This window comes from Capsicum annuum, unplaced genomic scaffold, assembly GCF_002878395.1.
Source record: "Capsicum annuum cultivar UCD-10X-F1 unplaced genomic scaffold, UCD10Xv1.1 ctg81950, whole genome shotgun sequence".
Taxonomy (NCBI): Eukaryota; Viridiplantae; Streptophyta; class Magnoliopsida; order Solanales; family Solanaceae; genus Capsicum; species Capsicum annuum.
In genome coordinates, this window is record NW_025892707.1 from 165283 (window position 1) to 309461 (window position 144179).

At 34.8% G+C, this 144179-nt stretch overlaps 1 protein-coding gene across 1 annotated transcript; it reads right to left on the reverse strand.

Annotated features, from left to right (window-relative positions):
• Positions 1 to 66431: 66431 nt before the first annotated feature.
• Positions 66432 to 67100, reverse strand: LOC124895417. Its single transcript, XM_047405850.1, has one exon. The coding sequence runs from the start codon at positions 67098 to 67100 to the stop codon at positions 66432 to 66434; it is 669 nt and encodes a 222-aa protein (XP_047261806.1).
• Between the last annotated feature and the right edge of the window lie 77079 nt (positions 67101 to 144179).

Sequence of the window (144179 nt, forward strand, 5' to 3'; positions counted from 1 at the left end):
TTAGTTTGAAACTTGAAACCGTTCACATAATAGTTATCCATTGTTTGAATTTGAGTTGCAGGACCAAATATAATATCTCTCACCAATGGCAATTGTTCTGTGGTACTATATTCATCCAAAACAGACATATCGTTAAATCAAAATATAAATTTTATTAAATGACCTATATATAATTTTAGTAAATGCACATTTGATCTTTCATACTTACATATTCTTCTATCCAATCAAAAAACCTCGTATATATGGCATCATTACCTCATTTCCCAATGAATAAACTGTCAAGTGTACATCATTAAGATTTTTTTATAAGTGAAGTGTCCTTAACAAATTTATATAATTTGATAACGTTATTAACACTTAATCAAGATATGGTGGAATCTCAGGACAATTGAGAAAAACATGTGTCACAATAGATTTTCTTTCCATACCAGTGAGGACTTGCGTACAGTAACTTTTAGATCTTTTACCCAAATTGTTACAAATTTATATAGGTGGAAACATAGGATCAACATCACCTTCATCATTACAATTGGACCTATTTCTCTTACAGTACAAACAAAAATAAGTAGTTTCTTGTGCAAGATAAGCTTCACAAATCGACCCTTCAATCTCTCCCTTTTACTTAATAGTTTGTTTGCACTCGCCAATTTTCCTGCATAATTTATCTTAGGTAGATAAAAGTAATTTTTTTAAAGAAAATGAGGGAATTAATTTAAAAAAATTTACCTTTCTCATAGATACATCCACCTCATTTGGACTGGGTCTCCAAGACGTGCCTCTACTATGAGGTGAATTGGAAGATTCTCCATTACATCAAAAAATCCATAAAGAAAGATCATCTCCAAATTAGTAGTGAAGTGTAACGACCCGAGACTACCCCCTAGTCGTTACACGATGCTTATGGTCTCGAGAGACCACAATCTAACCCATGAGCTGGTACCTTCTGTGAGCACTGAATAATATAATCATGAACGTGGAAGAATAACTGAAATGCCATAAGGTTTTAATAATAAAATAACTACTGAATTAAGAATCTGATAAAAATACTAAAATCTGAATAGTCTGAATAGCTAACTATAGTATTTGAAAAGTCTCTAAATTGGATACTGTGAGTTAATAGAACAGGCCCTTACTAACTCTACTAACTATTGAGATAAAGACATGAAGTAGTATAATCTTTCCTTGGATGATGAGGACTCACCACTACTACTATACTGCTGATAATCTGAGAATATAGGTATGATACGGGAATCGAGCATCAGTACCTATGATATGAGACATCATAGCACAAAAGAAAACGTATGCGATTAGTACTTTGAATGTACTAGTATTCTATATGAGGTAGGCTAATATGCATGGTCTCATGAATAGGAATGAAAATAATTAACTGGACATACATATAAAGCATAGAGTACTGAATAGAAAGCATAAAATATGTAGATACTGATAATGCATGAAAATCTATAAATATTGTGGATGCATGACCAAGCATATAACATAAACTGAGTAAAATTTGTAAACTGATATACTGAGATAACTGAAATCTGTATGCTTCGGTCAAACAACACTAAGACTGAATAATTGAGCTGGGACTATAACTGAGACTATATCTGAGACTGTGGCAGGTATCATCCAACCGACATTCCCTAATTTACGCTAATTGGGGTCCAACCTGTAACCCCAGTTGAAAGGGTGTTATTATCGTGACATGGATACTAACGATGGATATGTGGATCCATTAAATTGATATAATGTCCAATGGACTAAGGGTGCCAAGCCTAAACTGATGGGTGACCCCTGCGAGATAGTCAAGCCTAGTCTGACGGGTGACTACTCATATTCTATGCTGGCTACGTAGTTCTGGATTATAGGGACTACAACTAATGACTCTGCCTATCTAACGGGGAAGCCGCCATCCCTACACTCGCTCGGTATTAAATCCTTCTCCCAACTAAAAGACACTAAGATAATAGACTGTTCTGAGTTGAATAACTGATATCTGACTATTCTGATAATGCTCAGAATATAATCTAAAGACTATTCTGTAATGTACTGAGGCTAGGCTAAATAAACAACTATTGTTTTTAGGTATTCAATACCCCAAAGAATCAAAACAACAATATTGAAAAGACACTAAAGCTTGAAGGCCAAAACATGAAGGCTTTTATTAAATAAATCACTCTTGTAGGCATTTTATCAAACACTTGTAGTTCATGGTTTAAAAACAATCATAGAAATGTCATGAAACTTGTAGAAATAGCATGAATTCATCATAATATAATTAAATCATGGTTTAATTCAATAAATAATAATATTAAAACATGGAGTATTGAATAATAACAACAATTTCATGGTAACATGGTAAAGAATCATAGTTCATGAAGATTTATGGGTGAAATCCCTAATTTAAAACACAATAAATTCAAAAGATCACAATTTTATAATTTAAAAAGGTTTCTTGGACTCCATGGATGAAAAGAATCCATGGATGAACATCTAACATACCTGGGATGATGAATTTGGAAGGATTGATAGAGATTTTTTAAGATTTGACCTTGATTCTTGAGATCGAGGGTTTCTTGTTCTTGAAAGAGGGAAGTTTTAATTTGAGAGAAAGTAAATAATGATGAGTATTTAGGTCAATTAGGGGTTAAATTTCGTGTTTAGGGGCAGTTTAGGACTTAGGAAAAAGACCCAAATACCCTTAAATGAATTTAAAAACACAAGCTGGAAACTGAAATCCTGATTTTTGACCTTGGCGCGATGCGCCACTATCGCGTCAAACCACTAGAAAAGGGACAACTGGGTCCTAGACCAATGTCATGATTCGCCACCATCACGGTAAGCCTGTGGATGCCAATTTGGCCATCTCTGCGATGCGCCATTATCGCGGAGGCCCACTGGAAATTGACAAATGTCAAATTGACCTATGGCGCGATGCGCCAGGATCGCGGAACCTCACTGGATTTTGCCAATTGGGAGATTGGTCTGCTCCACAATGTGCTAGAAGTTAAAATAATGGGGTTTTGTGACTAAAACTTAAAATCGCCATAACTTCTTACCCGGTTATCGGATTTGGGAAAATTTTTATATCATTGGAAAGTTAATTGAATTTCCTGCATACTGGAAGGATCTAAACTGAAAAATAATGAGTGTTTCAAAAGTTTCATAAAAAAAAACTCATGTATTGGGACTTAGATTATGCTAGGGAAAAATAGGGTGTTACAATGTCTCCTACTTAGGATAATTCGTCCCCGAATAAAACTGGTTAAGCTGAATGAAAACTGATGGACTGAGCTTACACACTGAATATACATGTCAGATGCAAGGAATGCATGAATGAACTGATTCATGAATACACGACTAACATGAACATAATGTGCAACTAAAACTGAGCATGATAAATTAAAAATCTTAAGAAGATTTGGTACCTTAGATTGAATTTGGATTCGCGGAGAAGAGATAAGGGTTCTTGGTCTGCATATTTGCCTCTGCTTCCCAAGTGTCTCCCTCAATGGACTGATTCCGCCAAAGAACTTTGACTAGTGGAACTTCTTTGACCCTTAGTGTACAAACTTGATGATCAAGAATTTTGACTTGAACTTCCTCAAAGGAAAGACTGTTCTGAATATCTACACTTTCTAAGGGAACAACTACAACTGGATCACCAACACATTTTTTTAACAATGAGACATAGAACATTGGGTATACTGAGGCTAAATCTGAAGGCAAGTCTAGCTAGTAAACCACCTTTTCGAAATGACTCAGGATTTTGTAGGGACCGTTATATCGGGGAATGAGTTTTCCTTTCTTGCCGAATCTCCTCACTCCCTTTATTGCAGAGATTTTAAAGAACACAAAATCATTGACCTCAAACTCGAGATCCTTTCTCCTTACATCAGCATACGATTTTTGTCAGATCTGGGCTGCCCTAAGCCTTTTTCTGCTCAACTAAACCTTCTCTAAAACATCAAACACAAAGTTAGGCCCTACTATTATGGCCTCACCTACTTCAAACCAACTAATTAGAGATCTATATCTCCTACTATAAAGAGCCTCAAATGGAGCCCTATGGGTACTGGAATGATAGTTGTTATTGTATGTGAATTCAATCAAAGGAAAATGGTCATCCCAACTATCCTTGAAATCAACAATGCATGCTCTCAGCATATCCTCAAGAGTCTGAATGGTCCTTTCTGCTTGACCATCTGTCTGAAGGTGGAAGGCTGTACTGAGGTGGACTTGGGTACCAAGACCCTTTTCGAATGCTTTCCAGAATTGAGAGGTAAACTGGGTACCTCAATTTTATATGATAGATAAGGGAACACCGTTCAACCTAACCAACTCTCTGAGATAGAGTTTGGCATAGTCCTCAACTGAATAATAAGTATGGATTGGCAAAAAATGATCTAATTTGGTCATCCTGTCTATAATAACTCAAATTGATTCATGCTGATGACGGGTACGAGGCAAACCTGTCACAAATTCCATGTTACTTTCTCCTATTTCTATGTGGAAATACTGAACTCCTGTATGACCCACTAGGCTTCTGGTGCTCAATCTTAACTTTCTGACATATAGGGTACTTAGCGACAAACTCTGTAATATTTCTCTTTATCCCACTTCACCTATAGATCTCCTACAATCATGGTACATCTTCGTGGCCCCTGGATGAATAGAGTAACGCGCACCATGCATTTCAGCAAGAATTCGTTGCTTCAACTCATTTATACCAGGAACACATAATCTACCTTGACAACGCAAAACCCCACCTCCCCCTTGGGAGAAAACCTTCACTTTCTAATCTTTGACTGATTTTTTCAACTTAACTAGACTGGGATCTCTATCTTGCTTTTCCTTAACCTCAAAAAATAGAGATGACTCTGAGCTACTCTGCAGATATACACTACTTTCTGCTAAAACGAGTAAACAGACACCTAGTCGGGCAAGCTGATGGACTTCCTGAGTTAACTTCTTCTTACCATCCTCAATATGAGCTACACTACCCATAGACATTCTACTGAGAGCATCAGCCACTACATTGGCCTTGCCCGAATGATACAGAACACTCATGTCATAATCCTTCAATAACTCTAACCATCTTCTCTGACGCAAATTTAAATCTTTCTGAGAGAATACATACTGAAGGATTTTGTGATCTATGAACACATCTATATGCACCCCATACAAGTAATGCCTCCAAATCTTTAAGGTGAATACTACTGCTGCTAGCTCAAGATCATGAGTCGAATAATTATTTGAATGAGGCTTAAACTGTCTGGAGGCGTAGGCTATGACCTTACCTTTCTACATGAGGACACAAGACAAACCTACTCTACATGCATCACAGTACACAACTAAACCATTTGAACCGTCTGGTTGAGTAAGAAGTGGGACTGAGGTAAGTCGAGTCTTCAACTCCTGAAAACTTTTCTCACATGAATCTGACCACTGAAACTTAACTTTATTTTAAGTCAATCTGGACATGGGGGATGCAATAGAAGAAAACCCTTCAACAAACTGATGGTAATAGCCATTAAACCCAAGAAAGTACTAATATCTAATAGTGAGATGGGTTTAGGCTAGTTTCTTACCACTTTGATCTTTTGAGGATCAACTCTAATGCCATCACCGGAAATAATATAGCCAAGAAAAGCTACTGATCTTAGAAAAAATTCACACTTACTGAATTTTGTGAACAACTAATAGGCTTTAAGAGTTTGCAACACTATTCTGAGATGGTCTGTATGATAATTTTTGCTACGGGAGTAAACAAGAATGTAATCAATGAATACTATGATGAACATGTCTAGGTACTTCTTGAACACTCTATTCATCAAGTTCATGAAGGTTGTTGGGGCATTTGTAAGATCAAAGGACATTACTAGAAATTTGAAGTGGCCATACCGAGTTCGGAAAGCTATTTTTGGAATATCACATTCTCTAAATCTAAGCTGATGATTGCTTGATCTGAGGTCTATCTTGAAAAAGTAACTGGCACCCTGAAGTTGGTCGAACAAGTCATTGATTCTAGGAAGTGGATATTTATTCTTGACTGTGACCTTGTTCAACTGATGGTAGTCTATGCACATTCTGAGAGAACCGTCTTTCTTATGAACGAATAGAACAGGTAAACCCCACGAGGAGATGCTGGGTGTGATGAATCCCTTATCTAAGAGATCCTTCAACTGTTTTTTAGTTCTTTGAGTTCAGCTAGAGCCATTCTATATAGAAGAATAGATATAGGCTGAGTATCTAGGAGAAGGTCTATTCCGAAGTCAATTTCCCTTTCGGGAGGAACCCCAGGAAGATCTTCAGGAAATACATCTGAGAATTCATTTACTACTTGGGACTCAAAAGTTAGATTTTTTGAGTTAGTCTTTCACTCATACAAGATGGTACACACGCCCCTTGGATATCATCTTTCTGGCTCTAAGGTATAAATCAATTGACCTCTAAGAGCTGTAGTACTACCCCTCAATTCAAGGACTGGTTCATTTGGGAACTGAAAATAAACTATTCTATTTCAAAAATCAACTGGGAAATAGCATGAGTAGAGCAAATCCATGCATAGAATAATGTCAAAATCCATCATCTCTAACTCTACGAGATCAACGAAGGTAACTTTCTAAAATATTGTGACCGAACAGTTCCTGTATACCTGTTTGGATACAATGGAAACACCTACTGGGTAAGACAATAAAAAAAGATCTGCTAGAGTTTTGGGACTAACTCTGAAATTGATAGCTATGTATAGAGTTACAAAATAAAGAGAAGCTCCAGGGTCTAGTAAAGCATAAACATGTAAGTGAAAGACCTGCAACGTACCAGTAACTGTGTCAGGAGAATTTTCCTAATCTTGGTGGGACTGAAGATCATATAATCTGTTCGGACACTGACCACTGGTAGCACTGGAAGTGGCACCCTGCTGAGTTGGGCACTAGATGGAACTGACGACTGATGGGACTGGCCCTATTAGCGCACGTCCCTACCTTTCTGAGCAACTACTCGACACTCCTGAATCTGATGGCCTATCTTTCCAAACCAAAAACACACATCACTACCCACTCTACACTCACCCTGATGGTGTCTGCCATACTTCTAACAGAAAGATTAGTATGAGAACTATTAATACTTACCTGGGACTTAGATCCTGGTGCCCTATCCTTATTGTCTTTTCTAAATTTGGGCACTGGGGCACTGGCTGAAGAAGGTATTGGGGCTGAAGACCTCTGATGTAACTGAGGATAGTTACCACCTTCTTAATTTGGCTGATTGAAATTAAAACTACCCGTTCTACCTCTCTTATTTCCTCTCTCCCTCTTCTTAATCTTTTGTTCATCTATCTATTAAGCATAGACCATCAACCTGGACATATTTATCTCACTAATCGACATTGCAGTCCTACACTCCTTAACCACACTATCAGACACACCAGATATAAACTTACTCATCTTGGACCTACTATTAGCTACCACATGAGAAGCATATCTATCTAACTGAGTAAACTTGAGAGAATACTCCCTCACACTCATGATGCCTTGTCTCAAATTAATAAATTCTAACACTTTGGCCTCCCCAACTCTAACGGAAAGAATCTATCCAAGAAAGTTATGGCAAACTTTTCCCATTCTATAGGCCCTACATCAACACATCTATCAACTTTCCACTGCTTAAACCAAGTATGGGCTACATCCTGCAATTGATATGCATCCAACTTGGCACCCCGACTAGACGTCACCCCCATAGCATCCATGACCTTCTAAACCATATCTAAGAATTCCTGTGGATCCTCTTCTGACTTACATCCCATGAAAGAAGGAGGATTCATCTGGGTGAAATCCCGAATTGTAGTTGCAGCAGTATTGGCTATTGGGTTAGCTGGAATAGTGGATATCCATTCATTCTGTGCTTCTATAGAGTTTTCTACAGAAGTTAACGCAACCCTAAATTTTATGTGAGAGACATGCTCATCCAGAGGACCTTCTTGGACGGGCTGAGGGGCTAGCTAAGTTCTTGTTCTTCTTACATTCTTCTTGGGAGGCATGTTCTGTAAATGGAAGGAAGAAAGGGATTAGACTGAGAGTTTAACTTGAGCTTATGCTCAATCGCACAACATGAATACTTGAAAGAAGGGAAGATTTTCCTAAACACCTTGTAGCCTCTCTTCCATAAGAGTTGCATGCTACACACCTATGCACGAGACTCTACTTGACCCGAATTTCATACTTCCTAGGAAACTTTAAAACCTTAGGCTTTGATACCAAGTTTGTAATGACCCAAGACTACCCTTAGTCATTACACGATGCTTACGATCCTAAGAGACCACAAGCTATCCCATGAGATGATACCTGTTGTGATCACTAAATAATATAATCATGAATGTGGAAGAATAACTAATATTCCATAAGGTTTTAATAATGAAATAACTACTGAATTATGGATTTGATAAAAATACTGAAATTTGAATAGTCTGAATAGCTAACTATAGTTTATGAAAAGCCTCTAAACTGGATACTATGAGTTGATGGGACAGGCCCCAACTAACTCTACTAACTACTGAGATAAAGACATAAATTAGTATAATCTATTCTCGGATAATGAGGGCTCACCACTGCTACTGTACTGCTGATAATCTGAGAATCTAGGTGTGACTTGGGTACTGAGAGTTAACACCTATGATATAAGATATCATAGAGCAAATGAAAAGGTATGCGATCAATATTATGAATGTACCAGAATGTTAAATAAGGTAGGTTGATATGCATGGTCTCAAGAATAAGAATGATAATAATTAACTGGACATACATGTAAAGCATAGAGTACTGAATAGAAAGCATAGAATATGTAGATACTGATAATGCATGAAAATCTATAAAAACATGACCAAGCATATAACATAAACTGAATAAAATCTGTAAACTGATATACTGAGATAACTAAAATCTATATGCTTTGGTCAAACAACACTAAGACTGAATAACTGAGCTGGGACTGTAACTGAGGCTATATATGAGATTGTGGAAGGTATCATCTAACAGACATTCCCTAATTTAAGCTAATCGGGGTCTAACTTGTAACCCCAATTAGAAAGGTGTTAATACCGTGCCACGAGTATAAGCCTGAACTGACGGGTGACCCCTGGGAGAAAATGAAGCCTAGTCTGAGGGGTGACTACTCATATCCTATGCTGGCTACATAGTTCTAGAGTATAGGTACTGCTATTAGCGACTCTGCCTATCTGACGGGAAAGTTGCCATCCCTACACTCGCTCGGTGCTAAATCCTATTCCTAATAGAAAGACACTGAGATACTAGACTATTCTGAGTTGAATAACTGATATCTGACTATTCTGATAATGCTCAAAATATAATCTAAAGACTATTCTGTGATGTTTAGAGGCTAGAATAAATAAAAAACTATTGTTTTCAGGTATTCAATAAGCCTAGGACTCAAAACAACACTACTGAAAAGACACTAAAGCTTGAAGGCCAAAACATGAAGGCTCTTATTAAATAAATTACTCTTGTAGGCATTTTATCAAACACTTGTAGTTCATGGTTTTAAAACAATCAGAGGAATGTCATGGAACTTGTAGAAATAGCATGAATTCATCATAATAGCATTACTTCATGGTTTAATTCAATAAATAATAATATTAAAACATGGAGGATTGAATAATAACAATAATTTTATAGTAACATGGTATAAAATCATAGTTCATGGAGATTCATGGGTGAAATCCCCAATTTAAATCCAATAACTTGAAGAGATCATAATTTTATAATTTAAAAAGATTGCTTGGAATCCATGAATAAAAGGGAACCATGGATGAACATCTAACATACTTGGGATGATGAATTTGGAAGGACTGATGGAGAGTTCTTGAGATTTGACCTTGATTCTTGAGATCTAGGGTTTCTTGTTCTTGAAAGAGGGGAGTTTTAATTTGAGAGAAAGAGAATAATGATGAGTATTTAGGTCAATTAGGGGTTAAGTTTCGTGTTTAGGGCGAGTTAAGGACCTAGGAAAAAGACCTAAATACCCTTAAACAAATTTAAAAACACAACATGAAAACTGAAATCCCAATTTTTGGCCTTGGCAATGCGCCACTATCGCTCCAAGCCACTAGAAAAGAGACAACTGGGACCTGGATCAACGCCACGATGTGCTACCATCCCGGTAAGCCTGTGGATGCCAATTCAGCCATCTTCGCGATGCGCCATGATCGCGGAGGCACACTGAAAATTGACAAATGTTAAATTAACCTATGGCATGATACGCCAGGATCACGAACCCTTACTGGATTTTGGCAATTGGGATATTGGCCTACTCCACGATGCGCTAGAAGTTAAAATGGCTGAGTTTTTCTACTGAAACTTAAAATTTCCATAACTTCTTATCCTGTTATCATATTTAGGCAAATTTTATATTATGAAAAGCTAATTGAATTTTCTACACAATGGCAGGTTCTAAACTGAAAAATAATGAGTGTTTCAAAAATTTCATATATGAATACTCTTGTATTGGGAGTTAAATTATTCTAGGGAAATACGGGGTGTTACATGAAGACAAGAATATTCTGCTCCATTCTATTCAAGCTACTCTTCAACAACTTTTCTGAACACAAATCTTTGAAGAACAAACTTACCTCTGTGATTTGTTTCCATATCCTCCCAAGAAGGTGGTTAAATACAATAGAAAGCAAGGTTTCCATAAAGAGGTGTCAATCACGACTTTTCATACCAATCAACTTTCCTTCTTCGATATCTGCTTGCTTTCCTAAGTTCAAAGCATAGCCATCAGGCATCCTCAAATTCTTAACCCACTCACGTATTTCTCATTTCTCATCTAATGTGAATGAAAACTGGCATTGGGCTTAAACAATTTACCACTATATTTTTCCTTCAACCACAATTCCTTTCTCTTGCAATACTCCATTTTAGCTTTGGAATTATCTTTTGTCTTGCCCTTGACATCTATGACTATGTTGAATAAATTATCAAAATAATTTTTTTCAATATGCATCGGATCAAGATTATGTCTTAGTTTATCGTCCCCCCCAGTATGGCAACTCCTAAAATATGCTTTGTTTGTTACAATTATGTTCAACACCATATACAGGAAGTCTAGAAGATGGACCATCTGTAACTTTAGGCAAATTACAAACTCTATTCCAAATTTGATTTCCTGACAGTAATGGAGGTGGTGGATCATTCTCAATTTTATTCTTTTTGAAGGCATTTTTCATCATTCTAAACTCGTGGTCCATTGGTAAAAACTGGTGGTGACAATCAAACCAATGATTTTTTTTACCATACTTTAAAGTGAATGCTTTACTATTTTCCATGCAATATGGGCAAGCTAACTTTCCAGTAGTCATCCAACTAGACAACATCCCATACAGAGGAAAATCGCTAATAGTCCTCATCAAATTTGCACGCATAACAAAATTCTGCTTAGTTGATATATCATATGTCACTACACCTTCATGCCATAATTATAGTAATTCATCTATCAATGGCTGGAGATATACATAATTGTAGTAATTCATCTATCAAGGGCTGCAGATATACATCGATCAAAATTTTTGGATTGCGGGGACCTGGAATAATATAACTTAGAAATATGTAGGGACTTATTGTGCACATTTTTGGTAAGAGATTATATGGAGTAATAAATTCAGGCCAACAAGAATAAGGTGTGCTAGAAATAGAGAATGGTGTGAAACCATCTGCACACAACCCTAATCTAACATTTCTTGGTTCACTAGAAAAATGAGGATAAGTTCTATCGAAATGCTTCCATGCTTCTCCATCTAATGGATGAGACAAGACACCTGGTGGCCTATTTCATGGTGCCATTTCATGTGTGGGGAAGAACTCATCAAACCATATAACCTCTTTAGCCTAGGTATAATAGGTAAATAATGCATCTCCTCAATAGAAACCATCTCTCCACGAAGAGTTCGCAGCATCATTCTTATAGAACAACATACAATCATTTATACAACAATGGATTCTATTATATGACAATCCCGACTTGGAAATCAATTTCTTTGCTCGATAAAAGTTCTGAGGTATGTTCAACACTGGATTTACTAGTTCACCTAAAAGACCAACCATAAAGTCAATAGCAGGTTGAGAAATATTCCAATCAGATTGGATACACATTAATCTAACTATAACAGATAAAGTAGAATGCAAACTCCCTTCACATAGTGGGTGACTAGCCTATTCTAATTGTTGATAGAAACCTCTTACTTCTTCATTGGGATCTTCTTCTAATTTTTTTTTGAGTTCCATCCTATCCCCATTTCTAAAAGCATCATTGACCATTTTATGAATCCTATCATCATGTTGTACCCTATCATGTTGCACCCTATGTTAAACTCTAGCATGTTAACCATGTAGAAGCATGTCATATATATCCATAGGCAATAAATTATAAAATATACCATTCAAACCATCTCACTCTCCATGATCGACCTACATAAAGTATCTTGGTTTAAATCCATTAAGATAGAGATTAGTCATAACTATATCTGGTTGAAAAATCTTCAAGCGCCTACATAAACTACAAGGATACCTAACCACTCCATTTTTTTGATATAGATCAAGCAACATCACATGATTGATAAAACCTCCAACGCCATTAAGATATTGGGGTTTTAAACCACCCATATTTTCATAATCCATATCATACATCCATAAACGATAATCTATCTATAAAAATATAGATATTCAATAATATGCAAGTTTACATTAAAACATATAAAAATCAAGTCATTAGTTCACATTTCAAGTGACCACACTTAAATCATTTTCAAGTCGCTACACTTAACCATTTCAAGTCACAAGATCACAACTTCAAGTACCTACACTTAAGCATTTTCAAGTCATTAACTTCACAATTCAAGTAGCTACACTTAACCATTTTTAAGTTACAAGTTCACAATTTCGAGTAACTACACTTAACCATTTTCATGTCACAAGATCACAATTTCATGTAACTACAACAGTTGATCATTTTCAAAACATAACTTCACATATCAAGTAGCTACACTTAACCATTTTCAAGTCACAAGGTCACAATTTCAAGTACCTACCCTTAAGCATTTTCAGGTCATTAACTTCATAATTTAAGTAGCTACACTTAACCATTTTCAAGTCACACGTGCACAATTTCAAGTAACTACACTTAACTATTTTCAAGTCACAAGTTCAAAATTTCAAGTAACTACACTTAACCATTTTCAAGTCATAATTTCACAATTTCAAGTAACTACAACACTTAATCATTTTCAAATCATAACTTCACATTTCAAGTAGCTACACTTAACCATTTTCAAGTTACAAGGTCACAATTTCAAATACCTACCCTTAAGCATTTTCAAGTCATTAAATTCACAATACAAGTAGCTACACTTAACCATTTTTATGTCACAATTTCACAATTTTAAGTAACTACACTTAACCATTTTCAAGTCACAAGTTTACAATTTCAAGTAACTGCATTAACCATTTTGAAGTCACAAGTTCAAAATTTTAAGTAACTATACATAATCATTTTTAAGTCATTAATTTCACATTTCAAGTAGCTACACTTAACCATTTTAAAGTCACAAGTTCACAATTTCAAGGAACTACAATACTTAAATCATTTTCAAATCATAACTTCACATTTCAAGTAGGTACACAACCATTTTCAAGTCACAAGGTCATGATTTCATGTACATACACTTAAGCATTTTCAAGTCCTTAACTTTACAATACAAGTAGTTATGCTTAACCATTTTCAAGTCACAGGTTTACAATTTCAAGTAACTACACTTAACCATTTTCAGGTCACAAGTTCACAATTTTAAGTAACTACACTTAGGCATTGTCAAGTCATTAACTTCAGGGTTCTAGAGAGTACATTGAACATATATGGTCCAACAAAAATAATAATCATAACACTACAAGAAAAATAGCTCAGGAACATGAAAAATTTTCACTAACCTGAGAAGTAGGACACTAGCCAGAAGAAAAGGGTGGAATATCAGTAATGGATTCTCCTTATACTTCCAAATAGAAAGAACAAAATAATACACAAACTTTACAAATTCCCCTTCTGATGCTAGCACATTCAACCTCCTTAATGCAGTATAAGAAAATACAAAATAACTACTTCAGTTCTAGGTATTGAAATACAAGTTTTTTACGCATAATAAAGTATCATTATTCAATTAAAGAGGCTTCAAATATCTTAGAACTCAGAGGTAGCTATGATAAAATGTTCATGCTTAAGTGACATAAAATAAACCAAATTCCACTTAGCAAATTACATGTTGTCGGTGGAAGGTCCATTACAGCAAAAAACTTGCATCTAAAATCTCATCAAAAAGTCAATTAAAAGAAAAAAAAAGTAAAAAGGTCTCTCACTTGTCTATTGATAACAAGTATAGCATTTTGATTATTCTTTCCCTTGGTTAAAAAAAAAAGAAGGAATTCCTTATAACCAGCATTTTAGAATAGGATTTTTAACTTCTAGACACTGTTAATTTGAAGAATTCTTTCAATTATGACAATGTAACAAATCCAAAATTCACCAAGAACCTAACAAATCCCAACCCCAAACACCATAATAAAATAGAAAAATGATTTTCAAACAGTACACTATTTACAAATAATCACAACTAGTACCACATTGTCACAAATAGTTTTGAGAAGTTCCAATTCTATAGCAAGGAAGAGAAATAGGTCCGTTGACATTATAGCGACGGTTGTGACTAATTGGAGAAAGGAATGAAGAGAGAGAGAGAGAAACGACTTGAAGGAAGAGAGAGAGAAAGGGAGAGAGAAGCAACTTGAAGGAAGAGAGAGAGAAAAGCAAAATAAATTGGTCTGTTTCCCTAATATGGTGTGGACTAAAAATTTTACTTGATTTCGACGTTGGTCGTCGCTTTATAAAAATTTATATATTTAATTTAATTTTTTAAAATATACAAATTATTTATTTATTATTAAATTAAAAATATCAAATATCAAAGGCCAACGTTTCTTTTCAAAAAAATATTTTTATTTAGTTCTAAAAAAAATGACGATGTCCGTCGCTTTTTGTTAAAAATAAAGAAAAAATAAAAATAGTTAAAAATTGCAACGGATAGCGTCACTTTTTTAGAATTAATATTTAAAAAAACATTTCAAGTAGCGACGTTGTCCGTCTCTTTTAATAAAAATAAAAAATAAAAATCAAATTTAAAAATTGGTAGACTGCATTCCTTTTCAAAATATTAATTATTATTATTTTAAAATAAATTACAATGTTATCCGTAGCATTTATTAAAAAAGTATAAATTATTTGTTAATTAGTTAGCACACTAATCCGCAAAAAAGAGATGGATATTAAAACGTTGGCCGTTGATTTTAATAAAAAATAAATAAAAATTAAATTAAACTAAAAAAGCGACAGACAGTGTCGATTTTCTTGTCGATTCTTAAAGCAACATATTTTGTCGCTTTTTGGTCCTTTTTAGTAGTGTTTATTCATCACTGCATCATGGTAGTGCCCTCACCGCTATAAGCGCTGCGACATGGCCTAATCACGTTGAGCCACTAGAATGCACCACTTTGTGATCCTCCTCTCACCGCAACTCGATGCTATCGAGTTGAGCTTATGGAAATCAGCCATTACCTTTCTAGCGTTCACCACGATATGTCAATGAGCTCCCAGGCGTTCTGTTTTTCTCACATTGCGTGTTGTGCTTTTGTAGATCCACTCCAAGCCTTTTTGTGATGTTTCCACATGATTTGAAGCTTGTACATCCTTCATGTATCATTAAAATCAACTCACCAAGCCTCCTATAGCATTAAACACAATGAATTAAATCTCAAAACCATACAAAATTCAAGACGGTGAACTAAAAACTCAACCATGAATACTAGTTTTCTCGTCTAGACTCTAAATGACCAATCTGAACCCAACTCGCGTGAAAACATCTTTAAACCTTGTAAACACATATTTGAACACTGAGATGCACATTTATATCATAATTAACACATAAAACACATGAATTATCCTTAAAACAAGGCTCATTAATCTAGGATAACCATACTAAAGTGCGTGAATACACCTAACATCACCACCCCACACTTAAAGCCTTGTTCATCCTCAAACAACTCTTCACTATGAACATCATAAGCTGCAAAGACTCTACACTTCTGCAATATTTTAAGATATTCAAGCTAGTACTACAATGACTGCACAAAATGCAAGTTACTACACTAAGCGTGTTATGTACACAATTAAAGGTTCAAGAATACTACTCCAAAACATCCCAGTCTTAAGAATTAACTCACAAACATGGTAAACTCGTTCTAATTACTTAGTAAAAGACATCATCAGAAATCACCCACATTCATCAAATATGTTCCCTTACAACAAGAGAGTTACCAATAATCACTCACACACATACAATTTATAACACAATGGGCAGAAGAATCAAGTTACGCTCACTCTCACAAGGAATTAACAAGTTACACATAATGAACTATAGGATTTCCCTTAGTGCAGTACTCAACTAATATCAGAATGTTAAGGCTTAAGATCAAATAGGTCTTTAATGGTTATAATGTTGGCTAAGGGATGAGTAGGAACTATTTTGGCAAAGAATAGTGACTATCTTCCCTAAGTTCTTTAATACATAACATTATACAATTAAGATCAATCTTTAACAACCAACTTACACCACTTTTGTCTACCCACATCTTTTGTTTTACCCCATCTTATTAAATTTTTCATATACAATATGGTGGGAGTATACTATGTACACCACTTATTCAATTTGATTTTTTTTATTCTTTTCACTACTCAACTCCCAACCACAACATCTATCAAATATTTTAACACCATCAGTTATTACTTAGGGGATTCTCTTTTACCATTTTCTTCTTGAATTTCCAACTCCTTAACTCACTAATTTTATACTAAAGCGCTCAGGAGTTTTGGATCAAATTAAGGTCAACCAAGGAAGGGGATTAGGCTACACATGAGGATACTAAATAAAAAGCTAAAGGCTCAACGTGGTTAATTAATATTATGCACAAGGGTAGGTCAAAAAGACGATATGAAATAAGGCTATCAAAGAAATGCCTATATCGTCTCCTAAACCCATACTTTTTATTTTGCTTTGCACAAACAATAGGAAAGTTCTATACATCATATGCAACAAGGAATATAAAAAAACCTCACATACATATAGCACATGCTCAACTTGCATAGGATCATCATAGATTCTGAACCAAATAATAGCATGAATTCATATTTAAGACAACAAGTACAAGAGTCATAATTATGAGTTTAGGAGTCTTAAAAGTACTAATTCACACAATCAACATGCTCTTTACAACCAAATCACTTGTATCATGTAGTAAAATATAGCACCAACCAGAACATCTTACTTATTCCTAACAGAAAATTTTTTAAAATTTACCCCAAAACTAGGAATTTCCCCACCCCACACTTAAAAATCTAGTTTGTCCCTAAAGGCCTAGCTAGTAGCATCTTTATACATCAAGGAGGTCTAGAGACCCCACACTTAGTCTTTGCTATGCTCTTTAGCTCAGGTTTTTTGATACTCAGACTTTCTGTCGACCTGTAACTCGACAAAAATAAAAACTAGTGAAGTAAAAACTTGGAATTGAAAAGTAAAAGATACCTACTTTAACTTAGGTTTTCTCCCAAGAAGCTCCTGATTTAGTGCCGTGGCATGACCCAGCTATGACTTATCCAAATTCCTTCTTCCCTTTCTTTGTACTTAGAGACCATCTTCTTATTCATTTCTGGCCTCTTGAGTGTGAACTCTCAAGGTCAACAACTTTTTTAACTATAGCCTTCTTAGGCTCATCAATCTGCATCATATCGAGCTTAGGCGGTTGTGGCTTAGAATGCTTAATGAGGGTATTTGAAGATGTCTTTTATGGAATAAACTCCAGCATCCCATACTTATCCCTATCAATCACAGTAATCATACACAAGTCTTTATAGTGAGATAGTGTATTAAGCGGTGTGTACACTTTAAAAATTACCTCTTTATCCTCTAACCTTATTATGAGTGTACCTTCTCTCATATCAATCAATGCCCCCCCCCCCCCCCCCGTCTCTAAAAATGGATTCCCCAAAATGATCGACACCTTTTTATCTACCTAAGAATCTAAAATAATAAAGTTAGCAGGAATAATAAACTTACCAACCTTTATGACAACATCATTTATCACTCCTATAGGATAGGCTATGGTCTCATTTGCCAACTGCAATAGCACAGAGTTTGGTCTCGGCTTTCCCAATCCGAATATGTTGAACAAAGATTGGGGCATCAAGTTTATACTTTCCCCTAAATCACTAAGTGCCTGAACTACCTCGCCGCTGCTAGTCTGACTGGGGAGAGTGAACTTCCCAGGGTCCTTAAGCTTTTTGGGAATCTTTTGAGTAACCACAAAACCACATTCCTCAGTGAGTGCTACCACCTCCACATCCTGCAACTTAACTTTTTTAGCAACCATATCCCTTAAGTACTTAGCATACTTGGGAATTTCCTGCAAAATATCTAAAAGAGATAAGTTAATATGTAGCTCTCTAAATATGTCAAAGAACTTCTTGAAGCATGCATTCTCCTTTGCCTTTATATGCTTCTATGGGAAGGGTAGTTGTGGGATTTTCTTCACTTCTTCAGCAACTTTTTCTTTCGAGTACTCAGGCTTTCTCAAATTTTTAACAACTTTGCTATTTACCTTTCAGTCACCACATCAGTATCTACCTCCGTAGTTTTCTTTAGAGATTCTCCATGAATCTCTTTACCGCACCTTAAAGTGATTTCCATAAATTGTTTAGGATTTTTTGTATATCTTAGAACTACCTTGAGGACTGGTATTTAGTGCCTGTTATAACTGCCCCAACTACAACTCTAAGTTTCTCTTGGTTGCTTGCTAGTTTTTTACATTTACAGCTAACTGTGTCTGATTAGTTAGAATCTATTTTATCATCTCTTCTAAGTTGCTAGTTAATTGTTTTCCTTGTGCCTGTGGTTGCTAAATTTTCTACTGTTGGGCATTCCACAGCAGATTTAGTGACTGAGTTTGCCACTTCATATTTTAGGCGTTCCTATGATTCTTTCTTTGAGCATTTCCCACATACATCACAAACTCAGGATTGGAAGCATAAATAACCGTTGAATGGTCACTGTTACCACAAACTTTACACCAACCTATAGCTTGTTGGATTGCATTGACTGTGGCTGTAAGCTGTGCAACTCCCAACTTTAGACCACTTATCTGATTTTACGATGCAGAGATCTGGGCAGATATAGCAGTAAATTGTTCCAACTTCAAAAAACTAGTAACTTTCTTTGTAGCATTCCTTGAGTTTGAATTCCACTCAGGATTACCTTGTGCAATTCAGTTCAACAAAATATACAACTCATTATACGTCTTCTCAAGAGCATGATCACCTGCAGTTGAATCTAACAAAATCATTGTATTATGATCAAGTGTCTCAACAAAAGTATGAGCTAATACCTCATTGGACTGTTGATAGTGCGGACGTTCCCATAAAAGAGCCTTGAAATATTCCCAAGCATGATATAAATATTTGTCTGGCTTAGGTTTGAAGCACACAATCTTACTGCGAAGTCTCACAGTCTTGATAGATGGGAAAATCGGATGAGTAATCTCCATGATAATTCATCCCATGATGTGATTGAATTTTTTGACTCGGCATTCAACCACTTCTTTGCTTCCCCTAATAGTGAGAAGGGAAATTGTAATACCTCAAACTTTTTCTAAATTATTACGTTCCTAGAATATTAAGGGATGGCGTCCAAAATGAGTAATCCTTAATTCATGTAGAATTTAATTGATTTTGACTTTTAATTGTGTTGAAAATCGAATAATCTTTCCATTGATACAAAATTTGCCCAAATCCGATGCTCGGTGAAGAAGTTAGGGTATTTTTCGTAAGCAGTATGCCAACTGGACACTCACTGCATCACGGTGAAGGGTAATTTCATAATTGTCATTTTCTAGTGGACTACCGTGATTGCCACGCATTGCAGAGAGGTCTATTTTCCCAATTATTAAATTCTAGTAGGCAGACATGATAGTGGCGCGTCGTGCCAAAGGCCCAAATGGCATTTTAATATGGCACCGCAATGGTGGCGCGTCACATTGAAGTTCCAGGTCCCAAATGTCAAAATCTAGTGGGACAACGTGATAGCTCTGCATCACAGAGATCCCCAATTTTTCAATCATCCACTTTCCAATAAGCCATCGCAATAGTGGCGCATCACGGTGGCCAGCCTAATCAGAATTTTTGTTGCTTTCCAGTTCCGTTTAAAACCTTAAGGGGGTATTTTGGTCAATTCCCAAGCCCCCAATTTCTTCAAAACATAAGATTTAAGCCTATTATAAGCATTTAATGCTTATATTCATCAAAACTTGTCTCAACCAAAACCGTAAGCTTCAACATTCAACTTCAAGAATCCCCAAGATTTCATCATTCTTTTTCCAAATCAATTCATGATTCAAAGCTCCCAATCCAAGCATTCAAAGAATCATCATTCAAGAGCATAAATAGAATCTCAAAATAAAGTTTGTTCATCTAGTCCATCATCCAAGGTATGTGGGGATATGAACAAGGACAATCCTTTCGTCCTTGTGCCCAAAATTATATTTTTTTAGCAAATTTCTTATTATTTGAAATTAGAATTCATACCCAATTATCAGTATTTGAAGATTATGAATTTACAAGTGATTGAATGTTGAATTGCATATCTATTTTCATATATTTATGCATGTAATGCGATTTTCCAGATTTTTCAATTGAGTTTAAGCATGATATTATGATTCTTGATTTTATTATTTTGATATTGTTGAAGTATTTTCAAAAAGCATATTGAGCATGATGATTTGCTATGTTTTGACATGAGTTTAAAGCATGGGCTTTAAGACCTAAGATTTAGTATTGATATTTCAAGAAGATTATGATTTTAAGCCTCTTTGATGAATATTTACCAAGATTCAAGAAAGAAGTTGATCTTTTGATCCTAAGCTAAGATAAGGAATCCAGATTATTCATATAGTTTGAAATTAAAGAAAGAGAAGCATAATTGGTTTTCATTATAAAACCTTGTTCTATTTTAAGGTGAATTTCCTAAAGTTCTAAGCGATAAGTATGGGAGTAGTATTTAGCACCAAGTTAGGTATGATTCAAAGGTCTCATTCTCCAGAACTACGTACCACCGTAGGTTTATGATTTTTCCATAGTGGGCTAAGATAGTGATCACTTAAGTTAAGGTTCTATTCTGATGGAAAAGGTAGAATAGCTCTCCCCAACATAGGTAAGACGTTGGACTCCATGTCAGCTCAATGGTTTATGTCGGTTAGAAAAAACTCCCAAAGTTCAAAAATTTTCTAAAGATCCAAAGTCTCTAAGTTTCAAAAGAAAAGAATGTTAGATAAGCTTTTAGAAAAATAAATGTAAAGGTTCACCAATTACTCAGATTATGCTTTACTGAAAGATAATAGTTATAGTTTTCAGTTTTCACATTTTAGAGTCAAACGTGAGCTCCTTCTACACTTAGCCAGTATGATTTAAAGAGAAAGTATGAACACATCTTTTAGAACTAAACGTTATGGCTCACTAGATTTATAAATTTCGATTTGCTATGTATGATTTCAGATTTCAGTATTTTAAACATTCCAACTTATGAGAGCCATTCATATTTAGCATGCATCATTTTTCCTTTATAAAGTATGATGATGTTTTACTTATGTATTATACCCCATCTACTCAGTACATCATCAAAGTACTATCCATATATATGTCTATGTGTTGCATTATCTTATAATGTGGTTCAGGTGCTCAGTATCAGTAGCATGAGTAGTTCGAGCATCTCTATCTATGCTCCCACAGTTGGTGAGTCCTTATGATTCAAGGGCCTACTTCTTCAGATTTCCAGCTTTTATACTACTTTATTTATTGTTTTCAGTTTAGTTTGAGTCAATTGGGGGTCTGTCCTAATGACTCTCTAGTTCCATAGAAGTAGAGGCTTGTCGGACTACTAGTTTATTTACAGACTTTCAGTATTTGCTATTCAGGCAATATCTTCAGTTTATTCAGTTCAGTTTTGGTATGATAGATCATTATTTCTTGACTATTTTATCTTGAAGTAAGGTTCATACCTAGTAGTAGGGTTAAAGGGTTAGCTTGGGGCTACTCATAGCGTTGAGCACCGTGTGATGTCTCGAGATCAGATTTTGGGGCATTCATTACAGAAATAGATTTAGCCTCATATAGTCAGCATTCACACTCGTAGGGATGAATGTGTCACTGGTTTAAAAAAAATTGTAGGTGGACTTGTGGATCTTCATGTGAAAGCCCAGTGAGTTGTCCACTTCTAATCAGAAGCTGCACCATTTTCTATTTGAGATAAAAATTACCTCTAGCAGTCAGTTTCTAAAATAGGGAGGTCAAATTTGTTGGAAGTGGGATTGCCACTTCTCTAACTGTCCAGCGGGCTGCCTGTTCATCAGCCTTGAGAGAAGGATTTTCTTGATCTTCTTTCATTTGAGGAATTCGGGGCAGAAGGATTGCTTCTCTTCTTCTTTGAAGGAAGCGTTGCTCAGGTTTGAGACTTAATTCAACCAATTCCCTATCCCTTTCCAACTTATTAGCCTTAAATCTTGTTTCTCGCAATTACAAAAGCGAGATATAGCGTAAAGTATCCAAGTAATCTCCAAAAGAAAAACTAAAAGTATAACAGTTACCAAATTACAAGTCCCCAACAATGGTGCCAAAACCTGACAAAGCCCAAGCGCACACGCAAGTGTACATCGTCTACCACGTAATATAGTAGCCTTTAAGAAAGCCGAATATCTATCCCACAAGTAGTAGTTCGAACAACTATCAATTCTAGTTTAACTTCTAAGATTAACTTGATGTAAAGTAACCAAAAAAAGTTTTGATTATTTGAAAACCAAAGTAAAGTAAACAATGAATAAAATAAAAGACTTGAGACAATCAATTGGAGAAAGCCCAGGGTTAAAGCACTTCGAACAATTATATTGCTTTATTGAACTTTATTCGTTAAATTGCTTATATTGGTTGTTGATTTGTAGGGTTTATCGCATGATAATGGTTTCCCGACGTTTAATCATTTACCTAACTTGGACATTACAACTATATCATTGAGCGGGGATGTAATAATTCAATAAGTTCTTAAAGATTTCATCCTACATGTGAATCAAGCAAGGGTTCTAGGTACATCCCTGTACTAGATACTAATTGAAATACCTTATTTCATAAAAGAATGAAAACCTTACTTTATTCATCCCCATGTTCTATCTTCCCATTCCCTCTCTCGAGATCACAAGTTTGACATATGTATTCTAAAAGGTGATCAATCCTTACAATAATTAAACAAAGGATGAACAAGCAACCAAATATGATAAACAAATTAAACGAAATCAATTCAAAACAATAATAGTCATGTTCTTGGATTTAACCCAAGAAAGGGAGTGTTTAGCCACTAATGGACATAATGATCATCCAAGTATTTGAATTCATGATCAAATCTATTAAAAAGCAAAAACAAAGAATAATAACACCTAATTTTCGTGTGCAGTCGCCTCCTCTCCCGTCTCGAGACATCAAAAGTGTTTTTCATTAAACCCCAGGGCCTTTTTATAGTTCGGTGAAAAAAATTCCCACTTTTATACTTCACCACATCGCGGTAGTGCCCTCACCGCTATAAGCACCGCGATGTGACCTAATAGCGTTAAGCCACTGGAAAGCACCACTTTGTGATCCTCCTCTCACCGCGATGTGATGCTATCACATTAAGCTTCTAGAAATCAGCCATTGCCTTTTTACCCTTCACTGCGATGTGCCAATGAGCTCCCACACATTCTGTTCTTATCACATTGCGTCTTGTGCTTTCATGGATCCACTCCAAGCATTTTTGTGATGTTTCCATGTGGTTTGAATTTTTCCATACTTCATGTATCATCATAATCAACTTACCAAGCCTCCTATAGCATTAAAAACAATGAATTAAAGTTCAAAACCACACAACACTCAAGACCACGAACTAAGAACTGAACAAAGAATACTAGTTTTTCATTTAGACTCTAAATAACTAATTTGAACCCAACTCGTGGGAAAATATTTTTAAACCTTGTAAACACATATTTCAACACTAAAATGGGCATTTATATCATTATTAACGCATAAAGCACATGAATTTTCCTTAAAACAAGGTTATTAAGCTTGGATAACAACACTAAAGTGAGTGAATACACCCAACATTAGCTTGCTGCGTTCGTGGTCCAAGAATAACTCAAACCCCTTCCACAAATATCAAAATTCTTACGAGATACCTCTTTATCATCCCTAAATATGTATCAACTCAAAAATCAATGTACCGGGTTTGGGAAGGCTAAAAATAAATTTCTCAAAGTTTTGGAGTCTTAAAAATGACTAAGTCCTTTATACTTAGTGTAAAATTCATTCCTTGAACCCCCTTAACATGAAACTAAGAGTTAAAACTAGCCTATAAGTTAAAACTGGCCTATAATCTCGTGGGGTATTATAATATCTCACCCTTAGGATCATTCGTCCTTGAATGAAACTGGTTAACTTGAGAGACTTAAAAAAATTGAGACCGTACACTGAATAATTATGAGATGAAGCATGATTAAGTAATCTGAGTATAGGACATGATACATAAACTGGACTAAATTTCATGAATGCATAAAATGACATAAGTTTAGTTATATAGCTGAATTAGAGAACCAGAAAGAGTTAATTTAAATTAAACCATTACCTCAAGTTGAATCTGAATTCATGGAGAAAAGATAGGGATACTTGACTTGCATGTCTACTTCTGCTTACCTAGTAGTTCCCTCAACGGACTGATTTCACCAAAGAACCTTAACTAAGGGAACTTCTTTATACCTTTACATACGAATTTGATGGTCAAGAATCTCAACTGGGACTTCCTCAAATGAGAGACTATCTTTCACATCCACGCTCTTCAATGGAACAATAAAAGCTAGAACACCAATATATTTCTTTAGTAATGAGACGTGGAACACCGAATGAACTAATCCCAAATCTGCACATAAATCTAACTCATAAGCAACCTTTCCATAACAACTTAAAATTATATACGAGCCAATATAATAGGGATTGGGCTTCCCCTTCTTTCCAAGTCTCTTTACCCCTTTCATAAGTAAAATTTTTAGATAAACCAAGTCATCAACATCAAGCTCAAGATCTCTTCTCCTCACATCAGTATAAGATTTCTTATTACCTTGGGTTTTCTTCAGCCTCTCATGAATCAACTAAACTTTCTCCATCATCTCAAATATTGAATCTAACCCTTTCAAAGTAGCCCCACCTACTTCAAACCAACCAATTGAAGATCTAAATCTCATACTATAGAGAGCCTCAAATAGAACCATATTATACTAGAGTGATAGTTGTTATTGTAGGCAAACTCAATCAAAGTTAAGTGGTTATCCCAACTACCCTTGAAGTCAATAACACAAGCTGTAACACCCCGAATTTGGTACCCAGAAGGCTACACGCTGCCCAAGACCCCAAAGGACCACAAGCTAAACTATGTCTAATATTTCTAAACTAATTACTGAATAATAGTAATAATATTATAAATGCGGAAATATGAAATGAAAGGCCATAAGGTTCAATACTAGTACATAACTAAAAAATATGGTATAACAATACCAAAACAAATGAGATAATTGTCTAAATATACTGTAGTCTGAAAGCCTCTAAACTGTCTGAATAAGGAATTGATAGGACATGTCCCCAACTAACTCCACTACTGAAATAAATTAAAAACTAAAATAGTAATTTGATCATCATGTCCTCGAAGGATAAGGATTCACTGCTAACTCTGATCACTGAACCGGGATGCTACTGGTTCTCTGGAGCTCTTGCTTTTAAACCTATGGTATAAGACACATAGCGAAATGCGTCAGTACTTTGAATGTACTAGTATGCAAGTCCGATAGGCTGAATGTAATAGGTTCATATGCATAAACAATACTAACAGACTGACTAACATGAATATGAGAATACATGTATGCATACATAACGATAACTGAGATCATGATAGGATTGGATACTGAGTTCCGACTATTGAGTCTACTGACATTGACATATGAGTCACTAATAAGTGAGAAACTGATACTGTATTACTAAATACTGAGGGGATGATACTATGGTACTGATACATGGATAACTGTGTCTGATAGTTATGATTATAAAGAACTGGTCTAGTTGACTGTATCTGATAGTCTTGAAGCTGAATGCTAATAAAATAAGTTTTGATAACTAATATAACTGATAACATGAGTGAGTATATCTGACAGTCCTGAACCTGATGGAACTAGATGAGTTTCATACTATATCTACATAACTGAATCTGAGATCATTCCTATCTAGCAGGTGATCTCTAAATCTGATGATACCATTACTGATTGACCATAGTTGATATCAATCCTATCTAATCGGTAATCTTGAAGTCTATTTATAATGATAAGGAGTGATTGTATCTGATAGTCCTTAATCTATACTACTGAGCTAAATTGATTGTATCTAATAGTCCTGATTCTGTAACTAAAACTGTGGGATGCATTCATCTAACTGACATGCCCCATAATAAGCTAACTGGGGTCTAACCTATAACCCCAACTGGAAGGGTGCCAGTACCGCACCAATGGTAAAGAAAACTGTTGTGGAGTCAGTCCTAATCTAGTGGGAGATCCCTGGGATCAGTCCTATACATTTAAATGCACTAAAGGGTGATCCCTGAGTATGTCACTCTTATCTAATGGGTGACATCTCATACCTACGCTGGCTACATAGTTATAGAACTTAGGGATTGCTTCTAGTGATCTCCGTCCTATCTAGCAGGTGAGTCCCCATCCCTAGGCTCGCTCGATGCTGAATCCTACTCCCATCTAAAAGACACTGAACTGATTAACTGAACTTAGCTGATTCTAATGGTATTATTTAGCAGAGCTAAACTGAATTTATTGAGATCCGTTGACTGATGGAATGTACTGAGTTCTGAGTACTAACTGAGAGTACTGAAGTTACTGAGATTACTAGGAATACTGCGGTTACTGAGATTACTAAGTAGGACTGATCTGATAAATACTGAATTTTACTGAGATTTCCTGAGTCATAAGATTGACTAAATTCTACAAATCATGTCTTGACTGAAATTATCATGAAAACCTAACATGAATCTAGGCACAGAGCTAAATTGTTGGGTACAAATACCCCCAGGACTTGATGGAAAGAAACTGACAGAGCATGACTTACGTGAACACATGACCAATAACAAAATTCATAAGTCATATATTGAAGCACTTCATCAAACATGTGATACGCATAAACTTGTACAAACATGGGGAATTCATAATATCATGCTATATGGGCGCTTTTCCTTCGTATAGGCATTTAATCAAACACATGGTAGGCATAATATATGTAGACAACATATACAAAAATCAAAAATCATAATCCATATCAAATTTCATCATCCAAGGGTTTTAATCCTAGGTTTACATGAATCTACATTTTACTACACAATTCCACATGAAATTTATCACCAAACATGGATTAAAACACAATTGCTCATTATCAACATGAGCAACATAAACCCAACATAGAATTCATACAAAATACATACACTTGAATTTGAAAAGAGATTCCTTGATTTCATGGAGAAAATAAGTCCATGAATGAACACTATGCATACCTGGGATGTGATTTCATCAAGATTGACGGTCAAAATTCTTGAACTTGAATCTTCTATGAAAAACTCTAATGTGTTCTTAAGAGGATTTTGAGAGAATAGAGTATATTTTGATGTAATGGAGGCTAAAATCCATTATTTTTGAGCTTATATAGGGTAGAGAAATTGACCCTTTTTCCCCTCGGACACAAATTTAATTAATGAGAAAAATTTCTAGACTTTCATCCTCAGCGTGATGCGCCACTATCGTACCAAGTCTCTGAAAAGTGACAAATGAGAAATTGCACAGTGGCGCAATGCGGAGCTATTGCGTTGCCACCTTGTCTATGACATTGAAGTTTGGAGCGACGCACCACTATCACGGAGTAACACTAGAAATTGACAATTGCCATTTGAGCTATCGTCACGATGCGCTGAAGGCTCAGGTGATACACTGTCTTACTAAAGAGGCTCTAACTCTTCACCCGGGTGTCGAATTTGGGCAAATTTGGTATCGATAGAAAGCTTATTCGATTCTCCACATGATAAAAAGTGAAAATATTGAAAATACCATATTTCCAAAAGTGGATTCATCTTTCAAAGAAAGCTTCTAACATTTTTGGAAAACTTTTCAAGCTAGGAAAAGTAAAGGGTATTACAATATCTTCCCCTTGAGAACATTCATCCTAGAATGAGACTGAATGAGAGTGGAAAAAATACAAACTGATGTACATACTAAACATGACTGGCTGGAACATGATTGCATGACTAGCATGACTGATGGTTGAATATAACATACTGAACATGCAGATCTGATGCATAACTAATAAGATAAATTCATGCATATCTGATGCATGATTGATAATTTACTTATGAGTACATGACTGAATATTTTAATAAAATAAATTTCTCACAGTGAGAATGCATGTCTAATGCATAATTACATGCCTGAACTGATATATGAATGCATGGCTAAATATGCAAGGGTATTTAGTACCAAGTTTATGATAAATACTAAACATGAAATTGAGTAAGACTAAGGAGAACTGTTATCTTAATTGGAAATGCTAATTAATCCAAGATCTTCTTACTAAACATGTATGAGCAGAAATACAAGAACCCAACTTATTCTGGTCTGATACGTGACATACTAACTGAGCATCATGAATGAAATGAGCCTCTGCATACTTGGCCCAAAGATGAGGTTGGGACTTTGAGGGTAATCTTATGAATACCCTCTACTCTAAAATAGATTCTTTATTCAAAAAGAAACTTTAGTTAATGCATGAGAAAATTGAGGAAATAATGGGGTATCTTCCTCTTGGGACACTATGTCCCTCTAAAAATGCTCACCCTACTGAGATACTGGGGTAACGCACAGGGCATCCATGGACTGATTCATGACTGAATAACTCATGTTGAAAATCTTAAGATAAAATGAGATTAAGAGGTCTAACAGTACATATCATGAGTATGAAGGACCTATAACGTACCTGAATCTATGCCGAGGCAATTTCCTTCATCGTGGCAAATATGAAGAGCATAAAACCTATTCTAATACTGATCACTAGTGGTACTAGAAGTTACCGCCTGCTGGCGCAAATCTTTTCCCTTCAAAGCCCTTAGTCTATATTCCCGTAGCCTATAGCTTGGTTTACCACATCTATAACATACCTCACTGCCTACTCTACATACACCTAGGTGATTCTTACCATACCTTTTGCAAAGAAGATAGGTAAGACACCTATTCTCACTACCGTGGGCCTCAAAGTCTGGTGACCCATCACAACTGTCATTCCAGAACTTGGGTACTGGTGCACTAGCTGAGGATGGATCTGGGACTAAAAATTTATGACTATACTGAGAACGGATACCACCCCCTGACTTAGGCTGAGCAAAACTGAAACTACCTATCCTTGCCCTCTTATTCTTCTTTTCTTTTATCATAATATTTTGCTCTTCTATCTTCTGAGCATAGGTCATAAGTCTGGATAAAGTTATATCACTATTCAGCATGGCAGATCTTCACTCATTAACCATGCTATCATTCACCCCTGACACAAACTTACTTATCTTGGCCCTACTGTCTGTAACCATATAAAGAGCACATCTTGCTAATTGAGTAAACTTAAGAGAATACTCTTTCACTGTCATATTACCCTACCTGAGGTTAATGAACTCTAGAACCTTGAATTCTCTAAGCTCTAATGGAAAGAACCTCTCTAAGAATGCAGTGACAAATTCATCCCATTCTATCAACCCTATATCATCTCTCTTTCTGACTTTCACTGCTTGAACCAAGTGTGAGCAACATCCTGCAACTGGTATGTAGCTATCTCAGCACTCTCAATAGTAGTCACCCTCATGGTATCAGTCACCTTTTGAACCTGATCTAGGAATTCCTGAGGGTCCTCATCTAACTTAGACCCAAGAAAGGATGGAGGGTTCATTCGGGTTAAGTCCCAAATCCTGGCTACAGTTGAATTGGCCACTGGGTTGGCTGGAATGATAGGTGGTCATTCATTATGAGTTGCAACTAACTGATCAAGAGTAGTGAATGCAATCTTGAACTCTGCATGAGAACTATGTTCGCCCAAAGGTTCTTCGAGCTAAGGGGCTGACTGATTTACGTTTCTTCCATAACTAAAAGGGTTCGAAACACTTTGCTGAAAAACATAACTAACTGTCTGAAAACCTCAAAACATAATGAGTTATTGGATATATCCCTAAATAACTTTGACTATTGAAATAAAATGAATTAACATACAGGAAAGTATGATAAATAATATAACTAGTCCTCAACTGATGAGGACTCACCAAAGCTGCAGTTGAGTGATATAGGAATGGACTACGTGCGATCTGGGAATTATGCATCCAAACCTCTATTATAATACAACATAGAGCAAAAGAGAGTATTTAGTCAGTACTTTGAATATACCAGTCTATGGGATAGGAACTGGCTGATATATATAAAGTTACATAGCTTGAATGCAGGAACATATAAAATAATTACAAAACCAAGCATAAACATATACTGAAATGATCTGAATAACTGATATATGGACACTTGGTCATGTAAATATGAACTGATATAATTTGAATATTGAACTAAAACTATGGGAGCTAGAATTTAATCGACATGCCCCATCTGAGCTAATCGGGGTCCAAACTATACACCAGTTGGAAGGGTATCAGTACCTTTCTAAGGGTACCAACACTGGCTGTGTGGATCCACTAAGCTGGTGTCCTAAAGAACTAGGGTGTCATTCCTTAACTGGCATGTGACCCTTAATAGAGTGTCAGTCCTTAACTGCTGAGTGACCTCTCATAACCTACGTTAGAAATGTAGTTTTGGAACTCAAGGACTTCTACTAAAGGTCTTAGTCCTTTACTAGCGGGTGAGCCATCATACCTACGTTCTCTCGGTGCTAAGTCCTACTCCCAACTAAACTGATACTAATACTGATAAGAGTTTAACATAATCCACAACTGATAAATGCTCAAAATAAATATCATAATCTGAGTACAGTGATGTAATCATAATCTGAATAACTTATGACTTGAAAATCTAAAACATTCATAAATTTCTAGGTATCGGGTGTTCACAACCCACCAACACTGAATAATGCAAATTGATTATGCTAATTATGGAACTGGCTATGGTATGGAAAATCATGAATAACATTCAACACTTTAATAACTAGTCATGATGTAGACATGTGCATTATCAAACATATGAAAACACAATTTTTCATGAGGGAGTATATTTTTATGGTTCATAATAAAAAATAATTGAGAGAAGATTCATTAGATTTACAGATAACTTGGAACTCCATAAAAGGGAAAAGAGTTTTACACTTAAAGATAAAAGATAAAGAGAGTTGTTGGGATTCAATGGGTGGAATAGACCCACTGATGAATATCCCAAATACCTAGTAGTAACAGCCTTGGGAAATTCCTTAGAATTGATTTTTCTCTTGAGAAACCCTAGTTTGTTTGAGGAAGATGGGAAAATAGCCTTTGTGATCTCTTTTGGGAAGATTACGTTTAACTAATGAATCTAGGGCTTTTGGAATTTTTATACCACCCCTTGGGAAGCCAAAATGACATGGGTTTGGCTTTTAAGAGAGTGGGAAAAGACAAAAGTCCTTGGAAAAATGTGCATGAAAACTTGTTCCTAGTCATTATGACTTACTTCACGACTGGTTATAAATGTGATCTGAGTCATAATCTGGGATCTTAGGATCCTGATTCATTCTATTCTAACCATGATTTACCACCTAATAACTCATTATGATTGACTACGAGTCATTGGTTGAAGTTACAGTATAAGGTTGGGTCCTTGGATCATACACTGGTCAGGCTATGGGTTTACACCGTGACTCATAAGTTCTAGCTATGAGTCATAGGTTCGGCTCATAACCACTGGAAAGGATTCTTGGCTAGAAACTATTGAGACTATGAGTCCTTCCCAACCACTCGTAATGTCTGATTACGAATCATAGAGTTGGGTCGTGGTCACTAGGCTGAAACTTGGGACCCTTACTATTGTGACTACAGCTCCTTGTAATGACTCGTAAGGTCTGGTTATGGGTTGTCAAGTGAGTCATGACCACTGGTAGCTGAAATACTCTTGTAGGAAATTTTTCACAACTTTTTTCCATGATGTCGTATCGAGGCAAGATATATTGCGCTAGAAAGCTATTTTAATGTCCAATCTCTTTGAGTGGTTTAGAACATGAAAACTTGAGGTATTACAAAAGAACAACCCAAAAATAAATCCCCTTGATATCTTTAACCCTATGGATGATGTAGTAAGTCTTCTTTTAAGTATAATAATTTGATTTAAGTGAAGATATTACAACAAATGGGCCATCAGTTGTAATTTATCTTAACAGATTACATATCTACTGTAATTGGTGCAACAAATAGGTAATATAGTACAATAGATGAGTAATTTGCTACAACAGATGAGTCATCTATTGAAATAGATTACCCATTTATTACTTTGGGTCTCTAAATTTGACTTAACAAATTACCTATCTACTGCAACTTATATAAAAAAATGGGTAATATTTTTTAACAGATGACTCATCTATTATAACAGAAGACTCCTATATTGCATAAGTTGTCTGTGTTAACATATTACCAATTGATTACAAATTATTATTTGATTTAAAAATATCTAATTTTATTTATATGTTATGCATCCATGGCTTGTACCTACTGAGCAAGAGTTGGAGTCCCTTCTTTTGTTACTCTAAGTCTTGTTCGTATAAAAGCAGATTCAACGGTGGAATTAATAAAAAAGAAATTGGCTAGAACAAAATCCATAAAAAGAGCTGGAAAGGTCAGTTTGTTACTACTGAGCCTCATGTTGAGGTTCTTCATGACCAACCTGTTGCAACAGATTTGGGTGCTTCTTATGGTGGTGTTGGTGGTAATGGTGTTTGTGGTCGAGATGGTGATGATGTTGCTGGTGGAGTAGTTGTTGTTTGAGCCAACCATACTGCTGCTACTACTAGGCATGATAATGAGCATGTTGCTAATGCTCAAGGAAAAAATATGTTTGAAATCAGAGTTGACCTTTTAGAAAGTGATGATGATGGAATCACCCTTTTTTGTGGTCCCTCTTCAAGCTCATGTTCTATTTGTAAATGCCAAAAATGTATGGACAGACATGCTGAACTCATCAAAAGAATTGATACTTTAACTGATGCTATTAAAGAATTGACAATAAAGAGGGGTGTCAAACCATCTAGGAAGATGACAGAGCCATACACTCATGAGGTAAGAGAAAGAGAGAAGCAATTAGAATGGCACTCTCAGATGTATCAATTAGAATTCTGCAAAAATGTTCACCATGAGTACACTTTTCTCAGAAGATTTCAAGAAGATTACAAGTATGACAATGTGGTACTAGGATTCGGTAAGTTTACTTTTTCTAGCCTAACCTTCTAATCTACTTTAAGTTTTACATTCTAAGCCATCTTTATATAGATTAGCTATCTACTGCATAAGTTTCAGTAGATTGGGTTTTTGTTAATACAAGTTCAGAGAAGCTACGCAACAGATGAGTCATCTGTTGAAACAGATAGGTAATCTGTTGAACCAAATTACACATATATTGCATAAGTTGCAGTAGATGGGTAATTTTTTAACAGATTTAGAGAACCTATGTAACAGATGGTCCATCTATTGCATCTTTCTAGTTTTTAAATTACTAACCTATTTAAAAATTATCTTCTTATATCATAGTATGTTGATGAAATTCTTTGCCTCATGAGGACAAGGCACCTTAAATGAACTGAAACTTATGATCTTGGAGATAGGATAATAGACCTCAAATTCTGCAATAATTTCTTAAGTAGGTTCAGTAACCAAGCGACAACTCCCGATGACCCAAGAATTGAGGAGTTAATTTCTGAGTTCAAACGGGATGAAGATATGATTGACTATGTTAGAGGGAAAAGGCCATATTATACAACATCGATTGGATTGGGAAAAGAGAATTCTTGTAATCATGAACCTAAAAAATAAATATTTTGTGTCTCTTGAGATCCTCCTCTATGAGGGAGTCATGAATGATTATGGCTGCAACTTACCTGTCTTCGAGGAGTGGCAATTTTTTACCTTCTACAGCCACTATTGGACTTGTTCCCCAAATTGTTGAAGCAAAGTGACTTAATGAAACACTTTCCAGAGACCTTAACAAAAATGATATCGGTGCCGCGTGTGGGACATATACGCTTTCTTATATCAAATGTTTGCTAACCAACACAAATATGTCAAAACCAAGGACCTTACTGAATGAAAACTCTATGGCAAGGATGTAAGAGGTCTGGGTTGCTGGGGTAATTTATAGAAGTTTTATGTCTGTGTATGAAAAAGAAAATGTAAGAATATGATGAGAATTTTTATTTTAAGTATTTTAGTTGATTGTATTGTTTAATTAATGACAATTTTTTATTTTTTATGTTTAATTATAATTGTATTATTTTATTAAATTTGCAAACTTATGAATTAGTACAAAAATAACTCCTAAGTTCAAATATTGTAACAAGTGCATTATATAGATCTAGACATCTACATAATGCAACTGATGACTAACTTGTTTCAACAGATGACATATTTGTTGGAAGAGATAAAAAAATACAAACTTGTCTACACAGCATAATGCAACAAATGTATCGTTTATTAGAAATTATCAAACATATATTTTATCTGTCGCAATAGATGAATAATTTAGTGGAAATGACCAAATAGATAAAGACATCTATTGCAACAGATGGGTCATCTATTGCAACAGATGAGTAATCTATTAGAATTGATCAAACATATAAAAACATCTGTTGCAACAGATGAGTAATCTATTGGAAATGACAAAGCAGATAAAAATATTTGTTGTAATAGATGAGTCATCTGTTGCAATAAATGAGTATATATGTTTGATAATTTCTAATGTATGACTAATTTGTTGCAACAGGTTAAATCTGTTGCAATATGTTATACTTAGATGACCATGTAATTACTAAGAGCTCAATGGAAATTATAATTTAATTTATTAATTCATATTTAATTCGAGTAAAATCAATTTAGTTATTACTAATAATGACTTAATTTGAAAATTTTCAAATAAAATTAGTCAATTGATCACTTTACCAGGACGGATACACTTAGTTGATCATATAAATACTGTGAGATTAATTGAAATTGCAATTAAGCTTATTAATTCATCTTTAATTTTAGTTAAATCAATTTAGTTATTATTAATAATGTCTTAATCTAAATCATTTTAGGTAAATTAGTCAGTTGATCACTCTACTTAGGATGAATATACTTAATTGATCATGTAATTGCTATGAGATTAATTGAAATTGTAATTGAACTTATTAATTCATCTTTAATTATAGTTAATAAATTTAGTTATTACAAATAATGACTTAATTTTAATCATATCAAATCAAATTAGTCATTTGATCACTCTACTCAGGACGCATACACTTAGTTGATCATGTAATTTCCATGAGATTAATTCAAATTCTAATTAAAATTATTATTTCATCTATAATTTTAGTTAAATAAATCTAATTACTAGTAATAATAGCTTAATTTGAATCATTTTAAATCAAATTGGTCAATTGATCATTCTTCTCAAGACGAATACACTTAGTTGATCATGTAATTTCCATTAGATTAATTGAAATTGTAATTGAAAATATTAATTAATCTTTAGTTTTATTTAAATCAATTTATTTATTATAAATAATGGCTTAATTTGAAACATTTCAAGTTAAATTAGTCAATTGATGACTCTATTCAAGATGTACAGGTAGTTGATCATGTAATTACAATGAGATCAGTTAAAATTGTAATTGAACTTATCAATTCATCTTTAATTTTAGTTAATATAATTTAGTTATTACTAATAATGGCTTAATTAATCATTTTAAATAAAATTGGTCAATTGATCACTTTACTTAGGACGAATACACTTTGATGATAATGTAATTACAATGAGATCAATTAAAATTGTAATTGAACTTATCAATTTTAATTTTGGTTAAATCAATTTAGTTATTACTAATAATGGCCTAATTTGAATCAATGGATGATAACCTTTTCAACAGATGACACATCTATTGAAAATTATGAAACAATTATAGACATCTATTATAATAAATGACCAACCTGTTGTAACAGATGACTCATATGTTGGAAATTATCAAATAGATAAAGACATTTGTTACAACAGATGACCCATATGTTGGAAATTATCAAGCAGATAGGATATTTATTGTAACAAATTATCCATCTGTTGGAAGTTTTTTTTTTAAAGCAATTTTCTTATCGCAATAGAAAAAGATAAAATACTAGAAAACTCAAACGTTTTTAGGGGAACTCAAAAGTCCCCTTGTGTTGTCTTATCTTGTCTTTTCAATGTCTCCTCTTTCTTTTCAAAGATTACTACCACCAATATAAAAATCACAACAGATGAACCTATCTATTTTCTTAACCTTTCTTCAATTTTTTCCTTTTTGTTTTTCTGTCCCTTTCCTCTTTCTATTAATTTTTGCCTAAGCTTAAGTTGACAACAAATTCCCACTGTGGATGAGCTATAAGACTATCAGATACCACTCTCGGGTCATATGACTATGAAGATTTATAAACCATACATCTCTTTTTTGATAGTTAGAGCACATAGGCCTAGCTTTTATTTGCACAGATGCAATGGCTCTATGCCTTATCTTTATTTTTATGTTTTTGTATGTTTATGAATTATGAATGAATGAATGACTAGTTCGACTACTTCTTGTTATTTACATCTACTTTTCCTTTTCTCTGATTTCATTGAATAATGGACAGTTTTCAAGAGGTTAATTTCTTACAACTATGAGTTATATAATAATCATGTTCTTAGCTAAACCAACAACAAGAGTATTTATTAATAATTATTTAAAATAAGTGATTTCACATCAAATTATTCCAAACAAATATGAACATCTGTTGTAATAGCTGGCTAACCTATTGCAACAGCTGGCTAACCTGGTGCAACAGGTAACTAATCTGTTGGAAAATTTTCAAATAAATATAGACATCTGTTGTAGAAGATAACTAATTTGTTGGAAGAATCTCAAAACCCTCTTGCTACTGGATTGAGTTCTTCTAATAGATAGGTCATATGTTGCAATAGATGGGTATTTTGTTGGGAGAACACAAACCATTAGCAAGAGGGTTTTGAGTTCTTCCAATAGATGGCCCATCTACTGTAGCAGATGGGTCATTATTTGGAAGAACTCAATCCAGTAACAAGGGTTTTTAGTTCTCCCAATAGATGACTAATTTGTTGAAACAGATGGGCTATCTGTTGGAAGAACTCAGTCCAGTAGCAAGAGGTTTAGATTTCTTCCAATAGATGGACTATTTATTGGAATAACTTAATCCATCAACAAGGTTCTTGATCTAAATATGGGCTATCTACTGAAAAACTCAATCCAGTGGAAAGGGTTTTGTATTCTTCCAATAAATTATTCATCAGTTGCAACAAATGGGCCATCTGCTGGAAGAAATAAATAAAGTTCCTGCTACTATATTGAGTTCTTCCAACAAATTGCCCATCTATTACAACAGATGGGTTATTTGTTGGAAGAACTCAAAACCCTTGCTATTGCTATAGTTTTTAGTTTTTGAGACTGTTACCCTTCCTAAAAGAAAAAGAAGAAAGGTTTTGAAATGGTTACCCTTTGAGCCTCTATAGTTTTGTACACTGCTTCATGATGAGAACTAAAGATAAATACATTATTTTGTTTCTATCACTGGGGTAGGAAGAATAAGGTACTTGCAGATGGATCAACTTCATATATGAGAGGTATTACTGATCAGGTTATCGTAATAATATATATAAAGTACAAGGATTTTGTGAATGCTATTTCTTATCGATTAGGCATTGATCCTTCAAATAAGATCCTGTATTTTATAGTTAAGTTTGATAGCTCAAAACTGATAAGGCTGAGGGACCGAGAAGGTGTCGATGTCCTATTATAAATTTAATATTGGTTTTGCTCATGTTTATATGTTAGGCTTGGAGAAAGGATCAAGATTTGATGGTAATATAGAGATTCAATAGTGATTGGAATAGCTGTAAGGGTGAAGTAGAGTTTGAGAAGGACTTAAAAGCCTTTCACTGCAACAAACAAGACTAGAAATCCCATAGAATTTGCCCTGGTCCATATTTATAAGGATGGGTTGCTTGAGAAGAGTATTATAGAAGGTGTTGTAGGAGAATATCTACGAGAGAAGGGGGATCTAAAAGACTATCTTAGACCTTATTAAAGAAGAAACATAGGGTAGAAAGGAAGTTGTAGCCAATCGGGCTAATGAAATTGTTTTATCTATAGATAATGTCAGAAATTTCATTATCTAGATTTGCTGCAACGTTGTTTCTACCCTGTGTTTCATCTTTAATAAGGTTTGAGATAGTCTTTCGATCCCTCTTCTCTCATAGATATTCTCCTACAACACCTATTATATAATCGTCTCTTCGAGCAACCTATCCATATAAATTTGGACCATGGCAATTTCTATGGGATTTCCATTCTTGTTTGCTGCAGTGAGAGGCTTCGAAGGCTTTCTCAAACTTCATTGCACCCTTAAAACTAGTAAAATCACTATTAAATCTCTATATTTCCATCAAATCATGATTTTTTTATATAATCTTGACACATAAATTGAGTAAAACTATAATTAAATTGTAACAGGGTATTGACACCTTCTTGGTACCTCAGCCTTATCAGTTTGAATCTATCAAACTTAACTATAAAATGCAATATCTTGTTTGAATGATGTCATGACTCGAACTATGTCCTGGATGTGATGGCTATCTCAAGTCCCATATGGACCGGAGATTACCCCTTCACCTAACCTAACCAGTATAACAACCTCTAGTGTTGGATAAATTCTGAACATACAACAAGATAGTGTAAGATAGGACTAATCCAACCAAAATAAATTGGCATACCATAGTAATTTATCTACACCTCATCCATATTATCTTTATTTTCATATATAAAACTCTGCTTGAGAAGATCATACACCACAGTTATTTTGAAACGAGCATTGTTGTCCTCCAACAAATCAAGATATTGACCAAAGCAGCTTTCCCTGAAATAAGCATCCAATTTTTGGTTCCTCGACATATTTTTCTGAAGGTATCAAAAGTTTTTTCCATGACTGACTTTACCAAAAAATCACTAGTTAAATTGTGGCACCATCGCACTACATTATCACAAGATAACCAACAATGCTTAAGGTTTTGATCAAATCTTCAGTAGAAGGGCTATTAGCATTTGAATCATGTTGACTTTTTGAAATAAATTCAATATCTCTTTTGAAACTTTCCTCTTCCTCATGTTCATTTTCTTTTGCTTCTGATTAAGATATCACTTGTATAGCAAGCCCATAGATTGGTGAATATAGCCTAGCTACTTTACTTATTCCTTTACTTGGACTTGATTTACTTTATTTTCTTTTAAGAGTCATATTATTTAAAAATAAGAGAAAAAAAAGTTTATAATTGATTAATCTATCATTAAAAGGGGATAACAATAAATCTAACAAGTATAACACAGTAAAATAATAGTTCTAACAGATCACTTATCTGTTGCAACAGGTGAGTGATCTGTTGCAACAGATCATTCATATGTTGGAATAGATAAGTGATCTATTGGAAATAATAAAATAGTTTTAATACTATTGTGATTTCTTCCAACATATCACTCTTCTATTAAAATAGATGACTGATCTATTTCAACAGATCATTTATCTGTTGTAACAGATGAGTGATCTGTTGGAAGAAATCAATCTATCAATATTATGTAGATTTGTTCCAACATATGGGTCATCTATTGCAAGAGATAACCCATCTGTTGGAAGAACAAACCTTAGACTTGTCATCTGTTAGTATAACTATAAGGATTTCATCCAACAAATGGACCATCTATTGCAACAGATAGTTCATTTATTGCAAAAAAAAAACTAGTAGCAAGATTTATTCAATAGAACAACAATAATATGACCATTTATCAATAAATTATTTTTATCAAGACCAAAAATAATCCACAGGCAACAAATCAACCCAGCACACCAACACAACACACATACCAAGGACATCTATATTTACCAACAACACCAAAATTGTACAAACACAAATAACAAAAAACTTCAACACACACAACACGCACCAACAAATCATATCAATAGTTGTATGTTAGATTTGGTCATATTAGAAAACAAGAGTAATAACAACATACCTAGTGTATTCCTACATAGTGAGGTCTGGGAAGGGTAGAATGCATACAGACCATACCACTACCTCAGATGGAGTAGAGAGACTATTTTTGATAAACCCCTGGCTTAGGACCGATAGCAATATAACAAAGACAAAATATAAATGCATATAAACTAGTATAATATGCAAAATAAACTAATACCACTAGGCATAAGATAATACTACAGCTACAAGGTAATACTAAAAATTCTATATCCGAAACCATACACAACACTCAACACCACTAAAAAGAAACTTCAGACACAAATAAAAAACGCTCCCCTATTGTTACCAACGCATTCTCACCCCCTAACCTAATACCATAATCCTCATCCTCCACACCTTCCTCTCAAGGGTCAAGTCCTTCATAAGCTATTACTTTTCCATGTCATGCCTAATCATCTTCCTCCAATATTTTTTCGGCCTACCTCTACCCCACCTAAAACTATCCATAGCTAGTGTCTCACACCTCTCTACTAGAGCATTAAGGCCCTTCCTCATCACATTCCTAAACCAATGTAACCTTATTTCTTACATTTTTCCCTCCACTGAGGCCACTCCTACCTTTTCTTGAATACTTTCATTCCTTACCCTATCTTTCCTGGTATGGACACACATCCATCGCAATATCTTCATCTCTGCAACCTTTAAATTTTGGATATAGAAGTTCTTAACTGGCCAACACTCCTCTCCAAACAACATAGTCATTCGGACCGCCACTCTTTATAACTTTTATTTAAGCTTTGGGGCACCTTCTTATCACATAAAACTCCTGAAGCAAGCCTCCATAGCCCTAATACAATGTGTAACATCTTCGTTAATCTCACTATTACCCTGAATCATAGACCCCAGATACTTGAAACTTTCCCTTTTCTGAATAGCCTGAGAGTCCATCTTCATAACCACGTCAGCCTCCTGTGACATATCACTAAACTTATACTCCAAGTACTTTGTCTTGGTCCTGCTTAATCGAAATCCTTTAGACTCAAGGGTCTATCTCAAAATCTCTAACTTATCATTAACTTCTCCCTAATTCTCGTCAATCATTACCACATCATCAGTAAATAACATACACCAAGGCACCTCCTCTTGAATATGTCACGTCAAAACATCCATCACCAAGGCAAATAAAAATGGTCAAAGAGTCGATCCTTGATGCAACCTTATAAAACCCAAAAGTGCTCTAAATCTCTACCTACTATCCTTACTCGAGTCTTCACGCCATCATACATGTGCTTAATTGACCTAATGTATTCCATGGGCACCCCTCTAGTATCCAAACACCTCCATAGAATCTCCCTAGGAACTCTATTGTATGTCTTCTCAAGATCAATAAACACTATGTCCAAGTCCTTTTTTTTCCTGAAACTACTCCACTAATCTCCTCACAAGGTGAATAGCCTCAGTAGTCGAGCGACCTGGCCTCAGAGATAGTCACGCTCCTTCTGAGCCTCAACTCTACCACCCTTTCCCAAACCTTCATAGTATGACTCAACAACTTAATACCTCTATAGTTGTTGCAACTCTAGATGTCTCCCTTGAAATTATACAATGGAATCATCGTACTCTACCTCCATGTTTCAGGTATCTTTTTTGCCCTAAAAATAATGTTAAACAACCTTGTCAACCACTCCAAACCTTCCCTACCAGTGCTCTTCCAAAAATCAATAGGAATCTCATTTGGCCCCATCGCCCTACCCCAGCGCATTTTATGAATAGCCCCCTTGACATTCTCAACCTTGATGCTCCTACAATAACCATAGTCGCAACACTCCTCAAATTTCTCCAAGTCCTTCAACACAAAATATTTCTCCCTCTCATCATTTAAAAGTTTATGAAAATAGGAATGTCACCTCTTCCTAATGAGGGAATCCTAAACCAACACAGTACCATCCTCTCTCTTGATGCATATCACTTGGTCAAGGTCACAAGCCCCCCACTCCCTGGCCTGGGCAAGCCTATACAACTTTTTATCCCCGTCTTTCTCCTCTAAAATTGCATACAAGCTCTTAAAAGTTATCGTCGTATCTAGTATAACCTCTACCTTATACTACTCTTTATTCGTCTGTATCTCCTCATCATCCTTGCTCTCATCCAAATTAGCATAAGCCACATTCTTAGACTCCACTTTCTTTTTTACCTCTTCGCTCCACCACTAGTCCCATCGGTGCTTGCCAGATCGAACTCTTGAGACACCCAACACCTCTTGGCCATAATAAACGTATCTTAAAAAAATAAAAAATTCAACTCTCACTATTTTTACAATAATTTTTGATAACAAAAACTACAGTAACAACAAAAAATTATATTTCACTCTGAAAAAATAAGAGAAGAAATATCACAAATTAGAATTTTCTTGAGACCCCATTTAAAATTTAAGCAACAAATATTAAAATTGTTAACCCATACTAGAAGAGAAGTTAAGTCAAGTTTCTCTTTTTCTTCATACCAAAAAGCCCTAATATTTTACCCGTGAAAGTCGAAAAGGAATGATGAAGAACTCGAAACTGTTATCTCTGGAGAATGTTGTCATATCGATTGACGATTGAAAGTTGAAAAGAAACTCAAAACTATTTGTTGTGGAGGTTGAAGTCGTCGGAGATTGAAGGAAGAAATTTACAAAAACATTGATTGGAAGAAATTTAAGAGCAATTGTCAAAAAAGAGGGAGAGAGACGATTGATTTAGAGAGAAACTGGGAGTTGAGAGTTTGAGGGGTGTGGGTTAATTTTTATATTTTTAAAAATTAGAAAATTTTAAAAATATTAATTAATTATGCGATTAACTTGATCAAGTTTCTTAATTATGTTTAACCCTTTAAGTTAGTCAATGTCACCAATACCACAATACAAACTTAAAAGACATCTTTCCTTCAATTTTCTCTTCTAACATTGACTTAATTTCGATCTAATTGAATTATCTCTTGGAGTTGCGGGGTTTTGCTTAAGTACTTTATAAATTGGATCGATTTTATTTAATTTTAATCCATTTTGGTTCAAATTTTGATTTAAATTTTCTTTAAACATGTTTTTCTTGACAATTGACACTTAATTATTTTCTTTACTTTAAATCATGAATCATGTTTAGAAGAATAAACTCCTTTTCTTCGAGCTAGTCAAATCAAATTGATTTCTTAATAGACCGGATAATCTCAAGTTAGCAGATATCCCGTGTACCTAAAAAATCAATTTAGGATATTAATGAGAACCGCTTACTCGGATTTCTAAAAGTTAAAGATTTTGTTAAAATATTCTAATTATTTTATCAAAGGTTTTCTTAATTTTCCTTTATTAATTAGTGCTAACTTTGTTTTTGATAGAATTTGAAAATTTCTTTAAGTTTTCATATTTAATTAAGTCTTAACTATTTTTTCACAAGACATGACTCTAAACTATTTTTTCGTAAGACATGACTATCTTTTTACAAATTACAAGTACATGACAAGTATGAATGTCGAGTCATGCACCCAAAGTTAAACAAGAAGAAACCAAAAAAGTCAATGATGGAAATAATTCAAAGACTAAATCTGGTAATGCATAAAAAGAAGGGGCTCAGATAGATGGAAACCAAGACACGAAAAGTAGTCAGCAGACCAATAAAGAAATTGGGAAATTAACTTGATACATTTCCTTAGAAATTTAGCCAGTGGTAGGATTGTGGGAACCCAATTAATGGATTGAAATCAAAGGCAAGAAAGTGGCAGAAAAAGGAAATCAAAATATGACAAAAAGGGGATCAAAGAAAAGTACAAGACCAACAACAAGACACAACTATGGGACTAACAAAAATAAATTAATTATACTCTCCATCTAATTTTAGAAAAATTAGGAAATTGACTAATTAATTTAAAGAAAAATAGTCTATGAAACAATAAATTTTAGGTAAGGATTTAGGTTATTCCAAAGAAAAACTGTTAGACACCTTTCAAAATCCACAAAAGTGAGTCTCAGCTGAATTCATTTTTTTTCATTTGAGGAGAAGATAAAATAACTTTTTTCACAAGCATAATAAATATAAAATATATACAGATAATGAAGTAAATTATGAACAATGAAAATTGCTCAATATTTGCCTATCATCAAACAAATGAATAAATAATTAAAAAAAAAGTAAAATCCATCTTATATACATAGGAAGAATTGAAAATCGATGAAAATTTCTTCATCAATAAAATATATTAATAAAATAATTGAACTTAAAATAAAATTCATCTTTTATAGTGGAGAGGCCTCAAACATCTGACAGAGAAATTATATCATTGGACATGTATTAAATCCATTAAAATAGGACTAATAGCAAAATAAAAGAGGGAGATTAATAAAATAACATTCTAAGATAGTGAATAGTAGCAAAATCATAAAATTGGTTCAATAGCTAAAAGTAGCAAAACTGGAACATCCAATTAATCAATTAGAAGGAATAAGAAAGATATTCTAGATCAATTTTAATCCATATTAATTAGAAATTAGTAATCTAAGCAACTGAAGCTACTTAATCAAACAAAATTAAAGACAAATTAGAAACAAATATCAAAACAACATTGAACAATAAGTAAAATCAAAATCATCGTGATAATGAAACAATATTAAAGTTTACAAAATGTCTAAATCAACAAAATTTATTCAACAGCAATAAAAAATAAAAAACATAATAACATTAAAAACAACAATAGTAGCAAAAAAAAAACAGAAAAGTCATAGCCAATTCCTAATTTTTATCAAAGAAAATGAACATTCATCAAATTTGTCTTTGGCCAGATCTAATTAAGGTGGTGTTTACCGATGTTGTTGGTTGGAGCTATTGGTTTGTTGGAGGTTGTTGGTTGACGTCATTGACTGGTAGTTGATAACGCTCAATCTACAGCTCTCGTGGGAGTGTAAAGCGGTCGTTAGCAAATATAGAACCCAACCTGGGTTGGGTATCGATCCCACAGAGAATAGCTTGGCCAACAAGCAAGAGAAATTACTAGACTTTTAGTGCAAGTCTCGTAGGAAAGGGGGGATTGTAGTATGTAACCAAAACAAGAATGTAAGAACTGAAAATAGCAAAATAAAGAGAGATTGTCACGTGTGTTGTAAACAATGAGAATTGAGGCGTTGGGGTTATGTCCACCTTCTGAGGTATACGTCTCTATTGGCTATGAGTGTGTAGAGTCTTGACATGTAATTGCTTATAGAGAATTGTAGTCGATGGTAAATCCAAGCGTCTCTCGACCTAAACAAGGACTATTTCACTTTAACTCTCTCGAGCTTAAAGCGTGACTAACGGTACGAATTCTCCAAGAAGTTAGTCCAGGTACGGCACTAGCTTTTTAATAGGAAAGGGTGTCCTACTACCTTGACATTATCTCTTTTCCAGACAAATAACTTTTCTCTCGAACAAGTCAGATGTTAGACTGGCGTTGGTCTATGCGTCTTCTTTTCTAGACAAATAACCTTTCTCTCGAACAGGTTAGATGTTAGAATGGCGTGTTCTTGTGTTTGAACCGCAAAGAAAGTAGATTTAAGATGAAGAGAATAATGATATAAGCAATATACTTGTCTTGAACTCACAAACTCATAGCTATAGATAGTAACTCATTCGGCTTCCATAACCCCAACTAAGAGATTTAGTTACCCATGAATGCGAAGGATATCACGTTTTGCATGGTGGATGGCGTGAATAGTAGGTGTTTGGCGTGTGGTTTTAGTGATTCCGTAGCAAGTAACGATTCTCTTGTTGTGGAATTTAAGAGTAGAAGAATGAAGAATTGAGAATGGGTTGTAGGAAGATGTCTTAATTGTAAGGAGATGAATGAATTGTCAGAATGTCTCCTCTCCCCTCCAAAATCTCTAACATGATAGGGTATTTATAATACTCCTATCCTACTCCTACTAAACTAATAAAATAAATAACCAAATCCTAATATACTAATGAAATCCTTGACCCAATTGTACTAGGGTAAGGTTACAAAATTATAATCCAAATAGAATGATGAAACACATAACCTAATTGCACTAGGTTAATGTATTATGGCAAAAATCCAGCTTTGTGTCTGTAAGTCCCAAAGTCTTCAGAAATGCTGTTTTAGCCCGGGACAGATTTTCCATGCAGCAGATTTAGTCCTTTATGCGTCCAGCTCCTTTCCATCTCGTTTGTGAGCTTTCTTTTGCGTCAAGTAAGCCATAAATTGCTGTATTTTGCATCATTTATACCTGAAACTTTCCTAATCACATTTGTTAGCTCATTTACAGGAAAAAGGACTAAAAGTGTACGAAATAGATAATTAGTTCTCGAAACTAGGCTAAAATATGGGCAAAATATATTGATATAGGCGCGTAATTTCGCCTATCATCAGTAGTAATGGTGGAGGCCTAATTCATCCTTGTGGTGGTATTGTTTATTGTAATTTAGTCAGAGATCGTTGGTGTTGCAGCAGTGTTGATGATAGTTAGAGTTGAATGGAGTGAGATTTGGACGTAAGGGAGGCTATTGACTAGTTCATTGTCGTAAATAATGTAGATTGGAGTTTGTTCGGTAGTGCTACAATTTTGAACTATTTTCTGGATTACAAACCTCTAACTATTTTTTTGTCTGCGCTGTTGATTGGCTCGGCTAGTTTTTCAACGAGCTTCGAATCTCATCATTAATGGCAGAACCTCAATTAGAAAAAAAATAAAAGTGGTTAAACTGGTGGTGGACAATTGGTTGGATTGAATGACAGTTGGTTCATTGGAACAGTGGGTGGGCAGAGACAAGGGAGAGAAAAAGTAAAGGATGGGTGGCGGCGACTTGAAATAAAAAGGGGAAAGTTTTCTCTTTAGGATTTTTTTATTTGAAAATTTCGACCACCATTAATTGTGTAGAGAGTAGACTAGTTTTATACACATAATAAAATTACTCAAGAGCAAAACTATGTGCTCAATATCATGATTTTGAAAAAATCATGGGCTAACCAAAATCATTACTATTTGAATTCATCCAAAACTATGGGTATGTTCATAAAAAGATCATACAAATATCAGTGATTATTTAAAAACTAATTAACAATAATAAATTTATAAAAATTCTAAATTCTTTTTAAACTAAGTATAATTATCAATAACTTGCATTAAATTAAATAAAAATATGTTAAAATTGTTGTGCTCTCAAAAAATAAGGAGCATAAAAGTGCTTATTCTAAAAATGTCGAGCCAAAATTGGATGTCAACAACTACCTCTTCTTAATTCGGGGATGATGAAAGAATCTTTGAACAAAGAAGTTGATATGTATCCAATTTTGACTAGAGGAATAACAAAAAAATGAAATGTGCAAAGAACAATGTCAAACATTAATAGAACTTAGATAATACATTTTATTAGTTAGAAGGGGTGGTTTGTCTTTGGATAAAAAGCGAAGAATTATTCGAAGATAAAATATTCTCATACCCTTGACATTACTTCTTAAATTGTCTCAGTGTCCAGCCTAAAAGATGCTAAGATGCAAGGTTGCATACTTGTTTGAATGAGGTAGTGGGTCAACTTGTCTCATTGAAGGATGGATAACTAAACTTGAATTTGATATGTCATTTGAATGGGTGACAACCAATATGTCTCGTTGAAAGGCGGATGAACCATATTGAACTTAGTATGCCATTTGAACAGGAGTCCATCTTGTCTCATTTAAAGATGGATGGACCATTTTGAACTCAAAATATAATTTGAATTGGTGACAACTAATATGTTTCATTGAAAAATGAACGATCCATTTTGAACTCAATGTGTCATTATAACGAGTGACAATTAAACTTGTCTTATTGAAAGGACGACAACCTATTTTAAACTTATCATGCAACTGAATGGGGCGACTTCTCAACTTGTCTTGTTGAAAGATGGATGACACATATTAAACTTATCATGCTACTTTGAACAGGGTGACTTCCTAATGGGTCTCGTTGAGAGGAGGATAACCCATTTTGAACTTATCATCTCACTTTGAATGGGGTGACTTTTCAGCATGTCTCATTGAAATTCAGATAACCTATTTTAAATTAGATACCATTTGAACAGGTGACAACTTAACTTGTCTCATTGAAAGTTGGATGACCCATTTTGAACTTTGTATGTCATTGGAACGAGTGGCAATCCAACTTATCTAATTGAAAGGCAAATGACCCATTTTAAACATGATGGTGTCCTTAAATGGATGATAACCAAACTTGTCTCATTGGAAAGCGGACAATCCATTTTGAACTTGATATGTCATTTGAATGGGTGATGACCCAAATTATCTCATTAAATGTCAGATGACTAACTTAAATATAATATGCCACTTTGAATGGGGTGGTGAACCAAATGTTTTATTTAAAGGAGGACAACCTATTTTGAACTTAATGTGTGATTTGAACTGGTGACAAGCCAGCTTGTCTCATTAAAAGGCGGATGACCCAATTTGAACATAATAGGCCACTCTAAATAGGGTGACTGCCCAACATTTCTCGTTAAAAGGCGGACAACCTAACATGTCACTTCAAGCAGGGTGACTTTCCAATGTGTATCATAAGTACCTTCACTAAACTTACTTTCCAATGTTTATCATAAACACTTTCTTAAACTTATGAGTAGTAAAGAAAATATAAGGAAATTTAAGAACTCTCCATACCTTATGCAACATGTCACTTTGAACGGGGTGACTTTCCACTATGTCTTATAAACACTTTCACTAAACTTATTAGTATAAAATATAATATGTCACAATGATGAAGGTGATGATCCAACGTAAAATATCACAAATAGGAGGTGAAGATCCAATAAAACAGGTAACAAATATAGGAGTGATGATCCAACATGTCACAAATTAGAGGTGATGATTAGAACTTATCACAAATATAGGAGTAATGATTAAAACATGTCACAAATATACGATTGATGATCCAACATGTCATAAATAAGAGGCGACAATCAAACAAAATATGATATGTCACTTTTATAAAAAGACAACATGAATTAAATAAATGAACCCTATTAATGAAAGGACCAACAAGTCATTTTGACAGATATTCAAAGATGGGTGCTTTCCTAAATTTTATTTTTAATAGAAAAGCTAATCAAGTCTTGATTTTAGTTGGTACCAAAAATTAGCATAGCATAAAATTTCTCTCTTTCATCTCTTCTAATTGTGATCAACTTGAGATAATTCTTATAGCTTCAAGTGGTACCTCAAACAAGCCTATGTGTTGATAAGATTTGTTCAACTTGATTCAAACAAATAATTTGAACTAGACCTATCCTCGGGTTTCAATTTTCTCACCACAAAGGAAGTCCTTATTCGCACATGCTCAATATTTTTTTTAATTTGAGGATATTTTGGATAATTCACTCACACTCAGAAGAATGTTCAAAGCATGCAACTATGATACCATAGGCTTGACCCTCATGTAAGTCTCCACTAATATGGGAACATCCGGAATGGGATCATGTAGGGCTTGACATCAGCTTGTAATATAGGTTTAGGGAATGGTAGGACATCCATTTGGGATGAAGGTGACTTAATCCCTTCATGAGCATCGAACTAAAATTTAGATTTTACAATTATTGTGTCTTGACACTTGATCGTCTTTGCTTTCCCTTTATTTATTTTGAATTTTTTTAAGTTTTTACATACTAGAGAATTCTGAAGCTTTCTTGAAACGCCCAAGGCTTTGGCCCTTGAAATTTTCTTGAGCCTTGAGCTTACTATTTTGTTGACGACTCACCATACAAGTTGTATAGTGTGCTTACGGGTCTAGGGACCCTAGTCATGAGTTGATCAGTATACTATGGGCCAAGTTCTGTCCGGGTTATGAGAGACTCCTAATAAATTGTATGATCATGTAATGATTAGTTAGGGTCCAGTCATATGTTGTCCAGTGTCCAAGCCCTTGATGTTCTGTATTGGTCACAACTAGATCATACGAGTCATATGGTCTAGTGACGAGTAGGACTAGGGAGTCATAAGTTAGATAGTATGTGGTGTCTAATTCTCTATCTTAGTGATGACTCAATGGTAAGAGTCGTATGATGTGTTGACGACTCAATGGCTTGACTTGTATCCACCTGTAAAATTTTTACAACTTTTAAGCTGAGGGTATTTTGGATATTTCCCACCCTAATCCCTTAGTACCCACGTCTTATAACACTTTTTTCTATTCAATATATACTTTAGAAGACCAAATTTTCTCTAAACACTCTCTAAATCTTCTAAAGAAAGATTGAGCTAGGGCTTCCTTAAAGTGGTCATCAAAGGGCTTAAAGATCAAAATCTATCTATGAATCTTCATAACTCAGGCATGTGACTCTTCCTTCATTGTTAGTTCACAAAAATCATATGATTAAAACATTGTTCATGAGTCACAAATGGTGGTTTTGAAAACCATGGTTGAGGGTTTGGTTGCAAATTGTTGAACATTGATTCCTCATAATTTAAATTGTGTTTATGCAAATTTTAATAAAGGTTTTGGACATATGGGTTCTTAGGAATTGTGATTTGGACTAAGTGGTCATGGTTAACCCTAACTTGATGGTTTTTGGCTTGAATAATGGTTTAATAATGGTATGCCTTCAACCTGTTTATGAAATTTCCAATGAGAATGATCTTGTCACATGTTGAATTGTGTTTTAAACTAAGGCATTGATCTAATAATGTAAATGGTTTTATAAAAGCCTTGTTGGACATAAATTGGTTTGAATTACTAAATGGTTTTGAGTCCCTAAATTTTGAATTGAATTGATGTCTTTGTTTAGACAATGGGTTCGAGTCCCAAATTGATTATTAATGGTTATGGCATGTTGTATGCTTGCAAGTGGGGTTGGTATGATGATACCAACGGGATGCCTTTGGTAAGTAATTAGATTAATGGTTGTGTATGTGAAATGAATGTTTTAATTGAAGCGGGATGTGTTATTGGGCCATGAGAATGCTAAGTTATGTTGCTCCATTAACCTATTGACACAGTTGGTGACATCTCAGTCACAACAGTCAGGTTCTGCTGGTGTTGCTATGGGTTCATCTGAGGCCACTAAAGTTTTCCAATTTATGAGGTTGCATCCTCTAATATTTACTAGTACCAAGGTTGAGGAGGATCCTTAAAGTTTTATTGATGGGATGGAGAAGATATTTCGGGTTATGTATGCTTTAGAGGTTGAAGGTGTAGAGTTATCTACCTACCAATTAAAGGATGTGACGTACTAGTGGTATGAAGAGTGGGAATATTTGAGAGGCAAAGATGCTAGTTCTGCCCTATGGGATGATTTTTCTAGTGTATTTTTTGATTGCTTCTTTTCTCGGGAGTTGAATAAGGCAAAACAGAGGAATTTATTAACTTGAAGCAAGGAAGAATGCAAGTCAAAGAGTTTGCTTTGAAATTCCATTAGTTGTCTTGGTATGCTCCTGAATTGGAATCTAATATGAGGGCCCAAATAAGAAAGTTAAGTTGATTCTTGAGAGTAAGGCTTCCTTGTTGAACAAAGACATAGACATCTCTTGATTGGTCATCTATATGCAATAGGTTGAAGATGAGAAAAAAAAGTAGGATGAGATTGGTGAAAGCCAGAGTAAGAAATATTGGTATTCAAAATAGGGTGGAGGCCAACAACAAAGTGGAAAGTGGTCTAAGAAAAAGAGTTGGGGGAGTCCTAACTCCTATTTGACTGCTAGTGCTCCCTACCCAAATCCTTTTGGTGATCGAAATTTTTAGGGTAGTGATGTTTATAGGGCACAGGGTGTCTAATCTTAAGCCAGTGGGGCCCAGTCAGCACCATCCTACCTTTCCTACAAATTCTGTGGTCAATGCGAGAAGTAGATGAATTGATGTTTTATGTGAGGTCAGATTGGACATATGTAACAAACAGTCCCTCTAGAGTTGTTTTTAAGGTAAACAAGTTTCTTGTTGCCTCTTCTTCAGCTCTTGCACCAAAGGGTTCCACTTCTTGCTCTGGCACTAATCGAAATCATCTTTATGCTCTCACTACTCATCAGGAGTCTGAAGTGTCTTCGGATATTGTTATTGATATGTTGAAAATCTTTTCTCATGATGTGTAGTATTTACTTGATCTGGGGTCCACTCTCTCTTATGTGACCCCATTTGTGGCTGTGTATTTTGGCTTCGGTCCTTAGAGTCTATTAGACCTTTTTTCTATTTCTACCTCGGTGGGAGACTCTGTGGTTGTCAGAAGAGTCTATAAATGTTGTATGGTGTTTTTTGGTATTAAAGAAACTCTGGTAGACTTGATAGAGTTAGATATGGTTGACTTTGATGTTATTTTGTAGATGGATTAGTTGTACTCATGCTATGCTTTATTAGATTATCAGACCCGTAAGGTCATGTTTAAGTTCCCTAATGAGCTAATTTTTGTATGGGAGGGAAATTCTCTAGTTCCTAAAAGAAGTTTCATATCATATCTTAGAGCCTAAAAGTTAATTTTCAAAGGTTGTATCTATCATCTGGTCCAGGTTAAAGATTCAAACTTGGAGGATCTTTCCTTACATTTTGTTCTTGTGGTAATGAGTTTCTAGAAGTCTTCCCTGATGGCCTACCTGGTGCCTCTCCCGATAGGGAGAATTATTTTGGTATTGATCTTGTTTTGGAAATTCATCCTATTTCTATTCCCCTATATAAAATGACTTTAGTCGAGTTAAAAAAACACAAAGAGCAATTGAGAGACCTCTTAGACAAGGGTTTCATCTATCCTAGTGTGTCCTCATGGGGTGTACCAGTATTGTTCGTGTGTAAAAAGGATGAATCCTTTCGGATGTGTATTTATTACCAGTAATTGAATAGGGTGACAGTAAAGAATAAATATACCCTTCCGAGAATCGATGATCTCTTTGATGAGCTTCGGGGTGCCAAATTTTTATCGAAGATTGATCTTTTATCTAGGTATCATCGGTTACAGATTAGGAAGGTCGATATCCCTAAGATAGCTTTTCATACCCGGTATGGGTATTTTGAGTTCTTGATCATGTGTTTTAGGTTGACCAATACCCCTGCGGCATTCATGGACTTGATGAATAGGGTTTTTCATCAGTTCCTAGATTTATTTGTGATTGTCTTCGTTGATGATATTTTTTGTGTACTCTAAGAATAAGGAGGATCATGCCTACCACCTCTGGCTTATGTTGTAGAGCTTGAAAGATCATCAGTTGTATGCTAAGTTCTCTAAATGTGAATTCTGGTTGAATATCGTAACTTATCTAAGTCATATTATATCTAGTAAGGGGATTATAGTGGATCCTTAGAAAGTTGTTATGGTTAAGAAGTGGTTTATATGCACGAATTTATTCGATATTTAGAGTTTCTTGGGTTTAGTTGGTTATTATAGGAGGTTCGTGGAGAGTTTTTCTTCTATTGCTGCTCCACTGACCAAATTGAGTCAGAATAAGGTAAAGTTCTTGTGATCTAGGGTATCTTTAAGAAGCTAAAAGATAAGTTGATTTCAGCTCCAATCTTAACTCTACCTGAGGGTACCAAGGGTTTTTTTCATCTATTATGATGTGTCCCGAGTTGGTTTAGGTTGTGTGTTGATGTAGCATGGTAAGGTGGTTGCTTATGCCTCTAGACAGTTAAAGGTTTATGAGAAGAACTATCCAACTCATGACTTGGAATTATTAGCTATGGTACTCACACTAAATATTTAGTGTCACTATCTGTATGGGGTCCTTGTTTATATCTTTTCTGATCATAAGAGCCTGCAGTATGTGTTTACTTAGAAAGATCTTAATCTTAGGCAAAGGAGGTGGCTTGAGTTACTGAAGGACTATGATATGAGTCCTCACTAACACCCAGTTAAAGATAACGTGGTTATTGATGCTCTTAGCAGGTTGTCCATAGGGATCTTATCACGTGTGGATAAGGATAAGTGGGAATTAGTGAAGGACATTCACTTTTTGGATAACCTTGGAGTTCATCTCTTGGACTCTGAGGAGGGTGTTGATTTTGTGAAACAGGTGATGCAATCATCTCTTGGTGCTAAAATTAAGGTGAAGTAGGTATTAGATCCCCTCTATATGAAGATCAAGGATGATGTGGGTAAGTAGAAGGTGATGGCCTTTGAGATCGGTGGTAATGGTATCTTAAGGTACCAAGAGAGATTATATGTTCCCGATATTGATAGATTATGAGGGAGGATTTTTGTCAAGGCCCATGAATCACGATATACGGTTCATCCCGGTTCAACAAAGATATATCATGATCTTAAGAATATGTATTGGTGGACTAGCATGTAATGGGATATTTCCAACTTTGTGGCTAAGTGTATGGTGTGTCAGCAAGTGAAGGTGGAGCACATGAGGCCCAGTAGGCTACTCTAAGAAATTAAATTGCCAGTGTGGAAGTGGGAGCTAATTAATATGGATTTTGTTACCGGCCTTCTACAGTCATGGAATTAGTGTGACTCCATTTAGGTCATCGTCGATAGGATGACTAATTCCGTCCACTTCTTTCTAGTGAGGACTACTTATTCTGCCAAGGATTATGTGAAGTTGTTCCCTCAGGAAGTTGTAAAGTTGCATGGTGTGCCTGTCTCAATTATTTTGGATCGTGGTACTCAGTTCTTGTTGCATTTCTGGCATTTTTTTCAGCATGGTTTGGGGACTAAAGTGAGCCTTAGTACAAATTTTCACCCACAGTTGGATGGGCAACCTGAAAGGACTATTTTGATTTTGGAAGATAAGCTTCAAGATTGCGTGATTATCTATGGTGGTAGTTGGGTTGATCATTTACCTCTAATAGAGTTTGTGTATAATAACAGCTACTACTCTAGAATTGGGATGGCTCTGTTTGAGTCCTTGTATAGTATAAGGTGTAGGTCTCCTATTGGGTGGCTCGAGGTTGGTGAGGCGAAGATGTTTGGCTCGGATTTGGTTCACCATCCCATGGATAAGGTGAAGGTGATTCAGGATAGGCTTAAAGTTGCCCAAGTCGCCAAAATTCCTACATGGTTCTGAGGTGTAGGAAGTTAAAGTTTGAGGTTTGTGATAGGGTATTCTTGAAGGTATCTCCCATGAAGGGAGTGATGCGGTTTAGGAATAAAGCGAAGCTCAGTTCTCCGTATGTCATCCCATACTTGGTTTTAAGAAGGGTTGGCAATGTTGTGTATGAGTTGGAGTTGCCTTCTAGTTTGAGCTCTATTCACCCAGTGTTCCATATTTTGATATGGAGATAGTGCACAGGCGATCCTTCGATGGTTGTTGCTTTGGAGGAGGTGGGTACTTCAGACTCCCTATCTTATGAGTAGGTCTCAGTGAGGATTTTGGATTGGCTTTGATAAAGGTTTTAGGGAGAAACCAAAAGTTCAAGGAAGCTACTTAGAAAGCCGAGAAGGACATGAAGTCCAAGTATTCGTCCTTATTCCCGATATCAAAACTTTGTGCATAAGGTATGTGTTGTTCTTAACATCTTGGTTTTCTGTCTTTGTTAAAGATAGCTTGTAAATTCCTTGGTGTTTTATTTTCTGTTTGAAAGGTAAGAGTAGAGATGTTTGAAGTTTAATCGTGCTAGTCAATGCCTTGTCCCATCATTCGAGGATGAATGATTCTAAGGAGAGAGACCGAAATGCCCCTGGCTTTGGCCCTTGAAATTTCCTCGAGCCTTGAGCTTACTATTTTATTGATGACTCACCATACGAGTTGTATGGTGTGGTTATGGGTTTAGAGATCCTAGTCGTGAGTTGAAAAGTATGCTATGGAGCAAGTTCTTTCCTGGTTACAAGAGACTCCTCACGAGTCGTATGATCATGTGACAAGTGGTTATGGTCCAATTCTATGTTGTCCATTGTCCAAGCCCTTGCTGTTCAGTGTTGGTCATGACTAGACCATACGAGTCATATGGTCTAGTGATGAGTGAGACATTTATGTCTTTTCCCACTCCCTTAAAATCCAAACTCATGTCATTTTGGCTTTTCAAGGGGTAGTATTAAATACCCAAAGCCCTAAATTCATGACATAATTATCAATTTCACTCAAGCATCAAGAGAGCGGGTTTTTTCCTCCCTCAAGAGAAAGATAGGGCTCTCAAAGAATAAGATCAATCCCAAGGATTTCATCCAAGCATTTACTTCAGATATGTGGGATATTCATCAACGGATCCCTTCCTCCCACTGAGTCCCAAGAACTTTCTATTTCCACTTATAAACCCTTTTCCCCAAATTGGTGAAATTTCATTAAGACTATGATTTTATAAATTTTCCAGCAATCATTTTTATTCTAAACCGTGAAAATATATTCCCAGATAATAATGGTGTTTTCATATGTTTGATAATGCAAATGTCTACTCCATGCTTTATTGTTGAATTAATGAGTGTTAAATATGATTTTTCCTCTACCATGGATTGTTAAATTCTGCATTAGATAGTGCTTGCGTCATTAATTTCAAAGTATTTTTCATAATGGGCACTATCAGTACCAAATCATGTTGAATGACTAATAATACCAGTGCCATTTAGCTGGGAGTAACACTTAGCGCCAAGCGAACGCAGGGACGACGGCTCCCCCGTCAGTTGGGCATGAGTCGTTAGTAGCAGTATCTAAGTTCCATACCTACAAATCCATCATAGATTATGATGGTTCGTCCTCCAGTAGTGGTATGACACCCCTCGTCCTTTGGGACATCAGATTAGTGGATTCATGCCAGCAAGTGTTGATACCCTTGGCAAGGTACCAGCACCCATCTAACTGGGGTTACAGGTTGGACTCCAATTTACATAGATTGGGTCATGTCGGTTGTAGTCAACTGCCATAGTCTCAGTTCAATATTTAGTCTATACAAGTTTAGGTTTGCATGACCAAGTGTTCAGATTATCAGTTATTCAGTTACTCGGCTTTTACAAATTATTTCAGTATATGTTTATGCTTGGTCTTGCATTCGTTTTACATACATATTTATGTATTCATTCTCAATACTTATATGTATTTCAGTTTCCCCTATCTCATGTACTAGTACATTTAAAGTACTGATCGCATACACTCTTTTGTGATGTGTTATCTTATAACATAGGTTTGGAAACCCAGTTTCCCAATCGTACTTGGACAACCAGTGTGTCACCCTACTGCAGCTTTTGGTGAGTCCTCATTAGTCAAGTACTAGTTGTACTACTTATCCTACTTTCCAGTATTTCAATTTATGTTTATTTCAGCAACCAGAGTTAATTAGGGACCTGTCCCAATAACTCGACATGTTTAAAGGCTTTCAGACAATTTGACGGTTAGCTATGTTTTCAGTACAAGGTTTCAGACGCCTTTGTTATTGAATTGATATTAGGTTGTTTATTTGATTAATTCTGCATAGTATTTTGTTATTTACTTTCAGTACCTTACAGCTATACCAGTTCATGGGTTAGTTTGGGGTCACTTATGGCCTAAAGCATCATGTTACAACTAGGGAATAGTCTCGGGTTGTGATAATTTGCCTATCATTACATAAAATTAATAAATAGAATAAATAATAAACAAAAGTAAAACCCATATTATATATATAGGAGACCTTGAAAATCGATGGAAGTTTTTTCATCGGCCTAGTATATATATAAAATAATTAAACTTAAAATAAAATTCATCTTTTATAGTGAGGAGGCCTCAAAATTTGATGGAGAAATTTTATCATTACTCAAGCATTATATTCGTTTAAATAGGATTAACAACATAATAAAAGAGCAATAACATTTTAAGGTAGTGAACAATAGCAAAATCATAAAATCTATTCAATAGTTGAATGTAGAAAAAATAGAACATCCAATTCATCAATAAGAAGGAACAAAAAAGATATTTTAAATCAATTTTAATCCATATTAATTAAAAATTAGTAATTTAAGCTGCTGGAGCTACTTAATCAAAAAAATAAAAGATAAATTAGGAAAAAAATATCAAAACAACATTGAACAATAAGTAAAACCAAAATAGTAATGATGATGAGAAAATATTAAGATTTACTAAAAGAGCATCTATCCTATGTTGTTAGATTCCAAATAGTGAACTCTGTGATATTTGCTTTGCAGAACTTTTGGGGTTCTGCACTAATCCTTCCTCAAAGTGTGGTCAAATTAGTATAAGCACAGTGTAGAAGGTTCTTGTGGGGAGAACTTATGACAAGAAGAAGGTTTCTTTGGTAAAGTGGTTGGTGTATGTATCTCAAAGGGACAAGGTGGTATGAACATCAAAAGCTACAAAATATGAAATATTGTTGTTGTTAGTAAACTGATATGGTGGATGCACCAGAGAAAAGATATATTGTGAGTTCATAGTATATAGATGGAGAAGATGTTTAGGCTCATACACCTCTCTGGGATTGCAGATGGTACTGGAAATAACTCCATAAAATCAAAACTAGGATGCAGGAATAGTATTGCTATAATAGATATCAACCTATAGAGTCAGGTCTGTACTCTATTTTTAAGAGCTATTATGCTATCTTAGATCAATGACCTACATAGAGAGGGCATAAAATGGTCTAGAGTAGGTGGTGATTCCAAAACACAGGTTTCTTCTGTGGCTTGCAATGCAGGGTAAGTTACTTGTCAAAGAAAGAATGTTGAGTTTTGGATGGCAATGTGATGCTAATGATTATGTCTTGTGTAATCAAATGCATATGGAATATGTCATACATTGTTTACAATCTACAGAGTTGTAAAAACTGTGTGGGTACAACTTATTAGCTAGTTAGGAGTGAATATCCAACTCCAGGAGGTATAGACCACCATCCTAATGATAAGAGGAAGAAGTGGAAAAAAGTAAAAGGAAATTATGGTTGCATCCTATGGAGCTATGATTCATAATATATGGTTATCCAGGAATTGGAAAATTTTCAAGAGTTATCATGTATATGTTGAGTTCCTAGTCCAACAAATGTAATCAGAGATTAGGGAGAGAGTGTCTATGCTAGCAGGCTCAAAATATGCATGGAAATGTGTGAGTTTTGTTGAGAGACTATGTAATTAGTTACTAACTTAAGACTTAGTTTGTATTGTACCCATCTTGGTTGGTGGCATTAGCAACTGAGTGTTGCTTAAGTGTATTTGATTTTGTTGGTAAGGTGATATTTATATTTATTACCAAAAAAAAAAATAAGTTTGTTCAACAACAACAACAAAGAACAATGATAATGATAAACATAAGAACATTAAAAATAAAAATAATTGCAAAACAAAGTAGAAGAGTCATAGCCAAATCATGATTTTTATCAGTAAAGACGAACATTCATTGGAACAAATTTGTCTTTAACAAGATCTGATCTGGGTGGTGTTTCCCAATGTTGTTGGTTGGAACTAATAGTTTGACAGAGGTTGTTGGTTGTCACCGTTGACAGGTGGAGATGGTGGAGGTCTAGTTCATCGTTGTTGTGGTGTTGTTCATCACAATTTAGTTAGAGCTTGTTGGTGTTGTAGTGGCATTGTTGACAATTAGGCTTAAATGGAGGGAAATTTGGACGTGAGTAAGGAAGCTACTTGACTGGTCATTGTTGGAAACAATAGTGGTTGGGATTTTTTTTATTGTGCTCATATTTGGAGTTGTTTGTCGGAGTTCAAACCTTTGACCATTTTGTGGATGGCATCATTGACCGAGTTGTTAAATGAGCTTCGAAGATTACATTTAATGGTAGAACCTTAATCAAAAAGAAAATAAAAGTAGATCAACTAGTCGTGGACAACTGATTGGTTTGAACGGGAGTGGTTGGCTCGTCGGGACAATATATAGACAGAGACAGGGAGAAAAAAGGGAAAGGATAGGTTGCAGCGGTTTAGAGTAAAAAAAGGAAAAGTTTTCTTTTTAGGGGCTTTCCACTTTTGGAAATTTTCACCACCATTAATTGTGAAGAGGGTGGACTAGTTTTATAAACATAATAAACCACTCAAGAGCAAAATAGTGTGCTTAATACCATAATTTTGGGAAAACTATGGGTAATCCAAAATCATGAGTCATTCGAAACTATGATTATTTGATCTTATACAAAACTATGAATATTTGACTTACCTGTGTAAAAATTATCTTCTCCCACTTTTATGAATTAACGGACCATGATTAAAATATATTTAAATACCAGATAAGAATGTGATCTCAGTTGAAGACCAAAATAGCAAATTAACAAAATTAAAACAACATTTGCATATAGAAAGACCATGCAAATATCAATGATAATTTAAAAATTAATTAATAATAATAAATTGATAAAATGAACAAGAACATGTTATAATTGAACTTCATGCCCTTTAACACATAAGGAGAATAATAGTGTTTATTTTGAAAATGCCGAATCAAAATTTGGTGTCAACACATAGAATAAGCATCCGGCAATATTAACACGCTAAACAAATATGTAGCACTTGAGAAGAATGAAAAAAATAAGATAACTTGGAAAATGAGAAGTTAAAGCACTAGAAAAGCAGACCACAAGTTCAGGGCAACAAGAGGAGTCAACAATAATAGAAAGCAGTAGTAGCACACTTAAAGATAGTATTAAAAATGATGATTTAGGGAAAGCTATAGAGAAACATGGCAACTTGGAGATTTTAGAAAACATATAGAATTCAAAGAATACTAAAGAATGGGTTGAGAACTCTTTCCAACAAAAATTCCCTCTAGCTGTCAACATTCCAAAATTGGATGCTAATTCTAGAAACAAATAAGTTGGGGAGATAGAGTGGGGGATGCTAAAGTGAAAGAAGGCAATTAAGAAAAGGTAAACTAGAATAAGAAGGTCCCTATTAATGTGGAATAAAAGAGTGGATATGGGTATGAGATTACTGGAGATCTTATTAATTCCTCTTCTTTCAAAGATACAAAAAAGAGGAGGAGGTATACAACCTCAATCAAAGTATAATCCTTGAAAAAGTTTTAAATTAGGATGAAAATAATGAAGCAATTTTTCATATCCACCTAATCAACACGATACTTGGATAAAAGAATTATCCTTAGTGGTGGATCCATCAGGATAATAGTGATGTATACAAGGAAAGCTCACTAATCAATGCACTTCATGATATAGTATCACATATTTGCACTTAGAAGGATGATATCACAATGAATACAGTGGGGTGTCATAGTCCCAAACAAGAATTAGAGGAAAATTTCAATATCCTTAATATGGAGCAAATTACAAAAGAGCCTATTCTGTCTGCTACATCACAAGCTAAAATAAACAAAAAATAGAAATCTAGAAAAACTTAACCTACTAGATTTTTTCCAAAGAGGGGTGTAAGTAAACCAGTGTTTAAATGACCAAGACAACCTTTTAGAGCATTATGTCTGTAAATACTCAATAGGCCATCCATAGGGTAAAAATGTTGTATAGACATCACAAATTTTGTATGATTACACTAATAGAACCTTTCCAAGATTCCAAACACATTCAAAAATACTAAAAGAGATTAAGGCAAACCACAATATGAATGGTAAAATTTGGTTCTTTGTTGATGAAGCTATTAAAATGGAGGCATTAAATAATACAGCTCAATAAATTACCATCAAACTTCTTTTTCGTGAGTTAGGAAGATCCATGGTTTCTACACTTATTCATATAAAGTATAATGCATTAAAAAGGTTGCAGCTATGGAATAGTTTGTACTGATTATCCAATAATATGAAAGAAACTTAGATTTAGGGGGAGATTTTAATATGGTAATGAATTAAGAAGAAAAGATTGGGGATCTTCCTATTCACCTCCTAGAGTGTATAGATTTTTCTTTTTGAATTAATCCTTGTGAACTTTTTAAAATCTGCTTCAAAGATAGTTCGTTTACTTAGTGGAATGGCAGAGCTGATAAGGTGTGATTGATGGTTATAAATCAGTAGTTGATGAACTAGTTGGGCATTAGCAGTCAAACACTAATCAAGAGCATAGTCTGATCATGCTCCTATTATCTTGTAGGGACTTCCCTTTAATTTGCCAAACCATTTAAATTTTTGAAGTTCTAGATTGAACAGTCAACATTTTTGGATTTGGTTAGAGGTGATTGGTTTTCAGATAAAGACAATGATGCGTTCCTAAACATGAAACAAAAGATGAAAAAATTTAAACTAGCTCTATTTAAGTCGAATAGAGAGATTTTTGGTGATACTTTAAGAAACTTATTATTATAGAGGAGGTTGTTAGACTTAAAGAGAAATTTTTGAGGAATTCCCTACATCAACTAGTAGAATGGTATTTCAACATGCCCAGGCTACAATAAAGTAATACCTCTACTGTGAATAAGAATTTTGGAGAAAAAGGCAGGCATCTTTTAGTTTTCTGAAGAAGATAAAAATACTAGAATTTTTCACAACCTAGTGAATGGGAGAAGGTAAAATCTACAGATTCAGAGATAAAAAAACTACATAGCAATTAGATAGAAGGGGAAGATCAACTAGCAGATAATGCATTAACTTTTTTTCAAAAATAGTTCACAAGTGAAGGGGGATCAGAAGATATTAATTGTTGAATCATGTACCATGCATGGTTTTTTAGGAAGACAACAATATGTTGAGTATTATTCCAACTAAAGGAGGGGTTAAAAAAGTTGTGTTTGAATGATAAGAAGATATCTCTAGCAGGATTGATGGGTTGAAAGGTTGTTTTTACCAAACTTGTTGGGAAATTGTAGGCAAAGATGTATTCTTGGTGGTGAAATCTTTCTATGAAGATAATACATTACCAAAATCCATCACACACATTAATGTCACAACCCAGACCCAAAGAAGGGCCTAGTTGTGACAGATATCTCAAGCACACCATAAGCCAGAGACCACCCCCATAGCCTAACATCCATAACACGATAAAAGAATACAGTGGAATGTAACCAAATATGATGATAAGAAGAATAGATAAACCAAATCAGAACTAGGAGTCAAAACCAACAACCATTCCACACTTGTCTACAACAGCCTCTAAAAATAGAATATCAAATTAGGTCGAGACAACCCCTTGACCATGATAAAAAAAATCACAATTCTCAAAATTTGAAAAGAAACCTAATGAAATAACAAAGCTTTCTGAAAGATGAAGGCTCGTCTCTTCACAGAAAATCAACTGACAAACCACACCATCTAACGCTGCATAGGAGAAATAGAAAAACCCTTGAGCCCTACATCATGAAATGATGTAGTGTCTAAGGACGATCAATAGGGTAAACACTGGTATGTAACTCAGGAAAAGTGAAAAAATAATGCCATTGCCAAAACCAGTCAAAACCACATGCACAACAATTATATATAAGATGCTAGGATAAGGACAAGGGTTATAAATCATGAGAGTTTAAACCATTAACCTGAACTATGTATCTCGCTCCAATCTTAAAGGCACCCACTGGCTATATGGGCTTAGCTCTCCTTGGTGAAAAGGCCCCAATACGTGTTAGCCACACGAATTAAGGAAATCTAGGAAAGGCTAAAGATACCAAGGCGATGGCCATTAAAAATCTAATATGTGCACCAAGCACAAGATCATATAGACCCCCATACCAGCAAACATGGTTTCCAGTGTTAGGACCCCCAGGCTACACCTTCACAGTAAGATTCATAATTCACTTTAAGCCCAAATTACACAGTTTGCATATAAACCCAGCCATTAACCCAAGAGTCATTCATTAAGGCATTTGCCAATATGGAATTGTCATACCAACATGTTTGCAAGCTTATGTAGTTATGCCAAACCATTCCAATTAACCATTAGACTCCCAGGTTCCATTTAAAGTCCAAACCATTGCCACCGAGGCATTCCAAAACCACTTTTCACTATCCATTATCATTTAATTCAATGCAAGGTTCCAAAAGCAATTTAAGTTATGCAAATTCCATATTTAAAACTAAAGTTATGAAGGTAGGTTGAGGTTAATGCCATTACCAAGCCCAAAAATCATCACATTAGGAAAACCCATGTTCCCCATTCCAATCCCTCTAATAATACATCCATTAAGCTCTAAAAACTATTAATCAAAGCATGACTAGCGTATTTAAATAATGGGGAAAAAATTCAAGTAGAAACCAATCAAAAGCCCTAAACTCAATTTCAAACCCAATAATTAAATTATATGAATGTTGAATCAATTTATGCCATCATATAAAATACAAATTTAAGGATGTGAGACATGCCTGAAATACCCAAGAAATTAATAGGAATCCAAAGTTTGGAGTCTAAATGTTGAATCCGTTGTAAAACCTTAGTGTCTCTTGCATTGAGAGATAAAGAGGAAAAAGTGATGTATGATTTTTTATAATTGATGTTAGAGGGGTCATTAGAGTGTTTTAAGTCATGGGAAAAGTGTAAAGGGAGAAAAAAACCAAAAAAGTCCCTAACTAAAACGTGCAGGAAAAATAAAAATAATCGTTATGACTTGGGTAACAACTCATGTGGCCTGACCACAAGTCATGGCCTGGAACTATTACCTGAGGATCAAAAATCTGTTTCATCACTATTATGACAATGATTAAGTCATCACGACTAGTTTCCTAATATCACTAATCATGATGAACCTCATGGTCAGGGATTGAATGCTCGAGTAACTTTTTATTGTGACAACGAGTCCCTCCTAATGACTTGTTGTGTCTCATAATGAGCCGTACTCTAGACTCATTTCCAAGTGACAAAAACACACTGCCAAGGCAATGAGTCCTCATCACAACTCATTCTGTCTCCTAACAAGTCATTCCTTAGACTGTTATTACTGGCAGTGTTGACATTATTTCATAAACCTGGCTAATTCAATTATTTAACTCTTGGAGGGTCTAAACCTCAAAAACTTGAGGTGCCACAACAAATCTAATTTTCTTGCCAAAGAAGGAGGTGTTGAGTAATTTCTCTAAGATAATACCTATCAACATTATTAGATTTTTGAACAAAGTTATATCTAAAGTGGTTCGTGACATGTTGAAAACTATGCTTCATTCACTAATTTTCAAAAACCAATCTAGTTTTGTAATGGTGTTGCATGCACAAGAAATAATTATTGGTATTAGTCTCAGGAGAAAGTCTGTAAATGCTATCATTAAGTTGGATATATCCAAAGCTTATGATAAAATGTCTTGAATGTTTCAGATTTTTGTTTTAAGGAAGATGAGGTTCAAAGAATTTTTTTTATAAGATTTAGAGAATACTGGTTAACAATTTTTATTACATGTTACTTAATTAAACCCTATCATTTATTTCATTCAACTAGAGGAGTGAACCATGAGGTCCCCTATCCCTAGCTTTATTCATTCTTGTTGTGAAAGTCTTTTCTAGGGCTCTGAATGCTCTATTTGAAGATACCTTTTTTAGAGGTTATGGAATGGATAAGTGGATTTTAGATTCAAACCACTTATCCTATATAGATGAGATAATTATATTTGTATCAGCTGAAAATAAGCCTTTGACAATAATTATGAATACCATTTTGGAGTATGGGAATGATATAACCCCAATTTATTGGGGAAGTGTAAACAGAAAAAGAAAAAGTGTTCTAAGGAATAATTCCTGAACAAACACCTTCAAGAGAGGAACAAAGGAAATTTACTTTACTTGACTTTCAATTCTCCCAAAAAGTTCTGTTAATCTCAACTATTACAAGCTAATATAGGAACTGAATCTCTATTGAGAAATTGGCGGGAAAATCTGTTACGAATCTGTTATAACTGTTTCCTAAAACAGTGGAAACAGTGCACACTTAACAGTTGTAACAGAATTCTACTAGAAGCTTCTTATTTTGCCGCCTAATTCCAACTAAACTAATTGAACTAAAATGTATTTAACAAAATGCTAAAACAGAAAACTATTTAAATTGGAACATAACAATACCCTCCGCTTGAAATTATCCTTGTCCTCAAGGATAAAGTCGAAAAATCTAGAAACTTCAGCTGAAAAGCTTAGAGATCCTCCCATGTGCTATCCTCCACAGGCGCGTTAAACCATTTCACCAATACTTGAGTCACTGCAGTACCCCGTTTTGGGGCCATTCGCCTCTCTAAAATAGTCTTAGTAGCCAGAATCACATAACCAGACTTAGTATGAACCACCAGCAATTGAACAGCAGCTACATAATCACCAATTCTCTTCTTAAGTTGAGAGATGTGGAAGGTGGGATGGATATTTTGGTGAGGGGGTAGAGCTAAAGTATATACAATAAGTCCCACCTTGGCAATAATGCTGAAAGGACCATAAAAATTTTCAGACAACTTTTGAAAAGAATGGTCCTTAAGAGATATTTGTTGATAAGGTTGCAACTTGACGTAAACCTGATCACATACTGCATAAGTCCTATCAGTTCTTCTCCTGTCAACTTGGACCTTCATTCTACCTTGAGCTATCTCCAGATGAGACTTCAAAGCCCTTAAAGTAGCCTCTCTGTCTTGCAAACTTCTGTCCACGGTCTCAAGTGCTGAATCAAAAGGCATGTATGGCAATAAGGGAGGTGGTTTTTGTCCATAAACCACTTCGTAAGGAGTGAGATGAGTCACAGTATGGTAGGTAGTATTGTACCACCATTCAGCTAGAGGTAACCACTGAGGCCGTTGCTTGGGCTTCTCAAAGGTCATGCACCTCAAGTATCACTCAAGACACCTATTAACAACCTCAGTCTGTCCATCAGTCTGAGGATGGTAAGCTGTTGAGGTAAGAAGAGAAACCTTTTGCAGACTAAACAACTCCTTCCAAAACCTGCTAGTAAAGACTAAATCCCTGTCTGACACAATAGTTTTAGGCATCCCATATAACCTAAAGACGGTGTCACAAAAACTTGAGTAACATCCAATACAGTATACGGATGTTTGAGGGCCATGAAGTGTGCAGCTTTGCTAAGTCGGTCCACCACAACAAAAATTACCTCCTTTCCTACAGCTTTAGGAAGACCTTCAATAAAGTCCATAGATATATCTTGCCACACCTTCTCAGGTATTGGCAAGGCCTACAATAAAATAGCCCGAAGGGTGGTGTCATGCTTACATCTCTGGCAGGTATCACATGCCCTAACAAAATGATAGACATCCTATTTCATCCTCTTCCAATGGAATTTCTTTCTGACCCTCTTCAAAGTAGCATTTATCCCAGAATGACCACCCATTGCACTGTTATGATAAAGTTGCATAAGTTGTTATTATACATTAGCATTATTTCTCACCATCATCCTACCCTTCCTACTCAAAAACCACCATGGAATCTGTAATAAGGTTTGAGATTAGCACCATTTTGCAGATCTTGCAGTAGTTTGTATAGTGTAGGGTCTTTCTCCCAAGTAATCTTAACTTCATCTAGAATATGAGCTTGTACCCTTGATATACTGCATAATTGAACATAATCTTCTCTCCTGGATAAAGCATCAGTACCAATATTCTCCTTGCTAGCTTTGTAACTGATTGTATAATCATAACCCATCAATTTGACCAACCACTTTTGTTGACTAGGTGTTGTGATCCTTTCCTCAAGTAAAAACTTAAGGCTATGATGGTCAGTTTTAATTGTGAAATGTCTGCCTAACAAATAGGGTCTCCACTTCTGAACAGTAGTCACCAAATCTAGTAACTCTCTTTCATATACAGACAAAGTTGTCTTATTTCCTGATAGTCCTTGACTAAAAAATGATATTGGCCTTCCTTTCTGCAGTAGAACAGCACCAATACCAACTCCTAAGGCCTCACTCTCTACTACAAAATTTTAGAGAAATCAGGTAGGGCCAATATAAGGGCAGAGGTAATTGCAGATTTTAGAAGTTCAAAAGCAGCAGTAGTATCATCAGACCAATGAAAACTATCTTTCTTTAAGAGGTCAGTTAAGTGATAACGCTCAACTTACACTCTTGAATGGGTGCAAGTGATCGTTGTAAATATAATAACCTAACTTTGGAGTCGATATCAAATCCACGAGGAACAATGTGACTGGCGATTAAACTAATTTGAAATTATTGTTAAAAGTTGAATTTAAACAAATGATAGGAAAAGATAAAATGGGGGTTTTAAATGGCTGAACAAAAGTTGATAAACACTTCGATTTAACAATGTTATGGGAAACCATAATTATGGTTACCAAGATGCTTAAACAGAGCGGGTTGTAAATCACTTTAGAGTTCCAATTGACACTTCAATTTGCAGGAAGAGTTGAATCCTATTATTTACCCATTCATCTCTCGACCTGAGTAGGTAGTGCACCCCTTAATTCTCTCGAACTTAAAGGATGTGTTTGCTATTCAACTATATTCTCATGTAGACAAATCCGATTAAGGCATTTTCCATTAAACTAAAGATTAAAATCTTTCGAGTCCATGTAAACTCTTTATTTTCCCACATACACTTTCCTCTCAAACAAGTGATGTTGTTGGGATTACCTTTCAAGTTGCAACTAAGAGAATTCGTTACATTGCTCGACAAGCACTTTCCTCTCGAACAAGTGATTGTTTTATTGAAGTAACCTAACAACACCTTCATTACAGACAAGTGATGTTCTAGTGATGACTCTTCTAATTTACAGCCAAAAAAGGTCATTAAAGTGAAGAAAGGTTTATACAATATAAATTACTCACGGAACTTAAGTAGATTCACAACCCAAATTAGTTATTTACATCAAGGTTCCCATAACTCAAGTAAACAAAATCAGCTACTCATGATATAGAAATCAAAAACATATATTGAATTCATAATCAAAAGTAAGTAATAAATCATACCCAAAACAAATCTTCAAATGAAAGATGTTTACAAGAGTGTTGAAAACCCTAAATGAGAGGTTTATCTCATTTTCCGCCGCTTCTGAGCTTTCCCCAAGTCCAAGATTAAAGATACCCTAATTTTTTCAACATTTTTTATTTTATATCTGCTGAAAATCCCGCTTTGGATGTCCATCGCGACATGGTGACAAGCCCATCGACAATTCTCAATTTCCAGAATCTCAACGCGATTTCCCCGCGTTGCGGCGCCTTCTCAAAGTATACCACATCTTACACACTCCTGTGGGCCTCAAATTTGGACCTATTTTGAATCCAGTGTTATTTTCTATGACCAAATTGTACCGTTCACACGCTCGTAATGGCCCAATGCATTTCTGGTATCTAAATGGAGTCAGTTTTTGTATTTTGGTGTCGTTGAGTCATTCCGAGCCTTATTGAGTTGTTTCCACTTTATTTGAAGCTTTTATATCCTTAATATATCATCATGATACATTCACCAAGCAACCTAAATCATTAAAAACCACAAAGTAGAGCTCAAAACAATTCAACATCCAAGACGGTGAACTCAAAACACGAGCTAAGCATAGGCTAATTTCACTTTGATCTTTAGCGCATTGTTTTGACTCTTTTCTTGATCCAATTGACCCTTGAACATTATAACTAAGTTTTTTCACATATAAATACATATAACAACCTTAATAACTCATTAAAACACATCAAAGCTCAACACAATAGACTAGACAAACACCTAGCTCGAGCTAGTCACACTAGTTTTCTCGGTTGAACTCTAAATGTTCGAATTGAATCAAAACTCATATGGAAACACCATTAAGCATTGTAAACACATACTTGGACATATTAATGCACATTTATATCATTATAAATAGACATATCATAAGAATCATCCTTAAAACAAGGCTAAAAAGGCTAGAATAGTAATGCTAGAATGCATAAATACAATCAACATCAACACCCCACACTTAAAACCTTGTTCATCCTCGAACAACTCTTCACTCTAAGTATCATGATCTGGGGAATACACTCTTATAATATATGCAAGACATTTAGCTAGTACTACAATAACTATATAAAATGCAAGTTTCTACACTAAGCATGTCACAAACATAATGGAGAGCTCATGACTCCTACTTCCAAAACATCCTAGCCTCAAGAATGGACTCCACAAGTAGCAAACTCATGCACATAATTCAGTTAAACACATATAACAAATCACCCATATTCATCAAACATGTGCCCTCACAATAAGAGAGTTACCCATAAATACTCACAATAATAAAATTTATAACAATGGGTACAAGAATCAAATTATGCTCACTCTGACAAAGAATTCACAAGGTTAAACATAATGAACCATAGGCTTGCCCTTAGTGTAATGCTCTACTAATATTCGAATGTAAAACTTAGGATCAAGTAGGTCTTTTCTGGATTGTAATGTAGGTTATGGGATGGGTAGGAACTATTTTGGCCAAGAATAGTGATTATCCTCTCTAATCACTTCAATACACTACATTATACATTTAAAACAAATATTCAACAACCAAATTACACCAGAAATTTTTTTATTTACCCCATTCATTTTTGTTTTTGCCCAACTTTATTCAAGACATTAACAACAATTATGGTAGGAGTACTTCCCTTTTACATCACAAGTCAATTCTCAGCTCTTTTTTATACACCGGTTATTGTTACGCACCCCTAAAGTAGCCACCCTCAACTAAATCTATTCGCCTTGGTTGAGGTGCACATTGTCCTAAATAAACCAAGGGCAAAACAGGTTCATTGTAGCAAAAACTGGGAAACAAAAAAAACTGAAATTGCTTTCATATTTTATATAGCTCCTAAACATAACAATTTGGACACACAATGAACACTTCTTTAGAGCTTTACTTTCTCCTTCCTTCTTCATTTTCACAAACCTTTCTACTTAGTCCTTTATATTAAAGCACTTAGAAAATTTGGATCAAATTAAGGTTAATCAAGAAAGGGGATTAGGCTTCACATGAGGTTGCCAAAGAGAAGGCTAAAGGCTCAATAGGGTCAACTAAGATAATGCACAAGGGTAGGTAAAAAGAAAGTATAAAACAAGGCTATCAAAGAAATGCCTATATCATCTCCTAAACCCACATTCTTTATTTTGCTTCACACGCACACCGAGCAAGTTCTAGACATCACATACAACAAGGAATATACAAAATATCTTACACGCACATGGCACATGTTCAACTCAATAGGATCATCATAGACTCTCAGCCAAACAATAGCATAAATTCAAACTTAAGCCAACACTTACAAGAGTCACAAATATGAGCCTAAGAGTCTCAAAAATAGCATTTCACACAGTTCAACATGCTTTTACAAACAAACCCACTTACATGATGTAATCAAAAATAGCACCAACAAGAATACCTCACTTATTCCAAACCTAAAAAAAATTAAGCCAAAATTTGAGAATTTCCCACCCCACACTTAAAAATCTACTTTGTCCTCAAAGTGAATTTTTAAACGAAGCGATAGAAACACTCCCTGAGGCCTCTAGGCCTAGCTATATGCATCTTCACATAGAGGAGATCTTTGGAACACCACACTTATTTTATGTCATGTTTCTTAGCGCAAGATTATGGTACTCAAACTTTCCATTAACCTGTGACTCAACCAAAAACAAAACTAGAAATAAAAACTAAAGACTTAGAATAAAAAGGAAAAAATACCTTAGCTTGGGTTGCCTCCCAAGAAGCGCCTAATTTAGTGTCACGGCACGACTTAATCATGTTTTTCCTCCACCTTGAGGATATAAATTTCACTCCCAACTTAGCATCCAACTTTTTGCCTCGCTCATGAGGAGGTGGTACAAAGATTAAGAAGCTGAGTAATGGATGATGCATGGTAAACAACTCGGTCTTAAAGTGAGGTGTGTTTTTATGTTGATTATCAAGTGTAAAATAAAGAATATAGGATTCTTGTTCCTCATCTTCACACTCTTCGACTATTCTAGATGATTCCACAGACAAGATATCATCTAAACATAATGTGGAAAAATGCTTCGAGTGAGGCCCAACTAATTCTACTTCAAAATTTACACTATCTACTACACACTCACTTTTATTCATCTTCTCAATGTCAGTCTCAAGATCAAGATGACAATCAAGTGGTTGCGATTCTTGAGTTTTCTTGTCAACATGGCTAATGTCCTCTTCATATTCTTCTTTGTTTATCCACTGTAAACATGGTGAGAGTGGTAACTCCTTTAGCTCTGCCCACAACTGTTCTTGATTCTCTAAAATTTGTTTTATCAATTTTTCTACTTGAATCGTGGCAGCACACATATTTTTAGAATGATCACTTTGACCACAAGTTAAACACCAAGTTATAGTTCCATCTAAATATGGACAGTAAGCCTCATAATGTGGTCCCCCACAATAATCACAAGAATCGTCATCACTCCAAAAACCATCTATCCAGGTTGACATCTCAAAAAGGTTTGAGAACAATAAAAATAAAAGAACAAAAAATAAACTTAAAAAATATTTACATGTTTGAATGGGTGTAAGCGATCGTTGTCAATATAATAATCCAACTTTGGAGTCGGGAGCAAATCCACGAGGAACAAAGTGATTGGCGATTAAACTAATTTAAAATTATAGGTACGAATTGAATTTAAACAAATGATAGGAAAAGATAAAATGGGGGTTTTAAATTGTTGAACAAAAGTTGATAAACACTTCGATTTAACAATGTTATAGGAAACCAGAGTTATGGTTACCAAGATGCTTAAATAGAGCGGGTTGTAAATCACTTTAGAGTTCTAATTGACACTTTACTTTGCAAGAATAGTTAAATCCTATTATTTACCGATTCGTCTCTCGACCTCAGTAGGTAGTGCACCCCTTAATTCTCTCGAACTTAAAGGATGTGTTTGCTATTCAACTATGTTCTCATGTAGGCAAATCCGGTTAAGGCATTTTCCATCAAACTAAAGATTAAAATCTTTCGAGTCCATGTAAACTCTTTATTTTCCCACATACACTTTCCTCTCAAACAAGTGATGTTGTTGGGCTTACCTTTCAAGTTTCAACTAAGAGAGATCGTTACATTGCTCGACAAGCACTTTCTTCTCGGATAAGTGATTGTTTCATTGAAGTAACCTAACAACACCTTCATTACAGACAAGTGATGTTCTAGTGCTGACTCTTCTAATTTGCAGCCAAGAAAGGTCATTAAAGTGAAGAAAGGTTTATACAATATCAATTACTCACAGAACTTAAGTAGATTCACAACCCAAATTAGTTATTTACATCAAGGTTCCCATAAATCAAGTAAATAAAATTAGCTACTCATGATATACAAATCAAAAACATATATTGAATTCATAATCAAAAATAAGTAATAAATCATACCCAAAACAAATCTTCAAATGAAAGATGTTTACAAGAGTGTTAAGAACCCTAAATAAGAGGTCTATCTCATTTTTCGCCGCTTTTGAGCTTTCCCCAAGTCCAAGATTAAAGATACCCTAATTTTGTCAAAAAAAAATGTCTATTATATCTGCTGAAAATCCCACTTTGGATGGCCATCACGATGCGGTGACAAGCCAATCGATAATTCTCAATTTCCAGAATCTCAACGCGATTTCACCACGCTGCGGCGCCTTCTCAAAGTATACCACATCTTACACACGCCTGTGGGCCTCAACATTGGACCTCTTCTAAATCCAGTGGCCTTTTCAAAAACCCAATTGGACTATTCATACGCCTGTAATGTCCCAATACATTTTAGGTATCTAAATGGAGTCAGTTTTTGCATTTTGGTGTCATTGAGTCATTCCGAGCCTTATTGAGTTGTTTCCACTTGATTTGAAGCTTGTATATCCTTCATATATTATCATGATCCATTAATAAATCATCCTAAATTATTAAACACCACAAAATAGAGCTCAAAACAATTCAACATCCAAGACGGTGAACTCAAAACACGAGCTAAGCATAGGCTAATTTCACTTTGATCTTTAGCGCATTGTTGACTCTTTTCTTGATCCAATTAACCCTTGAACATTATAAATAAGTTTTTTCACATATAAATACATAATAAAAACCTTAATAACTCATTAAAGTACATCAGAGCACAACACAATAGACTAGAAAAACACCTAGCTCGAGCTAGTCACACTAGTTTTCTCGGTTGAACTCTAAATGTTCGAATTGAATCAAAACTCATATGGAAACACCATTAAGCATTGTAAACACATACTTGGACATATGAATGATCATTTATATCATTATAATCACATATATCATAAGAATCATCCTCAAAACAAGGCTAAAAAGGTAAGAATAATAATGCTAGAATGCATAAATACACCCAACATCATTAAGACCTTAGAAATGATCCCATATCCCTTTATGAATCTTCTGTAATAACCAGTGAGGCATAATAATCCTCTAAGACCCTTGATGGTTGTTGGTTGAGGCTAATGTTTATCAGCAGAAACCTTTTAACCCTCCACGGCAACATCTTGTTCAAAGATAACATGTCCTAAGTAGTCAATTTATTTAACACCAAAAGCACACTTGCTTTTCTTCACATACAGTTCCTGGGATCTTAACAACTTGTAAGCTTCTTGTAAATTTTGTAGATGAGCATCCTAACTCCCATTATATATTAAAATATCATCGAAGAATAAAAGGATGAATTTCCTAAGATAGGAGTGAAAACCCTAGTTCATCAAACTCTGAAATGTGGAAGGAGCATTAGTCAATCCGAATGGCATGACCAAGAACTCGTAGTGACCATGGTGTGTTTTGAAAGCTATTTTAGAAATGTCTTCTTCATGCATATTTATTTGATGGTATCTTGACCTGAGATCCAATTTGGAAAAAAATTTTGCACCATGCAGTTCATCAAGTAGTTCTTCTATCATTGGTATTGGAAACTTATCCTTGATGGTGTGATTATTCAGCTCCCTATAGTCCACACACATCCTCTATGTACCATTCTTTTTCTTCACCATCACAATAGGAGAAGAGTAGGGGCTAGTACTGTGTCTGATAACACCTGAAGAAGCAACTCCTCGACTATTTTTTCAATCTCATCTTTTTGTATCATAGGGTACCTATAGGGTGTGATGTTGACTGGAGGAGTACCTTCCTTCAAGACAATCCTATGTTCATGTGATCTGGTGGGAGGTAATCCTTGTGGAACCTCAAACACATCCTCAAACCCATTCAACACCTATTGTAGATCAGCTGGAATGTCTGATGGCTCATTCTTTACCTCAATAGAAAACAAACTAGTTGCATCACTATTGTTCTATCTTTCATGACCCCCAAAGATATCATACATAATTCAGTTGGTTGAGCCAATAGTTTCTCTATTTTCCTACGCTGCACCAACTTCACAAATGGAGGTTGAAGACCTTTAAGTGATTTTTTTCCCATAACAGAAAACTCCATTTCTAGTTGTCTAAAGTTCCACACAACATCTCCCAAGGTTACCAACTATTTAATGCCGAGAACCATGTTGCAACACCCTATAGGAAGTATTAACATATCAGACTTAAACAACAGACCTTGCATCTTCCAAATAAACTCCTTGCAGACATAGCTGCAATCTACTTTATTTCCATCGGCTACAGAAATAGTAAAAGGTCTAATACTGGATAAACAACATCCCAACCTCTTTGTTGTAGTGAGATCTAGGAACTTTGTGTACTTTCTGTGTCAATCAAAACCTGCACAGCCTTTCCATTCATGGAAGAAGTAACTCTCATGGTTTTGAAGTCATAAACACCATTCAAGGTATATACAGACACACATGGAATAATAGACCCCTCCTTATCCGTAGAAAATCCTTATACAGACACACATGGAATGATAGACCCCTCCTTATCCGTAGGAAATCCTTGTGCCATTATAGCATACAATTCCACATTATTCATGACACCCTCATCTTCTTCCTTAACAGTCTCTAAAGGTTCCTCTACCTCCATGGAAAATAACTATCTTTTGTTCTTGCAAACATGATTAAAGCTGTATTTTTCATCACAGTTATAACAAAGACCTTTAGATCTCCTTTCTTCCATATCCTAGGGACTTAAAAACTTAGGTTTGGACCCTTTTAGATTTGGTACATTAGTGGTTTTTGGTTGAATTGCTTTGGAGAATTGGTGGGAACTAGAAGGTTGTGAAAAAACTGGTTGTTTGAAAGACATTTTTGGAGCAAAAAAGGTAGAATTAGGGATTTTTGTGGTCTGGTAGTTCAAGAAATTGGTTCGTTCTTGGATCCTTGCCAAACTGATGGCCTTCTGTAAGGACCCAGGTGCAAACATTTTAACTGGTAAACCAACTTCAGGTTTCAAGCCTCTTATGAAGAAACTAACTACATACTCATCAACTAGTTCAACCCTAGTTAAGAGTTTATCAAATTCATCAACATAGTCTTGTACAGAGGATACTTGTCGTAGATCCTTGAAATCTCCCATCGGATCATCAAAGTGTTCTGTTCCAAACCTTGCATATAGGCAATTTAAACAATCACCCCAGGCTGGCCATTCCCTCGTAAGACTATTCTTCATGAATATTTGATGCCATTGCAGTGCTTTCCCTTCTAATCTATATGAGGCCAATTTAACCCTTAAAATAGTTGGTGTTTCATCCACCTCAAAAAACTGCTCTGCCTTATAGATCCAATCTTTCAACCCAGTTCCATCAAATTTGGGGAATTCAACATAGTAATTTCGAGTAGGCAATTAGTATTCCCCCTCTTGACCTACACCTTCCCTCACACCCCCAGGATATTGCTCCTCCACTTCAATTAGGGTTTCCCTATTCCTATAAGTCTACCCCATACAAGGTCCATTCTGTTGTTACCCTTGGCCAACTGCCATTGTTATGATTAATTGCTTGATTTCTACCATTGCGTTTGCAACCTTCACATCAACAATATCACTCATCTTTGAAATAGAAGTTGCAATTCCCTCCATAGAACCTTTCAATGTATAGATCTCCTTACGCAACTCATATAAACGAGTATTATGATCACCCATAATGTCCCAATTCAAAGAAATGAGCTATCTCGGATACCAATGATATAACCCCAATTTATTGGGGAAGTGTAAAGAGAAAAAAAAGTCTTCTAAGGAATAATTCTTGAATAAACACCTTCAAGAGAGGAACAAAGAAAGTTTACTTTACTTGACTTTCAATTCTCCCAAAAAGTTTCGTTAATCTCCACAATTACAAGATAATATAGGCACTGAATCTCTATTGAGAAATTGGCGGGAAAAATCTGTTATGAATCTGTTATAACTATTTCTTAAAATAGTGGAAACAGTGCACACTTAACAGTTGTAACAGAATTCTACTAGAAGCTTCTTATTTTGTCGCCTAGTTCCAACTAAACTAATTGAACTGAAATATATTTAATAAAATGCTAAAACAAAAAACTATTTAAATTGGAACATAATAGCGAAGGTCTCCAGATCTATGATCAATAAAGAAAAAAGTTTTTACTTTTTATATCATAAAGAACCAAATTATATCAATCAAAAGGCTTAGAAATAACAAGTTTTCTAAGAGGCCAATTGCTAGTTTTATATTTGGGATACCCCATTTCAGGCAAGGAAGAGAAAATCCTTCTACTCAAATATCATAATGAAGGTTAGGATTTGGCTTCAAGCTTGGAAGGGTAAACTTTTATCCTTTGAAGTAAAGACAGTTTTGATTAATAGTGTTTTACAAAGCATTTATATAAACCTAATACTAGTTTTTTATACACCAAAATAAGTTCTTCATGAATTGACAAGTTCTTTACTAGATTCTTTGTAATCAATCACAAAGAAGATGGTAGAAGCAAATATTGTGTTTCGTAGGCCAACATGTGTTTGCCCAAAATGAGGCAAAATTAGGGTTCAATCTCTGTTTGATTCTTTCAAATATTTATTTTCTAAACTATGGTGGAGGTTTAAGACTATCAATAACTTATGGTCCAATTATATGTGGACAAATATTGCAAGAAATAAATTCCTAAAGTGGAAGAATGGAATGGAGGATCTCAATTATGAAAATTAATATTAGAGGCTAGGGAGAATATTGATCAAAAGATTTAGTGGTAAACTAGATGTGCTACTATCTGCTTTGATAGCTATAGAATGTTGGCTGCTCTTTATTATGTTTTACCTCCTTCTATGGTCATTCATAGATCTAGAGTGGACCTTAGTGAATTGATGAGTCATGGAAAATAGAATGAAGAAAAATTGCAAGAATTGTTGCCTGGGGACATTATAGAACATGTTCTATAGGAAATACCCATCATATATCATACAAATGAATGGGACAAACTTTGATTGATGTTGAATAATTCAGGAAAATTTATAGCTAAAAGTTTTTGGAAGATCTGAGAAACATAGGGTACTACAAACAACACTATCAAATGTATGGATTACGGAGTGCCTTTTAAAATATCCTTCTTTTTTATGGAGACTATGGAACAATATTACCCATTGATAAACTATATTCCAGAATGGGTTTTACTATAGTCTCTAAATGTAATTGGTGTATAAGATAGTTTGAGGAGATAATTAATCATTTATTCATAACATGCTTACTTGCAGCCAGAGTAAGAAGAGAATATAAAACAATCATAGGGATTTAGGGGCCTTTCTTACATGTATACCAGACCATAAATGATTAACTATAGATTTCTTAAACAAGCTTAAGCCTATTCTCAAGGCAATCCCATCTTTCATCATATGTAAAATTTGGAAGAGAAGGAACAATATTATGCATGGGTTTTATAATTCACTTTCATAAATTATGCATGAAATTAGTTTGAATATGTACCTACAAGCAACGCAAGAATATCTACCCTTGGATTCAACATTTTCCTAAACAATGGCCATTACAGATTCAAATTCTAGTAAGTTATACTCCTCAGATGAACTATAAGGTGGTTCAATAGAGGAAACCTGCTGTCACGCCCCAAATCCCATTGGGGCGAACAGCGCTCATTTTGGGAGAACCAACTTGTAACCCTATACTTTTCATACATGTAACTATATCATTCAAAGGTCCTGCTAGTATGGATACGATGCATTGATAAAACAAATCACATAAGTAAGTCCAAACCTACATATACAAGACTTGGCCTGTTAGGGCCACAACGTTAAAAGAACACAATGCTACCACACTTAACTTCACATTAGTTTGCAAAGCCTCTAAAAGACCCATGGACTTAGTTAAGGTCGGGACAAACCCCCGCCTTTCTCATAACTACGATACAATACCAAAATATATATAACAGACTCAGAAAGCTCTAAATCAACTTGGAGCTTACTAATAGCAGTTGGATGTCCTGTGCTCCTACTGGGGTAGTCTACTAGCCAGAGTACCTGTACCTGAGGCATGAAACATAGTGTCCCCTATGAGGGGTGTCAATACAAAGAGTGTATGGAGTATGTACGGCATGAAGTAACTATAAATAAGACAAGAGCTCACCAAAATCAGTTATCAATATATAACTATAAAGATAAGGATAGAATACCAACTTTGCTTGTACTTATGGGGTCATGTACATTACGTCCTTTACTTTGATTTATTCTTATTTACATTATAAGATTATAAAGTATGATACAAATGACCATCTGATCAGAGGTAAAAAAGGATAACCCATGCTAGGCATTTTAACCCCTGGGATACGATGCTCATAAGTACACAAATCGGGGTTGACCCATGCTAGGCTTTTCTTTCTCCCCTGGGATACCACCCGTAATATTGGGATCGACCCATGCTAGGTGTTTTTTCCACTCCTGGGATACCACCCTAGAATATATAGAATCACTTCATATCATTCTTTTTATTTTTGAAGTTGTTGTTTTGGTGGCCATGTATTAGATTTGGAACTTTGAACTAGTAGCAAAAGGTATGCAAATACGTACTAGATACAGTAGCAATGAGGTAGGATACAAAGATAACAGGAATATAACACATAGGAGCTTAACTAACACCATAGGTCATGTTGACTAAGAAGACAACTCGTAAAGCTTATTTCTAAAAATACCTATATCACACTAGTATTTAGAATAATATATACACAATCCTCTACCAACACACGTATATAGGAAAAGGGAAAAATGGACAGTAGCCATACCTTAATTTTGGTAGTAGTTTATTCCCTTAATGTATATCTTTTCAATAGCTTGATCTCTTTACTCACAAACCAAAAGTGAAGAGAAAAATCTCTTAATAATTAAGAATAAAGGGACTGCCAAACTTAAAAAGGGATATCTTATAGTTTAATCATGGAGAACATAATTCTTATAGTATTCTTAAGATGTGCTCATGATTTGTTCACTTACCTTTAACTTTGAAGGAAGGTTTCTCAAGAACCCTAGTGGAATTTTAGGGTTGTTGTATAGCTAAGAGAGAATAAAAGAGAAAATCTTGAAAGCTATTTTTTAGCTAGTTAAAATGAGCTAAAAGAGTTGATTTCAACCCTTTTAAAAAGATCTGATTAAGGCCAACTTTTGTAATGCCCCAAATCTCGTACCCAAAATGCAACATGGTGTTCATGACCCCGAAGGACAACAAGCTAACCCATGACTGATATTTGCACCTTTATACTGCATAATATACTGAATAATGCAGAAACAAGAAATGAAAGGCCATAAGGTTCACATAACTAAGGTAAAACATAACATCTAAACGGGGTATAAAATACCCAAAATAACTAAAATAACTGTCTGAACATAATAGTCTAGAAAGCCTCTAACTGACTGAATTGTTTAAGTAAGGAGTTGATGGGACATGCCCCCAACTAACTCCAACGAATAAACTAATTAATGAGATAATAGAGAAACAATCATGTCCTCGAAGGATGAGGACTCACTACTAACTCTGACTGTTGATATCTGGAATCTACTGATGCTCTAGAGCTCGTGTATCTGAACCTATGGTCTAAGATACCATAGCGGAAATGCGTCAGTACTTTGAATGTACTGGTATGCATGTGAGGTAGGATGAATGTATGGAGTTTATATGCATGAACAATACTGGCTAACTAACAAATATGAATATGAGAATGCATGCATACATACATAGTAACTATATCTGAAATCGTGATAACATGAGTATGCTGATGACTAACATGACTAATGATTGAATTCTAATAACTGGTAACATAAGTGGTTGTATCTGATAGTCCTGAATCTAATGGAACTAGTTGAGTTCCATACTGTATCTGAGTTGACTGTATCTAACAGTCCTAAATTCTGAAGAACTATCTGAGTTCTTTTACTGAGACTGATACTGAGACTGTGGGAGTAGTCATCTAACCAACATGCCCTAAATGATGCATAATAACTGAATTGGGGTCTAATTTGTGCCTTGATTGGAAGGGTGTCAATACCGCGCCACTGGTAAGGACAACATGTGAATGACCCTAATATAACAGGTAACACTAATGAGAACGGTGGAAACCCTCATATAGCAGGCTAAGCCACCTCATCTACCCTCATATAGCAGGCTATGATGTTTCACCTATGTTGTCTACCTAGTTCTGGAATGCAAGGATTGCTTCTAAGAATCACACTCTCATATAATAGGTGAGTTCCCATCCTTGGGTTCACTCGGTGCTAATTTCTACTCCCATCTGAATAGACATTGAACATGATTTACTAAACTGAACATGGACTGAGTTACTGACTTCTGTTGACTGGTGGAATACTACTAATATTTTACAACTAACTGAGTTAATGAGATCATGGAGATTTCTTGAGTCATAAGACTGTCTGAAATCTAAGGATCATAGCTTGACTGAGAGTATCGTGGAAACATGACACGGCTCTAGGTACATAGCTAATATTTTGGGTACAAGTACCTCCAAGACTTGTTATAAGGAAACTAAAAAAGCATGACCTACTTGAACACATCACTAACATCATAATCTATAATACATTAATTGAAGCATTTCATCAAACATGTGATCTGCATAAACTTGTACATACATGGGGATTTTATGACATCATGCTAATTGGGCATTTTCCTTCATCTAGGCATTTAAACAAGCACATAGTAGGCATGGTATGTGTAAACAATATTATACAATAATTAAATATCATGATTCAATTCTAATTTCATCATTCAAGGGTTTAATCATAGGTTTACATGAATATACCTCTATACTAATCAAATCCTCATAAAATTTATCCCCTAACATGGAATAGAATTTAATTACTTATTATCAACATGAACAAGAGCCGCCCAATCATGAAATTCATAAAGTAAATCCATAAACTTAAACTTTGAAAAGAGATTCTTGGGCTTCATGGATGAAAGGAGTCCATGGATAGACACTATGCACACCTAGGTTGAGTTTTCTTGAAATTCTTGAACTTGAAGAATTTAAATCTCTTAGTTCTTAAAAAAATATCTAGATTTTGTTCTTGGAGATTAATGTTAGAGAGTAAACCCTAGTTTTGTTGTTGTGAAAGAATAATGAATTTCTGAGCTTTGGTCGAATATAATTGGATATATAAACGGGTGGTAAAAGACCAAAAAGACACTTTTAAAATGAATTTAATTTGCTGAATCGGGACCTGCGATGGTCCATCTCTAGGGCGACGGTCCGTCATTTTGACCGTTGTACGTGGACCAAGAAAAGTGCTTACTGCCTAAGTAGCGACGGCCTGGGCGACGGTCCGTCACAAGTTCGACGGTCCATCAACCTGCCTATCACACCTTATCTAGAAGGTGGCCTCACTGTTTCCCTTGCAACGGTCGTGGGTGATGGTCCGTCTCTAGTCCGATGGTCCGTCGGCCTCACCGTCGCACCTGGGCAGTTTTTACAGCCTTCTGTATTTTGGCCATAACTTTCTCCTCTGATGTTGGATTTTGATGAAATTGGTATCTTTGGAAAGCTAATTCAATTTCCCACATGAAAAAAGGTAAAAATCTTAAAAATACTACATGTACAAAAGTGGATTTATCATTCAAAGAAAGCTTCTAATATTTTTGAGATGATTTTAAGCAAGGAAAAGTATAGGGTATTACAATATCTCCCCCTTGAGAATATTCTTCCTCGAATGAGACTAAGTTAAGGGAAAGAATAACCAACGTACATACTAAACATGAATACTGAATCATGATCTCATGACTGACATGAATGATAACTGAACATATCATACTGAACATGCATGTCTGATGCATGTGTAACTGATTCATGAATGCATGACTGGGTGTTTTGATGAACTAATTTTTTCACAATAAGAATGCATATATGATGCATAATTATATAACTAAGTTGATACATGAATGCTTGACTGAATATACAATGGTATTTAATACCAAGTTTGTGATGAACACTAAACATGAAATCAGGTAAGCTTAAGGAGAACTGTTACCTTGAGCTTGATCTGAGTAGGCAGAGAAGAGGTGAGGATACTTGGTATGCATGTATTTTTCTGTTTCCTAAGTAGCTCCTTCGATAGACTGATTTTGCCAAAGAACTTTAACTAAAGGGACTTCTTTGTTCCTCAGTCTACGAGTCTGATAGTCTAGGATTTCAACTGGAATCTTTTCATAAAAGAAGTTGTTTTGAACATTGATGCTCTGAATAGGGACTACAACTGCTGGGTCACCTATATATTTCTTGAGCAAAGAGACATGGAAGACTGGATGAACTGAGGCTAGATCTGAAGGCAATTCGAGCTCATAAGCTACCTTGCCAAAGCGACTGAGAATCTTGAAGGGGTCGATATATCGAGGACAGTCGATATATCGAGGACTGATCTTTCCCTTCTTGCAAAACCTCTTCACTCCCTTCATGGAGAGATCTATAAATAGACATAGTCACCAATATCAAACTTGAGATCTTTTCTATGAACATCTGCATAAGACTTCTCTCATCTCTGATCAGCCCAGAGTCTTTCTCTGATCAACTAGACTTTCTCTAAGGCATCGAATACCAAGTCAGGCCTTATAACTGAGGCCTCACTAACTTTGAACCAACCAATTAGAGATCTACATCTCCTACCATAGAGATCTTTGAATGGAGCCATGTGAATACTGGAATGATAATTGTTATTGTATGCAAAATCAATCAAAGGCAAGTGGTCATCCCAACTACCCTTGAAATTAATTGCACACGCCCTTAGTATATCTTTAAAAGTCTGAATGGTCCTTTCTGCTTGACCATCTGTCTGAGGATGTAAGGCTATATTGAGATGAACTTGGGTACCAAGACCCTTTTAGAATGCTTTCCAGAAATGAGAGGTGAATTGGGTACCTCTGTCTAAGATAATAGATAGCAGAACACCGTGCAATCTGACCAACTCCCTGATGTAGAGTTTGGCATAATCCTCTGCTGAATAAGAGGTATGAACTAGAAGAAAATGAGCTGATTTGGTCATCCTATCTACAATGACCCAACCCAAATCATGTTGACAATGAGTTCAAGGAAAACCCATCACGAAGTCCATGTTCACTTTTTCCCACTTCCAAGTAGGAATACTGAACTCCTGCATGGACCCACTAGGCTTTTGATGCTCTATCTTAACCTGCTGACACGTAGAGCACTTAGCCACAAACTCTGCAATGTCTCTCTTCATCCCACTCCGCCAATAGATTTCCCATAAATCGCGGTACATCTTTGTGGCCCCTGGATGAATAGAGTAGCGTGCAACATGCGCTTTTGCAAGAATTCACTGCCTTAAGTCATCTATATATGGAACACACAGATGACCCTAAAAATGCAAAACACTATCTCCCCCTTGGGAGAAAACCTCTACTTTCTGATCCTTGACTGACTCTTTTAACTTGACAAGGCTAGGATCCCTATCTTGCTTTTCTTTTACCTCGGAAACTAGAGATGATTTAGAACTACTCTGAACCCATATATCACCCTCATCTGTATAGACTAAGCAAATGCCTAGTCTCAAGATGATGGACGCCCTAGGCTAACTTTTTCTTACTGTCCTTGATATGAGCAACACTATCCATAGATAGTCTACTGAGAGCGTCGACCACTATATTGGCCCTTCTCGGATGATAAAGGACACTTATGTCATAATCTCTCAAGAGCTATAACTACCTTCTTTGATAAAGATTTAGATCTTTCTTAGAAAGACATACTGAAGTCTCTTATAATCCGAGAACACATCTACATGAACACCATATAGATAATGCCTCAAAATCTTCAAGGCAAATACTATAGTTGCTAACTCAAGATCATAAGTAGGATAATTATTCTCATAGGGTTTAAGATGTCTGGAGGAGTAGGCTATGACCTTACTATGCTTCATGAGGACACAACCCAAACCTACTCTAGATGCATCTCAATACACTAAAACCCATCTGAACCATCTGAAAGAGCTAGAACTGGAGCTGAGGTGAGTCAAGTCTTCAACTCCTGAAAACTCTTCTCGCAAGGATCTGACCACTGAAACTGGACTTTCTTCTGAGAAAATTTGGACATAGGGGATGCAATAGAATAAAATTCCTCAACAAACCGTCTATAACAGCTAGTGGACAAGGCCAGTTTCTCACTGCTTTAGTCTTTTGAGGATCTACTCTAATGTCATCACCGAAAATGATATGTCTAAGGAATTCTACTGACCTTATCCAAAACTTGCACTTACTGAATTTGGCGAATAGATGATGATCTCTCAGAGTCTGAAGTACTGTTCTGAGATGGTTTGTATGATCTCGCTTGCTGCGGGAATAGACCAGAATATCATCTATGAAGACTATGATGAACATATCCAAGTACTGCTTAAACACACGGTTCATCAAGTCCATGAAAGCTGCTACGGCATTGGTGAGACCAAAATCCATGACTAAAAATTCAAAGTGACCATATCGAGTACAAAAAGTTATTTTCAAAATGTCACATTCTCTGACTCTGAGCTGATAATAGTCGGATCTGAGGTCTATCTTGGAGAAATAGCTAGCACCCTGAAGTTGGTCAAACAAGTCATCAATTCTGGAAAGAGGATACCTTTTCTTGACTGTGTCCTTATTAAGTTGACGGTAGTATATACACATTCTGAGAGAACCATCTTTCTTGTGACACACTAGGCCTGATGAATCCTTTATCTAAGAGATCCTTCAACTATTCTTTCAGTTCTTTGAGTTATGTTGGTGCCTTTCTATATGGTGGAATGGAGATAGGCTGAGTGTCTAGAAAAAGATCAATACCGAAGTCTATTTCCCTTTTGGGAGGAATTCCTGGAAGATCTTCGGGAAAGACATCTAAATATTCATTCATGACTAGGACTGATTCAGGACTGGGAATTTCAAAACTAGTGTCCTTAACTCAAACAAGATGATAGACACATCTTTTAGATATTATTTTCCATACACGAAGGTAGGAAATAAGTTAACCTCTGAAAATGGATACACTAACCTTCCACTCTAGGACGGGTTCATTCAAAAACTGAAACTGAACTATTCTGTTTCTGCAGTCGACCGTGACATAGTAGGAATAAAGCCAAACCATATTGAGAATGACATCAAAATCAGTCATCTCTAATTTGACTAAGTCTACTGAAGTAAATTTCAGAGATATGATAACCGAGCAGTTCCTGTATACCCATCGGGCTATGATGGTTTTACCTATTGGGGTAGAGACTGAAAAGGGTTCTACTAGATTTTTGGGACTAACTCTGAAATCGACTGCTATATAAAAAGTGACAAAAGAAAAAAAAAACTCCTGGATCTAGCAAAGCGTAAACAGGCATATGAAAGATCTGTAACATACCGATAACCATATAAGGAGAATTTTCCTGATCTTGTCAGGACTGAAGAGCATAAAGACGATTTGGGTGTTGCCCACTAGTAACACAGGAGGTGGCACCCTACTCTGTGGCCTGGCTTGCCACATCTGAAATAAATACCACTGCCAGCTCTGCAAATACCCTTATGGTTCTTGCCACAAGTCTGGTAAAGAGGATAGGTGCGGGCACTGTTAACACTGCCCTAAGACTTAGAGCCTGGCGCGGCGGGCACTGTTAACACTGCCCTAAGACTTAGAGCCTGGCGCTCTATCTTTGTTACCCTCTCTGAACTTAGGAACTAGAGCATTGGAAGGAGTTGGAACTGATGACAGGATGAAATTAAGAAAAATTTCCTCCTTCTGACTTAGGCTGAGCAAAGTTGAAACTACCTGTCTTTGCTCTCTTATTCTACTTCTTTCTCATCTTAATCTTCTGCTCCCCTATCTGCTAAGCATAACTCATGAGCCTGGCTAAAGTTATGTCACTATTCAACATGGCGGATCTACACTTATTAACCACACTATCGTTTACCCCTGAAACAAACTTACTCATCCTTGCCTTGATATCTGCAACCACATGAGGGGCATATCTAGCTAATTGAGAAAACTTAAAAGAATACTCTTTCACTATCATATTGCCCTACCTGAGGTTGATGAATTCTAGCGCCTTAGCTTCTCTAAGCTCTAGGGGAAAGAATCTATCAAGGAACGCTGAACCAAACTTCTCCCACTCAACTGACCCTGCATCGTCTGCCCTCTCTGACTTTCACTGCTTGAACAAAGTATGAGCCACATCTTGCAATTGATATGCAGCTAGCTTAGCACTTTCACTATACGTAACCCCCATTATGTTTGTAACCTTTTACACCCTGAACTAAGAATTCCTAAGGGTCCTCATCTGTCTTAGACCCAAGAAAGGATGGATGATTTATTTAGTTAAAGTCCTGAATCCTGGCTACAACAGAATTGGCCACTGGGTTGGCCAGAACGATAGCTGGTCGTTCATTCTGAGCAGCAACTGAGTTAGCAAGAGTAGTTAATACAGCTCAGAAATCTGCATGAGAAACATATTCGTCCAAGGGATCTTCTTGGACAGGCGGGGTTCTTCTCTTGGGAGGCATGTTCTAAAATAAGGAGAAAAAATAGATTAGACTGAGAGATTAGATTGAGATTATACTTACTGACAAGAAATAAATACTGAAAGAAGGAAAATAGTTCCTAAAACATCTTATAGCCTCCTTCACATCAATGTGGCGCGTAACACACCTATGTACAAAACTCTACTAGATGCAGATTTTAGACTTCCTAGGACTCTATTGAACCTTAGGCTCTGATACCAAGTTTGTAATGCCCCAAACCTAGTATTCAAAATGCTACACGGTGCTCATGACCCCGAAGGACAACGACCTAACCCATGACTGATATCTGTACCTGTATACTGCATAATATACTGAATAATACAGAAACATGAAATGAAAGGCCATAAGGTTCACATAACTAAAGTAAAACATAACATCTAAACGAGGTATGAAATACCCAAAATAACTAAAATAACTGTCTGAACATAATAGACTGGAAAGCCTCTAACTGACTAAACTATCTGAATAAGAAGTTGATGGGACATGTCCCCAACTAACTCCAACTAATAAACTAATTAATGAGATAATAGAGAAATAATCATGTCCTCGAAGGATGAGGACTCACTGCTAACTCTGACTGCTGATAGCTAGAATCTACTGATGCTCTAGAGCTCGTGTCTCTGAACCTATGGTATAAGACACCATAGCATAAATGCCTCAGTACTTTGAATGTACTGGTATGCATGTGAGGTAGGTTGAATGCATGGGGTTCATATGCATAAACAATACTGGCTAACTAACTAATATGAACGTGAGAATTCATTCATGCATACATAGTAATTATATCTAACATCGTGATAACATGAGTATGTTGATGACTAACATGACTAATGACTGAATTCTAATAACTGATAACATGCGTGACTGTATCTGACAGTCCTGAATCTAATGGAACTAGCTGAGTTCCATACAATATCTGAGTTGACTGTATCTGTAGTCCTGAATTCTGAAGAACTATCTGAGTTCTTTTACTGAGACTCATACTAAGCCTGTGGGAGGTAGTCATCTAACCAACATGCCCCAAATGATGCATTATAGCTGAATTGGGGTCCGATTTGTGCCTTGATTGGAAAGGTGTCAATACCTAAGGACAATATGTAAGTGACCCAATATAACAAGTAACTCTAATGAGAACGGTGGGAACCCTCATATAGTAGGCTAAGCCACCTAATCTACCCTCATATAGTAGGCTATAATGTCTCAACCTATGTTGGCTATATAGTTCTGGAACGCAATTGCTTGTAAGAATCACACCCTCATATAACAGGTTAGTTTCCATCCTTGGGCTCGCTCGGTGCTAATTTCTACTCTCATCTGAATAAATACTGAACATGATTTACTAAACTAAACATGAACTGAGTTACTGACTTTTGTTGACTGATGAAATACTACTGATATCTAACAACTAACAGAGTTCATGAGATCATAGAGATTTCCTGAGTCATAAGATTGTCTGAAGTCTAAGGATCATATCTTGACTGAGAGTATCATGGAAACATGATAAGAATCTAGGAACACAACTAATATTTTGGGTACAAGTACCCCCAGGACTCGTTATAAGGAAACTAACAAAGCATGACCTACTTGAATGCATCAGTAACATCATAATCCATAATACATTTATTGAAGCATTTCATCAAACATGTGATCTGTATAAACTTGTACATACATAGGGATTTCATGACATCATGCTAGTTGGGTATTTTCCTTCATCTAGGCATTTAAACAAACACATGGTTGGCATGGTATGCATAAACAACATTATACAACAATTAAACATCATGATTCAATTCTAATTTCATCATGCAGGGGTTTAATCATAGGTTTACATGAATCTACCTCTATACTAATCAAATCCTCATAAAATTTATCCTTCAACTTGGAATAGAATTCAATTACTCATTATTAACATGAACAAGAGCAGCCCAATCATGAAATTTGTAAAGGAAAACCATAAACTTAAACTTTAAAAAGAGATTCTTGGGTTTCATGGACGGAAGGAGTCCATGAATAAACACTATACATACCTGGGTTGAGTTTTCTTAATATTCTTGAGCTTGAAGAATTTGAATCTCTTAGTTCTTGAAGAAGATCTGGATTTTGTTCTTGGAGATTAATGTTAGAGAGTAAACCCTAGTTTTGTTGTTGTGAAAGAATAATAAATTTCTGAGCTTTGGTAGGATATAATTGGGTATATAAACGGGTGGTAAAATACCAAAAAGCCCCTTTTAAAATGGCTTTAATTTGCTAAATTGGGACCTGCGATGGTCCATCACTAAGGCGATGTTCTGTCATTTCGACCATTGTATGTGGTCCAAGAAAAGGGCTTACTGCCTAAGTAGCGGTGGCCTGGGAAACGGTCCATCACAAGTTTGACAGTCCATCAACCTGCCCGTCGCACCTTATCCAGATGGTGGCCTTACTGTTTCCCTTACGACAGTCATGGGCGACGGTCCGTCGGCCTCACCATTGCACCTGGGCGGTTTTTACTGCCTTGTGTATTTTGGCCATAACTTTCTCCTCCGATTTTGGACTTTCATGAAATTGGTATCGTTGTAAAGCTAATTTAATTTCCCGTATGAAAAAGAAAAGTGAAAATCTTAAAAATACCACATGTACAAAGTGGATTCATCTTTCAAAGAAAGTGTCTAACATTCTTGAAATGATTTTAAGCTAGGAAAAGTATGGGGTATTACAACTTTCTTGGCTGATTTTGGACCATAATTTATCTAGTAGGTGATGCACCTACTTTCCCATTATATTGGGCCTTTGTGGATCAAAAACTATTAGGCTTTGGCTGGCCATTCTCCTTCTTTTCTCTTCTTTAATTTGGGCCAGAATTAATTTAAGTAGGTGGTAATGTACTTGGCCCAGTAATCTGGTCAAGGGAGTCTTAGTAGGTGATACACCTACTTAGTTCTTAGGTTGGTCAAAAGGTTAAAGTAGGTGACTCACCTACTATCTTGAATCAGTCAAGCAAGCACCTTAATAATTTATTCAATTTTAATATCAAAATGCTTATAGTTAAACTTAAAACTTATGTACACTTGGTCACTTCATCCTTTGGATTCAAATACCTACTTAAGATCCCAAGTTTAGATACTCTCATAGATGGTAACTTAATCGTACCACGTTTCAATTTATGAGAGAATTCCTTCAAACCTATCTTACCATCACTAATCACATAGGATACCCAAGCCCATAACCTACCCCATAAGTCCATATCAAATGTCACATGAGTAGAACTAGTACACGCGGAATGTAGGGTATTACATCCTATCCCCTTAGAAACATTCGTCCCCGAATGCTCGCATAACTAGCTAGCCTGAATGAATATAAGACTCATTTTAAATTGTTGTTATCCACATAACACTTGTATATTTATACTTACTTGTTTATTTCCCTAATCAGCATCCTTGGACCAAATCTTTAGATTCAAATAAATGAGGGTACTTTGACTTCATTGCTTCTTTGGCTTTCTATGTAATTTCTTCTACTTGCGGGCTCCTCCAAAGCACTTTTACTGAAGCTACTTCTTTATTTCTTAACTTCTTAAGTTACCGATCTAGTATAGAAATAGGTACTTCTTCATAGGTGAGTTCTTCCGTAACCTGCACATCTTTAGTGGGAGTAATATGAGAAGGATCTCCTAGGCACTTGCAGAGCATTGAGGCATGAAACACCAGATGCACTATTGAAAGCTCTTGGGGTAGGTCTAACTCATATGCCACTTGTCCAAATCTTTGAATAATTTTATAAGGCCCTATATAGCAAGACTTAGTTTTCCCTTTTTACCAAACCTCATCACCCCTTTCATTGAAGAAACCTTTAAGAACACCTAATCTCCTATAGCAAACTCTAAACCTCTTCTTCTAGTATCCACATATGATTTATGTCGACTTTGAGCTATTTATAACCATCATTGTATTACCTTAACTTTTTATATAGCTTGATGAACAAGATCTGGCCCAAATAAAGTAGTTTCACCCACCTCAAACCACCCAATTGGTGATCTACACTTTCTGTCATATAAAGCTTTATAAGGCGCCATTTTGATACTCGAGTGATAACTATTATTGTATGCAAACTCAATTAGTGTAAAATGATCATCCCAACTACCTTTGAAGTCCAATACACAAGCACGCAACATATCCTCTAGGTTTGGATTGTACGTTCCGCCTGGCCATCCGTTTGAGGGTGAAAAGATGTGCTTAAACTCACTTGCATTTCCAAACTCTTCTGGAATGACCTCAAAAAATATGCGGTAAATTGAGATCCTCTATCCGATATAATAGAGATTGGGACTCCATGTATCCAAACTATCTCTTTAATATAGAATTTTGCATACTCTTCAGCTGTGTATATAGTCTTAACTGGTAGAAAGTGTGCTGATTTGGTGAGTTATCAACTATTACCCATATAGAATCACACTTTTGAGATGAGAGAGGTAGACCAGTGATGAAATCCATGTTGACAATATCCCACTTCCAAGTTGGGAGCTCCATAAGCTGTATATTACCTCCTGGCTTTTGGTACTCCACTTTGACTTGTTAATAATTTGGACATTCAGTTACAAATTCTGCAATGTTCTTCTTTGTGTCACCCCACCAATACACCTTTATCAATTCATGATACCTTTTAGTTGAACAAGAATGGATAGAATATCTTGAATGATGTGCCTCCGTCATAATTTGCTTTCTTAGCCCATCTACATTAGGTGCACATAATCTATTTTGGCATCGAAGTATTCCCTCTTTTGTAAGCTCAAATGCCTTTGTCACACCTTGTTGTACATTCTCCTTAAGCTGTAAAAGAATAGGATCTATGTATTGCTTCTCCTTAACTTCGGCTACTAATGAGGATTCTGTTACATTTTGTACAATAATGCCTTTGTCTGAAGATTCAATAAGGAGAACCCCCAAGCTAGATAATTGGTGTAGATCCTTATTTATCCCTTGCCTTTCTGCGAGCTTCCTATAATTACTTGCCATCGCCTTTCGACTTAGTGCATCAGCTACCACATTTGCTTTCCCCAGATCATATAAAATATCAACATCATAGTCTTTAAATAGCTTAAGCCATCTTCGTTGCCTCAAATTTAGGTCTCTCTGGTTAAAGAGGTACTGCAAACTCTTGTGATGTATATATCAATATGAAACCCATACAAGTAGTGGCACCATATTTTTAAAGCAAATATAACTGCTGCTAACTTAAGATCATGTGTTGGATAATTCTTCTCATGTGGCCGCAACTGTCTTGAGGCATAAGCTATTACTTTACCATGTTGCATCAAAACACATCCTAAGCCAACTCTTGAAGTATCACAATATACCACATAGCCTTTCGTGCCATTCGGAAGTACCAATATGGGTATAGAAGTCAAATCATTCTTCAAATCTTGAAAACTTCTTTCAAAAGTTTCATTCAATTGAAACGTAGCTTCTTTGTGTGTTAGTTTTACTAAAGGTGCAGAAATAGAAGAAAACCCCTCAATGAACCTTCTATAATAACCTTACAAGCCTAGGAAACTACGAACCTCCATAGGCGTCATGGGTCTTGGCCAGTTCTTCACTATCTCTACTTTTGAGAATCAACTCTTATCCCTTCATCAGCTATAATATAACCCAAGAATGCTACCGATTTTAACCAAAACTCACATTTGGAGAACTTTGCATACAGCTTACAATTGCAAAGGATTTGTAACACCTATCGCAAATGATTAGCATGGTCTTTTTCTGATCTTGAATACACCATAATATCATCTATAAATACAATAACAAATACATCTAATAATGGCTTAAATACTCTATTCATCAAATCCATGAAAGCTGATGGTGCATTAGTTAGCCCAAATGACATAACTAAAAACTCAAAATGACCATATCGCATTTGAAAAGCCATTTTAGGTATATCTTTCTCCTTTACTCTCAGTTGGTGATAACCTGACCTCAAGTCAATCTTTGAGAAGCATTTAGCACCTTGTAACTAATCAAACAAATCATTAATTCTACGAAGGGTATATTTGTTCTTAATTGTCACCTTATTCAATTGTTGGTAATCAATACACATTCTCAACATGCCATCTTTCTTACGTACAAATAACACCGGTGTGCCCCAAGGAGATATACTAGGCCTTATGAAACCCTTTTCCAACAAATCTTTTAATTGTTCTTTCAATTTATGTAATTCTGCAGGGGACATTCTATATGGAGGAATGGAAATTGGTTGAGCACTTGGGATCACATCAATACCAAACTCTACTTCTCATTCTGTAGGTAAACCCAAAAGCTCTTCAGGAAATACATCGAGAAATTCATTTACCACTGAAATGGATTGAAGAGACAGTATATATTTCACCCTTACTAGATAACATATGTATCCTTTGGACATCATCTTCCTTGCCTTAATATAATAAATAAACTTACCCCTTAGTGCCCCAATATTACCCCTCCACTCAAGGACTGCTTCCTTTGTAAAATAGAAATGCACCCTCTAGCTCGGTAATCTATTGTGGCATAACAAGAAGACAGCCAATCCATACCCATTATAACATCAAAATCCACCATTTCAAGATCCACAAGGTCAGCCAATGTATCACGATTACAAAAAGTTACTATACAATTACTATAAACTCTTCTAGCTATAATAGATTCGCCAATTGGTATAGATACTTCAAATGGCTTAGCCAGTGATTCTGGTGTTCTTTTAAACTTTCCAGCAATTAATGGAGTAACATATGATAATGTAGAGCCTGGATCAATTAATGCATATACCTTATGTGAAAAGATTGATATTGTACCTGTAACCACGTCAGGAAAAGCCTCCAAATTTTGTCGACCCGCTAGAGCATATGTATGATTTTGAACACCACTAGAACTAGCTCCCTTAACACCCCTACCACGACCATTAGGTACCTACGGACCCCTATCAAAAGAAGAAATCGGGGATAATGATGCAACAGTAGATCCAGTAGGTCGTGCCATATCAGTCATGCCCCTTTTTGGGAAATCTCTCATTATGTGTCCCAGTGTGCCACACAAATAACAAGAATCTATCCCAAATTGACATACACCTAAATAATTTTTTCCATAATGCTTACAAAGTTGTCTAGGAGGTCTTGATTGGCTTGCACGTCTTTGCTCTTGATACCCTACTACTTGTGAACCTTGACTCTCACTTCTTTCCCCAAATTGATTTCCCTTAAACCCCTAGAATCGAGGAGGGACACCTGATGTAGAGTAGGAAGGTGATGGTCTAGGGGTTCTATCGAAAAACCGAGGCCTGAATTCACTTTGAGATGGAGAAAATTGTCCCATAGATCTAGCCCTCTTGGAATGCCCTCTTCCCAGCTCTTGTGTCGTTCTTTGCCTTTGATCCTCTATTTGTTTAGCAAAATCTTGTATTCTTGCTATATCCATGTCTTTATTCAAGGAAGCAATAGTACAATCTCTAACCAAATATGGCTCCAATTTATCCACGTATCGATGAACTCTATCCTCCATTGTATCCACTACATTAGGAGAATACCTAGCCAAAGAATTAAATTGAAGACTGTACTCCCTCACACTCATATTCCCTTGGCGAAGATTTAAAAACTGATCTACACGGGTCTCCCGAATCTTAAATGGAAGATAAAGATCAAGAAATGTTGTTTTAAACTCTTCCCAACTAGCTAAAGGTGCACCTATACCCCTTGATTTTTTCCAAGCTTCATACCACAATATAGCCATCCCTTTTAATCGATATGCTGTTAACTTCACTGTCTCTTTACCAGATACATGCATAACATCTAAAGCCCTTTGGATATAATCAATAAAGTCTTGCAGATCTTCATTAGGATTTGACCCAGTGAATTGAGGAGGGTCCAATTTAAGGAAATCCTGTGTCCGTAAACAGGCTTCCCTATCTACACCACTAGAACCCATAGTTGGACCAACTTGTCCTTGACTTTGTCCAGCAACTATACGTGTTAATAATTGCACCGCATTCCTTAAATCTTGCTCAGTAGCATTAACAGGTAACTTTGGGGGTACTCCCCTCCTCCTTAGCTTTTCTGGAGATGGAGGAGTAGAAGAAGTCTGTGATGTAAACTCATCTTGAGCCTCACTTTAATCAGTATGTCTAGGTGGTAATATGTTTGTCCCTTCTTCGGCAGCCATATCTACTTGCTTACTCTTCTTACTCTTACTCCTTCTTGTAATTGGTATCTTTACTATATTGAGGGAAAAAAATATTTAAGGTTAAAGACAAATCAACCTACATTATAGGCTCTATCACACGATTTAAGGAATGAATAAAAAGAAACAACTCCTAAATGCCTCTTAGCCTCATACTTAGAGATGTGATGCACAACACACCCATAAGCAGGACTTTACACAAACACGGCTTTGCAGATGACTCCCTAAGATAACCTTCTTTGATACTAATTTTGTCACGCCCCAAATTTCATTAGGGCTGACAGGCACCTATTTTGGCAGAACCAACTCGTAACCCTATACTTTTCATACATGTAACTATAGCATTCAAAGGAATTGCTATTATGGATACGATGCATTGATAAAACAAATCACGTAATTAAGTCCAAACCTACATATACAAGACTTGGCCCGTTAGGGGCACAACGTTAAAAGAACACAATGCTACCATACTTGACTTCACATTAGTTTGCAAAGCCTATAAAAGACACATGGACTTAGTTATGGTCAGGACAAACCCCCGTCTTTCTCATAACTACTATACAATACCAAAATATATATAAAAGACTCAAAAAACTCTGAATTAACTTGGAGCTCACAAATAGCAGCTGGATGTCCTGAGCTCCTACTGGGGTGGTCTAATAGCTGGAGTACCTGTACCTGTGGCATGAAACATAGTGTACCCCACGAGGGGTGTCAATACAAAGAGTGTACTGAGTATGTATGGCATGAAGTGATTATAAATAAGACAAGAGCTCAACAAAATTAGTTATCAATATATAACTATAAAGATAAGCATAGAATACCAACTTTGATTGTACTTATGGGATCATGTACATTACGTCCTTTACTTTGATTTATTCTTCTTTACTTTATAATATTATAAGGCATAATACAAATGACCAGCTGATCAGTGGTAAAAGAGGATGACCCATGCTAGGCATTGTAACCCCTGGGATACGGTCCTCGTAAGTACAGAAATCGGGGTTGACCCATGCTAGGCTTTTCTTTTGCTCCTGGGATACCACCCATAATGTTGGGATCGACCCATGCTAGGTGTTTTTTCCACCCCTGGATACTACCCAAGAATATATAGAATCACTTCAGAACATTCTTTTTATTTTTGAAGTTGTTGTTTTGGTGGTAATGTATTAGATTTGGAACTTTGAACCAGTAGCAAAAGGTATCCAAATACGCACTAGATACAGTAGCAATGAGGTAGGATACAACAATAATAGGAATATAACACATAGGAACTTAACTAACACCATAGGTCATGTTGACTAAGAGGACAACTCGTAAAGCTTATTTCTGAAAACACCTATATCATACTAGCATTTAGAAGGGAAAATGGGCAGATCTAGCAACAAACATATCTTCAGTTGCTTTTACAACCTAAAAAGTTAGAATAAGGTTGTTAGCCACCTTGGAGGTTGTAGGCTACATTTATGTATAATTTGAAAGGAAGAACGCTTAAGAAGCTTACTTTGTAACAAAAGAGTTAGATTCATGCCAAAGGGTATAGGATCGATAAACCATACATACCTTGCTACACAACTGATCAAACTTTTACTTAACATCTTCCCTTTTTGATTACTAATCTACAATAGAATAAGACTAGTATTAGTAGCTAATTAACATATTCATGCCATTTAAACTTACTAAAATAGTAATCGGGTAGTAACCCACAATCAACTAGTCCAAGGGTGTTCTTTCAACCCCGTTCTTCTCCAATTACATTCACACGCAATGCAACTTCTTATATGATCCACCTTAACAGTTTCGTTTTTATTGTATTCTCAAAACAGTAGATCAAGTGGTATGGGCAGTAAACTTATGCGACATTCAATTCGATGGTGTACCATTATACCCTTCTTCCACCTTTCAAGGGAAACTATTCACACCTTTCCCCCAACGTCAACCAAGCAGCCCCCAACATACATATATAAAACAGATCCAAAACAACCCAAAATATCCCTTAATATGGCAACCAAAAATGAAACTCATCATCCTTTGAGTTCTTAACAACAATATATACACAATCCTCTTCCGACACACATATATAGGAAAAGGGCAAAAATGGACAGTACCCATACCTTAATTTCGGTGGTAGTTTATTCCCTTAATGTATATCTCTTCAATAGCTTGATCTCTTTACTCACAAACCAAAAGTGAAGAGAAAAATCTCTTAATAATCGAGAATAAAGGGACTGCCAAACTTAAACAGCGATATCTTATATTTTAATCATGGAGAACATAATTCTTATAGTATTCTTAAGATATGCTCATGATTTTTTCACTTACCTTTAACTTGGAAGGAAGGTTTCCCAAGAACCCTAGGGGAATTTTAGGGCTGCTGCATAGCTAAGAGAGAATAAGAGAGAAAATCTTGAAAGATGTTTTTTTTGGCTAGTTAAAATGAGCTAAAAGGGATGGTTTCAACTTAAAAAAATCTGCTTTTGGCCGACTTTCTTGGCTGATTTTGGGCCATAATTTATCAAGTAGGTGATGCACCTACTTGCCCATTATATTGTGCCTTTGTGGATCAAAAACTATTGGGCTTTGGTTGCCCATTCTCCTCCTTTTCTCTTCTTTAATTTGGGCCAGAATTAATTTAAGTAGGTACTTGTCCCAATAATCTGGTCAAGGGAGTTTTAGTAGGTGATGCACCTACTTAGTTCTTAGGTTGGTCAAAAGGTTAAAGTAGGTGACTCACCTACTAGCTTAAATTAGTCAAGCAATAACCTTTATAATTTATTCCATTTTAAGACCAAAATGCTTATAGTTAAACTTAAAACTTATGTACACTTGGTCACTTCATCCTTTAGATTCAAATACCTACTTAAGAGCCCAAGTTTAGATACTCTCATCGATGTTAACTTAATTGTACCACATTTCAATATATGCGGGAATTCCTTCAAACCTATCTTACCATCACTAATCACATAGGATACCCGAGCCCATAACTTACCCATAAGTCTATATCAAATGCCACATGAGTAGAACTAGTACACGCAGAATGTAGGGTGTTACATCTGCAAAAAATAGCTTCAAGTGTAACTCTGATAAATCATCTAAAGGCAATTCAGGTCCTTGCTCTATAGCTTTCTATATAAGGGACCATGAAGGGAATTAGAGATTTGCTTCCACTGGGAGGATTAAGGATGGTACTAATATTATTGTAGAAGTTGAAGCCAACAGAATTGGTTTGTTTCATTATGTAAAAACTAATTTCAAATAACACTCACACCATGATGAATATTTTTATGGGATGTGGGAGGTGACATGGAATATTCTATTATAGTTAAAAACATTAATAAGATGATGAGTAATGGCAATATCACTATGGAAAATGTGTATTGAAAAGAAAATCAGTTTGCAGATTATTTAACTAACCTAGTTTTTAATTTTGTAGGTACAATAGATTTCACTTCATTCCGTGAACTACCAACAGAAGGAAACAAATTCTCAACATAGGCAAAGCACAAGTTCCAAATTAGAGAATAAAAAGGTTTCAAAATACTAGCTACACAAATTCAGACATATATTCTAGGATAAAAATGCATAAAAGCAAGATGGAGCAGCCTAGTGTTTGCAAGATTAAGAAACTAATAGTATAGACTACAGAGAATTTACAGTCTGAATTTGTACGTACTTTCGAAATCTTTGAAATACATAAATTGTTCTAATATCTAGTTTGACACCAAGGGTACTGAAAAGCTTCTAATGAAACCTTTCCAAATAGTGGTATTAACTTCCTTGGTAGTCCATTCTATCAAAAGAGTACTAACTGAAGTGATATCAGTACCAAACTGTTCATATACAGCTTAAGAAAGAAATACTTAGGTTGAAAGTTGCTCATAAATATTATTGTCACGAGAAGAACCTAAGACTGGCCATGATGAGTGACACAACCCAAACCCCGAGTCATGTCGTATGGGCATCTCAAGCTCACATGAATCGGAGGTTTCCCTAATAACCCATCCAAACATCTCATCAAACCATAGAATTCGAAAGAACTCCAAATCATATATCAAGGTATCAAAATTAATATCAAAAGTCAACATTAGTTTCATAATAATATCTAGCTCACACCCAAGTTCATAGTTGTTCACAATATACCTCTATACAAAATGAATTCAATAAATGTATATGTCGGGATAAGCCCCAACAATAACAAAATCGAGTCTTAAAGAGACCAAGTCTAAAGATACATGACCAAGAGGTGCATTTATAATGATGTAAGGAAGCTTACCACTTGAAGTCAATGCACGAACCGCTTCAATCATCTAATCACTGCACGGGAAGAGAAGAAGATGCTCCGGCCCCTATGTTGCGTGGGTATATAGCACCTGGAGACGGTTAGCGGTTGGAACTCTAGCATGTAACTCAAGGATAAGTGATCAAATAAAATCATCAATTAACAACAAGTCAATATATCGCAATTTATCTCATTCATACACTTAACCATACATATAGATATATCACATGCGAATCAAAGGAGAAAGTCTCATTAATCATGCTTCAAGCACTCATTCATCATTCATGAAGTAGAGTACTACAACCTCCCACACTTATAGCTTCAAACTTTCAATAGGCAAAGGACTCTAACCATATTCACATTATCATTAGACATGGGACTTTAACCATGCACACTCATTCATTAGTCAAGGACTTTAACCACATACATAATCATACAAACAAGGGACTAACCACATTCACATTTATCTAGGCAAGGGACTCCAACCTTATGCCCAATCATTAGACAAGGGACTCCAACCTCATGTCTTATTTAGACTTTAACCATAAGTTGTTTCCTTTGGCAAGGTACTTTTACCTCAAGATATCTCTTTAAGCATGGGACTTTAACCTCGAGCAATATCATTGGGCAAGGGACTTCTACCTCAAGCCATCACATAAGGCAAGGGACTTTGACCTCAATCCATCATAACTATCATTAGTTGGCATTTAGGAGTTTAACCCTTTGCCCATGCCTCGGCATACATTCAAGACAACATTTAATGACTTTAACCATTTTAGCCAATTCAACACTATACATGACCACATGGTCCTTATGGGATCCTTCATTGATCAACCATCTCAATAGGCCAATTCCCTCACTTAATTCAACATACAATGCAAGTTATGGTCATCAAGACCCTTACAACAATTCTATACTACATTCTCACCACACTTGGTTCAACCCACAATTTAAGTTTACCTTTATATCAAAGGAGTTTACCCTTTCATTAGCCATCCACAAGGTTATCAATTTCATCACACGTAGTTTATAATTTATTTAACAAATTATTTATCAATCATCCATGTTCATTGGAAAATTTCCCTAGTTCAATGCATCCACAACATATGACTAAACAGCTCACTTAGACATTTTCACAAACACCTTGGGTGGATACCTTTAACAAGGCCATTTCCATGGTATACATTATAAAGATTAGGGTTACTCAATACCCTCACGTTAATCCATATACAAAAAGCACCCACATATGCAATTCAGCGTCAATATCACAGATAAACATGAGTCTAAGCAAGATTCAACATCATACATTATTAGGCAACAAAACTCTTTTCATTTAATTTCAAAACCACCACGTACACTTACTAATTCAAGTGAGAAATACATGGGTTTAGAGATATTTAAAAAGGGGAAGAGATACATGCCTTAAACAAGATGACACACCAACAATATTGACTCTTCCTTGACACTAGATGAGCACCTCCAAACCCTAGCCTCCAATCTTGCTACAAGAAGCCATTAGAGTGTTTAGGAGTGTTTTAAGTCTTACAAAATAAAGACTTAGGAGGATACAAAGCCTTATATAGTGAAAGGGTTTAGGTTTTTAGGGATGGAAAATTACCAAAGGTTCCTTGGTTAAAAGCAGAAAAGTTCACTCGTGTAGGGGTACAACTCCCCCATACGGTTTCTTGAACAATCATACCCTAGGGTATGAGTGGTACCCTAACTCTTACCCTAGGCTTCTCCTAGTCATACCACACTATTGTGGGTATGAGTAGACACCCTTGAGTCGTAACCAAGGGTACGACTCACCCCCTAACTCATATAGACCACCCGTAACAAAAATAGTCCACTTGGTTTGAGGCTTCACTCAATACAATTGAGTTTCATACGACTCGTATGCATTGGTTACGACTAAGAAAAGGTCATGTCATATATGAAAAAGTATAATACCCTCATGGAATGAACAAGGAACGAAAGAGGAGGGCAAGGTGGGTACGAGTCATCATCAAGGGTACGACTCAAGTCTCTAGACACAAATGAAGTTATTTTCCTCAAGGTTCAAGACCTATGTGTTTAAACGGGAAATATCAAACCCACCATGGGCTGGAGACAACCCCGATAGCCTTACATTAAGAACACATAAATATAAACAGTGGAAGCCAACCAAAAATGATAATAAGAAAGTTAGAGAAACCAAATAAAAGTTCCAAAAATCAATAATCATCCAACCTAATACTTGTCCACAAAAGCCTTTAAACTTAGAATGTGAAACTAAGTCAGGACATGCCCCCGACTATGACCAAAAAGAATCCAAAATACTAAGATAATAAAGAAAGATAGTAAAATAACTAGGCCTTCCGAAAGATGGAGGCTCACCACTTCATAGTAGCTCAACAGAAGTACTCAACCACCTAATGTTGCACAGGAGAAACAGAAAAGTCCTCCAAACCTACATCATAAAATGATACAGCATCCAGGGACGGTCAGTAGGGCGAGCACTGGCATGTAACTTAGGAAAGAGGGATAAAATACTGCCATTGATAAAAACCAATCAAAACCACATGCACAATATTTATATATGCATATGTAGGATGTCGGGATAGGGGCAAGGGTAATGAACATGAGAATTTAAACCATTAGCCTGAATTGTGCAGCTCATTTCATCCTAAAGGCACCCACGAGTTATATGGGTCCGACTCTCCCTTCTGGAAAGACCCTAGTAACTAACATCGACAAACGTGGTTTTCTATATTGGTCCCTCCGGACTACACCTTCATGTTGAGCTATGTAATTTCCTTAAGCCCAATATAAAATAATTTGCACATAAACCAACCATTAACCAAGGAGCCTTTATTAAGGTATTTACAAACTTGGTATCGTCATACTAATATGCTTGAAATGTAATTCAATATTGCAAACTAATCCATTTAACCATTAGACTCCCAAGTACAATTTAAATTCCAAAACCATGGCCACCGAGGGAATTCCAAAACTAATTAATCTAGTTATCTTTTAATGTAATGCAATGGGTTCAAAGTAAGTTAAATTATGTGAATAACCATATTTAAAACAAAGATTGTAAAGTGGGTTGGGGTTAATACCACTATCAAGCCAAAATTCATTCAATTTGGAGAAACCCATGTCTCCTATTCTAACCATTAGTACAATGCACCAATTCAGTCCCAAAACTATCAATTAAAAGCATGAGATACACATTTAAACATAGGGTAAACAATTCAAGTAATGATCAATCAAAATCCCTTAAACCAATTTCAAACCAATCAATTAAAATCATATGACTAATGATTAAATAAATGTCACAGTGTAAAATTCAAGGTAACGATGAAAAACATGTCTGAAATACCAAAGAATTTGAAGAGAAATCAAAGTTTGAAGCTTGAATAGTGAATCCTCTGTAAAAAAAAAACCTTGAGTTTTATTGGGTTGGGAGTTAAAGAAGATAAAAGTAGTGTTTTATATTTGATAACTGAAGAAAAGGGGTTTATTTGGTGTTTAAAAGTCGTAAAGGGGACAAAAGGACCAAAACCCCTCACCCCAAGTGAAAAAAACAAAAAATGAATAAAAAATACATAGCTGTGTGGCACACCACTATCATGGAGCTTAGCCTCTGTGCCACTGACATGACCCATACTAGGGCCTAGTCGTGTCAGTGCCTCAAGCCCCACCCGGGACCGGAGACCACCCCCAATACTCAACCATTACTGCCCTACACCTTATGTTTGATGAATTCCAAATATAGATCATGATAGAATAGAACAATCATAAATAAAATACATCCAAATGGTGTCATCCCCAATACTAATGACAAGGATAACACCATTACCAACACTGCCCTAGCCCATAGTAGTCATACAAAGCCTCTATTTAAAAGCAAAATAATATCCAGTTGGGACATTCCCCCAACCATATCCAAAACCAATGTCCAAGAATAACTAAAGTATGTAGAAAAATCCATAACATGAATTGGAGCCTTCCAGAGTATGGAAGCTCACCACTTCAATCTGATAAAAGTTGTCCTCAAAATTAGTCACTGAAAAAGAGGATTAGTATGGCCAATTTCTACATCGCGTAGGGATACAGTGCCTAAAAATAGGGTAGCAGGTGAACGCTGTCATGTACTCAGGAGTAAGGATAAAATAATGCCAACATTTAAAGCCAAGTAAATAACCATATGCAAGCATAGTCATACACACATATATATATTCCATGCCGGGGAAAGGAAAAGGGTTTAGCATACACTTAAAACCTTTAACTTAGGACTGTCTAGATCTACCATCCTAAATCCACCCATGGGCTCAATGGGTTCAGCTTCCCTTGCTAAAAGGGCCCCAGCGCGTGTTAGCCACAGGAGATAGAGAAAAGCTTATGATGATTAGTACATCTCCCTAAATATAAGTGTACATGATACACACGGTCACCAAGACCTACCTCACATCAAAAAATGTAAGTTCCTAGCTTTTGTCCCCCCAGGACCGCCACCTTCCTCGACTTTGCTAACACGTCCCCTTTTAAGACCATATTAAAACCATTCACACACAACCAACAAATTTCCAAGAAGTCTTATTTATTAGGCATTAATCATCGATATCATCAAACCAATACTAGAGTTTTCACGTCTATCCATTTATGCCATACCAAAACCATTAAACCTATCTGACTCCAAACTTATCAATTCAACCAATACCATGGCCACCGAGGTGTTTTAAATCCATTTAAAACCAAACCATCACATTCTATTACTATTTATGCAATGAATTAGTTTAAAGTAATTAGTTAAACCAAACAACTTAGGAACCCTTTGGTTCCCCTAGTACAAATTCCCAAAAGTTTTTCATAACTATTGACCAACTAAATAACAAAACCATTCACTTTGGCAATTTAACGACCATATTGAGGGCATCTAGTTTCAAAAACCAAAACCAAGTACTAATTAACCATTCCCATGCAACCACATGTTCAAAACCATAAACATAACATGAAAACCATAAGAAAAACATAGGAAAACATTATCCAACAACAAGCAACCAAAACCAACAACACATATTTCAAAACCCAAAATAATATCACAATTATGCCATGAAAACCATTAATGAAAACATGATTTTTGTTTGAAAAAACAATGAGGGAGGAGTAATATGCCTTACATAATAAAGAATATAGAGAGAAACCACCTGTTAGATCCTTAATTGATTTCATGAAGAAAACCCTAGCCTCTTTCTTGGACCAAAATCTTGAGAGAGATTTAAGAGTGTTTTTTATTGAGATTAATAGGGTAAATGAAGTCCCAATAGTGTTTTAAGTCATGGGGTCAAAAGATGTTATCCGGGAAAAAGTATAGAATGCCCTCAGCTTAAGTTACAAAAATTGCCGCAAGTGGGTACAGTTGGACCCCTCCCCCACTTATACTCATATCATACGACTGGTACCATCTAGTTGTACCTTGATCAGAATGTTGGACATTACATTATTTCCAATATACAACTTATTTCCCCTAGTCGTACCTTGACCATACGACCTATATAGTTTCACCCATACCCAAGAAAGAATACAAAGGAATCAACACTAGACAACATATGACTCCTTACCACGACTCATACCCCATCCATACGGCTCTTAGTGACACACTCGTACTCAGAACCAAGTCAAGTTACTAATTTTCAGATTAAGTAAAGTACCAACCTAATGACCCATCACCAACCATATTACCCATACCCACCAAATCGTAACCACACCAGAAACTCAATCACCAAACATTGGACATCAAATAATTGGGTCACCTGACCCGTACCCATACCATACGACTAGTATCGTATGTCATATGATGACCAAGAAGCTCAAAACCCAGGAAATTTCTAGGGGTCAAACTTGGGATATTTTAATCTACCCTACTTGGATCATTAGTCCCAAATGATGGAACAAGTTAGTATACGCACGATTTACACCCCTAGACGTATCTATCTTACCTTTAAGATAGAAAACAAGGATGTAAGGAAATCAACACTCCCTTTAACTAAGTTAGAAAACAAAGATGTTGTGAAGAATACATACCTCCCACACGAATCTCAAGAGCAAAAAACAAGAACGGGTACTTGGACTTCATGTCCTCTTCAGCATCCCATGTAGCCTTTTCCACCTTATGTCTCCTCCATATAACTTTTATCGAGGCCACATCTTTGGGACACAACCGATGAACCTATCGATCCAAGATCTCAATCGGGATCTCTTCTTAAGACAGAGAATCCAAGATACCAATATCCTTGATACGCATAACTTGCAATGGGTCACCAATACACTTTCTCAACATAAAGACATGGAATACCAAGTGAATGGAGCTCAAACTAGAAGACAGCTATCCTTGATACGCATAACTTGCAATGGGTCACCAATACACTTTCTCAACATAAAGACATGGAATACCAAGTGAATGGAGCTCAAACTAGAAGACAGCTCTAACTCATATGCAACATTGCCGACCCTCCTCAAAATCACATAAGGACCAATGTATCGGGGACTGAGCTTCCCCTTCTTCCTAAACTGTATTCCTTCCTTCATGGGAGACACCTTTAGGAATACCCTATCTCCTACCTCAAACTCTAAGTCTCTTTCTGTCATATTTGCATAGGACTTTTGGCAACTTTGGGAAGCCTTAAGCCTATCTCAAATCACCTTCACCTTCTCTATAGCTTGGTGAACCAAATCTGGGCCAAATATATCCACCTCACCAACCTCAAACCACCCAATAGGAGACATACATCTCTTACCATACAACGCTTTAAATGGAGTCATTCCAATGCTAGAGTGGTAGCTATTGTTGTAAGAAAACTCTACAAGAGGTAAGTGCTCAACCCAACTACCACCATAGTTAATAACGCAAGCCTGAAGCATATCCTCTAATATCTGAATAGTCCTTTCTGCTTGCCCATCAATCTATGGGTTAAAAGCAGTACTTAGACTAGCTTTAGTCCCCACTCCTTTTTGAAATGATCACCAAAAAAAAATTAAAATTGTTTACCACAACCTATGATAAAAATAGGCACTCCATATAACTTCACGATCTCTTGGAGGTACAACTAAGCATAATCTTTAACCGAGAAATTAGTCCTCACTAGAAAAAAGTGAGTTGACTTTGTCATCCTATCCATGATGACCCAAATTGAATTAAATTGATTTCGATACCAAGGAAGATCGATAACAAAATTCATGCTAATTACTTCCCACTTCCATTCAGGCAGCTCAATTTCTTGATATAGTCCTCTAGGCCTCATATGCTTAACTTTCACTTGTTCACACACCATGTATTTAGATATAAAATTAGACATATACCTCTTCATAGTGTTCCACCAATACATCTCTTTAAAAGCACGATATATTTTTATTGAATCGACATGAACAATATAGCGCGACTCATGTGCCTTAGCCAAGATTATTTCTTGTAAACTATCCACATAAGGAACACATAACCTTCCTAAGTACCACAAGGTACCATCACCACTATTCTATAAGGCCATCACCTTCTTCCCACCTACGTGAAACACCCTACATTTTTGGTCTAGAATTCAAATCGTTATTTCTATGTGTATAAACTTGAATCTAATTATTTGAATATAAATATAGGTTTCATGATCATTATCATAGTGTGAAAATTTCATTTGAGGGAAAGAATATCCGTAGTAAACACTTAGAGTGAAGTGAAGTTAAGAACTTTCATTAGCGACCAAATTTTGGGATTCAAGTCTAAGGGAGTCAAATTTGAACATGTATAACTACTGGAATATGTGTAAATTAAGGGCTCAAAACCCACCAAGTTATAGATAAATGTGTCCTCTTTCCAACGCATCTAATTTTGCCTTAGTCTGATACCCAGGCAGAAAGTAATGGGCATTTTCTTGAAGAGGTAGTAAGGGTCCGCGATAGCAATGCAACGCGGGGCTTATATTGGAGATTACCCTCCGCGATGTGTCGGTGCTTTAAATTCGGTAATTTTTGGTTTTTTTGACTTGGAAGAAGGAGTATTGAATTCCTTTCACTTATAAACGATCCCTAAACACTATATTAACCTATTTCCACCAGCTTTCACGACATAATATCAATTATTTCACTCTTAAAAATATTCTCTCATAGATCCCCCTTTTCAAGTCAAGGGTAGGTTTCAAGGAGTTTGTCATAAAGGGTCCTAAGGTAGTTGTATTCTTCCAATTTTCTTGTGTTTAAGGCATGTATCTCTTTTTCTATACTTGTACTTTATTATTGGACTGAAATTGATTATTAAATTCATGGTTTTGAATGTGGGTTTTGGCATAATTGAGAGCTTTGACATGATTACTCATTTAATTGATTTTCCATGGATTATTATGCATTATTCATGCTTTATTAATGTTTATGAACATTGTGGGATTCATGGGAATGGTAAATGGATTTGGGGGTACTATGGATTCTCCAATTACTTGGTTTTGGTCTGGGAAATTATATGCCCTCAAACTGTTTGTGAAACTGTCATTGAATATAATTTTGTCATATAGTTAGACTATTCTTGAATCTTTGCATTGCATAAATGGTTAAAGGAAAATGAATTGGTTTTGGTTGGTTTCATATGGTTTTGGAAAGGCCTTGGTGGCAATGGTTTGATTTTAAATAGTTTTTGTTTAATTGGAAACTTTGAATTCAATTTGGTTTAATGGTTTTACATTGTATAAAGGAATAGACTTGCAAGCTCTATATTTTGGAATGATGATACCAATGGTTAATGCCTAATTAAAAGACTCCTTGGTAAATGGTTAGGAATGTGTAAATGGTTTTATATTGTATATCTAAACCATGAAGGTGGATGTCCCAGGGGGATTGAAACTGGAAACTCATGTTTGCCGACATAAGGTTGGTCTTAGTGACCATGTGAATGATGTCACACTTCATATTTCGGGGGATGTACTAGTCATATCAGGTTCTTTTCTCTGGTCGTGCGGCTAACACACACTGAGCCTCTTCAGCAGGGAGAGTTGAACCCATATAGCTTGTGGGTAGTTTTAGGGCAGTCAAGCAACACAGTCCAGGTTAAGATTTAAAAAGTTCATGCTAAGCCTTGTTTTCTTTCCCGGCATGTGATATTATATATGTATGTATTTCATAGGATTATGTGCATTTGATTTTGACTGGTTTTGAATTATTATCGATGGCATTATTTGTTCCATTATCCCTGAGGTACATGCTAGCGCTCCAATAGCTTCCGTCTTCAGACTTGTACCCACACGCGATGTAGGATTTGGCCATACTTCTACCCCTCCTGCATAGTGACTAAGATTCAAGATCAGTTCGTGAGTTGACATTGAAGTGGTGAGCTTCCATACATTGGAAGTCTACATTTTATGTTTTGGTTTCTTATTTCTTGGACTTTATCTTAGATTTGTGGTTGGATATAGTTGGGGGCATGTCCCGACACTTTATTGCTACTCGGTTTTTGTTAGAGACTTTGTGGATATTGTGGACATGGGTGTTGTGGATAGTTTTGAATATTGATATTACATAGACTTTTGAGTTCATATTTCATATCTTTCTTTATGTTTATATTCATCCGCTTCTAGGTGTTCTTGGTTGTAATGGAATAGGCTCAAGGGCGGTCTCCGATCGTAAGTGGACTTGGGTTGCCCATCATGGCCAGGCCTAGTTAAGGTTGTGACACCATGTCACCGTTGATCCTCATCAAGACAGGATCTAACACTTGCTTCTCCTTAATCTCAGCACCAAGAAATGACCGCGCCACTTACTACACAAATACACCACCATTCTCGAAGTCCAAAAGACGAACTCCAAAGTTGGCCAAACGGTGAATTTCCTTCACCAACTCCCGCTTCTCCCTTTCCACGTGTGCTAGACTCCCCATAAATAACCTGCTAAGAGCATTAAAAACCATATTAGCTTTACTTGGGTGGTGGTGAAAACTCATATTATAATCCTTGAGAAGCACAAGCCATCTTCTTTGCCTAAAGTTAAGTTCTATCTGAGTAAACACATACTGTAGACTCTTATGATCAGAAAATTTATCCACATGCACCCCATACAAGTAGTGATTCTAGATTTTCAATGCAAACACCACAGCTAGCAATTCCAAGTCATGAGTCGAATAGTTCCTGTCATGTACCTTCAATTTTCTAGAGGCATAAGCTATCACCTTCCCATGCTACATTAGAACGAAACCAAGTCCTATACCAGATGCATCACAGTTGACCACAAACCCATCCGTACCTTTAGGAAAGGTCAAAATCGGAGTCAAAGTTAGCTTATCCTTCATCTTTTCAAAACTCCCCTCACAAGCATCAGACCACAGGAACTTTACCTTCTTCTAGTCAACTTAGTCAATAGGGAAGCTATAGTCAAAAAACTTTCCACATACCTCCTATAGTAGCCATCTAAAACCTAAGAAGCTCCGAATATCGGTTGGAGTCGTAGGTCTAGGCCACTTCTTCAGCACTGCAACCTTTTGCGGATCCACCATGATTCCTTCACTGGGAATGATATGCCCTAGAAAAGGGACAATATTCAACCAAATTCATATTTCGAGAACTTGGCATACAACTATTGTTCCTTCAAGGTCTGCAAAATAATACAGAGGTGATCGACATGATCCACCTTGCTCTTAGAATACACCAAGATGTCATCAATAAACGTAATGACAAACAGGTCTAGGAACTAACAAAAGACCCTATTATCAAATCTATGAATGTCGCAGCGGCATTGGTCAACCCGAAAGACATAAATAGAAACTCAAAGTGCCTATACCGAGTACGGAAGTAAATCATAGGGATATCCACCTTCCTAATCTTAAGCTGATGATACCCAGATCGAAGATCAATATTGGCAAAGAACTTAGCACCCTGCAATTGATCTAATATTTCATCTATCCTCAAAAGAGGCTACCTGTTCTTAACCATCACCTTATTAAACTATCAATAATCAATACACATTCAAAGGAAATCATCCTTCTTACACGAAGAACACCGGTGCACCCCCATAGGGACACACTAGGATCGATAAAACCCATGTCTAAAAGATCCTTAAGTTACTCCTCAAGCTCTTTCAACTAAGATGGAGCCATCCTATATGGGGGAATAGAAATTGGATGGTTGTCCGGAGCTAGATCAATCCCAAACTCAATCTCCCTATCAGGAGGGACACCACGGAGGTCATCAGGGAAGACCTCAAGAATTCATTTACCACTGGGATGGAATGCAAAAAAGGACCCTCCGAGTTTGAATCTTTAACTCGAACTAGATGATAGAGACACTCCTTGAAGACTAATCTCTGAGCTCTAAGATAAGATACATATTTCCCCTTAGGAGCTAGGGAACCACCCTCTCATTTAATAACCGTCTCATTAGGGAATTTAAAAATAATAATACGGGTCCAACATACTAGAGATGCATAGCACAAGTGTAACTAATCCATCCTCGGTATAACATTGAAATACACTATATCTAACTCAAACAGATCTAAAATAGATCTACCATAGTTTTTTACTACCATTAGATACCACACAACCCCTATAGACTCTTCTAGCAATAAAGAGTCACCTACCAGACTAGAAAAGGAAAAAGGGTCTAAAATAACGTAGAGACTAAAACCAAAATGCACAGCCACAAATAGGGTCACATAAGAGAGAGTGGACCTTGCATCGAGTAAATAGTGTGCATCATGAGAAAAGAGTTTGAACATACCAGTCAAGACATCTGGTGATGTCTTGGACTCTTTTCGGGATATGAGAGCATATAGATGGTTTCGACCAGTGCAGGAACTAGATGGTGCACCCTTTGGTGTTGGAGTTGATGATAAAGCAATTGGAAATTTGTTCTCCCCCAAAGCAACCTTGGCCACAGGATAGTTCTTAATCATGTGCCCTGGAGGACCATAGATAGAGAACTTATCCCTTCCTTCTTCACAAAAACCCTGATGCAATCTACCACAGAACCTACAGGGAGGATATGATGGAGCTGACTAAGCCTCACAAGCCTGAAATTGGGCACCATGTTCCCTAAAGTTGTCGCCATCTTGGAAACGCATGTCACCCAATGGCTTTGGGTAAGGGATCCATCGAGTATGATCCAGAGTTTCCCCACTTCTTTTTGGGCCACTTTCCCCCATCCCTGCCACTCTACTATTGGCCACCACCCTACTCAGAGAACCTATACTTTTTACCCTGCGTGTCTCATATCTCAACCTGTTTTTTCTTCTTTTCCTCCACCTACTGCATGTACACAACCAACCTAGAGATATCCATGTCCTAGATCAACAAGGCATACTTACTCTACAATATCAAATCTCTGGATAACTCAAAAGAAAACTTTCTTATTATATCCCGTATATTAGAAACCATCTTCAGAGCATACTGAGATAGCTAGTGAAACTTCAAGTCATACTCTTTGACTGACATCTTCCCTTATCTCAGATTAACAAACTCCTTCGCCTTTGTTCCCTCAACTCCTAAAAAAAGAAGCAGTCCAAGAAAGCATTAACGAAATCCTCCCAAAGAGTTGACTCATCACCATTTCCCTTTGACAGATCCCATTCTTGTACCATTGGTATGGCACGTCCTTCAGCTGATAGGTTGTAAACTCCGCGCCCTCTACATTCATGGCATGCATAATAAGGAAGATCTTTTCCATTTCATCCAAAAAAACCTTAAGGATCCTCCTCCACCTTAACACCAGTAAAGGTTGTAGGAGTTAACCTCATGAACTGGCCAACCCTTGTGGCCTCAGAAGATGGAGTAACAATTGCACCACGCTAAGCCTAAGAAACTACTAAGTATGCCAATATATGGATAGACTAACAAAATTCAACATTAGTCACATCAGCCTAAGAAGCTTGAGGGGACTAGAGGAAACCGGTGGAACTCCAGAACAATTAGGAACAGGACCCCTAGATCGGGTTTAGACCCTATAAGTAGAATGGGTCCCATTAGCACTGTCCACCAGTGTGACAAAGTAGTTTTTGTATATATTAGATCATCGAGGAGGCATGATCTGAAAAGCGAGTAAACAGGGATTAGAGAAGAATTCAAAACCTTAGATTCCACAACTTGAAAATAGAACACAAGAAAGAAAAACATTTCTAAATGCCTCCTAGCCTCTCTCTTCTGAGTGAAGTGCATTACACACCCTTAAAAGAGACTCTACTCGACACAGATTTGTGGACTCCCAAGTGAACATGAACCTAGGGCTCTGATACCAATCTGACATGACCCGAAATAGGGCCTAGTCGTGTTGGGTGGCTTAAGACTCACCCGAGATCAGAGACCACCCCCAATACCCAACCATTACCGCCCTACACCTTATGTTGGATGAATTCCAAACATATATAAAGATCGAATAGAACAATGATAAATCAAACACATCCAAATGGTGTTAGCCCTAATACCAATACCAATTCCAAGGCTGACACCATTACCGACACACCCATACTCATAGACTATAGTAGTCACACAAAGCCTCTATTAGAAATTAATACAATATCTGATCGGGAAATGCCCCCGAGCATAGACAAAACCAATGTCCAAGAAATAACAAAAGTATGTAGAGAAATTTATAACATAAAATGGAGCCTTTCAGAGTGTGGAAGTTCACCACTTCAATCTGACACAAGATATCTCAGAATTCAGTCACTAAGTAGAAGGAGTAGTATGGTCGGTTCCTGCATCACGTAGAGACATAGCGCTCGAAGATGGGTTAGAAGGTGAATGCTATCATGTACTAGGTGTAAGGATAAAATAATGCCAGCATTTAACGCCAAGTAAATAACCATATGCAAGCATATTCAAAAAGATTCTCTAACTGCTTCTTTAACTCTTTTAGTTTATCCAGAGCCATCCTATAAAGAGGAATAGAGATGGGATGGGTACCCAATATAAGATCAATCCCAAAGTCGATCTCCCTATCGAGAGGAATTCTAGGAAGATCGTCGAGAAATACTTCAAGAAATTTATTAACCGTAGGGATAGATTGTAAAGAAGGACTCTTAGAGTTAGAATCCTTAACCTAAACTAGATGATACAGGCATCCCTTGGATATCATTTTCTAAGAACTAAGATAAGAAATAAACCTCATTTTGAGGACTAAGAAACTCTCCTCCTATTCAATCATCGGTTCATTAGGAAAATAGAAACTGACCTTTCAAGTCCTACAGTCCATAGAAGCATAGCATATATGAAGCCAATACATCCTCAAGATCATATCAAAATCCACCATAACAAGTTCTATCAAATCCACCAATGTCTTTCTATGAAGAATGGACATCAAAAAGGGGTTGGAAATATTTTTAAGACAAAAACCAAAGTGTTCAACCATATAAGGGGTCACATAAAATATGGTAGAATCTAGATCAACCAAATAATAAATATCATGAGAAAGGAGACATAACATACCAGTAACACCATCTGGGGATACTTCTAAGGAGTATCAAGTGCATAGATACAATTCTGGTCAGTGTTGGTACCTGAAGTCGTGCCCTTATATGAAGAAGCCGTACAAGTAGCGATCGAGACCTTATTATCCCTAATGGAAACCCTAGACAAAGGAAAATCCCATTGTATATGACCAAGTATCCCATAATTAAAGCACTAATTTCTCCCCTCTTCATAATATCCACGATGGAGCTGCCCGCAAAATTGACAAGGAGGGTAAGGTAAGGTTGATTGAGCTCCACTAGCCTGAGACTCGACACCCTATGCCTTAGGACAATAGCAATCCTAAAAATGATGATCACCTGAAAATATAGGATAAGGAGCACTAGCAGACGAACAAAAACTTCCCCAATTTTTCTTTTTAGTCCACTATCTACCATCTCTCCCATTGTTCTACAGATTATCACTTTGCTTTACATATCTAAATTTTTTGTCCTGCCTTCCTCCCATTTCTCTCTGCTTTTTTTCTTATCCTTCACCTATTGCACATAAACCGCCAACCTGGATATGTATATATCATTATTCAACATAGCAGCCTTATACTCTAGCACCAAATCATAGGACAACCTAGAAACAAACTCCTTCATTCTAGATCGCATATTAGACTCCAACTCCAGAGCTTAATGGGATAATTGTTGAAATTTCAGAGCGTACTCATTCACAATCCTCTTACCCTACTTCAAGTTCACAAACTCTCTGTCCTTAGCCTCCCTTAACTCTTGAAGAAAGAAATAATCAAGAAAAGTACCTGAAAAGTCATCCCACATTGCCAGCTCAACATTATCACCCCTCATCCTTCCCACTCCTCATACCACTAGTAAGCCACATCTTACAACTGATAGGAAGCAAACTCCAACCCCTCTAAATCAGTAGCATGCAGAACCCTAAAAATCTTCTCTATCTTATTAATAAACCCTTGATGATCCTTCTCAACTTTAGAGCCTATAAAGATCGGGGGATTCAACCTCAGAAATTAGCCAGCCTGAGTGACCTCAGATGAACTAATAGAAAAAATATGATCAGACTGATGAGACTGTGATGCCACCACCTATTCAAGCATATTAATAGACTAACAGAACTCCGCATTAGAGATATCTCCCTGAGGTGACTGAGCATAAGTATCACTGGCTCAAAAAGTCCAAGAAGGATTAGTAGGGACTGGTGGAACTCTACGTGGAGTGACATCATCGAGAGTAGGGACCCTAGACCACGTTTGAACTCCATAAGTAGGGCAAGTTCCATCCATATTATCCTTAGGTGGGACAGAGGTTCCAATAGAGTTTCTACAACCGTCAAATCTTTGGAAAGGCATGATCTAAAATATGAGTAAGCCAGGAGTTAGAGAAGTTTCATAGCATTAGACTCTATAGCTCGAAATAGAACACAAGAAAGGGAAACATTCCCAAATGCCTTGTATCCTCCCCATTATAAGTATGGTGTGCTACACATCCATAAAAGGGACTCTACTCAACACCGTGTTGCGCCCAAGCATACACACAAGTGTAAGTGGTATCACCAAGTAATACGGTGGCCTTAAATAAAGCTGAATATCAATCCCTCAGAGACCTGTGTTGACAACTTATCCAATTCCAGTTTAACTATTGAGATAAAGTAACTAAAATAGTTTTAGAGTTGTAAACTAAAAGTAAAGTAACTAATGCTGAAAAGTAATGACTTTGGACAATCAATGGATAGAGACCCAGGATTAAGGATTACAAATAACATACTATGACATTGAACTTAATTAGTTAGAATACTTATCATGGTTGTTAATTCATAGGGTTTATCGCATGATCCCGGTCTCCCGATATCTAATCATCTACCTAACATGGATATTACAACTACATTATTGAGCGAGGATATAATAATCCAATTAGATGTATGAAGTTATCATCCTACATGTGAACCAAGCAAGGCTTCTAGGTATATCCTTATCCTAGATGCCAATTCAAATTCCTTATTTCATAAAAGAATAAGAACCTTACTCTATTAATCCCCATGTTTGATCTTCCTATTCTCCCTCCCCTCGAGTTTGCAAGGTCAATAATATATGTATTCTAAGGTGAGATACTCCTTAAACTAGTTAAAATAAGGATGAAAAAGCAACAAAATAGTATAAGTAATCCAAACAAAGTCAATTCAAAGCGAAAGTAAACATGTTCTTGGCCTTAACCCCGGAAAGGGGGATTTTAGCCGCTACTGGACCTAACTGTAATCAAGATGAGTAAAAACATGATAAAGTCCGTTAAAAAACTAAATTAAAGAAAGAAAAACCCTAATTTAAGTGTTTTCCAGCCCCTTTACAAGTTTCTAATCCATCCAATGTGTATAGCATTATGTTCAAGTGTCCTATTTGTAGGTATACAAAACTACCAAATTTTGCACTAGGCCGCATCGCGGGGGTCATTACGCCGGGATGGGGGTCGCGCCGCAGGATAATCATGAGGGGAAACTGTTTTGGGTCCCTTGGTAAGCTGAATATGAATGGAACGCGCCCTTCAACCTTTTCCAAGGTCCTACACGCGGTGGTGATGTTCGACGTGTCAAAACTTTAAACATTGTAATCACATACTTAAACACTTAGATGTTTATTTATATCATCATTAACACATTAAGCACTCAAGTTGTCCTCAAAATAAGGCTAAATAAGCTAGGATAACAACACTAAAGTGCATAAAACCACCTCAAATCACCATCCCACACTTAAAGCCTTGGTCGTCCTTAAACAACTCTTTACTATGAGCATCATAAGCTGAGCTGACTCCACACTTATATTATTAGCAAAACACTCAAGCTAGTACTACAATGACTACACATAATGTAATTTTCTACCCTAAGTATGTTATGTACACAATTGAGAGTTCAAGAACACTACTTCAAAACATACTAGCCTCAAGAATTGACTCACCAAGTTGGCAACCTCATACATATTGTTCATTCACAGACATCGTATAAATCACCTCACTATCATTAAACATGTGCCCTCACCATGAGAGAGTTACCCATAATCACTCACAATAATGTAATTTATAATACAATGGGTACAAGAATCAAATTACGCTCACTCTCACAAAGAATTGACAAGTTACACATAATGAACCATAAGTTTGACCTTAGTGTAGTACTCAACTAATATCAGAATGATTAATCTTAGGATCAAATAGGTCTTTAATGGTTGTAATGTAGGCTAAGGGATGGGTAGGAACTATTCTGTCTAAGAATTGTGACTATCTTCCTTAAGAGCTTTAATATATCACGCATGTCACTCATCTCACCTTTAATAACCACGTTACACTACTTTTGTCTACCCCATTCTTTCGTTTTTCCCCATCTAATTAAGCTCACTTATATACACTATGGTGGGAGTGCTCTATGTACACAACCTATTCAATTTGAACAAATTTTTTATTATTTACATTACTCAACTCCCAACCACAACATATATCATTTTGAACATCAATAGCTATTACTTAGGGGCTTCACTTTAACCTTTCTCCTACTTGAATTTCCAACTCCTCACTCAATTAATTGTATACTAAAGCACTTAGGAGCATTGGATCAAATTAAGGTCAATCAGAGAAGGGATTAGGCTACATATGAGACATCCAAAGAATAAACTAAAGGCTCAATGGGGCTAATTAGGATTATGCACAAGGATAGGTAAAAAGAAGGTATGAAACAAGGCTACAAAAGAAATTCTTATATCATCTCCTAAACCCACACTCTTTATTTCGCTTTGCACACACGCCAAGAAAGTTCTATACATCACATGCAACAAGGAATATATAAATACCTTACACGCATATGGTACATGCTCAACTCAAGTAAGATCATCATAGACTCTTAACCAAATAATCACATGAATTCATATTAAGCTAATAAGTACAATAGTCATAATCATAAGCCTACGAGTCTAAAAAGTAGTAATTCACACAATCAGCATGCTTTTACAACCAAAACAAACTTGCATCATGCAGTTAAATACAGCACCAACAAGAACATCTTACTCATTCCTAACACAAAAAAACTTAAAATTACTCCTAAAAATGAGAATTTTCCCACCCCAAATCTACTTTGTCCCCAAAGTATACTTAAAAGGTAAACATAAAAATACTCCTTAAGGCCTTTAGGCCTAGCTAGTAGCATTTTTATACATCAAGAGGGTTTGGGGACCCCATACTTAGTCTTTGCCATGCTCTTTAGCTTAGGTTTTCTGGTACTCAGACTTTCCATCAACCTGTGACTCAACAAAAACAAAAACTAGTAAAGTAAAAGCTAAAAATTACTAAAAATAAAACATACCTTAACTTGGGTTGCCTCCCAAGCAGCACCTGATTTAGTGTTGCGGCACGACCCACATCAACTTTTTCCTCTACCTTGAGGATATAAATTTTACCCCAAACCGCATATCTATATTTTTGCTTCGCTCATAGGGTGGTGGTATAAAGATTAAGGAACCAAGTAATGGATTATGCATGGTAAACCACTCTGTCTTGAAGTGAGGTGTGTTTTTATGTTGCTTTTCTAGTGCAAAATCAAAAACATAGGATTCTTGTTCCTCCTCTTTACACTCTCCCACTATTTTAGATGATTCCACAAACAATACATCATCTAAACATAATGTAGAAAAGTGCCTTGAGTGAGGCCCAACCAATCCCACTTCAAAATTTACACAATCCACAACACCATCACTCTTATTCACCTTCTCAATTTCAGTCTCAAGAGAAAGAAGACAACTGAATATTGCGATTCTTGTGTATGTTCCACACATTGTCTATTTTCCTTCTTTGCTTTGCTCAGCCTCTGTGGAGATGGTAGTGGTGGTATCTCCTTAACCTATTCAGTAATTTTAGTTTTTGAGTACTCAGACTTTCTTAAATTATTAGCAACTGTGTCTGCATCTAGTTGGAGAGTTAACTCTGTATCCACCTCCTTAGTTGTCTTTGGAGGTTTTTTATTCAACTCTTTATCATTCCTCAAAGTAATTGCCACTACTTGGTTAGAAGGTTCAGTGTCACTTGGAAAACTATCTCAAGTCCTGGTATTTTCTACCTGTTGCATCTGCCCTAGCTGATTCTCTAACTATTTTGTATCCACCTGTTGGTTCTTCATGTCTGCCACTAACTGTGTGTAAGATGCAAAAATTTGTTTCTTCATCTCTTCCATATTGCTAGTTTGAGTCATGGCCTAATTTCCTTAAACATGTTGCTACTGAAACTGTTGTTGCTGGTTGTTCCATGATTGAATTGGTGGATGAGTCTGCCACGTTTGATTGTAGGTGTTCACGTAATATGCCCTTTAAGCATAGCCCACAAACATTTTTGAATCGGGATTGACAGCACATATAGCTACAAAATGGCCACTATTACCATAAATCATATACCGACTTAGGGTCTTCTCCACAGATAAGAAAGTATCCACCTTATGTTGTAAAGGTCCCATCCACGTGCTTCCATCAAAATTTGGACAAAAAGCCTCTCGATGGGGTCCCCCATAAAAATAACACGAATCTTCGTCACTTGAAAACCATCTATCCCAGGCTGCCATATCAAGAAGTGTGAGAAAAAAAGTAAAAGAAACTAAAAGGAAAAATTACTAAACTATGTACAACTCAATATAGCTAAACTAAAAACAAGATAGTTACATATTTACAAGTCTTCGGCAACATCACCAAAAATATGTTGCGCCCAAGTGCACATGAAAGTGTACGTGGTCTCACCAAGTAATACAGTGGCCTTAAATAAAGATAAATATCGATCCCTCAGAGACTTGTGTTTACAACTTATCCAATTTTAGTCCAACTATTGAGATGAAGTAACCAAGAGAGTTCTAGAGTTGTAAACTAAAAGTAAAGTAACTAATGTGGAAAAAATGACTTTGGACAATCAATGGATAGAGACCCGGGGTTAAGGCTTATGAATAATCATACTACTCCATTGAGCTTCATTAGTTAGACTACTTATCATGGTTGTTGATTCGTAGGTTTTGTCACATGATCATGGACTCCCGACATCTAATTGTCTACCTAAATTGGACATTACACCTACATAATTGAGCGGGGATGCATGAATCTATCATCCTATATGTGAACCAAGAAAGGGTTCTAGAAATATCGCTATCCTAGATGCTAATTCAAATTCCTTATTTCATAAAAGAATAAGAACCTTACTCTATTCATCCCCACGTTCTATCTTCCTATTCCCTCTCCCGAGTTTGAAAGGTCGATAATATATGTATCCTAAGGTTAGATACTCCTTAAAATATTTAAAATAAAGATGAAAAAGCAACCAAATATGATAAGAAATCCAAAACTGCTGAATTTTGCACTAGGCCGCGTCGCGGGGGTCATTACGCAGGGATAGGGGTCGCTCCGCGAGATAATCACGAGGGGACACTATTTTGGGTCCCTTAGGAATATTCCTATGCATATAACACGCCCCATAGACATTTCCAAGTTCCCACACACGTTGGTGACATCCAACCTGTCAAATTTTACATCGAGTCATGTCTTGTGCCTCCATTGATCCATTCCCGACCTTGTGGTGTTGTTTAACTAGATTTCCAGCTTGTATATCATTAATATATCATCATAATCTACTCATCAAGCATTCTATAACATCAAACACCACGGAACATCCATAATGGCGAAGTAGAAACTCGAGCTAAGACTAAGCTTGCCCACGTCGATCTTTAACTTATTATTTTGACTCTTGGCTTGATTAAATGACCCTTGAATATTATAAATAAGTTGTTCCACACATAATTACACAATATAACCATAAGGAACTCATTTAACATGTTAGAATCCATCTAGATCAACTAGAACGACACCTAGCTCAAGCTAGTAACACTAGTTTTCTCGTCTAGACTCTAAATGATCAATTTGAATCCAAACTTGTTTGAAAACACATTTAAACATTGTAATCACATAATTAAACACTTAGATGCTTATTTATATCATCATTAAGACATTAAGCACTCAAGTTGTCCTCAAAATCAGGCTAAATAAGCTAGGATAACAACATTAAAGTGCATAAAACCACCTTAAATCACACGGATTTATGGACACCCAACGACCCTGAACTGTGATCTTACACCAAGATTGTCATGACCTGAATCCAGGCCTGGACGTGACGGGCAATCTCGAACCCACCATGGGCAAAAGAAAATCCCGTTAGCCTTACCTCAAGAGCATATAAATATAAACAGCGGAAGCTAACCAAAAATGATAATAAGAAGGTTAGATAAACCAAAAGTTCCAAGTATCAATAATCAACCAACACAATACTTGTCAACAAAAGCCTCTAAATCAAGAATGCCAAACTAAGTCGTACATGCCCCCGACTATGACAGAAAAGAATCCAAAATACTAAAATAATAAAGAAAAAGACAGTGAAATAACCGAGTCTTTTAAAAGATGAAGGCTTACCACTTCACATCAATTCAATAGAAGTATTCAACCACTTATCATTGCACAGGAGCAACAGAAAAGTCCTTTGAACTTATATCATGAAATAATACAGCGTTTGGGGACAGTCAGTGGGGTGAGAACTGTATGTAACTCAAGGGATAGGAATAAAATAGTGCAATTACTGAAATCCAGTTACAAACCACATGCAGAATAATTTATATACGTATATAGGATGTCGAGATAGGGACAAGGGTCATAAATATGAGAGTTTAAACCATTATCCTGAACTATGTAGCTCGCTCCATCCTAAAGGCACCCACGGGCTATATGGGTTTGACTCTACCTGTCGGAAGGGCCCCAGTGCGTGTTAGCCGCACATACCGAGAAAAATTGAGGAAATGCTAAAGACACCAAGGCGATAACCATCCAAAGTATAATGTCCGCACTAAGCACACATTCACATAAACCTCTACATCGGCAAACGTGGTTTCTAGTGTTGGTCCTCCCAGGACTACAACTTCATGGTGAGCTACACAATTCCCTTTAAGCTTAATTTAAAATAATTTTCACATAGATCAATCATTAACCAAGGAGTATTTATTAAGGCATTTACAAACTTGGTATCGCCATACCAATATGCTTGCAAGCTAATTCAATCATGTCAAACTAATCCATTTAACCATTTGATACGAATACGACCACGGAGGTGGGTGAGTGCGAGAGTGAATGAACCCAAGACTTAGAGTGTACACGTGAAGTGCAAAGGAAGGCCTAACTAGGCTCCAAAATCAGTCCATACAATGCACTCCAAGGGAGCCCACTTGAAGACTTTGACTAAGAGGTCATTTTGGACATTTCACACTATTCTTGTAATACACTATAAATACAACCTTCTAGGGATTCATTCATTAGATTTTGATGTGAATGAATGTTGTATAACATTGAAAGACAAGTCCTCTCTCCTTGAGGCACAAATCTGAAATTGTAACTAGGGAAATCAACTTGAATGTGGAATCACTCGTGTTGGATTCAAGCTTGGAAACGTTGGTCCTTGGGAGATCGAGATCCCTCTTGTGCCTACATAGGAGATAGGTTAGTGTTGTGTGTATTATTAAAGGTCCAAGGGTGTAACAATTCTTGGGTTGTTAATATTATTCCCTCATTTGGTCTATCTATCTATCTTTATCTTTTTGCACTTTGTAGATTCATAGTGGACTGTTTTATGTCCTTCTTGAATTCGAAATTTGTTCTCATTGTGTTCATCTTGTTATCATTGTGTTGCTGTTGTTTTTGGTGTCAAATGCACCGTTGTTATCTCGTATTATTGTTGTTGTAGTGAATCCGAGAGTGGTCTTCATCTTAGTCCTCAAATCCTTAAGATTATTGGACTGTTTTGGAGTTATTTCGTGTTTCCGCTATTTTTCCCGTATCACCATTATACTCTCAAATTTCGTTTAAAATCCAAAACCATGGCCACCAAGGGCATTCCAAAACCAATTAATCCATTTATCATTTAATGCAATGCAATGGGTTTAAAACATGTTAAATTATGTGAATAACCATATCTAAAACCAAGATTATAAAGTGGGTTGGGCTTAATACCATTCTCAAGCCAAAATTCATCCAATTTGGGAAAACCCATGTCCCTTATTCTAACTATTAAAATATGCACGAATTCAATCCCAAAACCATCAATGAAAAGCATGAGATACACATTTAAACATGGGGAAAACAATTCAAGTAGTGATCAATCAAAATCCCTTAACCCAATTTCAAACCCATTAATTAAAATCACATGAATAATGATTAACTAAATGCTACAATGTAAAAATTCAAGTTAAGGATGAGAAACATGCCTGAAATACCAAAGAATTTTGAAGAGAAATCGAAGTTTAGAGTTTGAATGGTGAATCCACTGTAAAAACCTTGAGTTTTCTTGGGTTCGGAGTTAAAGAAGAGAAAAGTAGTGTTTGATCTTTGACAATTGAGGAAAAGGGATTTATTTGGTGTTTAAAAGTCGTGCAAGGGGTAAAAGGACCAAAAGCTCCACACCCCAAGTGAAAAAATAAAAACTGAACAAAAATTACATAGCAGTGTGGCATGCTGCTATCGCGGAGCTTAGCCTCCGTACCATGCCCTTATCGCGGAAATTAAGTGGCATGGCACGCCACTATCGCGGAGGCTCACTACCTCGGAGTTTCAAAATAACCTCAAACCCCTTCCGAAAATTTTGAAACTTTTCTAAAAATACCCTTTTAACATTCCTTAACATATTCAAGTCAAAGATTGACTTTTTAAAAATAAATTCGTTGAAATTTTACAGAGGTTTACAATTGTAAGCTAGGATTCAAATAGAGTTATGGAGACCAAACAAATATTTATGTAGCTTTTGTGAATTCAACGTCAATAATAACTCTATGGAGATCAAATAAAAATTTATGTAGCAGCTGAACTGTTTGAGGAAGAGAACAATTGTGGTAATGTTTTCACTTTCCTCGAGATCATACCCCATACTAGATGATTATTTTATCTTTTTTCTAATAAAGGATATGTAAATTCAAACCTCTGTGACTATGGAACATTGGTAGGTAATATCTCCTACTCTTTCCATCTATGTATGTTTGAAGGCTGAATATGGTCGCATTGTTTTAAAAATATAAATGTATTGATATTGAGTGTATATTTTACTTTTACTCTTTTCTATTATTATTATTATTATTATTATTATTATTATTTTATTATAGAAGAGAGGGTTTCGACATACCAACTTCAGCAGGCTGCTTGCTTCGTGATTTTACTATATCATTCCTATTAATTATTATAAGTTAGTTATATATTAAAAAATTAATAATATTTAATTCAATTAATTATTATAAGTCATTTATGTATATAGAAGAGACGATTTCGACATGCCTACTTCAGCAGGCTGCTTGCTCCGTGATTTTACTATATCACCCCTAATTAATTATTATAAGTTATTTATATGTTAAAAAATTAATAATATTTAATTAAAAAAATAAATTAGACATTTATGACATGTCTGCTTCAACCATGATTTTACTATATCAACCCAATTAATTATTATAAGTCATTTATGTATTCAAAAATTAATAATATTCAATCCGTGATTTTACTATATCACTCATAATTAATTATTATAAGTCATTACGTATTAAAAGTTTAATAATATTTAATTGAAAAAGATAAAATAAATATTTATGACATGTTTGCTTTAGCCGTGATTTTACTATATCACCCCTAATTAATTATTATAAGTCGTTTATGTACTAAAAAATTAATAATATTTAATTAAAAAAGTAAAATAAACATTTATAATATGTCTGCTTCAGCTGCTTAAACCATAGTTTTACTGAATATCACCACTAATTAATTATTATAAGTCACTTGAGTATTAAAAAATTAATAAAATTTAATAAAAAAGGTAAAATAGATATAAAAATGATAAATTAACGCTTGATGTTTTAAATTAACTTGACGTCTTATATGAGGTTCACTTAAAAAAAAATTCACAAGTATTTTTTATAGTAATTTTTCTTTGTCACTTCTAATTAGTTGTTGTAAGTCATTTAAAACATTTATGTTTTGCTGTTTCATTCGTGATTTTACTATATAACCCCTAATTAATTATTATGGTCATCTAAGCATTATGCCACTTAAATTGGAATAGAAAAAATATTATAAATCATAATAATTAAAAATTAACTTATTTAAAAAATATAATTGGCTATCGACGATACAAAACTCTGGACAGGGAGAGTAACATATATTATTCAAAATTTACATAAAAAGTATTATAATTACAATAGTTAACAACTTAAAATATCTAAAAACAATTTAATCTGTTATATATCTCAAAAAAGATACAAAAAATACTATAAATTACAATAATTCACTACTTAAAATATTTAAAAGATATAAATATTTGGTTGACTCTCAAAATTATATTAGTTACTTAAATTGAAATAGAAGAAAAGTATTATAAATCACAATAAGTAAAAATTAAATTATTTTAAAAATATAATTCACTATCAATGCCACAAAAGCTTGGATAAGAAAAGTAACGTATATTATTTGAAAATTACATTAAAAATATTATAAATTACAATAGTTAACAACTTAAATTATTTAAATACATATTAAAAATATAATTTATTATCTAAATTCTATATGATTCACATAAATTGAGATAAAAAAAATAACATATATTGAATCCGTGCTAGATCCCGGATGAATCTTAGAATGTATATGCAATCCTTTTTTCAAAAAAAAATTGTTTAAATATATCAAGATTGAAAAGACAAGTTCAAATACAACATACCAAACAGTGAATAAGAAATAATGATATCATAAATAATACCAATATTACTGATATAAGAATTATTAATGCGAACATTATATTACTAATACGTTCTATTCAAAATTATTTTTATACACTCTAACAAACAACTCCTACGTTTCAATGGAAGGAACATATACAAAGGTAAAGTTCGATACAACATTTATTTTATCTTGTTCTCAAAGTCAAATAACTTAAATTGATATGACGGATGGTAACTGATAATTTTTTTTATATAATGAAACACTTAAAATTTAAATTTAAAATATTAAATTAATTTAACTCCAAAGAACAAGTTGACAAATAAAAGAGAAGGAAAAATGAAAGCAAAGGATGTTTATGTCGGCTTGGTAGGGGAATACGATGCAATTTTGAATTATTAATTGTAATCCATATGTGATGTAATATGCAATGACTAGATAACCTTTTATATCTTTCAACAATTATTTTGTATTTTATATAACAAGTGTCAAGTCTTATGTATTAATTCTAATCTCATATTTTATACTTAATGTAGCAAATTTCAGTCATATGATCAAAGATCTAAACTTTAAAATAAATCGAATTTTTTTTATTTATATGAATAAGTTATACATAATTAACTTACAAGATAATTTGGCTCCTTGAAAAATATTATTAAGTAGTTAATATATTTTGTGTTTAATTTTTTATAATTCATAATTCAAATTAACATCAATCTACTTACTATATATAATTAAAATATCTTTATGTTGGGCCCATGTTGACACGGGCCATGCTCCTCTAGTAATAATAAAGGTCAATAAGCAGGCAGGTCTTCGACATGTCTGTTTGTGCTGCCTACTTCAGCTGCTTCACTCGTAAGTCTACTATATCATCCCTAATTAATTAGTATAAGTCATTTAAGTATTAAAAAATTTATAATATTTAATAAAAAAACTAAAATATAAATAAATTAATTTTTGATGTTCTGTGATATCCTCTTCAGCTATTTCAATCGTAATTTTACTATATCATCTCTAATTAATTATTATAAGTTATTTAAGTATTAAAAAATTAATTATATTTACTCTTAATAAAGGGCGATAAGCAGGAACGACTTCGACATGTCTGCTTGTGCTGCCTGCTTCAGCTGCTTCAATCGCAATTTTACTATATTATCCCTAATTAATTACTATATGCTATTTAAGTATTAAAAAAATTATAGCATTTAATAAAAATATAAAATAGACATAAAATAATAATTTAATTTGTATTTTTTAAATTAACTTGATTTCTTATATGAGGTCCATTTATGCTTTTTTCACAAGTATTTTTTATAGTAATTTTATTATATCACTTCTAATTAGTTATTATAAGGCATTTAAGACATGTCTTCTTTGCTGCTTCAATCGTGATTTTATTATATCACATCTAATTAATTATTATTATCGCATTAGAAAATTAATAATATTTCATAAAATAGACACAAAATGATATGTCAACATAAAATATTTGATTGACTATGCAAATTATATTAGTGCCACATAGGTTGACTTTCGAAATTATATTAAAGTCACTTAAATTGAAATAAAAGAAAAAGTATTATAAATCACAATAATTAAAAATTAAAATGATTTTAATAATTATTATCTAAATTATATTTATGTCACATAAATTGAGATAAAAAATAACATATATTGGGCCTGTGCTAGCACGGGCCTTCGATGTCTAGTATATATAATAAAGGGCGATAAGCAGACACGTCTTCGATATGCCTGCTTGTGTTGCCTGCTTTAGCTGCTTCAATCGTAATTTTATTATATCATCCCTAATTAATTAGTATAAGTCATTTAAGTATTAAAAAATTAATAATATTTTATAAAAATTACTCTTAATAATAAAGGGCAATAAGCAGGCAAGTCTTCAACATGTCTGCTTGTGTTGCCTGCTTCAGCTACTTCAAGCATAATTTTACTATATCATCTCTAATTAATTAATATAAGTCATTTAATTATTAAAATATTAATAATATTTAATATAAAAGTAAATATAGATAAATTAATTCTTGATGTTTTATGATATCTTCTTTATCTGTTTCAATCGTAATTTTACTATACCATCTCTAATTAATTACTATAAGTTATTTAAGTATTAAAAAATTAATTATATTTAGTCTTAATAAAGGGCGATAAGCAGGCACGTCTTTGACATGCCTACTTGTGTTGCTTACTTCAGCTGCTTCAATTTTAATTTTACTATAGTATCTCTAATTAATTACTATATGCTATTTAAGTAATAAAAAAATTATAGCATTTAATAAAAATATAAAATAGACATAAAATAATAATTTAATTTGTATTTTTTAAAATTAACTTAATGTCTTATATGAGGTCCATTTATGTTTTTTCCACAAGTATTTTTATAGTAATTTTATAATATCACTTTTAATTAGTTATTCTAAGTCATTTAAGACATATTTTCTTTGCTGCTTCAATCGTGATTTTATTATATCACCCCTAATTATTATTATGTTCACATTAGAAAATTAATAATATTTCATAAAATAGACACAAAATAATATGTCAATATAAAATATTTGATTGACTATCAAAATTATATTAGTGCCACATAGGCTGACTTTTGAAATTATATTAGTGTCACTAAAATTGAAATAAAAGAAAAAATATTATAAATCACAATAATTAAAAATTAAAATGATTTTAATAATCAATTATCTAAATTATATTTGTATCACATAAATTGAGATAAAAAAAATAGCCTTCGATGTCTAGTACTAATAATAAGAGGAAATAAGCAAGCAGCAGGTCGTCGCCCCTGCTTGTGTTGCCTGCTTCAGCTGCTTTAATCGTTATTTTACTATATCATCCCTAATTATTTATTATAAGTCATTTACGTAATAGAAAATTCATATTAATTATATTCATATTTTACTTATGTATAAGAGGCAGTTGAGAAGAGCTTCCCTTGATTATACTATATCACTTCTAATTAATTATTACATGTTATTTAAATTAAAAAATTAATAATATTTCAATTAAAAAATAAAATAGATATTTATGATATGTTTGTTTTAGCTGCTTCAACTATAATTTTACTGTATCACTCCTAATTAATTATTGTAAGTCATCTAAATATTAAAAAAATTATTATAAAGTCATTTAAGTATTAAAAAATTAATAATATCTAATATTAAATTAACTTGATGTATTATATGTGATTCACTTAATTTTTTTTACAAGTATTTTTTATAATAATTTTGTTATATAACTTTTAATTAGTTATTATAAGTCATTTAAGACATGTCTGTTTCGCTGCTTCAATCATAATTTTACTATATCGCCCCTAATATTAATTATTATGGTCATCTAAACATTGTTTTATTTAAATACTAATAAAAGAAAAAATATTATAAATCACAATAATTAAAAAGTTAAATTGTTTAAAAAGTATAACTGACTATCAATGACACAAAATTTTGAATAAGGAAAGTAACATATATTATTTGAAAATTACATAAAAAAATATTATAAATTACAATAATTAACTATTTAAACTATCTAAAAAAATTTACTTTGCTATATATTTTAAAAAATTACTACAAATCACAATAATTAACAACTTTAAAAATTTAAAGGTCAATTTGTTGCTTTGGCATAACTTCATTGGTCCTTTCCCTTGCTTTCATTTTTTGCATCAATTTAAATTTGTTTGTCTTATTTTGTTTATCTGGTATATATTCCAACAAAAGTACAAAAAAAAATCTATAAATCATAATAATTAATAACTAAAAAATTTTAAAATATAAGATATTTGGCTGACTCTTGAAATTATATCAATATCATTTAAATTGAAATAGAAGAAAGAGTATTATAAATCATAGTAATTATAAACTTAAATTATTTTTAAAATATAATTGACCATTAATGCCACAAAATTTTGGACAAGGAGAGTAACATATATCATTTGAAAGTACATTAAAAAATATTATAAATTATAATATTTAATAACTTAAAATATCTAAAAAAAATTATTTGGTTATATATTAAAAAAAATATTATAGATCACAATAATTAACAACTTTAAAAAAATTTAAAATCTAAAATATTTGGTTGACTCTCAAAATTATATCAGTGTCACTTAAATTAGAATAACTAAAAATATAATTGACTATCAATGCCACAAATGTTTGGACAAAGAGAGTAACATGTATTATTTAAAAATTACATAAAAAGTACAATAATTACAATAGTTAATAGCTTAAAATATCTTTAAAAAATTAATCTTTTATACATTTAAAAAAAAAGTACTATAAATCACAATAATTAACAACTTAAAATTTTCTAAATATATAAACTATTTGTTTGACTCTCAAAATTATATCAGTGCCACTTAAATAAGAATAGAGAAGAGGTATTATAAATCTCACTAATAAAAATTTTAAATTATTTTAAAATATAATTGAATATCAATATCACAAAAGTTTGAACAAGGAGAGTACCATGTATTATTTCAAAATTACATAAAAATCTTATAAATTACAATAGTTAACAACTTAAAATAACAAAAGCATCTTACAAATATAGTAATTAATTATCTAAATTATATTTGTCTCACATAAATTGAGACTAAAAAATAACATATATTGGGTCCGTGCCTTCGACATCTAGAGGGTGTTTGGGTAAGCTTATTTTTTTTATCAAAATGACTTTTAAGCCATTTTTTGCTTTTGGAAGTGTTTGTTGTTCTTAAAATTGCTTTAAAAAAGGTCAATTTTGGCTTTTTAAAAGCCAAAAGTAAAAAAGTAACCTCTCCCTTGCTTTTTTTTGGGCTTATAAGCCAATTTAAGTTGACTAAGCAAATGACATATATGTCCCTTGTAATTCTTCCTTATTTCGAATATACCCTTTTTGTAGCCCTAATTTTCTTTCACTACCCAGGATATTCATTTTGCTCTCAAATATACATATACATATACATACATACATACATACATACATACATACATACATACATACATATATATATATATATATATATATATATATATATATATAAGAATATTGTATTTGAATATATGAAAGAAAAGGATAATGAGTTAGCAGATCAGTTAAGTAGACTACAAATTAAAACAAAACAAGTTAATTAACCTTTGTTTCAGCATGAGACTAACTGGCCATCAGCCAGCAGACAAGGGCAAGGGCATAGCCCCATCTCAAGACTCCTATGCTCAGACACTACTAGGTAATGTTAATTTCAGACCACAAGACTCAGCAAAAATGATAGAAAGAATTTATTTTGGACAAGTTAATTTAATCTCATATCCATCATGTAATTTATCATTTAGAGTTAAACCAGATTGTGTTTTAGATAAACCTCAGAGGTGTCTAGTAGACAATCTATGGATAGTATAAAATAAAGAGACACTAAATATTTTGTAGCTGTAACAAATGCTTTATGTCAATATTTTTCAGACAAAAGTAGAGAAAACGGGTTTAAATATTATGTAGTTATACATGGCAAAACTAATGGAGTTTTTCAAACATGGATTGAAGTAATAGACTCAATAAATAGGGTTAAAACCCCATTTTTCAAAGGTTTTGATGATTTTACTAAAGCTTTGGATTGTACTAGAGGATACCTTGGGCCTAACTACTATATATCCCCAGCCCTTAAACAAAGCCCAAACCAAATACTCCAATACACGATCCAAAAAGATACAGGTAAAATAATTTTTTATGATCACTGTTCTACAATGACCGAGGCCTTCAAAAGACTCAATGCCCAAAAGGAAGCCCTTCTTCTTAAAATGCTAAACTTATAGAAAAGGTGCAAACATTGAAGAACAAGATTATTGGTGCTTCTCAGAATAATGCAAGCACTCAGACTCAGAGTTTTCCATCTCAAAACAAAATGGATGAGACGGGTGTGCATTCCCCACTGAATGCTAAGAAATCCACTATATCGGATATAGATACAGCTAGTCCAGTTCAAACGGTAGCTGGTAAAGACTTATCAAATCCGTTAATGGATGTCACTTTGTCAAAAAGTAAAGATGAAGGTTGTTCTTCATCAAGACGGAGACCACCCAGATCTTGTACTTAGAAAGATACTTCTAAAAAGACTTTGATTTCAAAGAAGAAAAAAAATGACAAAATTGAAGTTATAATAAAACAGACTTTAGAAAAAAATTTCAATGATCAAGGACAAGATAAACATGTTGTTAGTAAAGACAGTCCAAGTATGAGTACAGACAGACTAGTCCCAAATATATATAATAAGAACAATCCAGATAGAAATCCAAGTTCGGAAGACGAAGAAGATAAATTTCATGAAAGTTTTTACTATCTCCACCATGCACAGGATCCTAATGAAGATGATGATTCAGGCATGAGTTTCGAGTCTATTGCACTTCACAACTTGTATACTTAATCAGAAAGAGACAAACGCATGACAAAGAAGATGGATATGTGGTAAAATAAGAATCAAGTATTATGTATATAGGATATGACATTATGATAAGGTGAGACACGTGGGTATAACCACATTAGTCATGTAAAGTGCTTCCTTTATCACTACCCTCTAAAAGAGGGAAAAACTGTTGAAGCACGCATCTGTCAAAAGAAATATAATGCATGTGACGATGGGGCCTAACGTTTACCCGACTTGCATTATTAAAGAATCTTATCTTTTAGTGTCGGCCATTTGTCCTTAGGCCACGTAGTGTGTTTGAGTCCATTCATTTCTTTTTGCTTATTTCTATATAAGGCTTAAGTAGTTAGTAGAAAGAGGCAGAACGAAGAAAAAACAAGAAAGAAAAAACCTTCAACCCACTCCTCTATCTTTTATGTTTAAAAATCCCTTCCTTAAACTAACTTATCCTCAGTGTGTAATCTAGTTTGTGTAATACTAAGTGTGTTTAATAAAACTTTCAAGTCTTTGCAAAGTCCTTCCGAAAGGGAAACCTCTCTCAGTTATATCATGTAAGTCTTTATGATATGCTTTATTTTCCCCATCAAAAATATGTTTATTTTGTTTAAATATTATGATTCTGTACTTTATGTGATTATAAATCTTGCTTCTTTAAAATTATTAACCTTAGTATATGGTTAACCTCTTGACTTCTTAATAAGAACGATGGATTAACCTGTAAATTCCTAGGAATCTTAGCTGTAAGAGTCCGCCTAAAATGAAGGACGAAGTTGATTTCCAGATGAATATTCTGGGGTGTGGTTAAAGAAGAAGTTGTTAGGAACAACGGTTAAGAGAGAGAGAGAGATGAACGGGGTAAGATAATAGAGTAAACCCAGAATTACTAAGAGCCTTAAGAAATGAGTTAAGTAGCTGCGAAAGATATATAACACATTGTTATATCAGAATAAGCTGGATTAACCAAAGTATAAAGAAAAAGGCATATCAATTAGGATAATTGAATGCAACATTTACCTATATTTCAGAGGATAAGACAATTACATGAGTGGATAGAAGAAGAATCACATCATAGATCTGATTTAAGACAAAACGAACTAAGATTACTAACCGATATAGAAATAATACAAAAGAATTTAAATAATAATCAAGAAAGCTCTAACGAAACAAATTTGAGACATCTTAAAAACAGATTAGAATATATTTACATACAAATCGAAAACTCCTATTACAGGACATATTATTATCAAAGACAGATAAATAGAATTCCTTTGGAATAATATATGCCTCTTGAATATATCAGAAGAATTCGATTAAGACAAAGTTGGCTTTACAACGAAATCAAATATAGAAATCAGCTTGAAGAAATAGTAGAACAACTAAAAAGAAGACTAACTTGGATAAAAGATACCCTAGAAAAAGAAGATACAGACAACAGTTTATTTACCAAAAGTAGACATTTGAAAGAATCCCTTGTAGGAGAACAGGTAAAGTTGTTAAACAACATTAATAACTTAGAACTAGAAATTAAATATTGCACTAGTAGGATAATTTATTTTATGAAAATTTGTAAAATCACAAGCACTCTAGGATAATATAACAAAATAGCTTCCTTGAAACATCTTGAACATTTAGATCTTCGATTTCAACCTAAAAAGAAATACAAAGCATTAAAAGACAATAGTATTATAAAATGTAACTTTAGTCAAGGAGAACACATAATACATTCAGAAGACAAACAATACAATACTTTAATAGATTTAATAATAAACGTTGGTGATAAAATTCAAGAAAAGGCTAAAATTATAGTAAGACTTTTAGAAGAAATAGAAGTCACTCAAAACAAACAGAAAAAGATATTAGAAAAACTGAAACAGAATTTTGATTACCTAAAATCACAAGGATTAGATATAAAAAGGAAACATCAATACTTGAATACTAAATTTAATTTAGAAAAAATACCTACAAAAGTAGAAATAGAAAAATTAATTAAGACTATAACAGAAAAAACTAAAGACCTAGAAATTAAAACTACTCAATTAGTAACAAAGATTGTAGAACAAGTAGAATCTATAACTACAGATATAAGTGAACTAAAAATAATAATACAAAGACTAGAAGAAATTTTGCTTTCATGAGTGAAGAAGATATAAATTATAAAAAGGCATTAGAAAATTTGAAAAAATATCACGGCGAACCAGAAGGACTTTCTAGGTATTTTCCCTCAAGTCAGGCAGACAAAACTATATTAAAACAGAACAATACTATAATAGCATTATTGTTAGAACTACATATAAAAGTAGATAATATAATTAAAGGCAAAGAAATTCAAGTTTCTAAAAATACGAAAATAGAAGAATTAATTACTCAATTAAAGAAGGTTGAAATAACTCCTAGGCAAGAAAGGCAAAATATAATTAGGAAATCACAAAAATGGACTTTCTTTCAGCTAGACCAAGAAGAGCCATCGAAGGGGAAAGACAAAGAGTAAGTTTTTCCGATAATAGAGTAGGAAATAATCTTATTTTCAGAATACTATCTAAAAGATACCTAGACATAGAACAAGACCATAAATTAAATAAAATAATAGATGTGGACAAAGATCTACAAATTTTCCAGCAAAATCAACTAAAATTATTAAATCCTAAGACATTATATAATGTTAAGTATTTCTCCACAGATAATCAACTATACAGACATTATAGAGAAGAACAAATATCCGCTATAGAAGAAAACTTTACAACCCTAAATCTAGTAAATCCTGAATCCTTAAAACACATAAGAAATAATAGAATGTTGTTAATGCATATGGGATTAATAGTCATAGGAATAAAAGGATTGACTAGAAAAAATCTTGAATCCAAAGTATTAATACTAATATATGATGATAAGTGGTCAGATATTAAAAAATCAATAATAGGACTAACCGAAGTAGATAAAACAAATAACGGAGGAATATTTTATATTAGCCTGGACTTCTTAATGAATTTAAAAGAGTTTGGAAGAAATATTAAAATAGGAATTCAGACTAAAGGATATGAAGAAATGAGTAATGAAAATAATTTATTAATGTGCGTGGGTTTTATAGGAAAAATGATCTTAAGCAGTAATACCAAGTTGAAACTAAAGGTGAGTGATGTAGTCAAAGTAATGGGTAATAAAGGAATAAAATTAATTAAACCAATAAAAATAAATCCAGAGGAATATGCAGAACAAGAATGGAATCTTGAAAAATTCAATAAGCCAAACGTATTTACACCCGAAACTCATTTACTGTATACTAGTAGTAAAGGAGAAACATCGGTTAGATTTACAGATTATAATTATACAAGTCAAAGGGGATTAGATGAAAATGAAACCGAAAGTACCATAGATGTAGAACAAGAATTAATGAATATAGAGATACTACAAGAAGGATATGAAGTAGATCAAGCAATAGAAGAAGCACAAAGACTATATGAAGAACATAAGTATATAACTTTTAAGTGCAAAGGATGTAAGCAAAGAAATATGAACATAACACAATGTATAAAACATTTTAAAACTTGTTCAGAAAGAGATGATAATTTAGGATATAGAACTGAAAAGGTAGATTCTATCTACAAAACCTCTGAAAGAGAAGATGAAGACATAATATCCACAACAAGTTATAAAGAACTGGTAGAAATGGAAATAGCTAGCTCAACAAGTGCTAGTCCTTTCCAACAAACTAATCCACATACCCAACCAATAGATTATAGTACAGGTAATGTACCAAGAAGTAGAGCAGTTAGAATAAATCCAGATATAGAAAATAAAGAGAATATCAGACCGGCAGGAAGAAGAATGCCAATAGAAGAACCTATTAAATTACATGAAGGAGGTAATAAAGGAAAAATACTAAATATAGCAGCACATGATCCACACATGTGGAATATAGTAATTGTGTTATGGAAAGGTATAGTAGTCGCAGACTATTTAAGACATTATACAGAAACAGATACAGAGACAATGTACAAATATGTGGAAACATTCTTAGGAGAATCCGCAAAAATCCTATGGGAAGCTTTCAAGTTAAACTCTCCACATGATTTTCAGGCATTAGTATCACTAGGACCAAACCCTTATGATTTTACAAATAAAATACACAGTTTACTAACAAGGGAGGATCCGAGTAGTGGCTTATTAGCATTACAAATAAATGCCTTAATAAAATTAGAACAGTTAAAGTATTTCAAGTTGGTTACATATAAAAAATTTCTTAAGAGATTATTTTTACTATTGTACAATTAGGGGAAATAGTTTTGATGAGGAATTAGGTAAAAAAAACTCTTTCATAAATTACCAGGAGCTTTAGGAAGAGAAATAGAAGATAAATGGTATAAAAGAGATGGTGTAGTTCAAAATCCATATGCTAAATGGACCATAGGACATAAAATACAACATGTAATGGACAGCTTAACAGAAAAATGTACAAATATACAAATACAAAAAGAACTAAAGAAAACCGAAATGAACTTCTGCAAATCTATTATATATACAACTCAAAGTTATGATAATGACCATATGAAACCTAAAAAATATAACAGAAAATACAATAAACCATACTATCATAAGAAATACTACTTGCGTAAATCATCAGCCAAAAAGCCATACCTGAACAAAGACAAAACATGTTAGAAAATATAGGAATGATAGAAATTATAAAAATAAATTAGAATGTTATACATATGGAAGCGTAGAATATTAACAAACGTATGTCCAAAAACAAATAATAGTAAAATTAGAAATTCGCAATTAATGGAGGATTTTCAAGAGACCCTATTAAATGTAGATGAATATATGTAAGGTTTTGAAAAATTATATTCCATAATGAGCACTGAGATAGATGATAAACTTAAATATGATTCTTCAGACTCAGAAAAAAGATAATTTAATAAATCAAATAGGACTAGAAGCAGACGAGTTAAATTTAAATGACTTATTAATTAGCAATCTAATGAATGTTGTACAAGGATGTATACATGATTTTCAAAGACAAAAAGGAATAGACAGTAATCAATGCCGCATATGTAACTGGTACCCGAGTAAAGAAAATAGAGCTAAATGTAACAAATGTTACATGGAAACATGTGTAAATTGCATAGTAAATAAGCTAAAAATAAAGGTAAGACCAGATGAAAATGGAGAACAAAAACAAGTAATTAATCAGACTATTAACTTAAGAATAGCAACTTTAGAAGCTTGATTAAATGAGTTAGAACAAAGACTAGCTACATTTGAAAAAGGAAAAACTATAAAAAAAAATGAAGATGAAATAAATACACAAGGAACAGTACATCTAGAACAACTAGAGACAGAACGTATGAATATAGAAGAAAATAATACTAGTCTAATATGTAATAAAGATAAAAAACTTACAACAATGAAAGTATTAGTTAGAATTAGAATTCAAGATATTGAAATAGAAACACTAGGCTTGGTTGATACAGGATGTACCAGTTGTTTAATCAAAAAAAAGATAGTACCACAACATATACTTAATACATTTAAAAAACCAAATACAGCAATACAAATGGACGGATCATATAATATTACTATATCGAAAAGGCACAGAGAAGTTTTCTCAATACATATAATGAATTCTATAAACCCACTTATAATGCTCATAAAATATTAGCAAGAGATTTAAATATAAAAATAGATTTTGTAATTGGGTTACACTTCTTGTTACATTACCTGTACTATAATCTATTGGTTGGGTATGTGGATTAGTTTGTTGGAAAGGACTAGCACTTGTTGAGCTAGCTGTTTCCATTTCTGCCAGTTCTTTATAACTTGTTGTGGATATTATGTCTTCATCTTCTCTTTCAGTTCTATATCCTAAACTATCATCTCTTTCTGAACAATTTTTAAAATATTTTATACATTGTGTTATGTTCCTATTTGTTTGCTTACATCCTTTACACTTAAAAGTTATATACTTATGTTCTTCATATAATATTTGTGCTTCTTCTATTGCTTGATCTACTTCATATCCTTCTTGTAGTATCTCTATATTCATTAATTCTTGTTCCACATCTATGGTACTTTTGGTTTCATTATCATCTAATTTCCTTTGACTTGTATAATTATAATCTATAAATCTAACCGATGTTACTCCTTTACTACTAGTATACAGTAATTGAGTTTCGAGTGTAAATACCTTTGGCTTATTAAATTTTTCAAGATTCCATTCTTGTCCTAGATATTCCTCTGGATTTATTTTTATTGGTTTAATTAATTTTATTCCTTTATTACCCATTACTTCGACTACATCATTCACCTTTAGTTTAAACTTGGTACTACTGCTTAAGGTCATTTTTCCTATAAAACCCACGCATATTAATAAATTATTTCCATTACTCATTTCTTCATATCCTTTAGTCTAAATTCCTATTTTAATATTTCTTCCAAACACTTTTAAATTCCTTAAGAAGTCTGGGCTAATATAAAATATTCCTCCGTTATTTGTCATATCTACTTCGGTTAGTCTTATTGTTGATTTTTCATAAAATATTAGCAAGAGATTTAAATATAAAAACAGATTTTGTAATTGGGTTATACTTCTTGTTAAAAAATAGAGGAGGTTGTCTCATAACCAGAGTTGGTATGATGTTATTTCGAAACAATACTTATACACCAGTACAAACTACTAATTATCCAACATAGAAAGAAAATTTAAAACACACAATAAAGACCAAATTTTAGGCTCTCAATCATGCAGTGAAAATTGTAAACTTAGTGATCAACGTTCCTCTAAAAACCTATATAAAGAAAAGGAACAGTTAGAAAAGGATCATAATATAGAAAAATTTGAATACTTAGAAGACATAGAAAAGGATTATACTCTAATCAATATTGAGACACAATTTTTTAATTTTCAGAAAGGAATAAATAGAATAGGGATGATAAATAGCCCAAAAGACCAAGATAATATAGTCTCAATTTTAGATGAAATGGAAATAATTGGAGAAAAACCCTTAGTACATTGGGGTGCCAATAAAATAATGTGTAAATTAGACATTATTAACCCTGAATATACAATAAAAACAGCAACTATAGAAGCAAACAATGAAGACACTGAAGAATTTGATAGACAAATAAAAGAATTATTAAAATTAGAAGTCATAAGAAGATCAACTTCCAAGCACAGATCAGCAGCCTTTATGAAAAGAAATCACAGTGAACAAGTAAGAGGTAAAGCTCGTATGGTGATAAATTACAAAAGGTTAAATAATAATACTAGAACAGATGCATATAAACTACCAAACAAGAGCGAACTAATCAATCGAATACAAGGTAAAAAGATATTTAGTAAATTTGACTGCAAATTAGGATATTGGCAGGTAAAAATGCACCAAGATGGTATAGAATGGACAGCGTTCACTTGTCCAGGAGGACATTTTGAATGGCTGGCTATGCCTTTCGGTCTAAAAACAGTTCCACCCATTTTTCAAAGAAAAATATTTTTCAAAGAAAAATGGATGATATGTCTGGAGAATACAAAAGTTTTGTGTTGGTTTATGTAGATGATATTTTAGTATTTAGCCAAAATATGCAAGAACATCTACAGCACTTGCAAATAGTTTTTAGACTATTTGTTAAATATGGAATAATAATTAGTAAAAAGAAAATGGAACTATGTAAAACTCATTAATTTTTTAGGAGTAACTTTAGGAGATGGAAAAATAAAGCTCCAACCACAAATTGCAAAAAAGGTGTTAGATATGTCAGATAGGTTAGACAATACAAAGGATTTACAAAAATTTTAGGTGTAGTAAATTATGCAAGAAATTTTATTCAAGATTTAGGAAAAATGGCAGGTCCTTTATATGATAAAACAGGAAGTAAAGGGTAAAGCATTTTAATATAGAAGATATTAAATTAGAACAACAAATTAAAGAAAGGATTAATAACATTCCAGATAGATACCTTTAGAATCAGACTACTTAATTGTTCAAACCGATGGAAGTAAATTAGGATGGGGAGCTATCCTAAAAGCCAGACCAAATAAGTACAGTAATAGAAATGAAGAAAAAATTTGTGCATATAAAAGTGGTCAATATAAAGAAAAGGGAAATATGAGTAGCATAGACTTAGAAGTATTAGCAATAATATATGGTTTAAATAGTTTCAAACTATATATCCTAAATAAAGAAGAAGTTTAAGAAGAAGTTTTTGTTAGGACTGATTGTGGTGCAATAGTTAAATTTCATCAAAAGATAAATGATAAAGCTAGTAGTAAAAGAAGATGGCTCAATTTTATGGATACCATATCTGTTTATAATAATATTGTATTTGACTATGTGAAAGGAAGGGATAATGAGCTAGCAGATCAGTTAAGTTGACTACAGATTAAAACTAAACATTTTAATTAACCTTTATTTCAGCATGAGACCAACTGGCCATCAGCCAGCAGACAAGGGCAAGGGCATAGCCCCAGCTCAAGACTCCTACGCTCAGACACTACTAGGTAATGTTAATTTCAGACCACAAGACTCTACAGAAATGATGGAAAGAATTTATTTTGGACAAGTTAATTTAATCTCATATATATCATATAATTTAACATTTAGAGTTAAACCAGATTGTGTTTCAGATAAACCTCAGAGGTGTCTAGTAGACAATCTATGGATGGCATATAATAAAGAGACACTAAATATTTTGTAGCTGTAACAAATGCTTTATGTTAATATTTTTCAGACAAAAGTAGAGAAAATAGGTTTAAATATTATGTAGTTATACATGGAAAAACTAATAGAGTTTTTCAAACATGGATTGAAGTAATAGACTCAATAAATGGGGTTAAAAAACCACTTTTCAAAGGTTTTAATTATTTTACTGAAGCTTTGGATTGTTCTAGAGGATACCTTGGGCCTAAATACTATATATCCTTATTCCTCAAACAAAGCCCAAACCAAAGACCCCAATACACTATCTAGAAAGATACAAGTAAAATATTTTTTATGATCACTATTCTACAATTACCGAGGCCTTCAAAAGACTCAATGCCCAAAAGGAAGCCACTCTTCTTAAAAATGCTAAACTTATAGAAGAGGTGCAAACATTGAAGAACAAGATTATTGGTGCTTCTCAGAATAATGCAAGCACTCAGACTCAGTGTTTTCCATCTCAAAACAAAATGGATGAGGTGGGTGTGCATTCTCCACTGAATGCTAAGAAATCCACTATATCGGATATAGATACAGCTAGTCCGGTTCAAACGATATCCGATAAAGACTTATCAAATCCGTTAATGGCTGTCACTTTGCCAAAAAGTAAAGATGAAGGTTGTTCTTCATCAAGACGGAGACCACCTAGAACTTGTACTCAGAAAGATACTTTTAAAAAGACTTTGATTTAAAAGAAGAAAAAAATGACAAAATTGAAGTTATAATAAAACAAACTTTGGAAAAAAAAATTAACGATCAAGGACAAGATAAACATGTTGTTAGTAAAGACAGTCCAAGTACGAGTACAGACAGACTAGTCTTAAATATAGATAATCAGAACAATCCAGATAGAAATCCAAGTTTGGAAGACGAAGAAGATGAATTTCATGGAAGTTTTAATTATCTCCAACATGCACAGGATCCTAATGAAGATGATGATTCAGGAATGAGTTTCGACTCTATTGTACTTCACAACTTGGATACTTAATCATAAAGAGACAAACACATGATAAAGAAGATGGATACATGGTAAAATAAGAATCAAGTATTATGTATGTAGGATATGACATTATGATAAGGTGAGACATGTGGGTATGCCCACATTAGTCATGTAAAGTGCTTCCAAGATGGAAAAACTATTGAAGCACGGGTCTATCAAAAGAAAATTAATGCATGTGATGATAGGGCCCAATGTGTACCCGACTTTCATTATTAAATAATCTTATCTTTTAGTGTTAGTCATTTGTCCTTAGGCTACGTAGTGTGTTTGAGTCCATTTATTTATTTTCACTTATATCTATATAAGGCTTAATTATTTAGTAGAAAGAGGCAGAACGAAGAAAAACCAAGAAAGAAAAAACCTTCAACCCACTCCGCTATCTTTTATGTTTAAAAATTCCTTCATTAAACCAACTTATCCTCAGTTTGTAATCTAGTTTGTGTAATACTAAGCGTGTTTAATAAAGCTTTCAAGTCTTTGCAAAGTCCTTCCGAAAGGGAAACCTCTCTCAGTTATATCATGTAAGTCTTTATGATATGCTTTATTTTTCCCATCAAAAATATGTTTATTTTGTTTAAATATTATGATTCTGTACTTTATGTGAATATAAATCTTTCTTCTTTAAAATTATTACCCTCAGTATATGGTCAACCCTTGACTTCTTAATAACAACGATGAATTAACCAGTAAATTCCTAGGAATCCTGGTTGTAAGAGTCCGCCTAAAATGAAGGACGAAGTTGATTGCCAAATGAATATTCTGGGGTGTGGTTAAAGAAGAAGTTGTTAGGAACAATGGTTAAGAGAGAGAGATGAATAGGGTAAGATAATTAAAAAAAAAAGGGGAAAATAGGCTAAACTAAAGGACTATACATGATGAAACTACAAGAGAGGGGAGTACAAAGTAGGATTTACAACATACTTGATTAAAACCGATTAAAAAATAACTGAATACTTTATATTAAAAATTATTCGCTATAATATTGGTATCAAAGCAAGAAGTTTTTGGGAATATTTAGTTAATGAGAAGACCATTACAAAATACTCTTATACGTTTAGAAACAAAAGATAAATTATAGCAGAACAATTCTAGAATATTCTAGAATAGAGATTTCTTGTAGTTAGAATTTGCAAAAGACAAATTGCAAGGCTTATATTTAAAATACAAAAGATTAAATTATACTAAGGAAGATAATCATAGACTTGATCATTTAATTACTATAATCGAATAATTTGAATATAAATTAATTA

Excerpts from the sequence above, each read along its gene's own strand:
- LOC124895417 (XM_047405850.1), bottom strand. The coding sequence starts at position 67,100 with ATGACCTTTGAGAAGCCCAAGCAACGGCCTCAGTGGTTACCTCTAGCT.